Source organism: Lutjanus erythropterus, chromosome 9 (genome assembly GCF_056507025.1).
Source record: "Lutjanus erythropterus isolate fLutEry1 chromosome 9, fLutEry1.hap2, whole genome shotgun sequence".
Lineage (NCBI taxonomy): Eukaryota > Metazoa > Chordata > Actinopteri > Lutjaniformes > Lutjanidae > Lutjanus > Lutjanus erythropterus.
Window position 1 is genome coordinate 33,799,416 of NC_139325.1, and position 112,977 is coordinate 33,912,392.

General features: G+C 39.4%; 7 protein-coding genes across 8 annotated transcripts; 5 read left to right on the forward strand and 2 right to left on the reverse strand.

Moving 5' to 3' along the window:
• Window positions 1–9,717: 9,717 nt before the first annotated feature.
• On the forward strand, window positions 9,718–18,154 carry opn9 (opsin 9). The gene is made up of 8 exons (XM_084725759.1): window positions 9,718–9,873; window positions 12,254–12,404; window positions 12,575–12,714; window positions 13,786–13,924; window positions 14,073–14,187; window positions 16,435–16,515; window positions 16,588–17,089; window positions 17,763–18,154. The coding sequence occupies exons 1-8, from the start codon at window positions 9,753–9,755 to the stop codon at window positions 18,011–18,013; spliced, it is 1,500 nt and encodes a 499-aa protein (XP_084581885.1). The 5' UTR covers window positions 9,718–9,752; the 3' UTR covers window positions 18,014–18,154.
• Window positions 18,155–19,146: 992 nt separating this feature from the next.
• iffo1b (intermediate filament family orphan 1b) lies at window positions 19,147–35,427 on the forward strand. Of its 2 annotated transcripts, XM_084727247.1 has the most exons (9): window positions 19,148–20,807; window positions 27,160–27,220; window positions 28,225–28,320; window positions 29,801–29,941; window positions 30,056–30,240; window positions 30,347–30,473; window positions 31,876–31,965; window positions 32,338–32,468; window positions 34,248–35,427. In XM_084727247.1, the coding sequence occupies exons 1-9, from the start codon at window positions 19,846–19,848 to the stop codon at window positions 34,348–34,350; spliced, it is 1,896 nt and encodes a 631-aa protein (XP_084583373.1). In that variant the 5' UTR covers window positions 19,148–19,845; the 3' UTR covers window positions 34,351–35,427. The 2 variants fall into 2 exon arrangements, with proteins under 2 accessions (XP_084583374.1, XP_084583373.1); XM_084727248.1 differs by lacking the exon at window positions 28,225–28,320 and having other exon boundaries at window positions 19,147–20,807.
• A 6,065-nt stretch (window positions 35,428–41,492) lies between these two features.
• Window positions 41,493–51,094, forward strand: LOC146321930 (uncharacterized). Its single transcript, XM_084725869.1, has 10 exons — window positions 41,493–41,561; window positions 42,055–42,112; window positions 42,474–42,584; window positions 44,676–44,888; window positions 47,893–47,989; window positions 48,221–48,282; window positions 49,628–49,744; window positions 49,990–50,015; window positions 50,114–50,219; window positions 50,422–51,094. Exons 1-10 carry the CDS (start codon window positions 41,493–41,495, stop codon window positions 50,691–50,693), a joined length of 1,131 nt encoding a protein of 376 aa, XP_084581995.1. The 3' UTR covers window positions 50,694–51,094.
• Window positions 51,095–51,251: 157 nt separating this feature from the next.
• LOC146321931 (uncharacterized) lies at window positions 51,252–63,744 on the reverse strand. Its single transcript, XM_084725870.1, has 7 exons — window positions 63,608–63,744; window positions 58,808–58,949; window positions 58,508–58,630; window positions 54,409–54,605; window positions 52,024–52,084; window positions 51,811–51,909; window positions 51,252–51,662 (listed from the first exon to the last, which is right to left on the reverse strand). Exons 1-7 carry the CDS (start codon window positions 63,617–63,619, stop codon window positions 51,556–51,558), a joined length of 741 nt encoding a protein of 246 aa, XP_084581996.1. The 5' UTR covers window positions 63,620–63,744; the 3' UTR covers window positions 51,252–51,555.
• Window positions 63,745–68,749: 5,005 nt separating this feature from the next.
• On the forward strand, window positions 68,750–78,907 carry tnfrsf1a (tumor necrosis factor receptor superfamily, member 1a). Its single transcript, XM_084727249.1, has 10 exons — window positions 68,750–68,875; window positions 72,162–72,266; window positions 72,374–72,488; window positions 73,435–73,560; window positions 73,680–73,835; window positions 73,949–74,027; window positions 76,765–76,820; window positions 77,842–78,017; window positions 78,104–78,227; window positions 78,334–78,907. The coding sequence occupies exons 2-10, from the start codon at window positions 72,198–72,200 to the stop codon at window positions 78,615–78,617; spliced, it is 1,185 nt and encodes a 394-aa protein (XP_084583375.1). The 5' UTR covers window positions 68,750–68,875; window positions 72,162–72,197; the 3' UTR covers window positions 78,618–78,907.
• A 5,920-nt stretch (window positions 78,908–84,827) lies between these two features.
• plekhg6 (pleckstrin homology domain containing, family G (with RhoGef domain) member 6) lies at window positions 84,828–103,204 on the forward strand. The gene is made up of 14 exons (XM_084727250.1): window positions 84,828–85,339; window positions 86,857–86,991; window positions 87,268–87,405; window positions 89,465–89,560; window positions 89,706–89,756; window positions 90,051–90,200; window positions 92,524–92,634; window positions 94,500–94,649; window positions 95,296–95,430; window positions 96,438–96,557; window positions 96,659–96,791; window positions 96,896–97,011; window positions 98,004–99,559; window positions 102,597–103,204. Exons 1-14 carry the CDS (start codon window positions 85,172–85,174, stop codon window positions 102,775–102,777), a joined length of 3,240 nt encoding a protein of 1,079 aa, XP_084583376.1. The 5' UTR covers window positions 84,828–85,171; the 3' UTR covers window positions 102,778–103,204.
• Window positions 103,205–103,247: 43 nt separating this feature from the next.
• On the reverse strand, window positions 103,248–106,429 carry lag3 (lymphocyte activating 3). Its single transcript, XM_084727251.1, has 8 exons — window positions 106,256–106,429; window positions 106,004–106,124; window positions 105,616–105,836; window positions 104,995–105,246; window positions 104,593–104,901; window positions 104,246–104,503; window positions 103,991–104,112; window positions 103,248–103,611 (listed from the first exon to the last, which is right to left on the reverse strand). Exons 1-8 carry the CDS (start codon window positions 106,302–106,304, stop codon window positions 103,516–103,518), a joined length of 1,428 nt encoding a protein of 475 aa, XP_084583377.1. The 5' UTR covers window positions 106,305–106,429; the 3' UTR covers window positions 103,248–103,515.
• Between the last annotated feature and the right edge of the window lie 6,548 nt (window positions 106,430–112,977).

Genomic DNA, 112,977 nt, shown 5'->3' on the forward strand with positions numbered 1-112,977 from the left:
TTAGAAGAATTTTGATTACGTCTGTTCTGTTTAATTATCCTCTCTTTTGCTGTAATGTGACTGTGTGTATATCATACTGCTGATTGCCAAAAGACACTCATGAGCCTCAGCTGACCACCTGCTGGGATCATCAGAGGGTTAAATGTTAAAGTCCTGCAAAGGCAAATGATGGAAAGGAGCCCTCGTTCCTTTTTCTCTGCAGCCGCTGGTTCAACAGGATCATCACAAGCCTTTATTTATTATAATTAGTCATTTATTTATCTCAATATGCTGGTTACTTTAACACAGTCACTCCCAAACACTGAGTGGGGACCCACAGGTGATTTTATTTGGGTTGCCAAATAAATAAAAAGACGATGGAAGAAATTTAGTAGTATCTTAATTACATTCTTATAATTCAGTAGTCTAAAATGTTTAATATCGTTTTCCAGATGAGAGGAAATAAAACCAATGAGATGTCCTGTCATTCTTTGAAAGTGGGTCCCCAGAAAAAAAGATTTGGGAAACACTGCTTTAACATATAGATAGACACCCCCATGACTCCCATGTTGTTAGATAATAAACTTACACAACAAATGGAAAATGGTGTAGTAGAGATAGAAGGATACCAAAAACTCAAAGTACGATAATATCACAATAAAAAGGCCATGATGCTGTATTTATCATGATTTTAAAAGTGAAGAAAAATTATGTCTTGAAAATAATTTAAATAATATCTGCATGTTCAACACTTCTGCTTCTACTTTCTTTCTTTAAAGGTACTACAGGAAGATTTTAACTGGTTATGACACTGTCTTGATTTATATCTGATGCCTTCATATGACCTTCATAAGCAAATAAGACCGTCAGCGTGAAGGTTGGCTATATTTCTATATAGTTTGTCTTACTGGCTGCCACTGTGCCATGAGCCTGTGTTTATATTTTCCCAGCCAAAGTTGTTAGCCAGTTAAAAATAAGCAGGGGGAGATAGTGGGGGCCCACAGTCTCAGATTTTTAAAAACATCTGATCTATGTAATTGTTAACTATTTGTAAGAGCCATATTGATACTGATATGGACATGGATATTGTTATTGCTATTGCTAATACTGTTTTAGTAATTTTCCTTTAAAAAATGTTGAAGCGCTCCTTTAATGACACTGCAGGTGACATCACAGCCACTTAGTTCTCAAACCAGTTTAAGCAGCCTAAGGAGCAATACAGTTTTTTGACGATGAGCCTAGTTGAGCTGAAAGAGAATCTTGTACCTTTGTTTATACTTTTTCAAGTAAAGTTTTTGAACGAAGTTACTGCCTCAGAAGATTCTTTTTATGTCAAGCTTATTGCCAAGGGACTGCTTAATAGTGGTGGTAATTATAAGAACACTGAATGGAAGAAAGGTTGCCACCACATCTGAGTCAAAAAACTCTGCTCATGACGGAAAGAAGAACGGATTAATGTGGATTAAAGCCGTTTCTGCATGGATGAGGAATCGACACAAGCCCTCATATTGGAAAAACGTAAGCCTGTGGATGCCTTGCAATACGTTTTCAACTGCTAAGTAAGCTCACACACAGAAAGCTAACAGGCTGGAGTCAGTCAAGTTGCTTCAATTACCTCGTTAAGAGCCTGCTCGTCGGAGCCTGTCGGAGCTGCGCAGCAGATATATAGTGAATGCATTTCACTGAAGTGGATTTTGGATATCAGCTGTTTGAGGAAGAGTGTTGTACATGTGAAGACACTTCTGGAAATTACTTTGTCTGTGGAAAACGGACTGCTTTTAAGCTCAATCTGAGTCAAGTGGTTTGTGCTGTAGCCATGGAAGGCTCTGACCAGAAGAGGGCGCCAAAGCCCACAGAGAAAGCAGTGGATGATAAAATAAGCAGGCTCATTGGATCAAGAAGAGGTAAATTATCTCATCTTACAAGCATGATGAAAAACCTTGATAATTTGAAGCTTGATGAGTCAAATGTGGATGAAGTAGAAGAGTTGCTTCATGAAAGTTTTTACAAAGCATACACTGAGTTTGAGGATATAAATGCTGCAGTTGTTGCTTTATTGGATGAAGATGAAGGACAAGCAGATCAGCATAACTGGTATGAACCAAGAACAGCACCTTTGAAAGACTTTGTTGAGAACACTGAAAATTGGTGTGCTGCAATGAGAAAGAAATCTACAGATAAAAATAATGCAAATGAAGTTAAAGGTGCAAATGATAACTCAGGAAGCAAGATTAGTCAGGATGACATCAGAGTAGAAGACAGCATATCTCAAGTTGCAAAAAGTTGTCGTCATAATAAAAAGAAATCCTCAGTTGCTTCATCAACAACTACTGGGTCCTCAGCACGTATGAAGGAAGAAGCAGAGCATGCAGCCTTAATGGCACGTTCAGCAGCTTTTGAAAAGAAGCAAGCACTGGAGATGGAAAAGCTGCAGCTGAAAGCTAAAATGGAACAGCTTGCGCTTGATACGGCTATCGCAGAGTCTAAGGCAAAGCTCAAGGTGTTTGAGGAATATGAAGGAAGCATTCACAGTAACCAGTCACAGAAGCATTCACAACGTAGACCTAAAGAAGAGAGCGATGGTGCTATGCTAACCTCAAAGGCTGCTGCAGGAGGACATGCAACATATGTTCCTGGCTTGTTGGTGCAGGCTTCACCAGACACACAACCAAATGAACCTCGTGGCAGTAACCACCCACAGGTAGCAAGCAATGAAAGTGGACTGTATGAAGTCATGCAGAAGCAAAATGCTATTACTGAGATGCTTGTAAGGCAACAGACGAGGTCTTATCTCCCTTCTAAAGGCATTCCAGTTTTTAAAGGTGACCCTCTCACTTACAAATCATTCATCAGAGCCTTTGAACATGCAGTAGATAGCAAAACTGACAGTCATCAGGACAAGTTGTATTACTTGGAGCAGTATACCAGCGGGGAGCCACAAGAACTTGTTCGTAGCTGTGAGCATATGTCAGCTGACAGAGGCTACCATGAGGCCAGAAAGTTACTCCAGAGGCAATATGGTGATGAGTTGAAGATAGCAAATGCATACATGGATAAAGCTTTGAGATGGCCTCAGATCAAATCAGAAGATGGTAAATCATTGAGTGCCTATGCTCTCTTCCTGATTGGATGTAGGAATACGATGGATGATATTGAATTCATGGAAGAAATGGATAACCCTACTAATATGCGGGTTGTTATTTCGAAGCTTCCTTATAAAATAAGAGAGAAGTGGAGAACAACTGCTTTTGAGATCCATGAAGCAGGAAGAGGACGAGCAAGGTTTTCTCATCTAGTCGACTTCATTGATCGGCAAGCAAAAGTAGCTTTGGATCCACTTTTTGGAGATGTTACAGAAGGTTCACAAACCATCAAAGAAAAGGAAAAGGCTACCAAAGAGAGAAACATCAGGAAGACTGGACAAAGAGAAAGCACATTTGCTACAGGTGTGCAGGACAGAACCATGGAGGCAACTGCAAAGAAAAGCAGCCCTGTAAAAGGTATTGTAACAGCCTTTCACAAACCTTGCCTGTTCTGCCAGAAGAATCATCCTCTTTCTGTCTGCAATAAAATCCAAGAGCTGACAAACATAGGACGTATAGACTTCCTGAAATCTAGAGGCCTGTGTTTCGGATGTCTTACCTTTGGACACCTTAGTAAAAATTGCAAAAAGAGACTCAAGTGTCAGATTTGTTCTCAGTTGCATCCAGACATACTCCATGTGAAGACAGAGGATAACAGTGCTTCTGAAAAGATGGAAGAAAACAATACTGAGAATGACGTAGTGTCTAGTGCCTATGTGTCATTGGGTCAGGAGTTGTGTGGAAACACTGGGGCTGGAGAAGAAGAATGTGTGCTTGCTGTTGTACCAGTTAAGCTTAAGTCAAGAAAGAGTGAGAGATATGTGGAAACATATGCCTTTATAGATCCTGGTAGCACAGCAACATTTTGCACTGAAGACATTCAGAGAAAACTAAATCTCAAAGGAAAGAGCACCCAATTTCTTCTTGACACAATGGCTCAAGACAACTCTGATAGTCACAAGTTAATGAAGAGTGTTGTTCTCACAGATCTTGAGGTGTGTGGTCTTGAAGAAAACACCTACATTGAGCTCCCAAAGGTGTTTACACACAGCCACATCCCAGTGAAAACAGAAAACATACCACAACAGAAAGATATTGCACAATGGCAGTATCTGAAAGAAGTACGCCTGCCATGTATTAAAGCAGAAGTGGGAATACTTATTGGTGCCAACGTCCCAAAAGCCATTGAACCATGGCAAGTCATAAACAGCGATGGTAAAGGGCCATATGCAGTTAAAACAGCCCTGGGATGGGTGATCAACGGACCTCTCAGAAGAGACGACGGCCCAAAAACAGACAATGGTAAGCTGCAGAGCTACACAGCTAATCGCATTCTGGTGAGTGAAATAGAAGAACTATTAGTGAAACAGTACAACACAGATTTCCCAGAACGAAGCTGTGAGGAAAAAGAGGAAATGTCCCAGGATGATCACAGGTTCATGCACCTGGTTTCAAGTTCAGCAAAATTAGTTGATGGACATTACAGTCTGAGGTTGCCCCTGAGAAATGAAAATGTCAAGATGCCAAATAATCGCTGCATGGCGCAGCAGCGGGCTGACAATCTCAAGAGGAAGTTAAAGAGAAACCCAGACTTCCATAAAGACTATGTAGCATTCATGAGAGACATCATTGACAAAGGCTATGCTGAGAAAATACCAGCTGAGCAGCTCAGTCGCTGTGATGGTCATGTGTGGTACATCCCCCACCACGGGGTGTATCATCCCAAGAAAAAGAAAATAAGAGTAGTCTTTGATTGCACGGCTACATACCAGGGTGTCTCACTAAATGAACAGTTGCTCCAAGGACCAGACCTCACTAACAACCTCATTGGTGTCCTATTAAGATTCAGAGAGCATCCAGTGGCACTGATAGCGGATGTAGAGTCTATGTTTTATCAAGTGAGGGTCCCGGAGGAAGACACAGATCTACTGCGGTTTCTGTGGTGGATGGAGGGTGATCTTAACAGCGAAGTGGAAGAGTTCAGGATGAAAGTACACCTTTTTGGTGCTACATCTTCACCCAGTTGTGCCTCCTACGCACTGAGAAGAACTGCGGAAGATGCAAAAGAGATTATGAGTGCAGAGGCAGTTGACACTGTGCTAAGACATTTTTATGTTGATGATTGCCTGAAGGCAGTGGAAACAAGTGATCAGGCAGTCAGTCTGATAAAAGAACTCACAGCCATGTGCAACAGAGGAGGTTTCCGTCTCACCAAGTGGGTGAGTAACAGCAAGACAGTCTTGTTGTCCATTCCAGATAACGAAAGAGCACCTGAAGTCAAAGACCTAGACTTGAGCCACAACACACTCCCAATGGAGCGTGCACTCGGTGTGCAATGGTGTACAGAGACTGACAGGTTCAACTTCCAGATAAACATGCAAAACAAGCCTGTCACCAGACGTGGAATCTTATCTACAGTAAGTTCTGTCTTCGACCCCCTTGGCTTTTTGGCACCACTCATATTACCAGCAAAACTCATCTTGCGCGACCTGTGCAAAAAGAAACATGGTTGGGATGAAGAGATTGAAGGAGAACATGCAAAAAGATGGCATGAATGGTTAGCAGACTTAGAGAGTTTGGCAGAGTTCAGCATACCCAGATGCATCAAAACAAAAGAGTTTGGATCCACACAATCAGCACAATTGCATCATTTTGCTGACGCTAGTGAGGAGGGATATGCTACAGCTTCCTACATACTGCTTACCAGTCATGAAAACAAAAAACACTGTTCCCTTCTACTAGGAAAATCAAGAGTGACACCTCTGAAACACGTCACAATACCAAGACTGGAACTGACGGCAGCAGTCGTGGCTGTAAAAATGGATAGAATGTTGAGACAAGAACTTAAGTTTCCATTACAGGAATCCATCTTCTGGACTGATAGCACTACGGTCCTCAGATATCTTTCAAATGAAAGTGCTCGCTTCAAAACCTTTGTAGCCAACAGAGTCACTACAATAAGGGATCATTCTCATCCTACCCAGTGGCGCTACGTTAACTCAGCACTAAATCCAGCAGATCAGGGCTCAAGAGGAGTCAAAGTGAAGAAGTTCATGCAGAACAGAGTCTGGATACACGGCCCGGCTTTCTTGCTGAAACCTGAGAGTGAGTGGCCAGAACAACTGGATGAAAAAGATTTGACAACAGAAAAAGACCCGGAAGTCAAAACATGTGCCAGAGTGAGCATGACTAGCACGCAAGAGAGCTACGACACTATCAACAAGCTTATCTCTTACTACTCGACATGGCAACGACTAAAAAAGGCAGTTGCATGGTTTCTCAGACTAAAAGAGATTCTAATGCTACTGAAAAACAAGAAAAAGGAGCTTGATACTACAATCAGTCAGTCTGAGAACAACCCTGAAAACCAGAGAAAGCTCATTGCACAGCACATGAAGAAATTCAAATCAATTCAACAACATCCGTTGACACTGAAAGAGCTGAATGAAGCAGAAACAGAGCTCATACGGATAAGTCAGTCACAGGACTACATTGAAGAAATCTGTGCTCTGAGAGCAAATGCTTTAATCAAGAAAAAGAGCCAGATCTACAAACTTGACCCCGTGTTGCAGGATGGTATACTAAGAGTTGGAGGACGGCTTAATAAAGCTGCAATGCCACAAGAGGCTAAACATCCAGCCATCCTCTCTAAAAGTTCACCTGTAGCCAACCTCATACTTCAACACATCCACCAAGAAGTTGGACACTGTGGTCGCAACTATATGCTGGCAATGCTGCGACAAAAATATTGGATCCCTCAAGCTAATTCAGCTGTGAGGAAGATTATCTCCAAGTGCGTTGTGTGCAGAAGACTCAATGCTAAAGCTGGAAGACAAAAGATGGCAGACCTCCCTGAAGACAGGCTACTACCTGATCAGCCACCCTTTACCAACGTGGGGGTTGACTTCTTCGGGCCATTTGAGGTTAAACGTGGAAGAAGTCTTGTTAAACGATACGGTGTGATTTTCACTTGTTTCACTGTGAGAGCTGTTCACATTGAGATAGCTCACAGCCTGGACACAGATTCCTGCATCAACGCCATACGTAGGTTTATATGCAGAAGAGGACAAGTAAAAATCTTACGCTCAGACAATGGCACAAACTTTGTTGCAGCAGAAAAAGAGCTGCGCAAAGCATTGGAAAACCTGGATCAGATCAAAATACAGAACACCATGACAGAAAAAGGCATCAAGTGGATTTTCAACACCCCAGCAGCCTCACACCAAGGCGGCGTATGGGAAAGACAAATCCGTACTGTGAGAAAAGTCTTGAACTCTGTGCTACAGCAACAGACACTAGATGATGAAGGACTCCAAACTATCATGTGTGAAATTGAAGCCATCATCAATAACAGACCGATAACACACTCATCAGGTGATCCTAATGATGTTGAAGCCTTAACACCTAATCACTTGTTGCTTATGAAAACACAACCCAACATCCCACCAGGAGTCTTTGAAAAAGAGGATCAGTATGCACGGCGGCGATGGAGGCAGATACAGTATATGGCCGATCTGTTTTGGACTAGATGGACAAGAGAATATCTGCCACTCCTTCAGGAGAGACAAAAGTGGCTCACACCACAGAGAAACTTCTCACCAGGAGATATTGTACTGATAATAGATGAATCTGCCCCTCGCAACTCCTGGAATATGGGTCGAGTAATAAAGACATTACCTGACTCCAGTGGTGCAGTGAGGCGAGTCAGTGTGCAGACTAAGACTAACGTACTGGACAGACCTATAAACAAACTGTGCCTGCTGAAACATGCAATGTGAACACTTTGAGAAAGTGAATAAGAGCTTATATATTTAGTTTTTCATCTTTGTGTATTATGATGTACATGTAACAGTACCACAGATATTAGGTTGAAGGTTGTATGGCTCTCATGTTAAATAATATTTGATAATTGTTTTGCATTTAGCATAAGCAATTAGGGGCTGGAAATGTAAGAGCCATATTGATACTGATATGGACATGTATATTGTTATTGCTATTGCTAATACTGTTTTAGTAATTTTCCTTTAAAAAATGTTGAAGCGCTCCTTTAATGACACTGCAGGTGACATCACAGCCACTTAGTTCTCAAACCAGTTTAAGCAGCCTAAGGAGCAATACAGTTTTTTGACGATGAGCCTAGTTGAGCTGAAAGAGAATCTTGTACCTTTGTTTATACTTTTTCAAGTAAAGTTTTTGAACGAAGTTACTGCCTCAGAAGATTCTTTTTATGTCAAGCTTATTGCCAAGGGACTGCTTAATAGTGGTGGTAATTATAAGAACACTGAATGGAAGAAAGGTTGCCACCACACTATTGATACCATCGTTTATGTGATTGAGAATTCTTTGAAACACTTGAAAAGTGAGGAGAAAGAGAGATGAGTGGCGTGTTTTTATTTTCGTTTACATGCACCAACAAGCAGTGATAGAAAAGTATGTATTGTAATATGAATACCAGTTCGAAACTCAAAGTTGTGCTCTTTAAAATCCTTCTGTCTGCCACTCACTGTCCTGTTCTCGCTCCTGAGCTTTTACTCTAAAGTTATTTTTGTCTGCACATTAAGAGCAGAGGAGAGATTAAACTTGAGTCAACATTTCAGCCCGAACCATCAAGAGACCAGGATAAAGTTGTCAGAATAAATCCTGCGCTGCTTGACGTTTCCCCCTGCACGAGAAACTGTCACTTTCACTTTGTAGTTGGCAGCAGAGAGTCACCTGAATACAAATACGCAAGAGCAGATATTTAATGCTGGGGTTGGTAATGACGATAAACATGTCTCGTGTGTGCTGCTGCCAGAGGAGCGCTGACTGAAAATACAGCATGCATGTAAATAAATGAGAAAATAATAGATTTATGAATATTTCCCACTTTCCCCCTAATGGTCTGAATAAGTCATGAGATTTGTCACTACTCACTTAGTTCATATGTGAACTATTTTGTCAGTTAAAGGGCACACATTGGCACTGTGGGTAGTGGACCAAACCACTGCGAGGCATAAAGAGGGGTGACGCAATCTTTCAAAACTTGAAAATGCTTTTTTTTTTTTTGCAGTAATTATCGCAGGTGCCTTGTCACAATACTGAATCTTGCTAAAGAACATTGACTAGACAGTAACAGACAACAGTGGTTATATTTTTATTTTTATTTTTGTAAATCAGAACAAAGCAACACTTTACACACTTATTACATGAGGGGCAAGTAGAAAAAACAGTTGCAAAAGGACTCTGGCACACTGTCTAACTTCCAATATAACCGTTTTGCAACATCTCTATACTAGACCTTCATCAGGCAAAGACATGTATTTGCAAATACATTATTTGAGAAAGAACAGCAGATATTTCTTCTACCCGATCCGACTGTTATTACTGTTTACTGTAAAGGGTTTCCTATTTCTAATGGAGAATGGAAAGTTTCTGCATTGCAATGTAACATTTTTCCCAATTTAATTTATTTTCTAGTATAAACTGCACCCACATCTGGTCTTCTGTCCAAATACAGATACAGAGACAGATGATTTTGTTAGCTGAGCAGAAACAGATAGAACAGATAGACGTCTCGGTCCACCTTTGGTTTGGTTGTCCAAGTGTCACAGTGTGTCTGTTTACTCCTGTCTGTGTTTGGTCCGTCAGTGGCTCTTGTGAAGGAGCTGCCTCTCCTCTCTGCATGCTGCCGTGGGTCAGTGCAGTTCATCCATGGGGGACAATGGCTCACAGGGGGGCTCCAGGTTTGTCCCCTCGTCCATCCACCCTCTGTTCCTGTCCCAGCTGTCCCCCTCTGCAGACCTGGCCGTTGCTGTCTTCCTCACCTTCACAGGTAAACAAAAGAGCACTTTTATAATCGTCTCAGGCTCATTTGCATAATGGGGATTTATCCCTCTGGCTTTCTGACTTGTGGCAGCTCCATAGTTGCAAACTCACTTTTTTTTTCATCTGTTTATTTATTTATTTATTTATTGTAACTGTATCTATTATCATCTGCTGAGAACATGACTATCTTTTGTCTTATATGCAGTCCTTCTACCCCAGTGGTTTTCATGGGTCCCTGCTTCGGTGTTTAGACAGTGAGTCAGTTTTTCCATGCAGTCTGTTTCCTCCACAGTGTCCAGTTCTGAAGCTGGAGGGTTAAATTTCAACCAAGATCAAAATCTCAAGTTTCCAAAAAAAAAAAAAGCCAAATATATCATTACAGATTTATATATAAAGTCATAGACAAAGTGTTTATGTGGTGTGTATGTCAGCCAAAAAACTGTTTTTAACTTCTTAGTGTTTGATCATCGTGAATCATTTGAGGTTAGTAAACACAGCATATATAAGACCGTATACCTCAGACAGAGTGAAAAAGAAAATATTTATGTTTCTTTAAAGTTACTTAAAGGAACATTTTGATGGGAATATTGGTGTTAAAGTGATTACAATACCACCCTCTCCTTAAAAACTGAAAAATGTATCAAACTACAACACTGTGTTGTGAGAATAAAACAAGAACACAAAGTCATGATGGGAATGAGAAAACTTTTCCTTTTTTTCTCAGTAGTTAACACAAACGATCAAATCGAACATGATCTCATTAAAAAGCAGAACACAAACCACTTTCGTTGAGCTGAACAGGACAACAAATTGATGAAACTTCAGATAAACAGAGGTTCTCCTCTCACAGTCAAACGTGTTAATTTGTGTCGGGCTTCGTCTGAGTGGCTGATTTCCCCGTGGAGCGACAGGAGAGCCCGGGTGAACAGAGAGCAGCTGATTAGTGATGAAGAGGAAAATAGGTGAACTAGTGCTCATTGATCCATCCTGAAGCCGCCTTCTTCTTCTTATTGAAGCACACTTCATGTAATCATGCACAGCTGGTGTTTGTAGGATGTAAAGACCACGTTTTAAGTCACCATGAGATAAGACAATCCTTCTCCTGTACAATATCACATTTAATTTAAAGTGCAATATCATCTTCATCATGTACAATACTAATTTTCTATTACGTTTTAATATCATGCTTCAATATCATGTGCAATATTAGTTTTTATTATTCTCATTATTATTATCACGTACAATATTACGTTTAATATAATGTGTCATTTTCCTTCATTGTGCTAACCACTGCACCACCATGCCGCCATACTGCTGATACTACTTTTTCTATGTTCGGTTGTTTTTTGTATTTTGGACTGTTTTTCTGCATCTATACACTATTTTTTTATATTTCACTTTATATTTGAAATTCTAGTGTTGTTATTCTCAGTGGTGGACAGTAACAAAGTACATTTACTTGAGTATTGTACTGAAACACTTTTTTTTTTGAGTATCCGTACTTTGCTTGAGTGTTTATTTGTTTTTTTAAACTTATGACTTTCACTCCACTACATTTCAAAGACAAATATACTTTTGACTCCACTACATTTCTAGGAAGGTTGTTGTTACTAGTTACTTTTAGGCTAAGCACAGCTTTGAAGTCAGTTGTTTCTGTTTTTTCTTTTGTAAAATCCAATTGGCCGCAGAAGGAAACCAATCACAGTACCCGCTCTCAACTGGGACTGACGTAAGAACGGAAATACATCATCCAGGTGCTCTGTATCAAGCGCAAGCAAGCTCTACCTCTTTCATTCAAATAAAACTCAGTAAAGGCGACGGCAGGAGAAAGACAAAATCAAACCTCAAGATGTTCTCATAATTCGAAAAAGAGAAATAATTCCAGGTAGACTTTAAACGTTGGATTGTTTTTATCAGGGTGAAAAATACCACATAATTAATATATATACTCCCCCTGAAGCCGGAAAGAAATCTCAGTTATTTAACAGACTTCAAGAACTCCTAACAGTTGACTTCAATCTAATTTTATGCAGTGATTTTGATGCATTTATGTAATAAAGTCTTTCTAGAGTCAGTGCATCATTAGATGGTTTCAGAGAGTTACTCTAAATGTATTGTGAAAACAATACAGCAATATATTGATATGATAAAATGTACTTTGTAATTTGAACTTCTGAATACTTTTTAAAGTACTCTAGTATTTTAACTCGAGTAAAATTTTGACTGAGCAAGTTTCACTTGCAGTTGAGTAATATTTGACTGAAGTACTGGGGTTCAGTACTTTGTCCACCACTGATTATTCTTATGTTGCTGTAATTTTGGATCAATCTTTGGCACAAGAATTTCCTTCAGGATTAATTATCTTATTTTATCTTATCTTTCTGCAGGTATCATATCAGTGCTGGGGAATGGTACGGTGTTGTTAGTCTACAGTAGGAAAAGAAAGAAGCTCAGACCTCCAGAGCTCATGACCATAAACCTGGCTCTCTGCGACTTCAGCTTCAGCCTCTTGGGGGCGCCATTTTTCATAATTTCCAGGTACAGAAGAACACTTTATCATCAACCAGTAAGTAGCCAGGGTTGACTTCAGCGTGATGGTGACACTGTGATTCTAATACTAACAAACAACATCAGCATCATTAGTGAGAAACAGATGGAGATGATCCATTAATCTGGAGGATTAACGTCCAGTTCTCTCCCTCTGTCAGCCTGTGTCACGCCTGGGTGTTTGGGGACACGGGGTGCCTTTGGTACGGCATCCAGGGCTTTGTGTTTGGCATCGGCTCTCTGCTCACCACCTGTCTCATCTCTGTGGACCGCTGCCTCAAGATCTGCTGCTTAAGATACGGCAAGTCTGACATCTTCTTCCAGCACAGACTTAAAGGGACAGTTCACCTCAAAATCAAAAGTACATATTTTTACTCTTAGCTGTTAGTGCTATTAACTGATGGACTCAGCTGCCCCCACGTTTGAGCGCCCTCGTGCATGCTCTTATTGTAGATGAAACATGATAAATGCCTTCTGAAGTGGCGAAATGTTCAAGATAATTTGATAACGTGTCCCCTCGAGTGTCCTTCCAGTCAGTGGATGAAACACAATACATGCATCACAACTTTTGGCGTGCTGTAGCCTGGTAGAACCTTTAATTAAGGTTCCACTTGGCACCCTTTCAGAGAGTCCTACCAACAACTACTGGGAACCTTTTTATATTTCAAGGGATTTATCCAGAACACACCCAGGGGGTTCTACTGAGAGCACTTTTATATTACAATACAGTACAAAGAACCCTTGATGAAAGAATTCTTCAAAGATTTCAACTCTGAAGAACTCTTTCTTCCAAAAAGGGTCCTATAAATGAAAGCTGTTCTTAATGGAAGTCATACAAAGAACTCTTAAAAAACCCTTTCTTCAAAAAAGGGGTTCTTCAGAAGCAAATTGTTGTGTTGTTCTTTGAGCATCACGGCCGAGTGCCATCTAGTTCCTTTATATTGGACAGAAGGCAGAGATTTTTACAGCTGATGTCTCCAAAACTCAGCAATTCACAACAAAACTGCTACCACAGCCCAGAGAAAAGATAATTGTCTACAGATATAGGTATTTTTGGACTGAACTGTCCCTCTAAACTGTGCACTCGCACAGGAGTGACAGACTTTCAACGCCACACAGGTTTTTACACAAAAATTCGTTCTAGACTATACGAGAGGCTCCTTTTCCTTTACAAAAGTATTGATTTAAAGAGTGATTGAAAAGCCATTCAGTGAGTGCTGAGGTAACAGATGAGGTCAATTAAAGCTGCTGATGTCAAAGAAATGATAAAGTCAAATGTCAAGAATTCCCATGAGGCTGAGTGCACATTATGGTTACACATAGACAAACTGCTGAGTTCATTAAGTGGCTTGCATGCTTCTTGCCTCTCCAGGTCAATGGATCGAGAGGCGCCATGTGTGTCTGTCCATAGCGCTGCTGTGGGTTTACACATGGTTCTGGGCTTTACTGCCTGCTTTTGGCTTTGGAAGTTATGGACCAGAACCTTATGGGATCAGCTGCACCGTCAACTGGTAATCTCTGATTTGATTTTTTCAGTGCTGCTTCATGCCCGACTCTTTATACACTAAAGTCTGCAAACAGCTGCGTATTCTTTGACTTTTATTCTTCGTGCATTTGCAGACAAACATGCATGTTATAACTAAATCTGTCTGTTTCAAGGTGGAAAATGAGGTCGTCTCTAAATGACAGAATCTATATTTTCCTCATCCTGACGTTATGCTTTGGATTTCCGACCTGCACCATCATCACATCATATTTGGCCATCCTGCTGAGGGTGAGGACAAACAGGGGATCTGGGAGCAGTGTCTGTATCCTGTCATTATTTTATTTTGATGCATTAGTCACTGATTTAAAGCCACTATGTGCAGAATAGGAAAAAAATGCAACTCTGGCACCCCCTAGTGATGGTGCTGAAAATGAAACTGTAGAGGACAGCAGTGCATTCAGCACCTCCTCAGGGACCAACCAAACGAGCACAGGGGCCCCAGATGCTCACAAATCCAAAAGGCCATGCACTGACTCGTTATGTGTCTGTTACACAATTGCGAATTGCAAATCTCTTTAAGAATATGGAATCTAAAGCGCTGTTACAAGGGGTAATGGAGGCAACATAAAGCCTCTTAGAGTTTGGCACTGAAGTTGTTTTTGGTAACACTTAATAATAACCATCATTAATAAATCGATGGTTAATTAAACATAAAACAAACAATGAAATAATAATGAATTATGTTCACTCATTATTAGTAACATTTATGTTATTTAAGATAAGATAAGATAAGATAAGATAAGATAAGATAAGATAAGATAAGATAAGATAAGATAAGATAAACCTTTATTAATCCCTGCAGGGAAACTCAGGAATAGGAGGAACAACAACAATAAGAAACAGGTAAGGAACAAGTACAGGCAAAACCAAGCTAGTAAGAATAATACAATAAAGTGGAATATAATGATCGTAATTTTTAATAATTAATTGTTTGTAAACCATTTATAAACATTGTTTAGATGCTATTATAAAGTATTTGTCTATGTCCAGCTACGTCTGTATGTGTGTGTGTGTGTGTGTGTGTGCGTGTGTGTCAGTCAGACACGGAACAGGCTGTTAGTGTTAATTGTTCATAAGCCTGGATGCCTGGTGGAAAAAACTCTCCCAGAGCATGCTGGTCCAGGCCTTAATGCTGCAGTACTGCTTGCCAGATGGCAGCTGCTGGTCCTTGGTTGGGGTGGTTTGGGGTCTTTGATGATCCTTTACTGACACACTGACTATTGTAAACATCCTGGATTGAGGGAAACTCACTTTCACTGACGCTCTGGGCCGTCTGCGTGATCCTCTGTAGCACCTTGCGGTTGCCGGCAGCACAGTTCCCACCAGGCAGTGACGCTCCGGATGTAAAATACCTACAAGCTGCTAAAACCTGGTCCAGTCCCAATCTGAGTGCCTCGGATTCACAGTTTACGTTTTGTTGCTCCGTCAATAGACAAACATGAGAGACACAGTGGTCAGCTGGTCATATCAAATCACAGGCACCCAGAATAACAGCTCACAAGTTGCACGCTGACAGTGCAATCGGCATTTCAGGATGGGTGAGTCAGACTGGACACTCTCTTCCAATCAGATGTGTCGAGGCAGCGAGGATGTGCAGCAGACAAACATTCAACAACAGCATCAAAAATGTATGCAAGCAGAATAATTTAAAGCCATAATATGTAACATTTCCAACTATGGTAAAACCTAAAAGAAACATGTAATTTATTCAAGGGAACAGTGCATTTCATACTAGCAGCTTCTTGCTGTAAGTTCAGGTGAAACACAGGATTTGTCAGCGAGTTAGGAAGGAGGCTGGCGAACATGACTGAATGTAACGTCAATAAAACTTTAATAATTTACCTTGTCCATTAACATGACTCCTGAGTCATGTCAGACAGTTTTTCTTCAGCGATGGTTGCTTAAAAGGCACACGCAACATCAAACTTTTTAAAACTGTTTTAAAATGAAAGAGACCCCTGGCAGGAGAACTTATACGTTTTGTGTTTAAAGGATGCTCTACATTAAATGAAAAAATCTTCACACGGCTTTAAAACATCTATGGAAGTTCTATGTTGTCCTTAAAGGGGTGAAGTAAAGTGCTTTCGAACTGTCGTATTTGACTCTTCGCCCCCTTTTGCAACATGGTCAACTTTCTCTTTTCCCATTTCCCTGTCTACGTTGAAAAAGAAACCAAATTTTGAAGAGACCTGAAGTGACCTCTAAAAGCAACCAATTTCAACTCACGTTAGCTAATGCGTTTTGTACACTTGAAAAAGGCTTGCTACCTAGCTGGCTAACCTACATCTATTGTTAGCTAGCCAGTTAGGTAGTGTTTAGCTAACATTAGCTAACTCAAGATGTAATGTCACTTTTACAGGTCCCTTAACAACATCTTTTAACCATCCTCAAAATGTGGTTTTCTTTTCAAAATATTCAAGCCTAGCACATAGCACATCTAAGAACAGCAGCATTAACTGTTGCTTCTGTTTTCAGGTCTACAGATCTAATCGCACTCTGGCATCTATACCGTCCTCCTCTGTCAGTCACTCTAGCAAAGACCTGAGACTTGCAAAGGTAAACCCTGGTGAGGATAATTTCCCCTGATACACATCCTGAAGGAAAAAATAAGCCTTGTGTTTATTTCAGATGGCCGCTGTGGTATGCACCACCTTCCTCCTGGCCTGGACGCCCTATGCTGCTGTGTCTCTGATGTCTGCGCTCATTCCCAGGCTTGACCAAGAGGCGGAGGGGACATTACAGACTGTGGTGGTTGAGTCAAGCTCAAGTTCTCCGTGCGCTGCAAAGATCCTGGACGTCCCCTCGCTGATCAACTGGACCACGACAGAATATTACAGACAAATCTATCACAGCCCCGAGAACAAGTGGAGCGAAGTGAACAACACGAGCACATCCTCCAGTGATGCCATGTTCAGGTCTGCCCTGGCCAGGAGCCCCCAGCCGTTGTCCTCTCTTCCACCTGTTGTCACCTTGATCCCTGCGTTGTTTGCCAAGTCCCACTGCATGATCAACCCTTTAATCTATCAGATCATGAACAGGGAGTTCAGGAATGACGTCTATGCGATGGTGTTTGGCCAAGAGGTGGCAGATAGGAGGCGGATGCAGGGGCGGAGGGAGAGCTTATATGAAAGTAAGGAACATGACTAAACTTAAAAGGACAGTTCATATCATTTTAAGTTGGGTTGTATGAGGCACTTATCAATAATCAGTGTATTAGCTACTGCAGACGCCAATCGGCAAGAGGTATTTTAGCCACTTAGGTTCATCTAAAAAAAATCTATATCAGTATCCTATTTTCACTGCTGTACTTTGCCATCAGGCAGCCTTCTGTGTCTGGAAACCGCCATTATAAAAGCCAAATATTGCTCACTCCAAACCAACCAAACTTTATAGACAAAATCAGTAATTTCACCAAGCAGAACACAGGAGCTGCTGGTCTACCACTGCCTCAATCTTTTGATTTGTTTGTATTATTCTGTGACTTTGGTGAATCCAAACTGCTTTTCCGAAGTCACAAACCAAAAGATCGAGGCAGAGGTAGACTCTTTCATGAGGTAATTGCTCATGAAGTTTGGAGAGAGCAATATCTGACTTATATAATGGCAGTTTCCCATCACAAAAGGCTGTTTAGCGACAAATTTTAAGCAGTGAAAATATTCTACATATGGCTGATCCTGTCTAGCATCTGCTGTAGGTACTACACTGACTATGGACAAGTAAATAATCCAAACTATTCCTCCCAACAGGGAAAATAGATAGGAAACACATGTTTTTGAGTCTCTCTGTCTTGTCTTCTCTTTCAGGGAGCATCAGCCTCCCCTGCCAGACCTGGAAGAGGAAAAGGAGCAGCCCTGTGTCCCTGTCTGTGGAGGGAAAAAGCAGAAATATGAATCAACAGAGGACCCGAGGGAGCAGGAGTGTAGAGAGAACGGACTCATGGGTAGATAATATCTCACTGGGGGCTGATGCTTTGGACTTTGCCCCCTTGGACACACTGAACAACACTGAGAGACACTGCAGCACTAGTGGACAGAAAGATGTTACTGTCAGATAGATAGATAGATAGATAGATAGATAGATAGATAGATAGATAGATAGATAGATAGATAGATGAGTGTGGACCTTTGAGTAGCTTTCTAGTGCAAGTCTAACATTTGAGCCTCAATTAAAACAATTTATCAGTTAAACTAACAAAACAATTGCCTTTCTTTTTCTTGTTGGCTTTTCATTTACATAAAAATGTTTCAAAGCTAGTTGTCACTGGCCTGGGTTTTGGTTATGGTTGCCAGGTAAATCCTGCTAGTCGACCCATGAGCACCTTTAATGCACAGGTTAGCTGTGTGGTAACTTGATTAAACACAAAGTACTTCAAGAAGGTCGAAGAGACAGTGTTGGAATGTAACTATGTAAATTTACTCAACTGCTGTATATATATATATATATATATATATATATATATATATATATATATATGTATATATATATATATATATATATATATATATATATATATATATATATATATATATATATATAAACTGACCTACTTTTAATTGACATGAGTTTTTCCATTTTATGCAACTTTTCTGGTCTGCTACATCTCAGCGGTAAATATACTTTTTACGCCACCACATTTGTCTGACAGCTTTAGTTACTAGTTACTTTTCAAATTACAACTTTCGCTACACTTCCTGTCTGGAAAAAAAAATCTCCAGATTTGATGAATTTTGATTTTTTTTCCTGACAAACTGAAAGGTTTAATTTTATTTCATATTTTTAATAATTTAAGGGTTGAGAAAATTCTCCTGCTTCTTAAACTAAATAAACTTTTAAAACACACACACACACACACACACACACACACACACACACACACACAAAATGTCTTGTCACAATGCTGGCTCTTTTTCTGAGATCATGAAAAGTTGATGCAACAGTATATAAAGTTACCACAACTTTACACATCTATAGCAGTGAAATGCAACATGCAGCAGTAATATTAAATCCCAAATTATATTTATGTGTATATATATATATATATATATATATATATATATATATATATATATATATATAAGTGTGTGTGTATGTATTTATTTTCTATGTAATCTACAAAATAAATCACAGAAAAGACATTAGTTAAGAATTATACGTGCGACAATACTAGTGAACCATATACAGTACATTAAGGTAAGAGAGGAATACAAAGCTGATCAATCACAGAAATCAGGAAATAATTAGCCTATAAATATGATACTGGTAAACCTTCACTGAGTTTTTATCTTATATGTTATTCATCATTCACCTTTGACTCCTAATTTCCCAGAATCTGAATTATTTCTTGTGTAAAACGACATGAACACTTCCTGGCTGAGTGTCACGAGGCTATTTCCCAGAAAACAAGGAGTTAATAGATCAGCGCCGCTCTATTCCAGTATTTACGGTAGCCGTGCTCTTCCAATCCCGCAGCACTTGTCCTCCAGCCTGCGGTTACATCTTGTTGCCAGAACTTCAGTGACGCGGTGACACTGGATTTCATTGTTATTCATTCATGCTCTGCGTCTTTTGCTTCCTTTAATTGCGTTTATTTTTGCAGAACATCAAACCGAGGCGCTGCTCCGGCGTTGCCGCAATTTCTGTCGGTGCTCGCAGCTCGTTTGGAGTCGCTTTGTGATGTTTTGTTGCAGACGGTTAAAGGAGCACTGATCCATCAGCCGACGCTAAGACCTCTGAGCTTTAAGGATAAGATTCTTATTTAGACACGGTTACATAATAAGGCAAAGACTGGCGTCTGGTGCGCACGTCTTTCGGGTACGTTTATCTGCTGTTTCTTATTTATCTAGTTATTTTTATTCTGTTGTAGCAAGATAATTCCCGTCCGTGTTCATGCCAGATCTGCAGCGCTTTAGTTTTCCATACCATAGCATGAATCCTTTGTTGGGGGCCAATACGCATCTCCAACAGCATCCGCAGCAGAGCCAGGCTCCCGGACACCCAGATTCCCCCTCAGGCCTCCTGCCCGAAGCCGTTTTCGGTGGATCAGACCCTGCGTCTTTTCTCCTGGGTGAGCAGACCGGCCCGGGGCCTGATCAGTCGGGGCCTGACTTCACCGCACCCTCACAGACCTCACCTTTCCTCCATCACTACCAGCCCCGCACTGTGCCGCACCCCCCTGCAGCCATGGCTCTGAGAAACGACCTGGGCTCCAACATCAGCGTCCTTAAGACTCTCAACCTGAGGTTCAGGTGCTTTTTGGCCAAAGTGCACGAGTTAGAGCGCAGAAATAAGATCCTTGAGAAGCAGCTGCAACAGGCGCTGGATGCCAACAAGGGCTGTGCAGGTGGATGCTGTGAGGGCAGGGCGCACACCCAGGAGGCAGGTGTGCAGACGGGGTTTGTGGGGACCATAGCTCTCAGGCCCGGCTCCCTCCCCTTCCACAACACCAACAACTCAGCCAGGAGGCCCACAACACTGTTCCCACCACCTCTCGCCACCACCACCCTCCCACCTGCAGCCGCTGAAAACTCCAGCTCATCCCAAACTAATAACCCAGCCATCACCATCAGCCAGTCCTCTCCCTGCGTGGACTCCCCCGGCTCTGCCTCCAAAACCATCCCGGGCCAGGGGGCCTCTACCAACCCTCCTCCACGGTTCCTGCCCGGCACCATCTGGTCCTACAACCACACCCGCAAGTTTGGCCCTGGTGCGGAGCGTCTGACCAGCCCAGGAGTGTCCTGGGTGCACCCTGATGGAGTCGGGGTCCAGATTGACACCATCACCCCTGAGATCAGAGCCCTGTATAATGTCCTGGCCAAGGTGAAGAGGGAGAGAGACGAGTACAAACGCAGGTAAATGGAGTAAAATCCTTTAATTACACTTGTAACAGTTCTACAGGGTACATGGAGTAGAGCTGCAATGATTAATCGATTAGCGTCAACTATTTTGATAATCAACTAATCGTTTTGAGTAGTTTTTTAAAAAGAGAAAAAGTCAAAATTCTCTGATTCCAGCTTCTTAAATGTGAATATCTTTGGCTTGTGGACAAAACAAGATGTTAAAGGACGACATCTTCAGGTTTTTGCAACAAGTTTCACAATTTTTTGACATTTTATAAACCAAACAACTGATCAGTTAATCAAAAAAAGCATCAACAGATTAATGAAGAATGAAAATAATCCCTAGTTGCAGCCCTAACATGTAGTTTTCTTAAGTGTATGTAATGCTCTATTTTGGAGGAGTGAGCAGAGCTGTAAAGCAGCTGCAGACCAGCTGTCTCCGACAACAAGCCGAGTCAGCACAACGCCTCTCCATCCATCACCTCCAGCCTGACCCTGCATCACGTCTGACCACAGAGGCAGGTGCTGCTGCTACAAATACACCCCAAAATTAACACGTGACGAGCTAAATATAAAGAAGAATGAAGGTCAAAGCTTAACAGAGGCGTGCGAGGATCAGTCTGGGGCACAAATGTTCACTTCAAAGCTCCCGAGAGACCCTGACTCACCCAAGGGTGGCGTAGTTCATGGGAAGTTTAGGGAAAATCCATCGTGAAGTAGAGCTCATGTTGATCGTTCAGGTGCTTTTTATTGTCCTGTGAAACTGATCAAGAGTCTCATCATGAAAGATTTAATGACGATGATGATGAGGGCAGCACAATTAATCATAATGTCATCAAAATTAAAAGATGGCTTAGAGCAATATGCAAATGATAGAAGCAGCAATTTTTGGATGAAGCAAAAAAATGTGTGAAAAACAGCATTATTAGGAAATACTGTAGTGCTGCAGAGATGTCCTGGTTGACAAGTTTGTTCTCCAGTTGTGAGAAAATGTTTGTTTGGTACAGACTGCAACAAATGTCACATCATCATGATTTTAATTGTTTTTTTTTAGTGAAAATGTAAAAATGATCATCCCCACAGATTGTGAATCGTATCATAATCTCAATATCTGTCACAATAATCTTAATAATACGTTTTGTTTTGTTTTTTTAAACCACATTGTTCAGCCCGAATGATGTCATCTAAAGATAAATCCTGGAGGTGGTCCAGATTGGCCTGTTACTGAAACAAACACAGTGATGATGCTTTAACAGCAGCCTGAGTGTTTTTTAACTGGGACATATTGAACATTTGTGATTCACAGTGAGCCTCATAAAAGCCTTAAATTTTAAATATGAGCTAGAGCTCAGATGATCGGTCGATCATAGCATTTATTTTTAAAATTGATATTTGATTGTCTTCGACACAATCAGTGGTTCTGGTTACTGTTTCTAGCTTTTCAAAAAGTAACATTTTTATTCTGTTTTATATGAAAATTGATTGAATATTGTTGCATTCTGGAACCAAGTCAGTCACTGGAAGCCACTTTTTTTTTTTTACATTTTGTTGACAAAACAAGAAAAAAGTAAATTAGTCTGCAACTTACGATTATTTTCATTATTGTTTAGAAAGTGTCTTCAAATTCAAAAGCAACAAAGTCTCACATTTAAGGAGCTTTAACCAGGAAATGTTTGATGTTTTTGCTTGAAAAATTACTGAAATGATTAACAAATGATTAACAAAATAGTTGGCAGAAGGGATGAGTGATGTCTTCTGAATTTGCATGTCCACGTTGTCCACAGTGTATTGAGAGAAAAACAATAACAGCAGCCTGCAGAAAGGAAACGCCTCTGCCACCGATGTCACTGAGCATCTTGGGTTCACCTAACACACTACCCCAAAAACAGAAGGCTTTTAAAAGATGTTATGATGGTAGAGGCCTCAGTGGTCGATGACCGTCAGCCATCGATGATAGAACGTGACGATGCCGTTGTCCATCCACCCAACCCTTGTTGGGAACTTATTTTATTTCTATCGACTAATCAGTTATTCGACTAATTGTTGCAGCTCCACCGTTAACCCAGAAAATAACCCGCAGATTAATTACTAAAGAAATTAATCGTTAGTTGCTTCCTGAGGATCATGTAACATTTCAAACAAAACTTCCCTGAACACATAAATCGCTCTGATGTCCAGTTTAGTCAGACAGCTGTCTGCGTTTGCAGATCACTGGCACAGCACAATGTGATCTCTCTTTTATGGTGGATTTCTCCTTTAACGTGTGAAGGAAAACAGCCAACATGTTGTTAATTCCATTGTGAATCTGAAGGATAATATGACGGTCGAGGATTATGTGTTATTATCCGTCCTGAGTGAACTGCAGTGGCCCCCGTGTTCCAGCACATTCATCGCTGAATTCCTTCAAATTATCTCCAAATGAGCAGCCATGCATTCTTCACAGAGGAGCTCCTGACCACAGGATAGAGGGCTCTTTGTGAAGGACAAGCACGACGCGAACTGCCTAAGAGAGTGACACCAGACACATGATTTAATTGTGCCACATGCGGACACTTGCGAGTGGTTGATTTACTGACCTCTTGTCCATGAAGTTGACAGTTTTGTTCCACTACCTGTGAATTGGGGCGTGTGTCCACCTCATTGTTCGAATCGGTTTCTGTTCAGCCTTCTTTCTCAGCCTCTGTGAGCTAACTGTAGGGTATCGGTTTACTTCGGGACAATGGCGGCATTGAAGCCTGTTTCTCCAGGTGAAACTCTCTGCTTCAGATTCATGGTCATTACCTATGCAGTCAGATATTCATAACAGATCTCAGTTTAATAATGGAACGTCCTGTGACCCCCCTGTGCCCTGTTTTTATGTCTGTTTGAGAAAATAAACTCACTTATGAATTAATTTATCTTAAAGGAGAAATCTGTTGTATATTTACAGTAATAACTCATAAAATGACCACGATATGTCATTAGAAATTAAGGAAACACGCAGAAGTTGAAATACTTACTTCTCTAGCAATAACACTACAGCCACAGTGTCGTCCTTTAAAACTTCTGCTCTGGCCGAGTTCAAATTAATGCTGAATGTTTGCCGAATAAGTAAGTCTTTGTTTATGAGTCCTAAGAAATCATTAGTAATCTTTTAGAAGCAGTAGATGTTTAAAATGGTTAAATTCAGCAATTTGTTCGTGGAGTCTGGCGGGCAGTGAGACAGACAGCCACTGAACTCAGTGATGTGCTCGTCTTGTGCTCCTGCAGTGTTTCTGCAGCCTGCATGAGCTTCCTCGAGTCTTGGGGAGAGGGGATGGAAGAAAAACTCGTTTCAACAATATATTGTATACTAAACAGAATTCAGCATATTTAATATAACCTCTGTGGCTCCAATTCACTATTTAGACTGCAGTACTCACATATAGATGCACAATTGTTAAACTTTAAAATGAAAATTGTGATGCAAAAATTATAATTCCTCCTGATCATGAATTTTGTCACAACTGCAATATGTGTTAAAATAATCACTGATTTTTTTTTACTAATCATGCAGCTCTAAGTCTCTCTTTTTACAGATTTGTTTTTACCGCCATCTTGCTCTTTTCTACCAGTTTTGTTTTTTTATTCAAGGACAACTCATCTTTCTCTCCCACCTGCCCCTTTACCCTACATCTATTTTTGCCCCTCACTCCCCCGCACCGCCCCTCAGACTCTCACTGTCTCTTTCTCACAAAAACCCCACGCAGTCCCACACACTTCCTCTCCCTCTGTCATGCTCTCTGCCTCTCTTCTCTCCCACTGCGCAGCCCCCTCTCCACGCTCCTCTCACACTGTATCTGCAATGCAGCATGCACTGCAAGCTGTAACTGCTGGATGGGGGCTTGGCTTGCAGAAGGAGGCACTTCTCTGCTTTCTGCACGCTCTCACCTTACTGATCAGACAAGCACCCTCTACGACAACAACAACTCCAGTTTCATGACTCAGTTTCTTTCAGATTTAGTATTCCCTATAGGCCTCCATGTGCCGCAGCATTCTGCATTTCAAACAGCATTTATATAAGAGGCTACAGACTCTGCAGTGAGTGGATTTCCCCCGGGCATGTGTGTTGTATGAAGTCACAGAATCTGAGATCACATGCAGGATCTGAGCTGAAGCTTTTAGATGTATTAAAACTCAGATTCATGGGCCAGTCGTCTGAGCTGCACCACAGCGTAGCATACAATTCATCAAACAAGCCGTTCATCAGTGAGTGAATAAGCAAATTGCTCAGTCAGTCACTCCAGCGCCTGACGGTCAACTTCTTGTGTCATTCCTCCTTTTGCAAACGAAGGTGACTGATCCTGATCTTGAAATTGCAGAGCGATTTTAAAGGTGTCCTTTGGAGTTTCATCGTACAGGGAAACCTGCTTAAAATAAAGAATTGACTCCTTTCCTATCGCCAGTAGACAAGCATGCCTTTCTTTTTTTTCCTGATGTGTCACATTTGATGTCACAAATGTGCCAGAAAACAGGGTGAGCAAACAGCAGAAAGCAGCATGGAGGCCTGTGACACGATTACAGTGATTGCTTTTCAGTATCTTTTACCACCCTTTCAATCTCATAGCCGACTAATTTGGAGTGGAGACGGATGGAATTTGTGACGGGTTGCAGAAATTATAGACGAAAGTTACAAGCCCTCAAGTATCATGCCAGGAAAGGGGGTGAAAATTATCGTGTGCACCCAGGTGTCACGCTTCTGTTACTCATCCATTACTCAGAGCTGGAGCTGATAAATACCCATGACTACTGCAGAGTCATTTGACCCGGGAGTGAATGCACAGAGTACCCGTTCTCACTGAAGATAAAAGCCTGATGTTAGTGGGTATTAGTATGTTTTTTTTTTTTTGTCCAGTGTAAAAGAGGCTTAACAAAAGTTTTACATTCACATGCATTGTGTATATCCTTGAGCTTTCAACAAATGTGTCAACTGTGTTTTCTTCCGCATAAAACATTTGCAGTATTTAAATCCAGCATTGCTTACATTCATATTTACTCGCTAGCAGTCCTGTCCTTCCCTGTCTTTCTGGTGCATCGCTGGATATTTTGGCATGTTACCGCCACCTCTAGATCAGTAGAAGAGTTTAAAACCATGATCCGTGCGCGTTTGTGTACACAGGATTAAAAATATGGTACCCACTCCTACATGGGAGATGTTAGCTTTCAGGATTTTCTGCCAGAAAGCATAGAGGGCTTTAGGAAGTCAGGTGAGAGAGTATAGAGAATGACAACATCCAGGAGTAGTTAGTGGTGGATGAATAGGTTTAATTATTATTTTCAGCTTTCTGTCACGGTTGGTCACATTAAGGTAACAAAAGTACTTTTAGGAAAGGATCATGAACTAAAATGGACCTTTAACCACATGTTAGAAAGGCTTTCTGAGAGAAATCCTTCTGCCAGAACTTCTCCCATGTTCCACCCATTCACAGAGGAATGGCTCCGTAGCTCTACTAGAGGTCAAAAACTCCACAGGGAGCATTTAAGTGGGATAAATGTCGAGTTAGATATGTTTTATGCTCGGAGCAGATGCAATTTTCAGCAGTAGAGCCAAACCCATAAATCAGGCAGGCTGATATACTGACCTTGGCAGCTTATTACAGATATGTGTGTATTGGTGTATATATGTCAACAGTGGTACGGAAATGCCGAACCAGGTTTCAAGCAACTTAGAAACAGTGACGCCATTACAAAATCTGTCCAGACAGAGTTCTTAGGGAATGCTGGAAATCCTTGAAAATACTTGAATATACTGAATGTGCTTGGATTTTGAATAAAGTGCTAGAAACTGTTTGTTATGAAAGTCATGCAATAACAATTTCAAATTGCTCTCTGACTTAAAAGGTTTCTGTTTAGATTAAGAAATGAAATAAGTCATACAGAGCTTGAAAATGATTTATAAAAATGAATTATAAAAAATAATTAAAATTTAGGTTATTTGGTTTTATACGGCCTCACTCTGGCCAGCTGTCTTATATTGGATGCTAGGTCTGATTACAGACAGGTGACACACTTTGAAATATGGCATTGACACAATTGTGGTTGATTTTTAGCACAGTAACATCAGATTTAATATGATGAAGAAATGGAATAAGGCCTTATCATTTTGAGCAGGTATCTGTTATTTACCATAGCTGTACGGCTGAAAATGCACTTTGAAAACTGCTTGAATTTGACTTTGGAAAAGGTTTAAGAGGTTTATTCATTCCCTTTTATGCGGGTCCAGAAGATGCATAAATGGTCAAATACACAGTCAGATACTGATAAGCAGATATTAGTGAATGTTTATTGTCTGTCTGTTTACATTAAGACATCAATGAAAATATTCTTTACTTTTTGTGTCTGTTAGATGGGAAGAAGAATACACCATGAGGATGGATCTGCAACAGAAAATTGCAGACCTACAAGAGGTAATACTATGCAGGCCTTTATGTGAGTGTGTGAGTGTGTTTAAATAGACATGGCAGGAGACCAACAATGCAGTGTGTCTGATCTGAAGGTGTCTTCACACTTGACGGCTTTGACAGAATGACTCATTAACACAACCAAACTAAATTGTTGGGTGTGACACTTGACCATAACGATACCATGAACATACCATGTGTGCTTTCTTGGTCCGTCAGCACTAATCAGAGTGTCAGTGGTTAAGCAGACGTTTAGTGTTCATTAAACCGATGAGCTAGTTTAAATACAGTGTACTTTAGCCGTTACAGCGGGAGGCAGTGAGCGCTCACTCTGCTGGCTCTGATCATTATCTTTCTGCAGAATGTATCATTACAACACTGGTTCAAGTCCTGACTCACACAAAGCTGTTGCACTCTTCTCTAATCAGCTTTCCTCTATTGCTTGACCACTGACCATCAGCTGATTAAAGTGCACAGGTGATTTTATTTTAAAAGCTGCAGAAATCATAAAATAGAGCTTGTGTTTTCTTGTCTTGCATGAACACCTGCTGTCAGGTTGGTTGCCATATTTGTGCTTCCTTCCAACCAGTGGTTTGTTTATTTCCTGTGTGCATATGTGGGTGGCTGGGTAGGTGTGTACACATGTGCACACATGCTTGTGTATTTGAACGCACGCTTACCATTGCCAGGAATCTACACCTGACACCGTTTAGCAAGCAGTGCCTCATTAACATGAGACCACAAGCAGCAAAACACCACTTTAGACTGAGAAGATATTGTAGTATTATGAATAAGTCATCAGGGAGAAGAGAGAGTTATGATGCCATCAGACAAATCCAGAGCTCCCCAGGGAAGATTATGCATTTAGGATTTACAATGTTTTTCTGAGCTTTGCCGATAAAGGCTTTTATTTTGTTGATGACCTTGCATGCTTGCATAAAGTAACTTGTAAGTTCCTGTAAAGACACACGCATGTTTCAGGCCCACATGTGTGTTCTTTGTGTGAACAGGACCTGCAGGAGAGTGAAGGCTGTCAGGACGAGCTGGCTCTCAGAGTTCAGCAGCTGAAGGCAGAGCTGGTTCTCTTCAAAGGCCTCATGAGCAACGTGAGCAAAGCACAACCTATACAATCACATACCAGTCATACATACTCATGGCTATGACATTTAGCACTAATAATATATCTCTCTGCTTCTCAATGGATGGACTGTGTCATTCAACTCAACTCAACAAGTAAAATGATATTATAAACTCTGTGTAAAGGATCCATAAGTTCTCATCCATGTGTGACATCTGACACAGAACTCCACAATCAGTCATGTTTTCAGTGTGGATGGACCATTTGAAGGCTTATACATCAGTAATAAGTAGGGATATCACAATACCAGAAATTCTGTAGCACATACAAATATCAGTGAAATTCCTCGATTCTCAATACCCATTTTGATACCACAGTGAAAAACAATAGAACAATAAAAATAATGGATATGTGTATTTCAGGATAGGGATAACAAAGGTTGTACTTTGGATGCTTTATTAATGTACCGTTAACATAAATTGAAACTCACTCACCTTGAATTCTTCTGAATTCTATAAATCTTGATGCCTGTCTTTAAGGTGCATGGCTGAGTTTGAAGTGTTTCCTCCAGTTGAATGGCCCCATTTGCATGCTGGTTTTTGCAAAGTAGTAATTATTCATTCTTGATGATCCGCCTCCAACACAAAGTACATCCATACAGGATTTGACAAGTTGAGGCAGAGCTGTCACCGCAGCTGCACTTGTCACCATTTTCAGTGTGCTGTTGTTCTTCCATGCTGGTGGGCGTTCTTCTTCTTCCTCTGGCGTTCAACAGTAGACTAGAAAACTTGTGTGTATATGCTGCCCCATCTGGCCCGGAAGAATTGCATCCTGGTACCTATGGTACTGTAGGAAACAACATCAAAACAGCATCAACTTGGTACCAAAGAATCATTTCTTGTGACATCCTTAGTAAGAAGCTATGAGTTGACATGTTGATAGGAAGACCCCTTACCTACCTGCATTATTATCAAATAAATGTGTGTATGCATACTTGCCAACCCTCCCAATTTTCCTAGGAGACTCCTTTACCTGTGTTTCTCCCAATTTCTGAAAAAAAAAATCACATCCTTCCCTCCTTTTCATTGAAACAACCTGTTCCTGACTGTGTGTAAGTAAAAGTAAAAGTCTACTGTTTCCACCCAGACAATGCAGCTACACCAAACCAGACTTCCTAAGAAGTCTTTCTTTGTCTCAAAGAAAGTCTTAAAGGAAAAGGTATGCATTTTCTAAAATCTGCTGCATCACTTTTCTTTTAGGGGCGGGGTTGAAAAATAAATGAATGAAAAAAAAGCTTCAAGGTTGGAAACTATGCGTGTATGTAACAGAAACACAAGGACACACTGGAGGAGGACGTAAATCATTTTTCGGACGACCCAGAAGTTGTTCTTATTGATTGCTTGTTACTGCATTACTTGTCATCATTTATAAAGCAGTAGATAGAAGTATTTTTCTAGTAAATGTTCCCTTCCCTTTGTCTTCTCTGGTTCCCTCTGTCCTCTGTGTAGAACCTGTCAGAGTTGGACAGTAAGATCCAGGAGAAAGCCATGAAGGTGGACATGGACATCTGCCGCAGGATCGATATCACGGCTCGTCTCTGTGACGTAGCCCAGCAGAGGAACTGCGAAGATGTGATCCAGATGTACCAGGTACCAGCGAGTTCACGCTCTCACCTGTGCTTCTTTTATCCGTGATCAAATCCACCGACTTTGTCCTGCGTGCTGACGGTGGCGGTCTGACCTTTTCTGATTGTATCCCTGCAGGTTCCCAACAACCAAACATCCCTAAACTGCCGCCGGAAGCAAACTCCCATGTCCTTCAACGGGAGCGAGTGTGAGGAGCCCGTGAGCACCTCTGAGAGCGATGGGGGCGTGGTCAAAGAGGAAGAGCACTGTGGCTCATCAGCCAATCAGATCAACGAGGAGATGCAGAGGATGCTGAACCAGCTGTGAGTGGTCTGACTTTGAGATGTGAAGATGAGTATAACGTCATTGTCCTTCAGTCCTGCACCTCTGCTAATCATTTTTCAATGTGTGTGTGTTTTTAATTTTAAGGCGTGAATGTGAATTTGAGGATGATTGCGATAGTCTGGCCTGGGAGGAGACCGAGGAGACGCTGCTTCTTTGGGAGGACTTCCCAGGATGCACCCTGCCTCCTGACCCCACCCACCCACCAGGAGAGGTAGGCTTTGGTCACATGACTTTTTTAAAATGAGATCTTTGAGCTCTGGTTTTAAGGAATGGACTGAAATACATGAACAAAACAAAGGCAACTCATAACAAACTGCGTTCATAGCAACGGTCTGTTATACAGAAAGACAGACCTTTGGAGTTCTGTAATTGACCAATCATCATCATCATCATCAAATTTAACAAAGCAATGTAATGAAATACTAATAATATTAACGCAGCCCTGTCTTAATCTGCAACTGTGCAGAAAAACAGGGTTCAATCTGTTAGTTTGTCTGTGTTATTGTGTGACTTCGGTGAATGTGAACTAATCTAATAACTATCTAATAACTAATCTTTTAAAACTCACATGATAACGCAAACAATCTGAATGATCGAGGCGGTGGTAGACCAGCAACTCCTGTGCTCTGCACGGTAAAATTACTGATTTTGTTTGTGGAGTCTGGTCTGATATTTGCCTTATATAACGACGATTTCCCATCAGAAAATTTGTCTGAAAATATTCAAAATATTGCACACACTAAACTGATATAGACTTTTTTTTTAGTTGGGGCTTTTTTAGGTGGCTAAAGTACATTTTCTTGCCGATCCTGTCCACAGCTATTCATTGCTTAGCTTCCCACACTGGGACTCTTGTTGCTGCTCCAAACTGAGGGTATACAGACCATCATCAACTGTAGATAATAACCATGAGTAGGTAACTCATACAACTCCAGGTCAGATAACCCAAACTATCCTTTAATATCTTCAGTCAGTGCTTCTTTGGTGTAATTGTCTTGAAGAAAGACACTGGGAAAGCAGAATTTGCGTGTGCCCACACATTTTTTCACTTGTCATCCTACAGACAGCTGCATGTGTGTTGATATTTTTGGTTCAGATTTCAGGAAGCTTTTAAAGACAGTCTGATGTCATGAGTGGAATTGATGTGCAGTCCAATCCACTGACCTTCACAGATCTCCTGTGGCTGTGCTGTTTCAGGACACACACACACACACACACACACACACACACACACACACACACACACACACACACACACACACACACACAGACGCACACACACAGACAGATGCTGTGTCTGGCTTGTATTAGTGTACAGTGTGTTTGTTTCCAAGAAATGCATGTAGGTGTTTGTTTTCATTCGTTGGCTGTGTGGTATCTGAACAGTCTGCTGCCCCGCTGAAGGGAGAAGCTGCATTAGTCAGTGAAATCTGAGCTGATGGGACAATAAAGCCGGCTGTGCTTTAATAGTCGTGTAACTTATTATTTTGTGTCTGACTGTGTGATGATTAGCACACAAACACATGTTCTGCTTCCTGCTAAATGTTGCTCACACGTGTGTCCAGATGCAGACATACTCAAAATCTCTCTCTTCTCTCTTTTGTCTCTACCAGGAGGACTGTCTGGAGAAGGTGATTAATGACACTGAATGTCTTTTCAAGTCCCGAGAGAAGGAATACCAGGAGACAATTGACCAGATTGAGGTCAGACACTTCACTTGCTCGTAGTTTTAAATTACAAATATCCCAGTATTGCAGGTTTTCATTTACACAGTGACATGCAGTTTTTCTCCTTTATGTTGCTTTGATGAATTCCTCAAGCAGGGCTCAAGAGCTCCTCAATGCATTTGTCTCTCCTGTTTTCTTGTTAATTGTATTGTACTGTATATTCACTTTTTTTTTCTCACATGTGTAATTAGACATCTTCTTTACTTAAGCATGAGGAGCTGTTTAAAACTTACCAACAGTAATTTGCCCTGCATGTAACCAGGACCTCATTATTGTGCAGGAGTAACCCAACCTTTTATGGCAAACACACGTTAAGAATTTGTTTGACCGCATGTTTTCTGACTCCAGCTGGAACTGGCCACAGCAAAGAGTGACATGAACCGACATCTGCATGAGTACATGGAGATGTGCTCGATGAAGAGAGGTCTAGATGTTCAGATGGAGACCTGCAGGAGGCTCATCACACAGAGTGGAGACAGGTAACAACACACTCAAACTGGCTTTCAGTCTAGATTAATATATCTTTCTGTCCATTTGCTTTTATTTTGGCAGCACTTAATTTTGCAGGTTGTTTGGTTTCCTACATTAAAACTTTAAGTCCCCCAAGTGTTATTTTCAAACATTTAACAAATGGTTTATAACACAGTATAATGTAGTTGTGCGCTGCAGTGAGGACATTTTAAGGTGTTCATTAATGTATATGCATTAATGTCGGGCTGACCTAGTTTTAGCAACGAAAGCTGGGAGATCAGTCTCTATAAAGATATTTTCTTAGTCCTGCCTCTTTTTGTTCTGTGCTCTAACAGTTGAGTTACCGCTGTTAACTTTCTCCTACCTAGATTACTTTAGCCAGCCAGCATTTAGCTAACATTAGATATCAGATATAACAAGCTAGATAATGATTGTAAGTGCTTGGTAATGTACAGTATTTGTCAAAATTTTTATGTTCTATCTTTATAAGATATATTTCTATATTATTACAACTGTGTTTCACTATATTGGCATTCATTATCTGGTGGAGGGACGCTCTGGTGTTCTGGGATTTTATCTAGTAGGTTATTTCTTATTTCACCATTTTAATTCTATTTAATTCTCCACCTCATTTGAGTGTTTACTCACAAACAGTTCAAAACTGAGGTTGTCTTTTCACGTCACTACACCTCTGGTCTGTTACTGCACAAACACTGGCTTGCCCCTGCGTCTTTCTGCTTCACTGTCTCTGTGTCTCCTCTGTTGTATGTTTTATAAAGTCGCCCAAAAATCTAGGGCTGTCCCGAAAACCTTTTTATCGAGTAGTCATGGTGCTTCCTCCTCCTCCTCTCCGACCTGCTGCCCGCCTCAGAGTCACTTGTGCTGCTGGCGTTTTGTTGGTCACTGTCAAGCTCTTGCTGAAGCTGCTGTCTCTCTCTGCCAAGAGAGGCGGCGGTCCAAGAGACGATGGAGGCAGCAAAGAAGAAACAAGTTGGAGGCCTGTGTGGTGCGTCCAGCTCACGCTGAAGCTGCTGCAGCTGTGTCTGGTGTTTCTGTCAGAGACAGACAAAGAAGCAGTGGCAGCAACTTCAGCGTGAGCTTGACACAACAAACAAAAAACAAAAGCTTGACAAAACAACGGCTGCACGAGCGACGCAGATGCAGTCAGCAGGGAAAAAATATAGATGCGTATGAATAGCCAAATGCTAATTTTGTTGTTCAAATACCATGGCAACAAACAAAGCTATGAAGCTTCGTAAGCTTCATTTTAGATTTTTTTGCTAGTGATTCCGTCTTCCCAACAGCAGGTGAGCCGTGTGGAGGTGTCTTGTTGTTAATGACGTAGCCTATCAAAATAATTGAAACCGACATTGAACCAAATGACATTGGCACCAACCAGGTGGAGTTATAAATTTTCACAAAACAGCTGCATAAGTAGGCATGTACATTAAACAAGAGACGCTCTCTGTCTCGGTTTCTCTGCAGAGAGTGTGTGTCAATAAACGTCCTCTGCAACAGCACAACAAACAGAAATGGGAGGAGTAGAGTGAGGGGAGCTTGACTAATGGATTAACTGATTGTGGGTGGCATCGTTCTCTTGTATGGATACTTTTAGGAAAAAAACAATTATACCTGGGTGGGAAACACTGCAATCACTTCCCTTAAAATTATTGGAAACGTCAATTACTGTGTCACCTCTTTTTCTAACACCAAATAAAATAGAAATTAATGATCTGTTACATTTGTGCATCTCTTCTTTTTCCATCGCGTCTCTCTGTCTCCCGCAGTAACTCTGCAGCACCTGCGTCCACCACTGAGGACGGCGACCAGAGAGAGAGCGACAGGTCCTCGGCGTCTCCGCCTTCTTCCTCGAGTGCTGGGAGATCTTGACACTTCCTCTCTCCGGCAGCGATGGGAGCTGCGGTCGTGTGACCTCCGCTGCATCCAGCTACAGTACCACACCAACGCAATACACACCTGTAACTACGGCAACACCATGTTTACATATGAACCTCTCCATTTACACTGTTTATTCTTCCTGCTGTCCAAGCAAATCAGAGACTTTGAGCACTGGAAATGCGATCGAGTAGCAGAACTGCATTTTCATCATTACTGCTCCATGCGGATGTCACTGCCCTGCAGAGGAAAGAGGTCGTCTTGTAGTTGGACCCTGTCATAGGAAAGTGACATTTACATTGGATTGTTCTGTGGAGATTCAGAAGGTTGCAGATGCAGAATTTATTGTAAGTAAACGGGCTGATATCCTTGCTGTGGGGTAGGCAGTGCAGTTCTGTAGGCTACAGGAAAAAAACGCATGACTTATTCACTCCACACACAATAAAACACTTGGTAACCCGGGCATCTGACGCTCATCATCAAGCAAATAAACCGTTGTTAAGGTCACTAGAACCCCATAAACTCCACACTGCACAAATTTACAGGCTGATGATTTAGCTCGTACCAGTAAAGAAACAAAAGAAGAGCGAGCAGGGTAGTTTGAGTCGTGTAACAAAGATTGTCCTGGAGTGAAATTAATGTATTCCTGGGTTTGATTGGAAGGTTTGGTATTGATCATGATGAGCTTGAGTCTAATAAGATGTCATAATGCAGCATTTTACTGCCTTGCAGCTGCAGATTCTGAGCTCGCTTTGTATCTGTATAATAACAGATAAAGCAACAGGCAAAGCAAACCTTGAGTCATAAATAAATCATGACATCTGTGCTTCATTTAACAAACCATAAAGTGGAAAAATTATTTTAAAAAATAACCAAAATATTAGGTGTGTGTATATTGGAGCAGCGTGCCTAATGCCTCCTCATTCTTGCTGATATAAATTAGGTACGGTACCAGTATTAACAGGATCCAAACGGGATTTTAACAGTTTGACCATATTATCCGTCACTGATGTACTCTGGAGTTCCTAGCTCAGTTAATGTTGCATTAAATCTGCAAATAAATGGCCAAAACAGCTCAACGTGTCAGAATATATCCACTGCAGTTACAATAAATGAACATCAGCACCATATTGTTGCCAGGCAGGCTTAGAAAGAGCAAATCACACCAAAACTGCAAACTTCATACTCAGATTGATCCATCCTAGAATAGACACCAACATCAGCTTCTCAGTGGGAATAAATTTGGACACTGACTAAGCAAAGGCAGGACCACGTTTAAGGAAACATTTACAACATGTCATAACAAAAGATGCATCTGAAATCATGCAGTGAAAATCGCAGATAAAACAGTTTGAGGTGTGTATTAATATTCTATTAATGGTGCTTCATAGGAAACCCAAAGGCGTGCGAGAGGGAAGCATGTTTGTTTTCAGTTTTAAATGTAGCCTTTATCTCCATCTCGTGCAGGTAACGTTCACTCTGCACCCTCTTGAAGCTGCTCCGGAGTCACTGTTGGCTCTTCATTCTGCTCTCTGTGTCACTGATACTCAGACAAGAAAAAGTACTGTACGAATGTAAGAGTTGGGGCCGGTCCGATCTGCTGCTGTATCAGGTGCCTGTCACTGATACGTGACACTGATCCAGAATCCATGAAAAATCGCAAAGATCTCACCGCCTACTGAACATCTGTGGATTTCTGTGGTTGCAAACAAACCTAAGCCTCTTACATTTTGTCAAGGACACGCCTTACCAGAAATTATACTCTGCCCTTATTCACCTTAGTAGTAAGAATGTGACGTCACCAGTATGAAGTGTCGACATAAAAATTTTTGATTGGTTTGTTCAGTTTTTTCTCTCTAATTGGTTTTACCCAGTTTCAGCAGCAAAAGCTGGGAGACTGTCCTCAGTCTCTATCGAGTGAAGCCACAAGACTTATTGACTGACTTGTGAGTCTAGATTCAAAATGTTGTATCATAAATTATTATAGTCCCGATATTTTCTTGGCCCCAGAATTGAGCCTTCTTAGTCCTGCCCCAGTTGAGCGACCTCTGTCAACTTTCTCCTTGTGGATTACCCTTTTATTTAGCCAGCATTTTGCTAACAAAAGCTATCAAATATAACAAGCTAGCTAATGATTGTAAGTACAATTTTAAAGATGGTTAAAGGATGTTCAACGGGAACCTGTGAAAGTGTCATATAATCACATCTTAAGTCAACTAATGTTAGCAAAATGCTAGTTAGCTAATGACTGCAGATGACCTATTGAATTGCCTAGCATTTTGCTAACATTAGCTATCAGATATAACAAACCAGCTCATGATTGATGTTGCTTGGCTAGCTAGTTAGCTAGCATTTTGCTAATATTAACAATCAATATAATTAGCCAGGTAACAAATGATGAGGATTAGCTTCCTAGTTAGCTAGTGTTTGCTAGCATTAGCTAAATGAAGATGCCACTATATATGCCACTTTTGCAGGGCTCCCAGCAACTTTCTTTACTTTTCTTTTTTTTTTTAAATCAACTTCAAAATTTGGTTTTCTCTGTAAGATAGATGAACCTGGCACATAGCATATATAAGTACAGGAAACAGGAAAGGAGAAAGTTGACTGAGGTTTTGCCCGGTACAGGTTTTGCTCAACTTTTATTGGAGTACAACGTGAAAAGAGGCGGGACTTAGGAAGCGTCAATTCTGTGAATACTTGCTGAGCTCGCGGTGGACCATGAAACCACGATAACATGAGACAGTCTGCAACTGAGTGAACTAGTAACAACATGTCCTTAGTTTGGAGATATATAATAGTCTCAAAACACAGAAAAGCAAGACATTATTGGTATATATCAGAACTGGAAAAAAAAAAGTGTATCAGTGCATCTATAATGCTTAGATTCGAGTCGGGTCCTTTATTGTTCGAGCAGAGCTGCATGGTTGAGCAGAATCGCTGTGAGGAGAACTGTAAAAGAAGAACACAAAAATGGTCTGATCATGTGAGTTAGCCGCTGAGTGCCAAAATAAAATGGTCAGATTTGTAAATCAACAGGAAATTGCTGGGGAAAAAAAAAGAATGACTACATATAGCTGCCGAAGCTATTTCACCAAGGTGCTTGATGTATATAACTAAACCTATTTTTGAGCCTGTAAAGAATATATAGAAAGAAAGAGCAAATCAAAAATGTATATAAAACAATCAGCGCTATTACTTGTAAAATATAACAAAAAAAATGTTGACACGCTGGAAATAGAAAACTATATTTCTTCTATTCGTATTTCATCATCTTTTACATGTCGCAGGTGGGGTACTAGAATAATAAATTAACACGAACACATACCTCATTTTTACTTTATTTATGTTTTTTTGTGCACATTTAACCATGAACTTTAACTCAGACACACCGTCTGCTACAGTAAAACATATATTAGCATACTGCTGTCCGCAATCACTGCTGTATTATCAGACACTGTTGTCTAAATATAGTCCTGGCTGTAGTTTCTTCTGTGTGGTCGAACCAGGTGAAATGCATTTCTTCTGCTTCTACTGCGACTTGCACTTTGTTTCAGTAATAAAGACAGCAGGAGGACAGATGTGAAGCTTATATAAACTCGTGCATGTGTGGCTGTTGGAACCAGCTGAATGCTCATTGTGGTGTTTCATTACGGTTTGAATACAGTAGGAGGATGTCAGAGAAAAATCGTGTGAGACATAAAAACACACCATTTCCCTTTGTATAGGTTTACTTTCACACACTGAGTGAGTCTCTATGTATGCATGTGCCAGTGTGTATGTTTTTGGGTGTTATGTCTGTACAGTGAGTGTTTTTAAAAAGACTTTTACCGGGGCAAATGTACAACGTGAAGAAAAAGGAAGTCCAATTTGGTGTCTCTGATGTTTAAAGAGAAATTTGAGACCGAACTTAAAAATTGTAAATATTTAAATCAAATGACAAAGCAGATCGTTTTTTTTTTTCCCCTTGGTACTCTTTCTTTATGAGTGTATGGGGTTGCCAAATAAAGTCAGTTTAAAAATAACTCTAAACTAAAAAACAGAAAAGAACTACTGAAATGCGAATGCTTTAGCGAAATGACTGTACGATGGCCATGATAATATATGTGTAAAGGAAATATAGCTTTGAATATATACTTGTGTTCAAAGACTGCAGAAGAAGAATGTCCACAGTCACACACCTGAAAAGAAACTTATAAAAGTTTTGAATAAACACTGATTGCTCTGTTTGGCTTTTCTATGGAAACAATGGCAGTTAATGACAAAAAATATGTTTTTGTCACATCTTCCGTGTCTTTATGGAGGAGAAAGCCTCGCCTCAAAATATTTCAAGTAGATGATAATCTTGAGTGAGTATTGATTCAGCACTCCAGATGTGTGACTATGCAGCTTTAAATATCAAGACAGTAATCTAGGCTAAAAAAAAAAAAAAAAAAGGCTTCACTGCAGAGCTACAGTATGTAAATGTGTCAAGAAAGACCGAAAGAATAAAAGATGCAACTGAGCAACAAGATTATGTGTGATTTTTTTTTTTTTTTTTTTCATTTCTGTGTCTTTCCATTCAGGCTTTTCTGTCTGTTAGCTGGAAAATGAATAAATGAGAGGGCCGCGAATGAAACTCTCCATCTTGTTGGGTTTGTGATGGAAATCTCTGAATGGGATATCACAAAATGTAGGCGAACATTAATATGCAGAGGTGGAGAGTAACTAAGTATATGGGCAGGGCATGGCTCAAAATGAATCTAATATTTATAAGCATGGTTTCGTTAGTGTTAATCATTGTGTTTTTGTTTCCTTAAAAGGAGCTGTTTATATCTACATAGGGAGCAGGTCCTCTTCAACCAAGGCCGACATGTTGCACCAACATGTTTTTACAGTAGATCAGAGCAGACAAACCAAACACTGGCTGTAAAGGGGACCTCTTGTGTCTCTTTCTGCCACCGTAGTTTCTCCTGCATGCTTGGAAGGGGAGGATGAGGTGAGTTGGTTGCAATCTAAAACCTCATTCCACCTTATTTTCTACTCTCTAGTCCTTTAAGTACAATTTTGAGGTACTTCTATTTTATGCTACCTCATACTTCTAATACACAATGTTTATTTGACATCTATAGTTACAGGTAGGGATGTACAGTAAATATCAGGACCAATAAATTATCAGCTGATATTGGGAAATGTATGTTATTTATTATTACAATAATAAAGTTACAGCCAATAAATATAAGCTATAATAATATCTGATTTGGCAGAAGCATTTAGCATTTAATTTGATGCTCTATAAAAGTATAAAATATAAAAAAAATATAATATAAATAAATATAAAAGCATATAAATATAAAAGTATATTTGTGAATGTTTTTGATGAACTTTAGTAGGAAAAATAAAACATTTGAAGAGTCAGAACTGTTTTGTTTTTGTTGCCACAGTTACATTTGATTCAGTCAGAGCTGTGGAAGATTAAATCGGCCATCTTTGCTCGCTACATTTCAGCCTTTCTTAGCCTCAGTTGTGCATAAACTACAGGTTAACATGAAATTATTTTTAAAACACAAAAATGTGAAATGACCTGTCAGCTGTATCTGCCATGAGAAGCAGGTAATTATCAGTTATCGTATCAGCTGAAAAAAAAAATTATATTGTGCATCTAGTTTCTAGTTAGTCACATTAAGGTTTTCACCATATGATGAGTTTATAAAATAAGATGCAGCGACTGATGGGGAACCCTTTGACATGTTTCTTTGAGCTGTTATCAGATCCATCAGATCAGATCATCGCTGTCAGAAGTAAAATTACATAACTAGAAATGTTCCCTCACTAGAGTGCAGATCTCCACCGCACAAACCACAAAGAATATTTGAATGTAGCCCCTTTGTAATTACCAGCATCTTGATTGATTTTGTCATAATCAGCACGTGAACGTGTGTGAGAGACTTTAACCTTGAACACCAAAATATGAGCAGTTCATCTTCGAGTCCAGGTGGATGTTTGTCCTAGATTTATAGAAAGTCCTTCCTGAGATATTGTTTCCACGAGAATAGGATGGATGTGAGGTTACAGTGACCTTTAACCTGTAACCACCAACATCTAATGAGTTCACCCCCGAGTCCAAGTGGTCATTTGTGTTAAGTTCGAAGGATTTCCCTCGTGGCGTTCTTGACAATGGTGTGACCTGAAATCATACTGCCTCTGGTCACAGCTGTTGCAGGTGTGGAGCCATAAAAAAGAAGCTTTTTTAAGGTTTTTCAAAAAAAACTGTGAATCACAGAGGCTCTTCAGCATACAGTCATGAATGAGAGGGCTCATTCACGCACACACGCACACAAACCTCAGATCCTAAACAACCAAAGTGTATAAGACGTGGTTAAAACTATACTCCCCCTCAACCAGCTACAGTATAAAAATACATCGGTCACACGGTCCGTCCTGCCGACAATAATAGCTTAAGATATTTCTGTATTACCACCACCTACTCTCTGTACAGTTAGTTATTACTAAGAAGTATTTTTTCTCTTTTTTTGGACCATCAGGTTCCATTGAATCCAGGAAACCTAATTAAATATACTCAATATGACTAAAAAAAACCATGACTTCACATCCAGAATCACAACCGTTACTATCTGAAAGATCTGCTCCTCCATCATGTTGTTGACACAAGTTAACTGCACACAGAGCAGTTCTTTGATTCATTCTTCGGTCACATTTTTACAGTTTGCACGGAAAGTGATGAGGCTTTGATGAAGAACCGCTCGTCAGGTCTCCACCAGGTTAGACTGGTGGAGGACCAGTGGGTGGGGGAGACAGGAAGGCAGGAAGATGTCACCAGGTAAGGAAACAGTGACACGTAGGATGGGTAGAGTGAGTGAGAGGACAGAGAGGAAGAAAGAAAGAAAGAGAGAGAGTCACACCTTGAGGAAGTTAACAAAACAATAAGAGAACAAAGGACGCATCATACTGAAGGTAAAAAATCCTTGTTTTTCTGTTAAATTTCCATACTAGTTTCATGATGTATCACCTTATTTAGCATATAAAAAAATTTGCTGATACCCTACACTTTACAGAATGCGTCCTACCTTTCTCTGTGGTGTTTTTAGCTGACCACTTGATATCTGCAATTTATTCTACATGTTTTTCTCCACAGGATGGGATTTGTGCAATGTTTTGTGATTGTCTTGATGTTGTCTGCACAGTTGGTGCTCACCTATCCGACGGTAACAATGTCCTTCTTGCTCATCTTATCTACCAGAAAAACTGTATAATTCAAAACAATCCTATGTTGTTTAAATTATTTATCTATGATGGTATACAAGTGGTGTTACTTTGTTTTAAGGGGTGTGCGTAAAACTATTACACACTTAAAAAGTTCTCGACAACCAGTGTCAATCCCACCACATGTGATAGTTTAATGTGATGTTGAAGAGTTTATGAAATACATTTTTATCTTGGCTAATGTCAAGTTGTCACAACAAAGACACCTCAAACAATGCTAATTTTACATTATAAATGACATCGAACGACACTTAATGACAGCAGTCATGAACATTCATTAAGACTCTTTTATGTTCATGACAGTTGTTATGACATGGTTATGAGAGCGTAATGGCAGTCTCATGTGCACCCCTTCAAATAAAGTTATTAAACAAGTTAATCAGGACTTTGCTGTGGCGTAGTGATTTGTGTCTAATTGTATTAATGTTTCAACAGTCACCGACACCGAAGTATTACACTTTGCATGGCAGGAGGTGTAGACTGTGTCCTGCAGGTAAAAAAAAAACGATATCTGGTGTGAGTTTCTTCTGTTTCTGTATCTGTTTTTCTGTACGTTCCTCATTTAGCTTTGACTCACTTTTTTAATGAATGAATCAGCGTTGGTTCTCAGTTGGAAATTACTATGAGGCACTGGGGCATACAGTATGTACTTTTCTTTCTCTCTGGTTCTGCTTTTTTTCTTTTTTCTTTTTTGCACGTCTGTTTGTCTTGATGAAAAATGACGCGCACTGTGCAGCAAGTTTATGCTGTATGACCACATCCTTCATTAATATGCACACTGGGCGAGCAGGCTCTCTCTGCTCCCCTTGCCATCCGGTTGTTCTCATTTGTGTTTTTTTTTTCTGTTCTGTCAGGTGAGTTTCAGAAGTCTTGTGAAGAGTGTGCGCCTTGTAATCCTGGGTGGTACACCACTGGCTGGAACCGAGACGACAGCTGCCAGCCCTGCTTCAGAGACTGCAGACCAGGTAAAGAAACTATGAGTCATTTTTTATCAAGTTAACGGTTTCAACCAACCCAGTCAGGACTGTGATACCAGTGACCTTTACATTTCTATGATAGACTCAAAATGGTAACTTGAAGGTTTATTTGAAGGAGTGTGCATAAGACTTTCCTTACACTGTCATAATCATCTCGTGAAACCTGTCATGAACATGACGGAGTCTTTATTAATGTTTATGACTGTTGTCATTAAGTGTTATACAGCCAAAAAGTCAGTCTTTGTCATGACAACTTGACAGAAATCAACCCAATAATGTCTTTGTTATAACAACTTGACATTAACCAAGACAAGAATGTCTGTGCTGTGACCACTTTACAAAAACATCATTACCACTGGTCAATGTATTTGTCATGACTGCATGACATTCAAATTTTGCATTACGTCAAATTGTCATACGTGGTTTGTTTTGACACTGGCTGTCATGAGTCCATTATAAGTGTGTTATGAACAGTGTTGGACAGTAACATATTACTCAGTAATATATTACTGTAATATTGTGACTTTTCCCAATGATTAATGATATTACAGTTACTAATCTACTATCAACTCTGAGTTACTGAGTCAGTTTTTGACCCAGGAAGGCTTCCTTATAATGACGTGTACGTGTGCAGGTTGTGTCAGCTGTTAGCCAAAAAGCTAAATGACAGATAGAGAAAGAGAGGCAGAGTATTGTCATTATTTTGAGTTTGTTTGGTTACTCAAGAGAAAATATGTGATAATGGAATCTAATTTGAAGGCAGGCAAGGTACAAAAGTAATATAGTAACATAATAAGTAATGAAACTAAATAATAATTATTGACTATGTAATATTATTACTTTTTAAAGGAATAATAATTAAAAAGTAATTCACACTTCCTAACTGGCCCAAAGTGGCACATTTTGGACTTGTCATAAAGATGTCATTACCTTTTATTACATACTCTTGTAATGAGTGTTATGAGTATTTTCCTGGACTTCAACTAAAGTGGTACCATTTGGAGTTGTCATAGAGATGTCATTAAATGTTATCTGTAATGACAAAGTGCAGTACAAAGGTGATTAAGCTTTCAGAATTCTCTACAGGGAATTATAATGGACAGGTAGCGGTTAGCTTGTGTACTTGTTGCTAAAGGCTAACTGCTGTCTGTAGCTGGTGTTAGCTAGTTAGGTCAGTTAGCTGTAGCGCTAACTGCACATTTTAGAAAGTTAGTCAAAACCATCCTCAAATGAAAATTACATGTAATGTTAAGACATAAATAAAAGTTTTCTTGGTTAATGTCAAGTTGTCAACAAAGACATATCAGACAATGTCAACTTTGCATTAAAAATGGTATAATGACACTGAATGACACAGTACTAAGGTGATTTAGCTTACAGAGTTACCTACTGGACAAGGAGTGGTTAGTTTGTTTACTTGTTGCTAAGTAGGCTAACCACTGGCTGCTGTCGTCTGTAGCTGGCATTAGCTAGTTAGCTGTGGAGCTAGCCCCCAATTAAGATAGCAGATAGCCTTTAGCAGCCAGTAAACTTTATGACATCCAAATGGCGGCACTTTACTTCAAGTTCAGGAAATTATTCATGACAACATTAAAAAAACATCTGACAGTGTGTTGAAACAGACATCTTTATGACAAGTCCAAATTATACCACTTTACTTGAGGTCAAGATAAATATTCATGACATGCTAATAATGTTGTCATGACAGCCAGTGTCACAACCAACCACATATGACAGTTTATGTCATGTTAAAACATAAAGCTCAAGAGTTTCTTTAAGTTTGATAATGTCAAGTTGTCATAACAAAGGCATTGACAGGTTATGTTGTCAAAGACATACTGAATTGACTAATGTCAACTTTGCATTTAAAGTGACATAACTGAACAAATGACATTTAATGACAACAGTCAAACTGGCATGAAGACTCCCTCATGCTCAGATGTCATAACATGGTAATGACAATCTTATGCGCACCCCATCAAATAAAGTGTTACCCTTTATTCATCTATTAATCTCTGTCACATTTCATTTTTCTGTCATTTAAATCCCTAAAATCATCTCTGTTTTTGATTGTCTCAGATTATAATCTGAAGGTGGCCCAGAACTGCACCAGCAAGAAAAATTTGCTGTGCGTCTGTGAGGATGGTTTCGAATGCAGTCGCCCGTCGTCATCATTATCAGAAAACTGCCAATACTGTGTCAAGAAAAAGGACACGAAAACAACAGCAGCAGCAGCAACAACAACAACAACAACAACAACAGTAATAACAACAGCGGCAACAACAACAATTGGTAAATACAGAGCAGTGCAGACTTTTAGGTGTGTCAGATTAAACAGACTTTAACCAGCAGGGGGCCTCATGATAAACAAAATATATTGAGGAAGTTCTCTCTCACTGTAAGAGAATGATGAATAATGATACCCACGGCTTCACATTAGTCATTAACACATGTGAGAGTGATAACAAGTTGTGGGTCTGTGCTCGGGGGCCTCCCCTGTCAGTGAGGTGTACAGCACTGTAAGAAATATTCAGATCCTTTACTTAGAATAACACTACAGCGAGAAAAATATATAATTGCTATAAATAGACCTGCATTAAAGCTGGGGTATGCAGTTTATTTTATGTGTCACTGGCCAAAAGTTCCATATTAACCTTTAAGCATACTAGAATCCAAGTTGTCTGAGAGAAAACTAGACTTCTGCTCCTCCTCTTGGCACCTTTAAAGCGATAACATGTCTGCATTAAAATTTCTAAAAACACAAGACATATGTTATGTTTTTAAGTTGTGTTCTTATATTATCTCAAACAATGTTCAAGCGCAGAGAAATCCATCATTTATTGAAGGTAACGGTGCACTTCCTGCTAGTCGTTGCTGGCTAGTTGTTATAACTTACAGGAAAACATGGATTCATCAGAGAGACATCAGTGATAGAGGAAGGAAGTCAGCAAACCTGACCGGACATAACAGGAAGAAAGCTTTAATATTACCCCGTCCATGGAAATTATTTCTGCCTTAGTAATGTCATGTGTTCATCAGCAATGACAGTTGCTTAAAAGTGATGATAACAACTCCATTACTTTACAATGTCATCACTCAGCAATGCCTGTTGTTATTGTTTTAATGTGAAGGAGAAAACCAGTGGCAGAAATTACAGATTGTGTGTTTAAGTCCTACTTAAGTGAAAAGTATTAGCAAGAAAATATACTCAAATATTAAAAGCAATTGTTGTCATTTTGATAAAAAGGTCTTGTGTACATCTTAAACATCGTTGATTTAGATGAAGTACATTGCAAATCTACAAATAGATATAGATACATGAAATATTAAAGGGAGGTTTTTTCTTCACAGTCGCCATCGTGGGAATTTTTTGGTCTTTGTAAATAATATAAAGAGTATGGTCAAGGCCTGTTCCACATTAAAAAGTGCACTGAGATAACTTCTGTTATGATATGGCACTATATAAATAGAACTGAGTTGACTTGAAACTAACGAAATGAATATTATGTTTTCAGATTAGTTTTAGGGTTTCATGCAGGATGTGAGAGTCTGTAAAACTCTTAGAAACTCTTAAGATAATGTCAAAAATGCATCTCTGTCAGGCTGAGACAAGACCGTTTTTCACAGTATCAGAAGTTGGGGTAGCACATTTTAATGCCTTTACTTTACAGCAGGGAAATAACAGGAAATGAGGGGGGAGAGAGAGAGAGAGAGAGAGAGAGAGAGAGAGAGAGAGAGAGAGATGGGAGTGACAACAAACGTCTTTGACCGGACGGAAATGACTGCAGTTTGTGTGCAGCATCTTAACCCCATAGACTGCCAGCAGAAGTGCAGACATTCTTTACTCAAGTAGTAGAAGTATAGACACTTAAAAACAATTCTGGTAAAAGTAGATTCGACTTTTTTACTTAAGTGAAAGTATGAAAAGTAAAAAGTTGCCCTCTGAATGACATTTCTACTGGCTGTTTCTGTGCAAAGCTCACTGAACCTCACCTTTTCTCTGCGGCTGAGTCGCCCTCTCTTTTCTGTTTTGTCTTTTACGTTGTTTTTGTCTTGTCCTGTCTGTGCATGATGTGCACTGATGCACACACTCGGAAACTGTCTTTTCTATGTGTTATTGTTCCATCCATTAAGGCTGAAATCAGTCTTTATGTTGGGAGTGCAGCGCATAGTGATACAAAATAAAAATACTCAATAATTCCTCTCAAATGCATTAAACTAAAGTTTTTAGCTTTAACTAATTAAAGCTACTACACAGAGTTTTTGCCTCGTTGTGAAAGGCTCAATTTATTACTGATTACTCTATATGAGCTGCATAAGTTAAGTGCAATTATTTAATAAAGCAGGAAGAAATTGTTTTTCTAGATAATTTTAATTTTGAAGTTGTAGTTTGTGGATATTACAGCAGAAACGCTACCACTTTTGTCCACAGGAGGCCTCCAAAATCAACAAAATATGAAACTGTTTTATTTATTTGTTTGTTTTTCTCGTTGATTTTTATCTTGATCTCTCATTAGATATATGCATGTTTGGATGTTTGCTCTTTTGACTTGTTTGACTTCTTCTTCTTCAGCTCATTTTTTAATGTGTTTTAGAAATTAAGAAATTTGAACTGAAGTGAACTGAAAAGAGCCTGTTTTGAAAATGCAAGGAGACGATATATGTGTTTAAAATGTAGGGAAGCTAAGGTAAAAAAAAGTGATGAAAAATAAAAAATCAAGCACAGATACCTGAAAACTCTGCTCGAGTTCAGTAACAAAATATTTGTACTTTACTTGCCAGGGTGCCACAAATATAAGACTTTTACTTAACAACATTTTATCTAATTTCGATAAGAAGGAGCAGTAGAGTGTAAAATTCTAATACAGACACAGCTGTCAGCTAAATGTATTCAGCCTGGGTGAAAAACTTTCCTCTGAAATGTTGTGACACAGAAATATAAGTAATGGAAATCCTCAAGCGTCAGTAACTCAAAACAGGGGATGACGCTAAGGAATAATGTTCCAACCCTGGGTGTTGTTTTGGAGTGAGACATGGTGACATGACCTCTAAGCAAATGTAATAAATCTCACAGATTTCTTCTTCTTCTTCTTCCCCACACCGTACATGTTGCTCGCACTTGCTCTGCTTTGAATTTTAGTGAAGCAAAGTTTCTCACTCACTCACACGTTTTATACATCTGTGTACATCTGTATCGTTTGTTGGCCACTGTCATGGTGTGTGTGTGAGATGCTGTTTAGTCTTGTGTCTTCCCTTTGAAATCTGAAGCCAAACCTGTTATGTGTTTGTTCTCCAGAAACAGCAGTCATGAACCCAGTCGAGGATAAACACAGGCTTTCCTCAGCTTCCGCAGGACATAGCAGCACGGCTGATAAACACTGCCAATTTCCTGAGTGAGTCATGGATTTTCTCTTTATACATGCTAAATACCTCAGAGTGAAATTTTAAAACTCCAAGTCCAAGATGACTTACAGTACTCTCAAACCTACAGTGTAACACATTAAGATTTTAGTATTTGATGCAGACGTCACAGATATTGTGATAAACTGAATACTGTCCTAGTTGATGGGGTCACATATTTGACATACTTGACATATTTCACACTTCACACTTATCTCACACAGGTGTACCGTTCAGTCGGTCCAAGCAACAGGAAATCCCATATCTCAAAGCCATCCCAAAACTGGTGAGTGTTTATGGAGGAAAAAAAAAGGAGTGTGAGAACAGCAATGTGGAGAGTAAACAATATGTTTCATTATTTTTGTGGCTTTGTGGCACAATTTTTATATGGCTCTAGGGATGGCATTACAGATTCATCTCAACAAGTATTACATTTGTACAGACAATCATGATCATCACAGGATGAATACTACTGACTTAGGTGATCTTTTGACTCCAACAGGTTGACATTTTTTACTTTTAGTTCAAGATCTAGACAACTATTGCATAGATTGCCTTGGATTTTGGTGCATATGTTTACGGTGTCCAGAAGATAAATCCTGTTGACCTTGGTGATACCCTAACTCCACCAGCAGGTCAAAGTTTTTACTTATGTTGTGGAATATCTCAGCATCTACTATATGGCTTGGCACAAAATTTCATACAAACATTACTGATGAATCCAACGTGAGCTTATGACCCAAGCTTTCTGGGAATTCCTCCTTCATGGGAAATAACTGCAATCCCCAATCCCTATCGCAAGCAGGGTTCAGCAGGTTACCCACCTTCTCGACAAGAGGCAACTTTAATTCGTCCAGTTGGTTTACGCTTGAATACCATGAGCCTCAGCTGTACTTTGTAATTAGTGACATTTGACCCTTCCTAAGTCCCGCCCCTTTTTGCTCTGTGCTCCATTAGTAGTTGAGCAAGCTTAATTATACCCGGCAGAACCTCAATCATCTTTGTCTTTTCCTGTTTCCTGTACTTACATATATGCTAGGTGCTAGGCTCGTCTATGTTGATTTAATAAAATACTTTTTTTGAAGATGGTTAAAAGATGTTACTGGGAGACCTGGAAAGCACTAGCTAGCTAACTAAGGATTTGCTAATATTAGCTATCAGATGTAACTAGCAAGCTAACGATTCATGTAGATTAGCTTTGTAGTTAGCCAGCATTTTACAACAGAACAAAAATTAACTAACTAGCTACCCAGTGATTGATGTAAGTTAGAGCTAGTTAGCTTGGTTTTGCTTACATTAGCTAACTTAAGATATGACCATGTATATGTTGGTTTCATAGGTCCCCCAGCGAAATCTTTTAACTCTCCTTAAAATGTTCTTTTTCAACATAGTCGAGCCGAACACGTAGCAAGTACAGGAAAGGAGAAGAAATATGCTAACAGCTAACAGGCTAAACAAGGTTGGTCAGCCTAATAAATATTACCTGCTCTGCATCAGCAGCTTAGCATTGTCAATGTGACTATGCTAGCATTTAGCTAAAATCGCTACTATCCCTAGGAATAGCCTCATAGAGCTGTTAGCATGGCTGTAGACTCTTAAGATGCGTGTTAAGTCTGGTTTCCTTTTGTCAGACCTTACGAGCAGCCAGCTGGCAGCCATCTTGTGTCCAGTAGTTGCCGTGGGATGCTTGGCCCTTGTGATGCTGTTCTTCATTCGTCGCCCCGCAGATGAATCATGTTTCAAGCGAGGTAAGATGCCCAGGACGGGTTCGCTTTCTGGTGTTTCAATTTAATCAATCAAACCCTTGAACTTAGTGATAACGTCATTTCTAAGAAACAAACTGTTTAGTGAAAGCCATGAGGTATGACTCTGATTATCAATGTGTCATTAACTTATATGCCATGTGAAACATATACGTGCTGATTCATCATTGGTTTACATGTGTGAAGAAATTGAGTTTCTATTACTCATTTATTTATCCACTGTTTTCCAGCTATTGCACTGCTGCTATGCAGTAGGGTAAGTGGCTAATTTAAGTTTCAGTCTATCATGTACCTACACATATGGCATCATTTCTCTGTCGCTGGCCTCACACTGACAGACATGTTCTGGTTTAGGGAGGAAGAGCTGCTTCTCACAAGTCGAAGGAGTCAACTCATCAGTTCCCCAGAGACTCATTCAGTGCAAGGCAGCAGCCGTCAGCCCTTTCAGGAGCCAATCTCGGTACTGATGAGTGAAATAAAGACTTTCATGTTCACTTGGATCACTTTGAGGGGGTCATTAAGAAAATAAAGACATGTAAAAGATGCAGCTGTGTTACTGTTATGAGTTATGTAGTCCTACTGTTATGTTAATGCACTTCTGCAGGTCAGTAAAAACAATCATTTTAAGTGCACTCTCTGTCTGTCACTTTCTGTCTCTGTAGGTCCTGTCCATGTCCACAATCCGGGGACGGTCATCTTTAGCCTGCTCAGTCAGTTCACAAGCCACGTCAGTCCGACAATTGAATGTGGCAAAACAGCCGAAATGGGGAGCGGCGAAGAAGAAGATGAGAGAGACTGTCCTGTGTTTCATCCCACGTCCTCTCCCAGTATTCATCTCTCTGAGGAGGAGAGGAGCGGAGAGATCGACAGCATTTTCTTTCCCTCCCAGGAGCAGGGGAAGGACTGTCACGTGTCCAAAGAGGAGGTGCTATGATGCATCGTAAAAATCTCAGAAGATTTATGTTGGTGGTTATGACCGCTGGCATCCAGACTGATCCTAAAAACATTCTTAAAGATGTAAAAGGAAGGACCTATAAAAAACTGTGACACCACAGATGAGTGTGGAGCAGACTCATCTTCCTCTGGCAGTGAATAAGAGATATTTTGATCTTCAGGTTGTGGGGAAACGTCTGATTGGTGCACACCAGAAACTTTAACTCTGGGAAGAACAGCTGGAATGTGATCTACTTTGTAAGTTATAATTTAAAATGTCATGTAAATACTCTTTAATAAGCTCTCTCAGCTCTCTTTGAAGTATTCAAACTCAGTGTTTAATGTGTTGCATAAATATTAGACATTTTGTTCACAATAAAATTTTATTTTGAATTGAAAAAACTAAGTAGAAATGTATGTAAGTTAAAAACATTCACATATATGTGTAATTTGACTACAAATTGCAGAAAGAGTCTATTTTTTATATACACATATAAATGTATTGATGTGAAATACCTTTAACAACTGTGTACTATGGTACATACCACCATTAAGCAACATGATTCACAATTCCTAACTCATGCATAATCGACACACTGTCACCCACTGTACTTTCATTGTCTTTCAGATGCTTAATCTCAGTGATTTTATACACTTTGTTTTAAGGTCACAGATGTCAAACAGTCTTGTTTCCTCTCAGGAAGCAGCATCAGGTTCCGTTTGTCAGCATGGACCAAGTGACATTTGCTTGCATTTTGTTATGAATTTCCAAAACGACAGATGTTTTGCATCTGCTATGTGTCACCAAATGTCCACATGTACATTTTTTGATAATCCAAGTTCAGGATCTATTTTTTAGCCCATCATAGGTTGGTCACAAGAGGTTGGTCACATTTCCCACAAGTGTCCTGAACAGGCATGGGCTCTTCTGGGTCCTCAGATGGTGGACATGGCCAAGAGAAAAGGTTGACTGAGCGACAAGAGATTGAAATATGAGGCAATAATCACTTTAGATAATAAAAAACACAAATTCATGCACATTATAAAAGGATAAAAGTACTATTCTGTATTTGTATATTGCTGCAGGGTTATTTGTTTCATAACATTAATCTACTAACCAGATTTGATCCAGCGCAGGAAGGGCTTCATTTTTGTTAGAACAATGACTGCAGTTCCTACTGCCAGGAGGGCAATTATCACCAGGAACCACACTGTATCTGTAAGAATGTGTGAGAAAGACATTTTTCAAACATTTAGATGAACACCCACTAGAGAAAGTTGAAATACTTCCGTGTTTTTTAAGCACAGACAGAAAAGGTAGTTTACTTTACCTCCGAGTGGTTTAGGGGCTGGCATGGCTGGAGGGAAGAGATCAAAAAAAAAAAAGATCAGCTCAGTGGAAATGCATTTAGTAATTCAATGGAAATATGAAACCATTCATGGTGCAAATTAGTCAGCGAGTTCACTCTGAGGCCCCTTGTTTTTTAACACTGCGATCAGAAAGTGTTACTTTATAATCACAAAGCACGATTTGTGATTAACTTGCGTCACCTTGTGTGTGTGACCTCACCGACTCCATGGACACTGCAGAGTAAACAAACAGTTGCTAACTGAGCACCTGGGATAAAGATTTGTTTGTACTGCTTTTAATTATTACACCAGCACCAAAGTGTTTCAGTTGAACTTGGCAACCATTCTGGAATGCTGTACAGGATGTTGCTATGGTTATGTTGCTATGGTGCTGCAACTTGTTGCCATGGTTGCAGTTCTAGTGTACTGTGATAACGAGGTAAGCTACACAGCAATTTAAAGGGACATAGCTAAGAATACAGAGCCTCTTCATACAACATGACACCCTTTTAATGGAGCTACTGACAAATTATGACACAGTGAATAAGTCAGAAAATATTATGTTGTGCAAAAATGATCAGGGAAGACATCAGTCACATAGTCTAAGGGGCTGTGTCCACCAAAACTTTTTTTTTTTTTTTTTGAGCCCAGCATATTCTTTGAATTGTGTTTACACTCTACAAACGCCCACAGCATGACGAAGCACTGAGTGTCTATTCTGCACTGAATTCTGAGCATCTGGCTTTTTTTTTTTTCTAGTCGCCAAGAGGCAAAAAATATGAAACTCAAGGTAAAACTCTACACCCAGCACTGTCGCTTTCTACCCAGCCGTCCAATCACAGTGGAGCAGGGCCAGGTCAAATATCCTACCTGCTCGTAGTCCTTGAACTGTGCTCTGTCTAACTTCACCTCTTGAACCGGACGATTGTAAACACAGAGAAGCTTCCTCAGCCACAAAATCTCATTAATCCACAAAGGCTGATGGACCCGTCCTCTCACCCTGCACGCTTCAGTCGTCCCCTCATCCAGAGCAAGTAGTCTACTCTACCTTGTGCCAGCATTGTTATATTTAGTATTTGTTGATAACACAAACTATCTAAGAAATTAAGTATTTGCAAAACATAAATTAATGCTGATTATTTATCATAACAACCTCAGCTGAAATAATGCTACGCCTCCATATACTCTGATGCTGCTCTCTTGTGAGTGTTTTCAGAAGAGCACCTGGCATTTCCAGCTGGGAAAAAAAAAAACTTTGGTGGACACTGTTAGCGACAGGTGTTGCAAATTAGCATCCTCTATAAAAAAATGTAATACTTGCATTGAATCGCTGTTTTCAGTTTGTCGGTGTATACTTTATCTGTCACTATCTAATAAAACATTAAATAAATAAATAAAATTAATATACCAGCCCTCTGGGCATAATGGGTTCAACCTGTACACTCTGACATCACCCTTAAATGGTGCAGTGTGGTTATGGTTGCAACAGACCGCACCTCTGACCACAGCAAAGCAATAATGTTTGTGCGACAGAAACCAGAAAGGTTGGAGTACCAATGTATGGTAATATGGTTACATCTATGGTAACCTTTCAAGTGTTAGAATATTTACTGCTATTTCAAAGGTTATGTGTCCAATTTGATGTTAAATGAGTGGAGCAGAAGTATCCTACCTGTGGTGGATGGTTTGGTATCGCCACACAGTGTTGGTAGGGTTGGTCTTTGCATTTTGATTATTATTTATTTATTTTTTTTAGCAATTTTTAATCACAGATATGACCACTGCTCTGTGTTTTAGCTCTATATTTTTTTTAAGATTTTAAGATTAATGATATTAAACATTTATTTTCTATGCTAAGGCACAGATCCTGGTGGGGACAGAGGGGACTTGTGTCCCACCTATCTATCTTACTCACTGTTCTGAATCACGTTTCACTTTCCTGTCGCGGCGTAAAAGTGCAGGGCCAGTCAGTGCAGGTACGTCCGTGGCAAAGCAAAGCTTTATCACAGGCCAGTTAACAATTTTGCTAAGTAAACGCAACATGTGCCGATTGTGCCTGTAGACAGAAGTGAATCAGAAAAGAGTCATAGTGATGGTGTAACTACGGTTTTCACTGAGGAAAAAACATGGCCCAACTTTAAAACATCTACTTTTAGAATGGAGTTTGGTTGAACAGTCTCTCCATTTGCCAGGAGCAGAAGGTATTTTAAAGCTTCTTCATATTTTGTTGATATTGGAGGCCTCTGTGGACAAAAGCGGTAGTGTTTCCACAGTACTAACCACAAAATATACTTCTTCTATGGTATCCTGTCTCCCACTGTGTCCTATCTGTGTGTATTAAATGCTTACACTCATCTGTCCATTTCAACAGATATGTGTCCAATTTGGCTGAATGTCTGGAGCAGGGGTATCCTACCTGTAGTTGACGGAGGGAGTGTGGGGTTGGTGGTGGTTTGTATCCGCACACAGTCTTTGCAGGACTGGTCTTGGCACTCGTAGCCAGCTTTACATCTGCACACAGCGTTATGAGTGGCGTTACAGCGTGACTGATGCTCCATGTTTGCTGTAAAACAAGAAGAATAACAGTTGTCGTCAAAAGACCAAGCGTAATCATAATTCTGAGTATGTTAGTGTGTGTGACGAAGACTCACGTATGCAAAAAGGTTGTCTTTAAAGTATGACACGAATCAGAAAATGAGAAATGACTAACAAACAAGGCATGGCAGGTAATGATTCTGCTTTTATGTCATAAGAGTTATATTATCACTATTGATACGTATTCTTAAGAGACAGCTGTTACTTCTCGGTGAAAGCAGTATTTCACTCTGATGAAACTTTCTTTCTTAGTGGATGCTTTAACATGCAAACTTCAATGTGAATGTGAATGTGTAAATTAACAAAGAGAAAACTACTCATATGAGCCACATGGAGCCCCTAGAGTCATCACAAAACTTTTGTTTTATCAACCATTCCAACACAGTTTATAAATTTACAAGAATTAAAATCATATAGTTATAATTTTTGGGTCATTTAGGCTCTTAGTCAGATCCGAATGTTAAAATTTTGAACATGAACTGATGTAACAAAGAGGCATAAAACAACCACAAAGAGACAAAAATACAATAAGAGACATAAAACTGCCACCAAGAGATATAAAAATACCAAAATGATACATAAAAGTACTACAAATTCACAAAAAATAACCACGAGACGCACAAGTACCACAAGTGACAAAGATTACAAAGAAAAACAAAATGACTACAAAAAGAAAGGAAAGGGGTCCTTTACATCTCCGTGCCAAAGGGCCCGTCGTGTCATAATCCATCCATGGGTGTAATAACGTTATTACTACATTATTATTATCTTCAGTACACTCCTGCCTTTGCTGTCCTCCACTGTTTCCCAATGCTGATGCAAAACATCTCTACAAGCACAATTTTGATTTAATATTTAGAGCAGATTATCAGAAAATGCTGGAAATACAGTCTTGCAATGTTGTCAATGAAAATGTATGGTTGTAAGTCATGTTTTGTTGCTCTGATTGGTTGTTAGTCAAATTTCATTGCTCTGGTTTGTCGCAGGTCACATTATGTTGCTCTGGTTTGTTGTGGGACATGTTTTGTTGCTCTGATTGGTTGTTGGTCACATTTTGTTGCTCTGATTGGTTGTAGGTCATGTTTTGTTGCTCTGATTGGTTGTAGGTCTGTCCAGTTACATCCAGAGGCGCTTTGGCCTGTGCATGTTGATGAAACCCCTTGGAAGAATGATGCTTGACTAAAGACGAAGATAAAAATTATGTCTGATACAGAGCAGGAGATGTAACTAATGATGTAACTGATGTCAGTTAAGGGGATTTGAGAACTGAAAATGTTATACTGAGAGAAACTTTTATAATTAAAGTTCAAAATATGTGTCATATTGCCTCCTTTGAAACAATTGAACCTCCAAATCTTTGTGACTTGTTAATACCCCAACAAAGAATAAAGTATTACTGAAACATTGCACTGATACTGTGCAGAATTTTGTGTGGGTTGAATCATTTCCACCTAAATTAGTTTCCATAGCCGTTAATTGACATAAAGCCCCTGCATGTGTAGGATTAGAGGTATTTGACATTTTCAACGCCCACCTTCATCCCCCCAAATTCTGCAGCAAAGATCAAAGCGTTCTGCTTTTAATGTCAGGTTTTAGAAGGTTTGTTTACAGCCGCGCCGTGACCTTGGATTGAGATAAAGAATAAAGAAACTGTCTTAGCGCAAGTGTAAAAGTCAGACTGTTAAAATATTCATTTACCCCAAATTCAGACAGAGAATCACATACTTTCTGTGTTTTCTCTCCTCTATCTTTTCCACAGTGACATTTAAAAATAAGCACAACAGGCTATTTTTACTCACCTGTAGCAGGGCAGAGACCTGAGCAATAACATAGGACCTGACATTTATATCTGCTGCTCTTTCCGATGTTTACAACTTGTCTCTGTTTTTCTTTTTTTTTCCACTGACATAATGATGGTCTACTTTTTGATTCTCCTCCTGTCTGTGCCACTATTGGTGGGCTGGGCTGCTGCTGCTGCTACGCAGTAAACATGAACTTCTGCTGCAGAATCCCACCCTGAGCTGGTTCACAGAGGGTTTCTCAAAGCCCCCCCCCCCTCCTCCTCTTAATCTCTCTCTGAGTGTATCCCACCATGAAACACTGAAAGGGAAATCCCCTTGCATGTGTTTCTTTGGGCAAACTTCTCTGAAATCATGACATAGAGACGGAGTTGAGTAACAGCTAGCAGCCTGTCTTCTCTACGGTTTCATGCCGTAACTGGACAAAGTTGGTGGCCTGGACGAGAGAGAAATGATGACTCACTCATGCTCAAAAAGAATCACAGACACCAGACACATGACCCACCCAGATGATAAACAGGGAACCACAAGTTTCACGGGGGGCTGTAGATACGACCTCTACTCTGTTTCAGTTCTATTTTTTCAAGATTTTAAGGTTTCAAGTTTTTCTCAAAGGGCTTATAATAATTCGGTCTAATAATCATATTTGCATATTGGTAACGATATTAGACATTCATTTTTAAAGAAGTTATGTCACTGAAAATTTTGTATATTTATATAGAAGCCAACTCAACTTTTGAAAACCTTCAAAATGTGTTGGGGCGTTACACCAACACTTCCCGAAGGTTTTGTTTATGTCCCCCTGTATATCATGTTCACTGGTCTGAACCGCATACATCACTTTCCTGTCACAGCGTGAAAATAAGTGCTGTTGAAGTGCAGGGACAGTCAGTGCATGTAAGCGACTACAAGGAACCTTCATACTTTGTTGGTTTTTGGAGGCCCCTGTGGACAAAAGTGGTAGTGTCTCCAGAATAATAACCACAAAATATAACATCAAAACCAAAAATATCTAAATAATAATTTTTTATGACTTGCTAAAGCAGTACTCACTGTAACTTTGGCTGGGAAAATGTAAACACAGGCTCATTCCATCTGATTTCACAGAGTCCAACCAGGTGGCAGGTATTAAAAACAACAACTTAAAAATAGCCAACGTTCTCGCGAATGGTCTTGTTCACTTATGTAGGTCATATAGAGGCATCGGTGGTTGTGATGTCGAAGACTGTTTCCTAACCAATCAAAAAATTCACTGTAGTAGCTTTAATGTTTAACAGTTCACATGAATTGAGCTGACCTCCTTTCTAACAGCGAAACACAAAAGCAAACACAAAAGATGAGATAACACAGGAAGTGGGGCTAAAACCAACCTATTTTCTACAAAAGTGTATAAACCCTGAATTTCAGCATTATCAGTGCTGTTTCAGTGTGATAACATCTGCGCCCTTGTTTCTGTGTCCTGCGTTATGTTACATTCATATCAAACTGTCAAAGTAAACGAGGCTTTAATTCTCCTGTATGAGCACGTATTCACCTGTTTAAAGCTACAACAAGAAGAGTTTTAACTGGTTATGAGACTTTAATATTGATGCCCCTGTGTGACCTGCATTAGCAAACAAGACCATCCACAAGAAGACTGGTTATGTCTTTTTAGTTATTCTTAATGTCTGCAACCCGGTCAGACTCTCCATGAAAGCAGATGAAACAAATCTGTTTGCATTTTCCAGAGCAAAGTTACAGTGAGCAGTACGTTAATAAAGCCAGATTATAAAAGGAGCAGGAGGATATTGTATTTAGATGTGGAGACACTATTGCTTTCGTCCACTGGGGCCTCCAAAATCAACACAACATGTGAGAACCTTGTTGCAGCTTAAAAGTATCCTTGAATCTCTGGAGACACTGGCTGTAGAATGACTTGGCATGATAATATCAATATACACCATAATAATATCACACTTAATATCGAGGCTGTTTCTATCGTTGGGTCTAAAAACAGGATTTTCACATAGATCAGGCCTCACACATACTTAGTATCTCACTCCTGTAAGACAAAAGCTGTGAAATTACTCACGTTTATTGCAACTGACACAAAATCTGCAGAACTGCGCCACGGAGAAGTTAGCTTGGAACTTGCCACTCTCACATGGTTTACACTTAATATCACAGGGGTTGGAACGCTTTTCCATATATTCACCTGGAAGACACGCACACACACACACACACACACACACAGGGGAGAGAGAGAGAGAGAGAGAGAGAGAGAGAGAGAGAGAGAGAGAGAGAGAGAGAGAGAGAGAGAGAGAGATTTACAGTTACAACCGGTTTGGATCAAAACCATGAAATGTATCAAGATGAAAAGAAATGACTGTACCTGGCCGGCACTTGTTACAACAATACTTGGGGTTGAACACTGGCCACTCATATTGTGTCTCATTGCACTGAATGGAGAGCACAGAAGAGAGGAGAGACAGACTGCACAGGAGGTTAAAAGCAAAGCAACAGCGTGGCTGCATCTGGCAAGAAGAAGATGAAGAAGAGGAAGAGGATGAGCAGAACAAGGAGGTGGAGGAAAATTCATTCATATGGTCAGATATATTGACATATTAACACCATCAGACTCTGAGTTAAACAACAAGCATCTCTTAGAAAAAATGACACAGGTCTATATTGCTTTACAGATTTCACACAAGTCATAACAGAATTAGGCAGTAAAGCGACACAACATACTGCACACACATACTTCATATTTGAAAAACTATGACAGTACTGACAGAGAAATTCAGCCTTGTACTAATACAAAACACTGCTACCTCCACAACCAACTGATTACAGGAACATTAATGTATAAACTGACTAACATTCAACATGACAGCAAACTTTTATCTGACAGCTACAGCTGAAAATGTCTCGCTACAGTCTGAACTTACCGTGGACGAGAAGGTGAGACAAGATGTAACCTGGGACCCTCTGAGTCTGAGACTGAACAGGGGACTAGAAGTGTGTCAGGGGATTATTCATAAACTGACAGCGATGACTCATAATGAAACCTGAATGAAACATGTTACAGTCTCTTTGAAATCTCTCTGCCCCGCTCTCTCACCCTGTTTTTGTGTCTGTGCTACGACCCCTGGCTTGGCACAAAAATATGGTCCCCTCCAGCCTCCGCTTTTTTCCACAGGAACCATCTCTCTCGTTTTATCCAAAATCAGTCTTTTGCCAGCAAAACAATCTAACTCTCTTTCTTTCTTGAAACATCCTCTGTGTCTCCTTCTTAGCCTCAGATGACGAGGTCATTTCAGTAAAAATATCATATACCACTCATTTAACTCCAAACCATACGGTTGCTCTTACAGAAAGCCGTTGAGCAGATAAACATTATTCCTTGAAATGACATTACACTGGTGATGCTGCTCTGTACCTTTATGAAACAGAAGTGAGCAATAAAAGGAGATTTCTATTTAGAATACCAAAAACAAAGATAAGCTCAAACTTCCTCATTAAAAAGTGATATTAGTCATCTTATCATGAATGTCAACATTCAGACAACACTGTAAAAAATTATACATCAAATTCAATACATTTTTAACACAAATATACAAGTTTTATTTATTCAAGTTAATTCAACTTCAACTTCAACTTCCTTTATTTTGTGTTATGTAGAATATGGCAGGTTTGGAATTTGATCATTTTAGGGGAAAAGCTTTTTTGAGGGCACAAAGACCTAATGCCAGAGAAGTCAAAGGTCAGTCTATATAATGACATTGTGCTAAATAGTGTGTGACATATATAAAGTGTTAGTCATTATTTTTTAGCTACAGACTTATTATTTTTAAATTATAAGTCAGTAGTTTGGGAAACTGACTTATTATTTTGAGATACTCATTATTTTGAGATAATAAGTCATTATTTTAATCTTACTTCGGCACAGTTGCCAGTTTTGCCATGTATGCAAGATACTAAATGAACTTGCTCCTGGTCTGTGTGGTCGCGGGTGTGAGGTCTAGAGATGAAAGCAAATGAAGGCGTGACCAGGCGCATTTTGTATCCTGTGCAAAATGTGCTGTGGGCTAAATCCCTTACTCCTTAGACCGGCTATAACCTGGTCAAAGCACAAAGTCTGTGACCAAAAAGATCTGTCTGTCTTTTCCCCACACAGGAGTACATATTATCTATCAGTGTGCATAAAATTATTCTCATTAATAACAAATAAGGAATTATTATTATAATTATGATGCCTAAGAAAGCTGAGTAGACCTGCAAAGAAATCATGGGACAGGACCACAGCTGTCAGATCGCCATTAACACATCAGTCACATGACAGCTAGAGCAACTGTAGTGTCTGTGTCTGTGTATATATTGGTATCAAGAAAAACATAGATTAAACAATTATGATTTATAACATACAAAATGAACAAGACTTTTTATCTTGCCACGACCACCCGGGGAAAAAAAAGTATGTGAGCTTCTGTCAGTGCCTGATGCTGGATGTATGTATCCATTTGATAACCCAAGTGTAATTTTGCACACAGGTTATCAAACTTCAGAAACACTTTCTGTTTCTTCCACCCATAGGAGTGTTGGCAGGACAGAGAAGTGAGGATGGGAAGAGGACATGAGATGGGGAAGGAGAATGAGCAGCCGCAAACCTGCACCTCAGTCCAGGTCATGCTGGCTTGACATGCAGCTGGGTCAGCTCTCTCTCCTCTCAATCACACAGTGTCTCTCCCCCTCACTCCTCAGGCAGCAGAGCTGCATAATAATAATGATGATAACTATGAATTATAAAATATGATGTAATTTCAAGGTGATTCAATGTAAAGCACAACCAGTTTCATATCTGCGTGACATTTACAGCCTGTGCATTGTATTACTTTCGGTAAAATGATCTGTTTTCACATGAAGCTGCTTTTGGAGGCACCCCGTCATCTCCACGCAATATGCGTGCTCTTGCGCTTTCACTTCTCGAACCAGAAGATCTGTCTCCTTACCTGAGAGCTGATTTTCTGATTGCTTTATTGCACGTTTGTCCTAAAACTCACCCATGAATTAATCAAGACACTTGGGCACAGCTGATAGGTGTATCCCACTGTGTGCTGCTGGCTTAAGGGGCAGGACAGGAACACCGAAACTTCTGTTCATATTTTCACACTCTCCTACTCGTACTCCCTTATGCCATGAAATTCCTGCCTTGGCATATAGTATCTAGTATTTCTACTATTTTTATTGTGGTATTTATTTTCAGAATACATTCAGCTTTCCAACTTGAAGTCTTTTGACTTGAAATGATTAGTTGAATGAATGCACTGTACAGAGTTCAGTCAACTCATTACGGACATGACCAGCATATTAGCAGACTTCTGAGTATGCGTCATTTGAGACTTAAAACTCTCCCCTTCTTTTTTTATAGTTTGAAGACAACATATATGGGGAAAAAACTTCCCTAATACACAATATAAGTCATGATTGTTTGTTTTCACAATAATGAAAACGTGGCAAGCCAGCTGGAAGTTATTCGCGTGAAATGAAAAACTGTAATGTTTGTCAGTATAACTGAGGAGCTGTTGGTTCAACTCAATGTCTGAAGCTTATTGAACATGTTTTCTCAAGCAACTGAATTAATATCAAGTTTATTTGAGAGTTTATTTGCTTTGAATCATTAAAAATGATCTCAACTTGTCCGTTCAAATTCAAGTCAACTTGAAATTTTTAGACAAAACAAAGTTTATTTTTACAGTGAAGATATATAATGTACTGGTGAATGATCTGACATGTCTGAAGTGACATGTAACACATTGGGAGGTGCAAACTAAATGCACAACTTGGATTCTTATTTATTTTTTAAATAGCTGAGGGAGACACATGTATGAATTACTTCTGAAACAGCAGTTTCAGGAAACTGGTTACACTGTGACACTGGGTACAGGAAACAGTAGTAATACTACACACTACAACTTCTGTCCATTGTTACAGGCAACACTAACTTCATTCCCTGTGTGTAATGTGTGGTAGGTAAGATAATTATCTGTCTCATACATTGTGATTTTGATCTTGTGAATGTCTGGGAAATTTCTTCTGTTACAGTATAAGCTAAAAAAAAAAGGTATCAAAACTTTTTGTTATTTGTTATTTATAGTGATCACCAGATAATTTACATTTGTGTGAAAATACAATGCATGAGTGAGTTTATGGAAATGAATGTAGTTACGTGCTGTTAACCACCCTGACTGCACCACCAGTCATTCCCAGAAACTGGGTCATGACCAACAGGTGGGTCCCAGGAGGTTTTATTGAGGTCGCCACATAAATAAAAGGCAATGGGAGAAATTCTGCAAATATAAGATTTATATCTGCAGTTTACCATTTATAAAACATTGAAAATCTGTTTATTTTTATACTGATGAGATGGGGAAAAAAATTAGAGCTTAAATGTACTTATTTTGCCTCTATTTATAAGGTAGGCTAAAATGTCATAAAAACAATGAGATGGCCTGCTACCTCAGCCTGAATTTATTTATTTCTTATTCAGAAAGTATTTAACATGTGTTTATGTTTTCAATAACATGCGTCAAGACAATATAAGGTGACACAGTTATGGCAGTTTAAATGGTCAGATGCTTTCATTTAGGCGTTGCACAAGTTAACTCTTCCCAAGATTTATTGATAAGGCCTGTTGTAAATTGGGTTGCGATGGGTTTCATTTTTCAAAAATGTTTCCCCCCCCAAAAAACTAAACTAAAACTAAACTATCACTGTGTGCTGTGAAAGCTGCTGCAAGGATCCGTATGACTGGTTAAGGCACACTGCACATGTAAAAGTGGTGTGGAGTTAAATGCCTTTGTTAAAAGTGCTGGATATTATTATTACACAATTAACTTCTGTGCATTCTATGCATTGCATCAATGATAGAAAGTTTGTATCGTTATCATTTGGATCCTTGTTGGATATTTTCATCACTTTGGCTAACAAAATCATTTAGTAACAAAGGGATATATTTTCCTCCAAATTATGTGTAATCTCTACATGTGCTTAATATTTTGTCTCTGAACAACACCAGTCACTATCCTTAGACATGAATGGCGACAATAAAGAAGGAATTCATGTGGAAGTGACAAGTGAAACATGTTTAAAAGGACAGTTCACGCCAAAATCAAAAACACGTTTTTCCTCTTACCTGTGGTGCCATTTATCCTTTTAGATTTATCCTTCTTTTTGGTGAGAGTTGCTGAGTGTTGGAAAGATCAGCCGTAGAGATGTCTGCCCTCTCATGAATGTCATGGAACTGGATGCCACTTGCCCTCAAAATACATTCGAAAAATGCTTTCTCCACAGACTTTGTTGTTGTCAGCGGTTTCACTTCACCCACCAAGACTCACACCTGCAGAGGGAAACATGCATCTAATCATTATGGTTTCTAGAAATTGTTTGTGAGTTTTTCAAGTGAATTTTTTGGCACTTTGAGCTCCAGGAAAGACATCTATACAGGTGATATCGGCAAAACTTGAGGGCTCACACCAAAAGTATGTAGATCGATAAACAGCTCTACAGGTAAAAGTCTTATTTAAAGTTAATGTTAGATACGCATACGGATACGTACAGAGCCATCTGTCCATACTCTGCATTAATTTCTGAACATTTTCTGAAAGCTCATGGATACTGACGAAACAAAGCAGTACTTCCGGAAGCAGTGGGGGGGGGGGCAGTGTAGCAGTGTAATTAACTGTTCATGTGAAATACGACCACATGACACAACCAAGACGTATTAAAAAAGTTTTGCAAACGTCTGTCGTCAATATATTCATATTAGTTCTGTATTCATGTTGCGACGTATTTAAGGCCCGCTGCCATCTACATCTCTGCCTTTGCTTTTGCCTCTTTCTCAAGAGGTATATTATTACAACCACCTCCAGCGTCGCCATGTTAAATGTTGTCAGAAACTTTTGATTCATGTTGTTCTTTGCGGCGTCTTCTAGTGGATGTATTGCTTAACATCCATGCCAGCGAATAGGATGCACAGGGCTTGGGGAGCAATGGATTACATGTCCTGATATTATGTAATTAGGAGACCATAAAAAAGTAACTGTAATCCATTACAGTTACAGAACAAAAAGAGACGGAATCAGATTGCAGTTAAATTTAGTAAAAATTGGATTATTTAGCAGGATTACAATTTTAAAATACAGTTTAACATGAATTATATACTACCACATGCAGTGTGCACACATTACAACACTTCACAAATCTCACAACACCACTCTGATCTCAGCAAAAACAGCTAATCTTCCACTTATCAGTTCATTAGCATGGCCTCTAGTTGTCTTTAGATTAGAAAAGTGGGACGAATGAGCTGCGACGGTTCTGCCAACAAGTCAGAGTCAAATTTAAAGAAACATTTAGAGGAAAGATCAATCGCTAATGTTAGCTACACAGAACACCCTCTAATGCTAGCTATACAGACCAACTGCTAATGTTAGCTTCACAGATCAACTGCTAACATTAGATACACAGACCAGCCGCGATCGTTAGCTTCACAGAAATCCAGTTGCTAACTTTTCAATACTACTTCTATTTATGGCAGTTAAGTTTGAGTGTGGAAAAAAAAAATGTAACAATGAACATAAAACATTATATTAGGCTAAATGATATCACCATATATATTATTACATATAATATATAATAATATATTTTTAAAGTAGCCCTCCCAACCCTGCGTCTAGAAGTATGTGGACAATGACGGTTATATTGTTTGTTTTCATATGTAAAGGGGCCACAAATGAGCCACAAGAGGAAAAGCATGTACTCTTGATTTTGGGGTGAACTGTCCCTTTAAGCCAAGACTGTGCCAGTTCTAACTGGACACCCTGTAACCATTCAACTTTCCACAGATATTTTTCACAAACACTAACTAAATCTTATCTCTTTCTTGACTGCCAGTGTCTCCTTTGAAAAACCAGAACAGTTTCCACTTCAGCAACTTCCTCATATTTAACTGAGTTGCAGGCGGACTTTTCTTCAGCTCGTCCACTGTTCATCTCTCACGGCCTCTTCCCTTCTCAACACCCGTGTCGTTTCTCACAGAAACCACGCCACGACACGTGACCTCCTGTCAACTGTGACACGGGGCCAGAGGCTGACGAAGCAGCATCAGAAAGGGGCTGCCTCAGACGCCCGGTGTGGCTCTCAGCGCCACTCAAACAGAGTGCAGAGATGACTGGAAGAGATGACTGAGCATCAAAATCACTCGGAACTGACTTAGAGCAAACCTGGTCATGCTTATCTTGAGGTTTCGTTTTTAGGCTCTTTGACTGTAAGGATTCATATGTTTGACTTGAACTTCAGAAGGATCTTTGCCAGGAACATGTTGTGTTGAAGTCAACAGATACTAAACAAAATCTATTTTTAACTTGAACCACAAAATCTACATTCTTCTCTCAGAGCTGGGCTGCTCAGTGGTCACAACTGGCCTCACAGGCTGCATGAAACCCACCAGTGTGAGTGTTTGCACATGCACGTGTGAGAAGACCTGGTTAAAGTGTCTGTATGCTACATGTAGCAGTGTAGCCATTTGTCAAAATGTGTGTGTGTGACTGTGAGAGACAGAGAGAGAGAAGGAGGAAGAAAGAAGAGATAAAGGATGTGGTTTTTCTGAGGAAGCACTTGTCGTGCTTTGCTGACTGAACTCTTTCATGTACTATACCAGCAGAGTCACGTGAGGCTACACTCTGCTGGCCTGCTGAATAAAGGACCAGCCTATTTCCAGCCCTATTTCTTTACTTTAATTATGGTGCTTATAATTACAGTGCATTACATTTCCTGCACGCACTCTACATAGAAATGAAGGAGAATTTTCACTATGATCCCAAAACACTTGATTTTATCCTCTTAAAGTCTCAAAATTCTACATTAAATAAGGATTTAATGAGCCATTTCTCAAAATTCATCGGTTTTAAGGCATTTACGGGATAAGAGATGAAGGGATGAAAGGATAAGAACATTAATAAATCTACATGTTTTGAAATTAGTAAAATAATCAACTAGGTACAAAAAAGTAATACTTTTGGATTACTTCAAAATGATATTTAAATTATATATATGATATGCTACAATTTGATACAGTGTACCGTATTGTTCCAGTAGGACTCAGATGCTGCACACATAGAGCTGCCTATATGAGAAGGAAAAAAGGAAACAAAGACAAAAACACACAGTAAAAACACAAACCAACCGATTACAACATCACACATTACACATATTGCACATATTAAGTGACCCAGTCATGAGAACGCCATAAGGTCAATGCACAACGCCTGCAGCCTCAAGACACATCATTAAAAAAAAAAAAAAATCTTTGCACCTTTTATTAAAAACGAACGCCGCCACAAACATTTGCATTCCACATATATTTTGTTTCCTCTTTAAGCATCTCAAACTATTTCAGTTCAAATAAAATGCATTTTTGCCCATGGTTCTTCTCTTTTCTCACACCAGCCCATATGTCAGACATGAGTTAATAGAGAACTGGTTGCCATGAAAAACTAATAATTTAATTTTTTTGAAGATATAATCATAAATATTAATTACACAATAAACTGCACACTCTAATCTGGCCTGATTATACTTACCTGTGATTTTATCTTGATTTCATGTAACGCACTGCTACCCAACCTTGTAATCTATCTATTAAATATTTTTCAGTGTTCCTTAAATTAGAAGCCAAGTAATTTTCTAGCATGTAAGGAAGAATATACTGTATGGCTGCACCACATTTTGCATTCTAGGGGGCACTTTGTCATGTTTTGTTCACTGGAGGGGCAGTCTAGAGCAGGGGTCTTTTTTTAAATTTTAATTTTTGCTAATTAACTATGTCTCTCTAAACATCCATAGTCTAAATGACATCATAATGCTTCATTCAAGAGAGTCTCAAGGCCTCCCCACTAACTTGAACTATCCCTGATCTCACTGAGCATCTGCGTAAGTACTTCAGGAAGACAGTGGCCAGATTGTGTAAACAAACAGCGTAGAAGATGGTGTAAAGACCTTTGAAAAATGAAGTGAAACGATCCCAGCAGTGCTGAAAAAAAAAGAGGAAGCAGCTGGACGCTAAAAGACAATACTTTAGGTCCCAAAATGACTAATCCACCCATATTCCCCTGATTGTTAAAATGTACTCTATTTGATGATAGCGGTCTGTTTTTATCTGTTTGTTTAATTATATGAAAAAGAAATGAAGACTTTTCATCATATTGAAATGAAGTTAAATAAAATCAAAGCATCATTTAAGGTAACCTTGAAAAATAATAAACTACAATAACTTCACCAAGGAGAAATTAGATAGATGGACAGATTTATCAAAAAGAAAGTAAACGATGAAAACATCAAAATTAGTTGATGAATGAAAACAGAAAGAACAGAAAACCTACATGACAAGTTCACTGAAGAAATCCTCAAAAAAAAAAAAAAAAAAGCCGAAAAGGAGTAGGAGGAAGTACACATTTATTTAATCCTATACCCTATATATGTATTTACTACTACTCATGTTCATAATTACACACACATATATACATATATACACACATCACACCCATACATATACCTACATGTCAGGACCCACAGGTGGATCACAGGAGATTTTATTTGGGTCCCCAAATAAATAAAAGAGGAAATTCTTCAAATTTAAGATTTACATCTGAGGTGCACTTTTAATAAAGCATTTAAAATGTGTCTTCTGTTTTACTGAGGAAAAAAGAGCCTGTTAAATGCACTGACTTTGTCTCAGTTGTGAAGTGGGCCAAAATGTCCTTTAATGTCTTCCTGTCAGGAGGAAATAAAACAGTGAGACTCCGCCTGAAAGAATTTGTTTCCCGCTTCCAAAGTTTTAACATGTGTGTATGTTCTCAGTAAGGTGATGCACTAAAAATGGTCAGAAGTGTTCATTTACGCAGAAACGTGAGTCATGATGGTTTTCCTTTTTTTGTCTTTTTTTTTTTTGTTTTGTTTTAAAAAAGAGGATCTCCAAGAAAAAAAAACAAACAAAAAAAAAAGTTTGGGAAACACTAATCTATTGATCCATGTATTGAATGTAAAGGCAGTGGCGTAAGAAATATGGATGCGTGAGCTGTCATTTACCTGTGTAGACAGGTTTATGGTCGCCCACCTGTCTGCTCTTTCATTGCGTTTGTTTAAGTGTGTGTGTGTGCGTGCGTGTGCGCGTGCGTGTTTTGTCTTCTTGCCAAACTGCTATTCCTTGAAACGGACTCGTGACGTGACGCAGCTATTTCCCGTTTGAGTCCGCCTCCGCTCGTGCTCAACGGAGTGGCAAAGATCGGTCTCTCCGTTTTCACAATAATAAAGAAAAAAACTTTTATCCGGCTTAATGTACATTAATGTCGACACGCGGGGCTGAAGCGAGGAGGTGTCCGTCGCCGTGTCAGTGGTTGTCCAGGTAAGTGACGGTAAAATACTTTGCATGTCAGTCTGCGGGAGATTCATATCAGACTTGGGGCTGTGGTGGGCGTTTTGTGGTGTACAGACAAATCGAAACCTGTGAGACAAGAAACAAAAACAGTAAAACCTTGCCTATACGTTTATCTTTTAAGTACGTCAACGTTATCGCTAAACACGAAAGTCTTAAGGTTGACTTTTGAAAGTTTTTTTGTAGTGACTCCAGTTGTCAAAGTTCAGTCTAATCTCAGTGTTTCATTGCGACGGGGAAATGTGTGTGTGTGTGTGTGTGTGTGTGAGAGAGAGAGTGTTAAGCTGCCAAACAAGTGGCGCAGAAATATGCTTAAACTGGCTGTAGACCAACTTGTTTATTGTGTAACTAAGAAGTACGTTTCCCATAATATTTTATTTTTAGCGTGTGTTGAAACCCATTAAATAACTTAAATAAAGTTTGTTTCAGGCAGGAGGCAACCTTAAATGACCCGGCTTACTGTCACAGTGATAATGAAACAAGAAAAAAAAATCAGCCAAAAACGTTTAATTAATATTAAATTACTTACAGCTCAGTTTAAAGATAAATTAAGTGTGATGTGTGGCATTAAAACTAAATAAAATCCAGTGGATTTGACTTTTTATCCAAAGGAGAAATGATTTTTGTCTTGCTTACCTTTGGCCGACCTTGCAGTTTCGTTTTATCTTATTCAGTGATTAAAACCGCATCTGAAAGTTCTGCCCACTACCAGTGTTTTATATTGTTTACTCAGTTTAATCCACACGCAGCTGTCAACTGTTTTTGTATGGACTGTTTCTTTGTTAGAAAGTAGGTTCAAGAAAAACTTTCATAGCAAGGTGTGGGGGTTTGATAATCCTGATTAATAACTGGGACATGTGGACTGATCAAGGGGTGGGGTCAGCTATTATGCAGACCCCTGCATAATACCTGTGAGGTATGGCGCCTTTGTGGCACCTAATTAAAAAACAAAAAAACAAACCCTGTCCTTCCTCGTTGTCTCAAGAAGGAAATGCAGTGAGCGTATTTCAAAATATTGACAAGGTGGCACGTCTCAAGTCTTCAAGTCAAGGAGGACAAAATATTCAAATTCACTCCTTTCATTTGGCTCACACAGCGATCGCTCAGCGGTGACGTGAGTCAAATAAATAAGTGAAATGTGAGTATTTTGTCCTCCTTGACTTGAAGACTTGAGATGTGCCACCTTTTCAACCTCCTTTTCTAAATATGGTAATATTTCAATGCTCTGAGCTCTTCAAATGTATTTGCCTTGACCTCAGTTTACTGGGTTTGTAAATGTCAAGTAAATCTAACACTAAGATATCAGTGTTGGCATTGAGGTCAAAGGTCAGGAGTTAATGACATTTGAATACATTTAAAGGTCCACTGTGTAAAAATGACAAGGATTAATTGGCAGAATGTGTCAGGAAAATAAGAATTATTGTGGTTTTGTTATCTTATAGTTAACCGTTTTTATCTACAGAGGGCGTAGGTCCTCTTCTGTGGAGGCCACCTTGTTGTGCTGCCATCATTCTACAGTGGCCCAGAAAGGACAAACCAAACACTGACTCTAGATACAGATACAGTTTTTTTAGGTTCTCCTACACACTTCAAAAGGAAGACAAGGTTTTTGCAGTCTGCATGCTCGTTGCTAGATATTCCAAAATCTTACAGACTGGCCCTTTAATATTTTTTTAACCATGTACATTCTGCATTAAAGACTCTCATAAAATCCTTACTTAGCAGTGTCTCAGTGAATAAATTCCTTAAAAAACCCTCAGAGAAAATGCAGCTTTTCTTGGCTCTTTACCACTAGTGAGGCAAAACATTTTAAATATGACTTAAGGGAAGGTTGTTACTAAAATCAGAGGCCTTTATCCTCTGTGTTCTGGTCATTTTGGGACCGAGCTTACTTTTACTTATTACATAGATCTTAATTGTTCAAAATGTACCCAGTAGATCTACTGGGTGGATTACGTTTGTGGTTTTTCTTGGCTGGCGAGTGAAGAAAATCTACCAGCCACATGTATATTTTACCAGTCTGCGGCTGGTGGTGCTCGGCTCTACATAGTCAGAGTTGGTTCAGCTCTTATCAGAGCTGAGTGTGTGTTAATGTTTTCAGCTGCGGGTGGACTGGAGACTAACTGGCCAGAATAGGCACAGTTTAATCTGATGTGTACCCCGAGTAGTTAAATAACACACAAAACGCAAACCAAGGGTCGGGCAGTGAAGAGGAGAATGTGAGGACTGTGGGGTTAAAAGGGACAGTTCACCCAGAAATGGAGATTCAGTCATAATCTACTCACCCTCAAGCTAATTGAAGGTTAAGTTTAGTTTTTTTAGTCCACAAAACATTCCTGAAGTTTCACAGGAAAACAGCGTTGCACGAACTCCCAAACAATTTAAGCGAATCGCTGTAGATCCTTGGCTTGGAGCCACGTTCATGTGTTCATGCACACAGTCTGAACTGGGTGTGTGTGGTGTGACGGCGTACAAACAACATGCTGCTGCTTTTTTATTTGAAAACTGGCCACCATTCACTTCCGTTGTTTGGGAGATTGTGCAATGCCGTTTTCCTTTGAAACGCCAGCAGTGTTTTGTGAACTAAAAAAAGAAACTCAACCTTCAATTAGCACGAGGCTGAGTAGATAATGAGATAATAGATAATGATTGAATTTTCATTTTTTGGTGGGCTTTCCCTTTAAACTCCCTAATAGACTGACTTGGACATGATTGTGCTCAGGCTCATAGGTTGCAGTAAGCTGAGTAAGTTGCAGTTACACTCTAATAATGAATATTTAATAAAAGCTAAGTATTGAATCATAGCCATGTCTTTCCATGTAACACCAACATGTTTCTGCTTGCTAATGTTTCCATGTGATTTTTTTTAAGTATCCTGTCAAACTGTGACCTGTTGGTGGTGCTAAATGAAAGGTGTATCCTGGGTGCATAATTGTATGTGCATAATTTGATGGCAGTTGATCCAATATTTATAATATATTTTTTAAAGAATCAGAATTTCCCCCAAAAAAGTACCTGTTGGGTAGTTGCTAAACCTTAGTTTTTTAACCCATGGTATTAATGCAGATAAAATAATCTTGATTTTGTTGCAATTTAAGACCATTTAAGAAATTAAATAATTAGTTTTAAGCACTAAGAGGCGCACAGCTTATTGTCTCCCCATCATTCAGCACAAGATGGCCTCGGTAGTAAATTTATATCATCTGTGAGTTATATTGATATTACATTGGTTTTATACAGATTGTTTTCCCTGCAGGTGGCCTCAGATGGATTGAGTTAAACCTGTAAGATAATGGCAGGAGGCGTTCACAGAGGAAGATCGAAAAAAAAAGCCTCCGTTGGCACAATACTGATCCTTATGGTAAGAAGAATTTAAAGTGATTCGCTAAAATGCTTGCATATGAACTGCCTTGTGATGGACAATAAAACTTTTCTTTGTGTATTCATTGCGCGTGTTCTGTGTTGCAGTACATGATCATCCCCACTTTGACATCGTTAGAACCACAACCTACAGAGGAACCTAAGTGTCCACCTGGGGACTTTGACAACGGAGAGGGAATATGTTGCAATAAATGCCCTCCAGGTACCGTACGGCCTCCTGCACATCGCACATGATTCACGTGTTTATCACCAGAAATATCACACAGGTTCTACAAACCCCAGTTCCAAAAAAGTTAGGACGCTGTGTAAGAGATAAAGTTGCAAATCATTTTTGACTAACTGTATTTTGAAAAGTACAAAAGACAAGATTTTTAATGTTCAAACTGATGAACTTTATGCTGGAGTCCACATTTAAAATTGTTTTTGGAAATCATGTGTCCTCCGGGCTAAAAAGGACAGGGACCGTTCAGATTCAAAAACGAGCATCTGTGATGGCACGGTGGTGTGTTAGTGAGCATGGCATCATGGGTAACTGTCACATCTGTGAAGGCCCCATTAATGCTGAGAGGTACATACAGGTATTGGAGCAACACGCTGCCATCCAGATGATGACTTTTTCAGGGACTTCCTTGCTTATCTCAGCAAGACACACTCTGCACGTGTTACAACAGCGTGGCTTTATAGTAAAAGAGTCCAGAGACTAGACTGGTCTCCCTGCAGTCCAGACATGTCATCCACTGAAAGTGTGTAGTGCATCATGAAACACAAAATACCACAACCGAGACCCTGACTGTTGAGCACTTGAAGTTGTATATCAAGCAGGAAATGAGAAAGAATTTCGCTTTCAAAACATCAACAGTTAGTGTCCTCAGTTTCTAAACACTTGATGTGTTGGAAAAGTTGATGTTACACAGTGGTAAACATGCCTCTGTCCCAACTTTTTTAGAACATATTGCAAATATCAAATCAAGAAAAAATAAGTTAATCAGTTTGAACAATAAATGTCTTGTGTTAAATTGAATATAGGTTGAAAAGAAAATAATTGCATTCTGGTTTTATTTATGTTTTACAGATCATCCCAGCTTTTTTGGAATTGGGGTTTTTGTACTAACAGATTCATTTTACAAAGTCTTAACTGTGTTTTCCAGGTTTTAAGCTTGTAGAAAAGTGCCATGCTGAGGGTCAGAGAACTAAGTGCACAGCATGTCCTGTTGGACAATATAGAGACCAGATCAACTACTCCACGACCTGCAAAGGTTGCAGACAGTGCAGACGTAAGAGTAACATTACCTTTATTCTAATGTTATCAGTTTCACCCCTTTGATTTGCCAGTGTTGTGTCAGGTGATGGCTTACTGTGTTCACTTTTTTCTCTCTTTTAAACTTTTCCTCAGCATCAAAGCATGAAATACAGGTATCACCATGTAACAGACAACAGGACACTATTTGTCGTTGTGAGGAAGGTTATTACAAAGCCGCCATTGACTCAGACATATACCAGTGTCTCAGATGTAAACAGTGTGGACCTGATGAAGTATTAAAAAGGGCATGTAAGTCTTACAATCTTGTTATGTCTATTTAAAAGCCTTTTATTTATTACTTCTGTGGTTCATCAGCTGTTTCCTCATTTCAGTGTGAATAAAATAATTGTTGTTGTGCACAGGTACACCGGAGAGCAACACTGAGTGTGAATGTAAAGAGAACTACTACAGAGCCAAGAGGACGTGTGAACCTTGCAAGAGGTGAGTATTCTAATGTATATCAGTTTCTCATACATGCATTGTTCCCATCCCGCTGTTTGTAATGGTTTTATTTAGACTGGTCAATGGGGAAGTTGGTTTGTTGAATTGAAACTTGCTACATACGGCCGACAATGTACAATCTTTCCATTTGCTGGCAGCAGAAGAGAGAAGTTGCGAGACACTGGAACTGGGCCACTGGCATTTTGACATTTACTTAACAAGTGCTCATTTGTTAAATGTACTGCGTCAGTGGCTTCTGTTTCACCCACTGTATGCCTTGTTCCCTGAGGGAGAACCCCTGAAATATCTGGGCAAAATCCCTTTTTGGGGCCTACAGAATTTAGTTTCTTAATTTGTTATTTTGTAGGAAGGAAGACTCAGTGGGAATAAGATCATAGAAATAATGTAATAATATTATAGGAACATTACAGGGAACACTGTCCTAAAAAAAAGGCAGAAAAGAAACATAACAAGACAAAAAAAAAAAAGAACTTGGCTGCGATTTCACCACATTCAACACACTTTCAGCTCAGCACCACTGCTGTCATTATGTCGTTATCATAATTTAATGTATTCAGGGTCATATTTCCTAACCACACACTTTGGAGCTTATTCTGGCACAGGGTTGTCTTCCACATCACTTTTTTTGCTTCAAAAACTTAACCATATGTTATCACTGTATCCGAACAGATTTTCTTCTAAACATTTTATATGTGTTGGGACATAGTTGCTGAAAACATGAGAAAACACTGAGAATATGTAGCGATTAATTGTGGAGTTAGACTGTTGTTCATGATTTCTGTCTTCATGTTTTTTTTGGGTGGACCTTAAACATAACTCGGTGATGGTCCCCCAACACTGTACAAGCCCCACGAACCGACGCACACACGACAACGCCTCCCCTCCCGCTCCCTATCAGTCAGTCAGTCAGTCCAAATCCGCCCAGCAGTTCACTTCAGCTCACTTCAGTCCCAACAACCCGACACAGAAGGGGAGAAAAACAGCCATCGTATCATCGTCCTCTGTCTCTGGTGGCTCAAACATGCCTGGACATGAGCGGCCATGTTTCGGGTCAAAGTGGTGGTTGACACCGAGCCAGCAAGGCGGACACATCCTAGCTTAGAATTGAGTATTAATAATATATAATTTATAGAATATTCTAGATCCAAGATGACATTGACAGAAAGACTGAGAGAAAAGGCACCGTTACAAATCCGTCTGCTGCGTCAGCACCACGGACAGCACCCAGGACTTATCAATACACAACACAGTGACGCTAGTGATACTTCAGAGCCACGGTCAGGGCCATAGATTCTAACTCTCACAAACCTCTGTCAGATAAAAGATCAATGGGTCTTGTTCGAGAACCGCGCATATGAACAGATTTGTTCTTAAGTGGTGTGTACGAGTGATTTAGGAGAACTTGATGTATTCATCAGTTTTCTGGTATTTTGAATTTTCTGTCAGATACAAACTTGAGCGGTCCAGGCCTGCTGTATGAGTCATGTGCAAGTTTTTCACTAATGATTATATATTTCATTACTTTGAAGACATTTTGAGTTTAAAAAAAATAATTAGACTTCATATTATGTCGCCATTATCCTGTTTGACTTCATTTCAAATTATAATATAATTGTAAATTTACACATAAATCCCACCATCATTGATTTAATGATGTATTATTATCTACTGTCAGGTGTATTGTCATATAACTTGACATGCAGGTTTATGAAATCAAGGGGAACATCACTCACTTTTTTCCTCTTAAACTATTTTCATATCGAGACATTTAATTTTTATTTCAGTCACAGCTTGACCCTCAGCTAACAGGGGACATTAACAGCACTTGTTTTTCCAGTGCTGACGCTGTTAAAATGATAGATTTTCATTTATGGAAAAGAAAGCGGAACTGCAATCTTTAAACTTATTTTTTATGAATGAACTCTTCCTGACTTATGGGGCAAGAATCGTACCTTATATGGTATTACTGGGGTGTTAATTATGCTAATTTACAAGTCTCATGCACATGCACTCAAATACGCACAGGCGGATCATTTGATCTGAAGTTACATATGTTTGTTAAATCCCATCGTACAAGAAAAAGTACAGGACTGTTAAGAACAGAATATGAAAATGTTGAGGCACAGGCAGACTAGACTAACATATTTAATTAAACAGCGCCTCTCCAGTCTCTCTGCTAAAAGGGGATGGAGCAGTGGGATGGCAGGTTTAATCACAGATCAAAATCATAAACATAAATATTGTCGTGGCCATGGTTTTCCTGGTTACACAGAAACGAAACCGTTTTTGAAAAAGGAACTATTAGTGAAAATATAAACAGGGTAGTTCATCAACTCAACTCAGAGTAATGCCCCAAAACTCTTGTTTCAGTAAATGAACGTGTCCAGTTATAAGTTGATGAACAGATGAACAAACACATCACAGATAAAAGGGAAAAAAATGACGGGGGCAGAATAATTCATAGCTAGCTAGCTCATGTTCACATAAAAGTATAAATATAGTCATTAGTAGTGATCGTGACAGATGAGGCATTACCACTGGTTTATTTTGTACCAGTTTTCTGTGTAATGGTGACTGAAACTGTTCTTAAAGTGTCAGCTGAATTCATTCGCTGATGCTTAAATAAGTGCATCAGTCCTGGTCTTAATCACTTCCTCTTTGTATGCACTGCTACTTCCTCTTTAATGTTGTGAAACATACTTTCTGTTCTCCACAGTTGTTCTGCTGAGTGCAAAAGCCACTGTCCATCCCTTCCTACTATGAACACAAAAGGTGAGCACTTGCAACAGAGCTATGATTTTATATGACAGAGTTATTACACCGGTTTCCAGAGTAACAGTAGATCTGCTGGAGGAATACAATGACTAAACTAACATGACATGTCAGGGAATCTTGAAAAATCTTTAAAAATAGTCATATATTAGCTACAGTAGGTGTCTCCAGGGCCACATTTTGCCATAATGATACACGCGCACTGGGACACACGAGGTGGAAACAACAGACCTTTTTTGTGGCGGCCATATGAAGTAGTAGGGTAAACACAGGAGAGTAATTATACGCATATCATGTAGGCGCAAGATGGTCAGAAACGTCAGCGGAGAGAAAAGGTATCGCCTGCACGCCTGCAAGACAACGTTTCGGTCCGACCTGACGAAGATCCAAGTCTGATTGAAACGTTGTCTTTATTAAACTTTTGTGGCAGGGAGTAAGTGTGTAGGCATTACCTTTTTTCTTTAAACACATTCATTACTAATTAAGGTCCCGTTCCATTCAATGTAACAGAGCCTTTCCGGTGAACCAACATGCACAATAGCAGCACCCTGACTCTGTTTGACCTGAATGGAACGGAGCCTCAATTAGTATCATTGCTAACACCTGAGTTTACCTTACTAGTTCATGTCAAAATGGCTGCTGTGAAAAAGGTCTTTACCAACGTTGTTGCTGGTAATAAATCATTTTTAATTGATGAGTCCATCCATCTATTTTCTGGCCCTTATTCATGTCCAGATCATCAATATAATCAGTGATTTCATTAGGAATTATCGTTATATACTGCTTGGAAGAACTGAATGAAATGTGAAAAATTCTAAAATTCCCTACAGCAGAAAGCCTGCATTTCTCTGCTCAGCATTAAAGAGGTGATTAGAATAATCTCTGAGGGAAAAAGCTGGTCAGACATTCAGTAACTACAGTGTTTTTTAGATGTAGATGTAGTTTAGACTGTTTAAAAACATTATTTCTTTTTTGACGTATGTCTATCTTTGTGTCTTTTTCCCTCTGGCTCATTATGAAGCTCCTGATCTTCAAAAGGATTTTTTCATCAACGTATTTTGCGGAACTGCAGCTGTGGTCGTGGTATCGTTGGTGCTGGTGGTCATCATCACCTACTTTGTCACAAAAAGGTCAACCAAGAAGAAGTTGCTGAAACTGACCTCTCAAACATCTGACGTCTCTGCAGACTCATGCAAGGTACACTGATCTAACTGTGTGCTTACTTTTTTTCTGCTGGATGTACGTCTACAGTCAGTAAATTTTGATTTGTCCTTTTCTTATAGGAAGTTCTGATCTGTAATGAGGGACCTTCAAACAACAACAGTGTCAATGCAGCTCTTCCAAGTCCTGTGAGTGAACAGGAGCAGCCATCTAATCTGCCTGACTGCATCCCCTTGGAAATCAAAAGTAATTATATTTTATGCTGCACATGTTGCACAGTGTGTTTCAGCTCAAACATACAGAAAACTAACTCTTATCTCTTCCCCTCAACTCCCTCCTCCCCTCTCTCTAGTCCCTGACCTGATCTACACGGTGCTGGATCTGGTTCCTGTGCTGCAGGTGAAGCAGCTGGTGCGTTCTCTCGGCGTGAGGGATACAGAGATCGAACAAGCAGAGCTGGACCACCGATCCTCCCGGGAGGCTCACTACCAGATGCTGAGAGTGTGGGCAGAGAGAGGGTCGCGGGCAGGTGGAATGCTGCACTTGCCCTTGTTGGAGCAGTTGCTGGACGAACTGAGAAAGATGCACCTGGGACGGGCGGCCGAGGAGCTGGAGACAAAGTACAGCATTCAGTAGCTCTGCAACGCGTGCCAAGTGGAACAAAAAGCTTATGAAACCAAGTATTGTTCTTTTCAGTGACTCTTGCATGGAGAGCCTCAACGCATACAAAGGAACATGGTGCTATCATCAAAGCAGTTTCATTTCACAGCCACCAGCATCACTGAGAACTCTACCTCTCGTCCTGCCAGTCACTCGCTCAGAAGCCAGGGTCAAACTACTGAGAGCGACTGATCAAATGGTTGTGGCAGGGAGAGTCACCAACAAATGTGATTTTGCACTGAATTCTGCTCAAAATTTTTAAAGAACTCTTAAAAGTGTATATGTATGTATATATGTATATATATATATATACATATATACATATATATATATGGGTGTATGTGTGTGTGCGTGCATGTGTTTTAATCTTATTGGAATATTAAGACATTTGGGGAACTAGAATTATTCACTTTGTTGCACAGGAAAGACTGGAAAAGGGCAAAACAGCTAGCTTAGCTCTGACCAAAATCCACCTACCGGCATCCCCAAAGCCCCCTCTTAAGCACCGCCCCTTTTTCCTCTGTGCTCCAATAACAGTTGAGCAAGGTTGGTACCAGGCGGAACCTCGCTCAACTTTCCCTTTACCTGTTTCTTGTACTTACGTATGTTATGTGCTAAGGTCAACTATATTGACAAGAAAATCAAAGTTTGAAGATGGTTAAAAGATGTTGCTAGGAGACCTGTAAAAGCAACAGCAGCCTACATGTATACAGTCCCATGTTAAGTCAGCTAATGTTGACAAAATGCTAGCTGATTGGTGTAGCTTAATTAGCTAGCATTTGGGTAACATTAGCTATAAAATTAAACTAGCAAGCTAGTGGTTTTTGTAGATTAGGTAGTTAGGTACCAGCTTTCAGTTGTAACTATCAGCTAACAATTGATGAAGATTAACCAGCGAGTTAGCTAGCATTTCACTACAATAGCTAACTTAAGCTGAATATGTATATGTCACTTTTACAGGACCCCCAGCAACATGTTTTAACCATCCTCAAAACTTGACTTTCTTTGCAACATAGACAGACTTAGCACATAGCATAAGCTATCTTATGCTGCCTTCCAATGTAACTTGTAAACTCATGATTACAACATGGGAAGTTGTGTAAACGACTAGTGAATTCCGAGCTTTCAGAGCATTTCCTCTTCCGATGTTGTGAATACCACAAGAGAGGAACGTTCACGCGGACTCATCTCATGAACACGGTAAACTCGACTCCATTTGAAGGCAGCATAAGTACAGAAAACAGGAAAGGAGGAAGTTGTACCAAGCTTGCTCAAATTTTATTGGAGCACAGAGCGAAAAAGGGCGGGACTTAGTAAGGGTCAACATGTTTGATATTGCTTGTTTAATCTGAACAAAGAGGTGTTAAAGGCTCAGTTTGTTTGTTTGGATGGGGATTTATGTATTGTCAAGGAGCAGTGAGCTGTTGAGATACAGACAGGCCGACCTTTGGACAGAGCCGCTTCCAGTCTTAATGCCAAGCTAACCTAACAGCCTGAAGATACATATTACATTACAAACATAAGTGTAAAATAAGCATATTTCCCAAAATGTCAAAAAAAAAGTCTTTGAGGCTGGAGATGCGCTGTTTTTTTCTATCAATATATTGTACATTATGTCTTTGGCAATATGGGGGAAAATGATTTCATATGGGACTGATTTTTATTATAAAACATGCATTTCATGATTTCAGTCTGGACTAACTATATAGTATTAATGTTGCTTTTTACTGACCAGCAGAGTTTTATCCATTCTGCCTACTGTGCCATTAAGTTCAGTAATAGTTCCTATTGGAAAAAAAATAAGATTTAACACATTTTAAACAAGAGTATTTTTCCATTTTTTTGATTTGTTTTGTGGAAGAAAGGGAAGCACAAAAGCTAAAGACTATCTGGTCGTGAGATTAACTGGTAATGTTTTACTAACAGTTCCTGGTTATGCTGTCGAAAGCACCCTATTAAAATGTCATGAGAACAATAACAAAGAGGGGAAGATTTTAGTTCCCTCTTAATGTAGACCAGACCCCTGCTACTTTTCACAGGCTTTTCACAGCCACATTAGCATTCTTTGATGCCCCCTCATACAAGCATTATTCATGCCTGTTAGAGAAAACAGGACACGCCTTGTCTCAGTATGTCTCAGTCAGGCAAGTTTTATAATACCAGTCCTGGCCTGCAGATTGAGATATGAATCAGTCACACACAGACAGACCAAGGGCGCGTCATTTCAAAGCACTTTTAGCCTGTATATTTGAAAATGTATTGTAATAACGGAAGCTTTTATAAAACAATCAATGTTGAAAAATGTTGAGCAACATCCTAATAAATGCCTCGTGTATCTTTATGTGTGGATTTTAATTGTGCCATAAATTTGTGTGGAGCCTCCAGACAGCTGTCGTGTGAGGGTGTGTGGATGAAGTGTAAATGCGACAAATATCTGAGAGTTGATGAGGATGTGATGTATTTAAGTTCAGGCACGCTGCCAGTCTACATTCCACCTTGGAGCTTTAAACATTGAATATGAAGGGACGTCCTTTCTGCTATATAATGTTTAACTGTCTTTGTCTTTTTTATGAACTGATCAGATCTTTTCATCTTTTTTTTTCCCTGTCCTGTAGCTATATTCTCCTGTCTGGTCTACTTCCCTTTAACTCACTTCTGCACACCTGTGAGCACTTCTCTGTCTTCTATTTCACTTTGCAATCAAACACCAGATTTTCATGGTTGATTTCACAGCAATGCTTCTCCGTATGCCATGTAATGAGCATATAACAGCCACCGCTTTTCCCACAAATTCCTCAGAAATGCACACAGGGCCCTTTCTCCGCCTCTTAAAATGATTTCCCTCCTGTTTGCCCAAGGTGATCAATAAGCCTGATTGACATGAAACAACAATAGCTCATCCTCAAAAGAAATCAATCACCACCTCCGTTCCCCTAAGCGCTTTTTAACTGCGACACATTAACCAGCCCTGAGCACTGATTTGTTGGCTGCAGAATCCAGTTGTTCCCGTCGGGCCAGTTGCAGAGGGCAGGGGCGCAGGTGAAAGGAAGAGAGGGAGGGACCGATCCGGGCAGAGAGAAGTAGGAGGAGGAGGAGAAAGCTAACAGAAACCAAAGATGACTGGGTGAAACAAAATGGATCCAACCAAGCCCAGGTAAAGTCTATAATTTTATTTATTCAAAGCTGGTTGTGGTGGAAGGTGAGGGAGTACGAAGCTTAAGTAAGTCACGTACAGTAAGTCACTTTCATGTTGGAGCTGCTGATCCATGGACTGTCTTGTGGAAACTGTTCAGTTGATTTACTGAGGCTGTAAATCTACCGGGAAGCCTGTTTTTATTGACCAATTACCAATCTTTGAATGGGTTTAAGTTGCACAATTGCAGTATAACCTGGTTAACATCTTTAGTGTGCTGCTGGGGGACACAGACGGTGACTGTAAACAGGTATGACACCGTGATGAAAGCACTTGCGTCAGTCCTTTGAAGTTTGACAGTATAGCCTGAGCAGATTACCTGTCCCGGTGTGTTTGTTCGTGTACTCTCTAAAAACTGTTTGAATCCGATCATGAATACAAGTTACAGCAGTGATCTCACACGTCACCAGCAGCGTCTCACAGCAGGGATCCAGTGCATAAAAAAAAAAAAAAGTGTCTCTTCTCATCAGTAAATGGACACGTTTAGTTTGACGTTCAGTGACTTCCACATTCCTCTTCGCTGTAACTTAAACTTGCAGCAGGACATTCTGCAGCTTGTGGTTGTGTTGCACTTGTGGGAACTAATGTCAGACGAGTCGTGACGTTGCACTTTGACCCTCATGGCCGTGTAACTGGAGCTGTAGCCGTGAGAAACAACCGGTGTCCTGTTAAATCAACGTCACTGTCAGGAAGATGCAACAGTGGTGATTTATTCTTCTTTTACAACCTGAGTACCTGACTGACTCTACTGTGTGTGTGGGAAAGTATTTTGAATAGTTTACCTGTTTTTTTTATTGTAGCATCCATTTCAAGTGAATTTCTAAAAAATCTTTTCTTGACTATATTATATATATATATATATATATACTATATACTAGGGCTGTCACAATATCAGATTTTCACTACATGATTATTGTGGCCAAAATACTTTACAATAATGTTATTATATGTATGCAAGAAACTGGAATGGAAAAATGATGTGAGTTAAATTCATCTTTAACCTTGTCATTTGTGCGTTTTGGCTCTTTTTTGGTAAAACAGTTATGCTCAAAACACGAACGTAGGAGGGTGGAGAGAGAGTCTGAAACCATAACTGCGCAAAAGCGTACAAAAAATGCAAATACACTTAATGGACAGTGAGAAGGTGTGTGTGTGTGTGTGGGAGGCGCTGAGGGAGGGCGATGAAGTGATACTGGAAAGAAACTGAAGGTATGTTTAAGAGGCGCTACATTATTTACGAAAATGATCATGAACAGTGAGCTGGTCATTACTGAGAAACAAACACAAAATATAAAGTTAAAGAATAATTTTATTGATTTAAAAATGATTTTATTGCTCCTCCAGAGTCTATTATCAGAACTGTGTCCATAACAAACTTTAGAATGCCAGTATTGACCAATCAGAGTCAAGTATTTAACAAAACTGTGTAATGTTGACATAATATCAATACTTCATCATTACTTGTATATCACAACATCTCTGATGTATAGTACAGATATTCTCCTTTTTGCTTGTATGTTCTCATGACTTTGGGGTCTGGGTATGTGGTAAGATAAATCTAAACAGAATAAGAAAGAAGGAAAACATATTTCTGCTACACAAAATCATATTAATTTTATATTTATTTTGCACAAATCCCAAAAAGGTGCCCTAATTCTTTCATTAAATAAATGTTGATGTTATGTAAAATTACATTACAATGAATGTCTTTTACAGGACATATTATTATTGTAAATCTAAAATAAAATTCCAAAAAATTAAAACACTACCCATTAATCCTCTTATCATAAGTTTTATTCATTTGCAGGGATGATTGTAAAAAAAAAAAAAAAACCCTGCATATAATTAAAAAAAAAATACGTAGAAGTAAAAAAAACATAAATTTAAAAATTTTCTTGTAAGTTTCTGGATGATTGGACATCTTCAAGATGTGATGATATACAGGAAGCGGATAAGATCTTACTAAGGTCATATTCTGAAGAAACAGATATGTTAATGTCTGATGAATATTAAGTTCATCTATGAATACTAAGATAAGCAGGTTTCTCAGCTGCTCAGTGACCCGATGAAACTTCTCACGGTTTCAGGCTCAGTATCATCGTGGAGCCACGTAAGGTCCCTTTTTGTGTTTTTCATGTTAGTCATATTGATATGAAACATCAGGGTAAACACAGGTGTTACAGATGATAATAATTATGGTCCAGTTCCATCTAGTGTAGAAAATAAAGCATCACTCTGGCTCTGTTCGACCTGAAAGGAATGGAGCCTTAATTAGTATCCCTGACAACACCTGTGTTTACCTACTTTTTCATGTAAAAAAAATAAAAAATAAAAAGTTCTATTCTTCTTTTGGACATTTTTCTGTTCTGGTGGTCAACATGTGGAACTGATTACTTACATATTGACTTTTATGGTTATTTTAATATATAGTTATTTGTGTTTTGTGGTTGTGTGTTTTCAGTATTTTCTTCTTGATTTTTATGTATATACTTGATGTTTATTTGTATAGGAACATGTATACACCACGTCATTTATAGCCTAAGCTAATTTGCAATGAGAGGCCTGGTTATTTAGACATTTATATACTCAGAACTTAACATATCAGTTCCTTTAGACTTTGACACTGGTAAAAATCTAAGCCTCCTGTAAATCACCTAGACACCTGAAGATCTCCAATTATCCAGTAACTGACAAAAAAGCTTTAAAAATAATCATGATTTTTGTGGAGTATAAATGTTTTTCTGCTTGCTTATTCTGTTTATATCGATCCTGCAACATATCTTGACCCTGAGAGTCACAAGAACAAGAAAATGGGATTACAAAAGAGACATAAGATCGACAATGACAGCTCAACAATAACTACACAAGAGTCAGTACAAAACTCACCATCAGCAATAAATACATTCATTAATAACACGAAACTCATAAGTCGACGTGAAAAACGATCCCAGTCAGGATCCAGTTTGAGTTCTGTAGTTTAGAAATGCTCAGAAGCCAAGAGGATCAGGAACCACCCTCTTAAAATATGAACCGAGCTCATTGTTTACAATATCTCAGCTTTTTCTTTTTTGTTGCCATCTGTGTTTGTTTGCTTATGTAGCACTTTAAACCTTCATCCAGGGAAGTAAAGTCTTTGTAAGCTGTTTAAACTGATAACAAAGCACAGAAAGTCCCTCCATTCTGTCTTACACGCTGTCTTGTAAAGCCTTTTCATGTAAACTATTCTCCTCCGTGCTGTCACACACCTTGTTATGGGAATGAGTAACGCTGTGTGCTTCTCCTCAGCTTTTCCTCAAAAGCACCGCATGTAAACAATGGTGGTGGAAATGAATCACTGATGGAAGAAACACTGGTGCTGTGGCGAGACGGCGTGGACGGGGAGAGGCAGAGGGACACGGAAACCAGAGAGACAGACGTGGTTGATGGGACGACAGCAGCTGCAGACATAAACAATCACCACAGGGGGTCAGCAGACAAACAGAGGTTCAGTACTTTTGGATATCAGGCAAGTGACGTAACAGAGTGGGGGAAGTTTTCTGTTCTGAAGTTAACAATGGTGAAATGTCAAGTATTGTAATTTAGCGCAGTTTTGAGCTTCTTTACTTGAGTTTTTCCATGTGATTCTACTAGTTCGGAGAGGAAAGTACTGCACTTTTACTCCACTACTTTCAGCTGTAGTTAGCAGTTATTTTGCAGATTATTTTTCATGCTACAAATAGGATCAATTTCTAAAATTGATGCATTATTCAGTGAAAAAAAGTGACTCTTATCAAGACTGAAGTTTTATCTTTCCCTTTGTAAAAAGGGAAAAAAAGAAAAAACAAATATACCAGTTTTATGAATATTTTAATGTTATTTTAAGACAGATCATCTTGTTGCAACAACGCCTTAAACTCTTTTGTTTTAATATACAGACACTTATGAATGAAAAAAGTGTTTTTTACTGCATTGTGAAATATGATTTTAGGACTCAGTTATGGACATTAAAGGGTAACTTAGGTATTTTTCAGCCTGGACTCTATTTTCACACGTTTTATGCATCTACAAGACTAAAGCGGACAACAATATTAGAAATCCAGTCCAGTACTGAGCGAGACTTTAGCATCGACAAGCTGCCATGTAATCCTTACGGGCAATTGCAAACTGACGAACGAACAGACATTTACAGAAACAGTAATCTTTTTATGATCATTAAACATGCTTTATTCAAACTCACCAATATATAAAACTTCCCAAAATTTAACAATTTCTGGTTGTCTGGTTGGAATAAACCTTTAATTCACAGAGTTAAATGAGAAAATATCAGGAGAGGAGCAGCGAAGAGAAATCATCACGTAGAGCTGGAATATTTTCACATCTACTCAGAGAATTATTTGTTTCTGTGGATTTTAAATGAAATGCGTTTTACAAAAATAAAATCCCTGTTCCTGTAAATGGAATCAGATGGATTCGACGAGAGCCATAAAACAGCTGTTTTTGGTTAAACGAAAATAATCTTTCTCTTTCTCAATAAATGGTCCACGTCTGTTGCAATCGCCTCCGTTCTTTCTTCCCCATAATGTTGTCAGACACTTCCAACAACAGTCTGAGCCTTTCAGTGGAAAAGCAGCTGCTGTGGTCTGACACACTACTGGACCAGTTTAACAAATTGTTGGCCTCATTAGTCACTTAGACTTGAAACACAGGGAAATAGAGTCCAGATTAGAAAACACAGAAGTTCCCCTTTAATGTAACCCTTTATAGGGTTTTGCAGGTTTAACAATTCAGTACTTAGTTCAGATCAGATCAGCACAAAAATGCAGCTTACACATTAATGCATCAGTGAGTAAAATCCTATGACATATATGGCACTATGAAAGGGACTATTGTATGAAAAGTACTTCTACTTGTGTTACTTTATGTACCTTTTACTGACATTACTATTACCTAAGATGTAAAATACTTGTGGAGTATTTTTGCATGTGTCCAAGTGTTTAAAACAACGTGAAACCGAAATGTCTGACAGTCATCTTCCCTTCCCAGAGGCGGACCAAGCAGAAAGTCGTGACTGACTTTGCAACGCTGAATAAGGGAACATCTGCAGGAGCCAAACCCAGAGCTGCTCTGAGACAGGTCCTGTTCAGCCAGGGAGTGTCTGAGAAAAACCCGGCGTCTGAGGTATTATGTTGTCTCCCGCTCATCACGCCGTACGCTGACACGTTTAGAAACAGATACAGACTTGCTCTAACCGTGTCCAAGCACTGAAACAACTGAGAAAACCTCCGGCGCTGCTTGTTCTGCTCCATGTTTGCACTTTTTTAAATGGAACATATGACTACAAGTACTCATAAAGCCTGTTAATGGCCTTTTCTGTGGAATCAGATTCTTCCCTTTTTTTTTGTTCTCCCTGACATCTGTCTGATGTTTTTCTTCTGTTCTTATTTTTGTCCTCAGGATCGAGGTCAGCTGGATGGGTTGAAGCAGGTTCTGGAGACCTTCTCTGTGCAGGTCGATCTGAGGTGGAAGTGGAACGCGGAAAGTCGGGGAACGACGCTGGAGAAGAGCTGGACAGATATAGTGCACTCTCATTCGGTACGGGCCCTCATAGGATAGCTCTTTCTTACTGTCGACAAATCCCATGAAAAGACCAAAACCTACAATGAACAGATCCTAGTAAGTGTGGTCTGTATATCAGAAGCCTGACATGTTGTAGCTCCACTGTTGTCCAAAACTATAAATACACCTCAATGAGCCACATGCACTGGGTGACATACTCCTTTATTATCATGATCATGGACAACATCAACAACCATCCTGCTGTTAGTCGCACCAGATCCGCAACAAAAAATAGTCCCCCACAGATGCACCACTAACTTCTATTTGAATAACTACAGCACCCAGTTTTTTGGTTTTTTTTCAGGAAATTATTTAGGATTATTTAAACATAAAAGTACATTTTCATGAGCCATATTTAAAGATTAATGTGAAGGGATGAAAATGGGAAATACAGCCTAGTGAAGTGAAGTATAGTTAAATGACTTTTCTTTTGTCATTTCTTGTGTAGTTAACTACTAAAACTCCAAACAATTTTGGGGCATAAAAGAATGATTTTTAATTTTTATCTTACCGTTGCTCCTCTGCTGTAATCGATCCTCTGTTTGCTCGGCCCCGTCCCCTTTTTCTGTCACCCTGACCTTTACTTAGGCCAGCTGCGTGTTGCTCAGTGTTCACGCAGTGACAGCGTCATGAGGGATAAACCTCACAAATATTTGTGTTATATTTTGTCAGTTTGATATTTTTTTAACAAAGTAGTTTGAGCAACTTTTTCTATGTAGCTTTCATTAATGTTTTTTTTTAATACATTTTCTGTGCTTCAGCTTCTTCCAGTGTGAAAGATCCAGTAACTTAAAAGAGTAATAAATAAACCCTGCATTCAAAATCAGGTATTAAGACGAGTTATAGCATCAAAATATACTTAAAGGGGCAGTTTTCGTGGCCAAATTAAAAATAGATATTTTCCTTTTACCTGTAGTGCCATTTATCCATCTAATGTTCTGGTGTGAGTTGCAGAGTTTTAGCTGTCTGGCTTCAATATAATAATATAATAATAAATATTTAAAATAATAAAATACATTTGAAAAACTCAACAGCAAAGTCCCTTTCCAGAAATCATGACCCAGCTATTTTCTTTGCATAGTAAGATCTACTGGAACTACGTTCTTTCTGCATTAGAACACATGAAACTGCTCACAAAAAGGTCTTTGGGTTATCTTGAGTAACCGGGTCAGGCTTCCTGGAAACAGACAAGCATTTACTTTAGAATCATATTTCACATTGATGCATTCATATACAGTCACTGTAATGGGGGTAATTTTAATCACTTACTGCTGGGAAGCTTAATCTATAATAATACATCATCATTTATTGATTTATATTTTGATAAGTTAAGTTTTCAAATCAATGTTTTGGAGTAAAAAGTACAAAATTGGCCTCAGAGATGTAGAGGAGTAGCAGCATAAAGTATCATAAAATAGAAATACTCAGACAAAGAAAATATACCTCAAAACTGTACTTAAGTACTTGAGTTACATTCCACCACTGAGTATTACTTTGTTCTTTTTTATTTGTTGGCAATAAAATAGATGACTGTCACCATATCCTTAATAATAACAGCAACAACAATAGTACCACTACTACTAATGATAATAATAATAATAATAATAATAATAATAATATGATTATTTGTATAGCACTTATCAAAACCAGCATTTCAAAGTGAATGCATAAACACACAAAACAAAACAGTCAAATACAAAATAATATATGAAAAAGGCAGGCATAAGGAATCAAAGAGGAATGAAACTTACAATGGGTGATTAAAAAACATAAATAAAACACCAAGGATAAAATGCAATTTTAAAAAAGACTTAAGTGCAATGTTAAGAATAAAATGCAGTGTCAGTCAGTTAGGAATTATGAGAAAAGATTATAACAAACCTTTTTGGTAAAACTTAATTATTCTCATGCTCTTGTCTTATGATAAAATATCTGCTCCATTGGTAAATTTCACACTTTGTTGAAGCATCTCTAATTAACTCTCTCCTTTCCCTCCCGTTTCTTCTCTCCTCCTCTGTCTTGTTTTAATTTCCAGGCGATGTCTAAGATGCAAAGGCACCAGCAGGAGGCGCTGTGGGAGTTTGTCCACACTGAGCTCACCTACATCAACAAGTTGATTATCATCAGAGACGTACGTCCTCTACCTGCTGACATAGTCTCATTTAAATGCCCATATATTCTATTATGTCAGAGCTGAGAGGGTGTTTTCCACAGGATGTTTAACAAAGCTGTGTGTGTTTCTCTGTGTGTGTGTGTGTGTCTGCTGCTTCTCGCAGTTGGTGATTGCAGCTCTTGTCAATCTGCACCAACATGGATTTCTCCTGGAGGTCAGCCTGCACCGCACGCAGCCTCACTGAGACTGGAAACACACAAACCAGCTGCACAGCACGCTCGATCTGAGGGCCTATTTTCCACCCTTCTGCATACCACTGACATATATTAACTGGCACAACAACAACATCCGCTTTGCTTTACACAGAATAGCCTACAACACATAAGTGGAAACTTGAAGAGCAGCACCACAACAGATTTCCACTGAGAAGACGGAAAATGTCTCAAAGCAGGGGAGTGAAACTTTAACACAATTGTTTTTATTTTGTTTCGCCTTCTTCCTGTGACAGGTGACCGCTGAGCTGCTTTTCTCTAACCTTCCCTCCATCCTCGCTGCACACCAGCTGTTCTGGAAGGAGGTGATTTATCCCATGTTACATGAGGTCCGGCGGACAGGCGTGCCCTTTGACCCCATCAGGTTGGAGGCCGGCTGCCTGCAGGTATGACCTCACTGTCTGCAAGATACAAACACATCAAAGCTCTGTTTCTGCCTGTCAGTGGTTGGAATGTAACTAAGTACATTTACTCAAGTACTTCCCTTTTTCTAACTTTATGCTGCTATATTTATATCCCACAACATTTCAGAGGGAAAGTTTTACATTTCACTCCATTACATTCATCTAACAGCTAAAGTTACCAGTTACTTTGCAGATTAAGATTTCCCAAAACCTATGTGTGCATGTAAATTATGATTGATTGTAACAAAGTAAATAAAACTGCTACATTAAAATGCTGGTTACAAGATAAATTATCAGAAGTAATAATCAATAATATAATATATTATAACTTCAACAGGAACCATTTGGTTGCATAATGAGCACTTTAACTTTTAATATTTTAAATGCATTGCCTGACAATCATCATCAACACCAGAATCACCCACATATGAAAACGAGGGCTTTTTTAACATGAGGGGAAAAGAAAGACAAAAATATTTGGGTTCAGAAATAGATAAATAAAATAATATACACACATTGGGAGACTAAAAAGTATACTGGAGGGTCTGTTAATTCTGCATTTACAAAAAGTCTGGATGATAGGAAGAAACGTCGATAATTATTGTAGTTCTTGCATCCGTCTGGTTTCTCAAAGCGTGAGTAATTTTCTTCATTGTGCAGTTGTGTCAACACTAAGAGTTTCTTTTGTCAGCTATTTCATTTTATTTATTTTTATTTTTTAATTTCATAAGCCACCAGTCATATTCCTCTCTGTAAGTATTTACCCTTCTTCCTCAATTTAAAAAAAAAAAATTGTTTGAAAGACAAAGACATGACAAGACAAGTTTTTAGGATGCTTTGGATTTCAGTCCAAAATGAAGTTGTAGAGCCTGAGACAACTCCAGCACACACAAATGTGATTTGTGTCTTTGTTCCCACCGAATTTCCAACAGTTAAGCTGATTTACAAATAATTAAAAAATTACTCCACCAGTTTAGCATTGCAATCCTGTATTATTCTGGACTCACGATGGATGGACAACGTTCTTTTTTTTAAGGATTAAGATTGACGCAACAGAACTGGAGGTATCATCTTTTTCCTTCCACTCATTCTTCTTACTTGCAAAGATCTGGCGCCTGACTGACAACACAACCTGACCGCCTACAGTTTGGTCGGAGACTCAAGTGTGTTATGCGAGAATCAGCTAATGCAGCCTGGAGTCTCAAGCAGAGAGAGGAACAGGCTGCTGAAGGCTTGTAAACTCACTTCTTTATAAGTTTGCACCCCCAGATTTTCTTTAATTTTCAAGCTTATAGTATTTCTAGGTTCTCAGATGCCTATATGTTCTATTTTACCCCCTAACCTTAACCCTTTATGTGCTTTATATAGCTAGGAAACATAGAACCCAGTGCCCAGTTGCATAAACTATCTAAGTTTGTCTGTCTTAAGCAAAATATTTCCCTAAACTGAGTGGCTCATCTAGGTGCATAAAGTCTCTTAAGATGGACCAAGGCTTCACATGCAACAGCAAACGTGCACTTCAGTTACCATGGATATTCGTCACTCACATCATTCTTTTATGTTAGTAGACAGCGTTATTGTTCTCCAAAATGGACAACAAAGACAATAAAAAAGAAGAATGGGGAAAGAACAAACACATAATCCAAAGTAAATTTAACCAAGCAGCCATAACAAATAATCACAAACTGTAATTTGTGGCAAGAAATAACTGATAAAATGAACCGCAGCTGAAGTGATGAAGAAACAAGAAAAAAACAACAACAACAAAAGTCAACAAAAACTGAGATTTAATAAAACGATACAGCAGACATGAATATATGAGACAGAATTATGTTAACGTTTGGCTGTAAGTTGATAGCATCACTCAGGTCCAGTGGGTTTCCCCTGTTCCAAAAATGCATCTTGGTCTCTCTTCCTCTTCAGCCACTGTCTCATGTTCCACAATTTTTTTCTTCTCTAAGGGACAATTAATGGTTCCCTTAACATTTTCTGAGGAAAATGGTTATTAAGGACCTTCTAGTAATGCATAAGGGACTTAAGTAGTGAAGGGCAAACACTTTGCAAGCAACACTCTAAGGAAAACCTCATGGTGCTTTTATGCAACTCATTTTTTTTTTCCTGAGGGATCCTTAGGTGAATATTTAAGGGTTTATGCAACCAGACACTTGCAGCAAAGGAATGACCACATATGCGGTACTACAGTAGAAATTGGTGGAATAAAATTTTGTATGCAGGACTTATGCCGTCTGAAAGAAATGGGGTTTTTTCACATCGTCATGAATCATCTTTTTCCTTTTGTCCCCAGTTCCATCAGCGCTTCTCTTGCTACCAGCATTACTGCTGGGAGGAGGAAAATAACCTGGAGTTCACGCGCAGGCAGATGGAGAGCAACCCACATTTCCTCACCTACATCCAGGTCAGCACACGTCCATATGCACACCACAGGCAACACTCACGTACACAAACCACATTATTACCATTCAGTGCACCTCAGTGGAATTCAGTGTAATGACTAAGTGTTGTGTTAATAATGGTGGCACAGTGTGGCATGAGATACTTTCATAACCTTGTGGGCGACCTGTCATAGCCGCTTCCTGGCGGGCAACCACTTGTGACACCAACGTCTTCTGCAAATGATTCAGACTTTAACAGCAGTGGCTTTAAAGGATTTCCTGCTCGCAAAACTGAGGTCAAGACAATTCTGGGAATAGTGACCGAAAGTCAAGGGTGTCCTGCAGCACGCCTCAGACGGTTGCACAAACCATGGAAGACTAAAAGTCAGACTTTCGATAACATTTTGATAGAAACATAAACATCCTACACCTATCTTTTATAAAAGACCACAGGTCCCCACCGCAGTAATGTGTTTATTTGACACTTGCTTTTTCATTTATGTCATTGCATCGAACTTCAGAGCCTGAGTGGGAGGTGATATTTTTTGTTTAACACCAGACTTTGCCAGGAAACGGTACAGTACATGGTGGGTGTTAAAGGGGTCTTCTCTTTCAAAACAAACACATCTCACCCTGTGTGGTGGTGTTTGTTTTGGTAGAACGGTTTCATTTGTCAAGGGTTTCCAACGTCAGTCTTCCGCCATTACTCCGATATTGCGGAGGTGAATGAAAGCAAGTTAGGAAAGTCTCTTTGTGCAAGACTGTGAAAATACATAAGATTACAGACTCCAAAGCTAACGCTCACCAAAAGTAGATCCAGTCTTGAATGCCAGCTCCTACAGAACCAACCAACTCTTCTTTTGCATAGCTGCACTGTAAAAAAAACAAAACAAAACAAACAAACAAAAACTTTCAAAGCAACTGCCTTCACTAAAATTTGGACTTTTAAATCCAAAAACTAAAAAAAAGTCTAGCCATCCTATAATCTTTTGTTGAGATAATTAATTTTTCTTTTTAAACAAAAGAGCTTCTATTTCAAAAATCTTTCAGTAAACTCATTTATTAGAAGTGAATAGTGGTTAATGATTTCATATTTTCACTTGCAAACATTTCATTTTCAGGCACTGCAATAATGACGAATCAGGTTCGCAAATTAGTGAACCATTTTTTGAATACAGAAATTTGGGGGTTTCTAAAACTCAAATATTCAAGTTTATCTAAAGAGGAAAAGCACATTATGTCATCAAAAGAGTATCGGTCAGCAAAAATATTTTTTAGTTTATTTCAAAACTTGTTGAGAGCTACAAGGCAACTGACAACACAAATTTAAAAATAAATATTGAAGACAGTTGCCTTGAAAGTTTTCTCAACTTTTTTAACATTGTGTAGCTCTAAACATGATCAGACTTGTAGTGAACTGCAACTTTCTTGACTTGCAAAATCACCTTTTTAAATTGACAAACATCATATGTGATGCATGGCAAAACTGAGATTTGATCAAAATTATTTGCATCTTCCGTTGGACTATGGTGCGTTTTTTTTTTTTCCTGAAATTTGGTCCTGCTGAGCGCACTGTCGACAGTTTTCATTGGAAACTATTTTCTGTCAAAAATTATGGAAACTTTCCTTAGTAAGGATTGAGAAACACAAACATAATATATTTCAAAACACTGAAAAATTAAAACAAATAATAATTATTATCTGTACAGTGATTTTACTGAGGTAATTGCGGGATGCTATCAGACAAGAATTTGGATGAGCAGACTGCACAAAACAGACTTTTTTCATATTATTTCATTCATGTTTTCAAGCCACTATGTAATGAAAATATTCCTAATCAAACACACTGACTTGAAGCGATGTGTTCTTGTGTTTTTGGTGTGTCCAGTGGGTGGAGACTCACCCTCAGTGCGAGCGGATGCGACTCGGGGACATGCAGGCCAAACCCCACCAGAGGATCACAAAGTACCCTCTGCTGCTCAAAGCCGTACTGAAAACCACTCAGGATCCTCCTGTGCAGCACACACTCAGAGGCATGGTGAGGAACTGTTGCTATACCAATTCAAAGGATGTCTTAATTAAAAAAAAATATAGCAATTACAGATTTTTGTGACTAACCCTAAGTGGCGTGTCTTTCCAGATAAATTCACTAAATTAATTCACAAGTTTGACAGAAGGTATTATAAATAAAATCTCTGGTAAAATGTTCATTTTCATGCTGTTTTACACGAAACACTCAGTGAGAAACTATTTAATCTCCCAATGTCTTCTTTCATATTGATGATGAGTCTTTAAAATATAGTATAATATAGTGCAGAGTATCAAATATTTTTATTTTGAGAGTGCAAGGCATTATAGTCTGCCATGTAATGATGAAAAGGGTAAGTTCAGCACATGTGATTTGTAGCAAAATTGTGGCATTTAATGGTAAAGCTTATGACTGATTCCAGTTAATTAATAACCTGAAAAATCTTCACAATATTGAGAACATTTTGAAGAGGTTTTGGGGGATTTGAGAGGTTTAAGAGGATATCATCTGCAAAAAGGTTTATCTTTCTTTAATATCAGAAAGGTAAAATTTTCTTGCTGACATTTCTGTAGAAATTTTACCGTCTCAATTAATGGGGTGAAATATCCCACAGCCACTGACTCCCACTGACCATCTCCTTCTTGCTTCTCCCCAGTTATCCAGTGTAAACAGTTTTTTGGAGAGTATCAATAACTACCTGAAGCTAAAAGACGAGGAGCTCGCTCTCAGCATCTCTGCTCAGAGGGTGGAGGGATATGAGGTGGAGGGAATAAATGAAGAAATTGACAAGGTAAAGTTTATATTTTTTTTTTCTTTTAAAGGCTGTATATCTTGTCTATCGCAAATAACATCCTAACCATATATCAAGTTTTTGGTCAAGTAGACCAATGGACAGATTATGAGACAATGGGCACAGACGTGTAAAAGGCCACCCACCTCCTCTGCAGATGAATGAGACACCCAGACTGAAAGAGACGCTCCCTTTGTAGTTGTTGTGTCACTTTGTATTTATTTTATGTCTCCTTGCAGTTGTTTTGCATCCTTCTGTAGTTGTGTTGTGTCTCTCTGTAATCATTTTGTGTCTCTTTGTATTAATTTTCTTTGTCTTTGTAGTCATTTGCATCTGATCATAGTTGTTTTGTGTATCCCAAAGTTGTCATTTAGGGTCTCATGTGTTCACTTTGTGTCTCTTTGTAGTCATTTTGCCACTCCTTGTGCTTGTTTTGCATCATTCTGTAGTTGTTTTGTGTCTCTCTGTAATCACTTGTCCCTTCATAGTCATTTTGTATGTCTTTGTAGTAACTTTGTATGCATTATGTGTGACTTTGTAGTCATTTACATCTCTTCATAGTTGTTTTGCATCTCTGTGTAGTCATTTTGGGTCCTGGTGTGTCTCTTTGTAGTTGATTCGAGTCTTTTTGTAGATCTTTCAATAAGAAATATGAACAGAGGGTCTGGCACCTCCGGTCCCCTCAGGCCCCTGGGCCTAGCAGACCTCTTCACTAATCCATATGTGTGAAGAGGCACATGCAGAAATAATCGTGTACCTGATGATGCAGTTCACCCTATGACTGACTGTCAAACTGTACAGGGTTTACCATCTCTGGCCCAATCTCAGCTGGTATTGACTCTAGACAACCACAGCCTTCTTAATGATTGTATTCTTATTATATTGCAGATGTGATATATTATGGTTTCCTCCATCTTTCTTAATGTCAGATGAATGTGATGTGAATGTTATATTTGATCTAATATGTTCTGATACTGATGATTACTCATGATGGACTTTCTTGACAGCATGTCAGAGAGATCTGCCAGTTCGACCTCACGTGTCCCATCAGAGGAGTCGGTCCTGATGTTGTACGTAAGCTGCTGCTGGAGGAGAACTTGAAGATTCGGGGGAGAAAAGACAGCAAGGTGAGCAGAGCGCTCGGTTACTGTGCGTTCAGATCTCTTCCGGACATCGTTCTCATCACTGTTTAACTTTCTTGTGTTTCCTCATACATGGTATTATGCAGCTGGAGGTGGTGGCTCTACTTTTCTCAGATGTTCTTCTGATGACCAAAGTCCAGAAGAAAGGGGAGCGGCTGAAGGTGGTTCGGCCTCCTCTGGCCCTCGACAGAACGTACTGCATAGCACTGAAAGATGGCTGTGAGTAACACTTTCTTATGGACAAGATAGAAGACGATCAGACTCTTTATATATATATATATATTATACAGTGGATCCCATAATCATTACTCCTCTTCTACCAGGTTCATTTGTTCTGGTGGAGACAGGTGAGCTTCAGAGTGTTATGAATGTCTACATATTTGTGGCCAGTACCTCAGAGAGCTGCTCCACGTGGATCTCCACCATCCACCAGGCGAAGGTGATTTGTCCAGAATTTTTTGTTTTGAACTACTCGTGGTCTAATTTAACCATGCCATGCTAACAGTGTGAAATGCTGGTCTGTTCAGTCCTTTGGTCCAGACTGAAACATGTGAGCAACTATTGAATAGATTGCCACAAAACATGCCAACGGAAAGTGAAAGTTTTAATTCATTCAGTGAAATATCTTGACCTCTACTGCATGGATTGGCACAAACTTTTGTTTGAGGTTGACATATTTCTTCGGGGTTTGGGTTCCCAAATTTCTTCAGCTTGAGACCCAAAGGATAAATTCAATGTCTCCCTGGGACCCAAATTTACAAAAAACATGAGCGTAAAGTTTCATAATGAGCTTACAGTGTCCACTGAAACTAGGGGTTTTAATTTGGAAACAGACACAGGAAGTGTCGTTTATTTTATCATGTCTGTTAAGTTTTCTGTTGATTCTTTTTGTTAGTGTTTGCACCGTGGCGGTTTATGTTGGCAGCCTTACTGTCATTTTTGTGCCGGTTTAAAGTTTTAACCATTAGTGTGGCAGCTGTTACATTTCTCACGAGTGTGGTTTTAAGTGCTGTTTCCTGTGTTGAGTGTTATGTGTCATAAACACAGATCAGCGGCCTGTTTTAAATGAGTTTGTGTAACTCTTGACTGCCATGAAATGTGGTATACAAATACCTGTTTCCCTCTTGATGAATTGTAGTCACTTGATCCCACACTTATCTCTCCAACACTTTGCACCTATAAAACTAATATTTCCCATTAGCCTCAGTAGCACTTTTTGTATTTATTAGCATGCTAGCAGGCTAAGATGATGAACATCGTACCTACTTACTGCGAGGATGCTTATGTTAGCATTTAGTGCAAAGCACACTGTGTCAAAGTACATGTTTACTGAGCTGCAAGCAGGGCTGCAGACTTTTGGTCTTGTTAAATGACACAGAATTACGAACATACTCTTTCTATGTTGAGTGTTTTGTTTATTTATCTTGTCAGGAAACACTGAGGAGGTGGAGAGAAACAGAGAACAACAGAAGACTGGAAATCTGGAGAATCCAGCAGCTGGAGGCCAAACCCGTTACAGAAGCCAAGACCGACGATACGGAGACAGAAGAAAATCTTCTCACACCATCAGGGCGAGAGTCTTTTGTTGATGAACTTACTGAGGAATTTTTAGCCCATCAATCAATAAATGGGATGCTGGCGTCTAAAGAAACAGAGGAACAGTACGAGCCTCGAGTTGATGTAGCCACTAAGAACACTGTTATACCTTTTTTGCCCTCTCAGCCCATCAACAATAATCGTACATTAATGCGTAAGAGCTTAACTGGTCGGCAACAACTAGTCCAAGAATGTGAATGGATAGAAATGGACCTGAGAAGACAACAAATTGGGATCTATGCAGAAGAAGAAGAGAAACTGAGTGAGTCTCTCATGACAAAAGAGCGAAGGGTGTCCTGGAACCAGAGGGTGCAGTCTGCCCCTAATCTGGATCATTTCAATCACAGTACTGCAGCCGATCAATTCAGATACAACACAACTCGACCACATGTTCTCTTACTTGGTGGATATCCAGATGTTGACTACCCAACGGACGAAGATAGCAGCTCACAACCTCCTCACCAAGCAACAGTATCCAGGGAGGGGCCTGAGTTTTTAAGAGTACCAGCAGAGAGAGGAATACCAAGAAGGAGAGACTCGGATTCCCAGTCTGTGAACCAGGACATGAGGAGAAATTCCAGCTACAGCCAGCTTGGAGACATGGAGACATTTTCAGAGGCTTGGGGTTTCTCCAAAAATTTGAAGTCCCCTGGTTTACGGAGGAGGAGGCCGATCAGCACGCACCAGGTCCCCTCCATGGAGATGTCTAGGCAGTTTTTCCTGGACTCAGGACAGGCTCGGCCCGCTTCTTTTTCCAGTTCTGACTCAGAACGCAGCCCAAGTATCAAGAGAAACTCTGTTCCTTCCAGCCAGAGCTCAGATTCACTGCGGGTGCTGAAGCTGGGCTCCCTGAAGCCGAACCAAGGGATGTTTTGGAACATTAATGACAGAGTCTCTCCAGACCCCCAAACAATGTCTGAATCTGAGCTGCCTGATTTCAACGTCTACAACGAAAGGCCCAAATTAAAAACCCAAAGGAGTGCCTCCATTCCTAACATCATTATCGAAGGAGGCCATGGACTCCGGCTGTACTCCGGCAATCTGTACACATTACCACGAGCAAAGGACACACAAGTCCCCATCTCTGGACATAATCCTAATGGATACCCCTCACGTCTCGAGGGCCTTTTGGAAAGAGCCAAAGAGAGAGGGAGGGACAGAGATGGATTAAAAAGAGACAGATGTTTGAAAACAACTAATCTGAGGCCAAGATATTGTCCTCCTTCCCCTTCGTTTTCCACCACACCTTCACCGTCACCATCGCCCAGTGATGGAGACAGAGACACGGAGTGGGAGGAGGAGGTGGAGCTGTTGAGACACCGCGCTCTCACAGTGAGTAAAGGATGGAAGGAGCAGTTGGTGGATGGAGATGACGATGAGAAAAGGGACAGGTTAGTATGACACGATGTCCATTACTTTCACATCTTACTCACTGTTTGACTAACATGCTGTACGGGTGATCTCTGAATTTTATCTGATTGATAACTTTATTAATGTCCAGAGAGAAAAAGGATTTGTTTGCCCAGGCCCAGTAAAAAAAAAAAAACAAGAGACAAACTTTGACTGGTCACAACAGAAGACATATGAACGTATGGTGACCAGGTGTCCCACTTTGTGTGGGACTGCACAGCATTTTTATGTGGGCCACATTGTCATTGACTCAGACACGTGACTTATGTGACTGTTAATCACTTCTCAAACTGACCATCATCATGTTATTCTCTAAATATGTACAACTAAATAGTGCTAAAATATGTTCACATTTAAATGCACTAAATGTCCAAAAACAAAAATCTACTCAGATGGAAGGTATATATAGTTAATGTATTCCCGCCCAAACGGCTTTGCAATGCAGATGATCTATTTCCATGTACATAGGTGTGAAACCAAATATACAAATCATAGGAAACCCTGACTACTATAGCCTGTATGACTTCATTCTTTACATGCATTAAATCAAATGACCTCAAATTGAATGCGTGTTTTTAGAGCACAGCTAAACCTCACGGAGGTTGCTGAAACATCCCCTTTTCTAAAACCTGGCCTTTATCCAATGTCTGTGAAGAAAGCAGTGAAAGCTGTAATCACAGGGCCGTGTTTGATGCCAATCAAAACTGTGCACACGTGGGTCAGGATCAGTGTAACCTGCCACTGTCTTTTCTGCCTACACCACACACAACAGGAAAAATTGTGCGTAACCACAAAGTCAAAGCTATGCAGATTTAGGCAGAATATGATGGAAACTACCACAAAGAAAATGCAGCTACAACAAAGACCGGGAAAGTATTAATAACTGGGTGAAGACCTTGGAAGGCAGTTCTCAGAGAGTTTAATCTGCCAACTTAAAGAGTATTGGCAGGCAGATAAATTCAGTAGACATTAGATCAAAATTATAGATTACCTCTCAGCAAACACTGTCCCACTGAAACATACTCTTTCCCCCACATGTTTGGATCTGGTCACGCCATATGAACAACATGCTCTCACTGCAACACTAAAACAGAAACAATAGAAAACAATAAAACAAACAGAAGCAATAATCATGAACTAAAGGTTTAAGACACACACCATTACATTAAGAAACATATGTTCATCCTCTGTTATAATGTTTATAGTGTTGCCTCGGTTTTTGAAAGATACAGAATAATTTTATTGTAATTATTATTATTACTATTGTTATTATTTAGGATAATATGTTAGTGCAGTCTCAGTGTTTGTGCCTCAGGACTGACACATAACTGGATTACTAAGGGTAAGGAGAGCAAATAGTGCTCTTGGAAATTTGTATTATTGTTGATCACTCTCTCTGGATACTTAAGGCACAATGTGCAAATACAGACAAATGCATTTGTTGATACGACTCTAACTGCTACTACTCCTACCAATAATAAGAATAAGAATAATCTTATACATTTTGCAGTTCTCTAAATATAAGTTAAAAAGTGCTTTTAAAAAAACCCAAAATACAACAAAAACCACAAGGCTCAACTTTGTTGCAATCTATTTTTATTTTCTCCTTCACATGAAAGTCTGAGGCAGAAACTCAGCTACACAGCAGCTGTGACACTTCAGCAGGTTTGACACTTTTTGATGAACCCAGCCTGGCCTCTGTCTTCAGGAGGAACTCCACCCTGCTGCACAGCATAAAACTATCAAACAATTTAGATGCTCTCTGATATTCAGATAAAGTTTGTGTCAAAATACTCATTGTCACAGTCTCCATTTACGGCCTTTTGTGCAGATGTTCTCGCTGGCATCGCATGACAGATGTTGCTGCTTCTCTCATAGACAGCAGTTAGTAGAATGCACGTCCTCGGTGGCCTGGTAGCTCTCTTGGTGCAGCGTTCGCACATGTACTGAGGCTACGAGTCCCCTGTAAAGGACCTGGGTTTGACTCCCACCTGCGGCCCTTTGATGCCTTTCATCCCCCCACTCACTCTCCCCCTCTCCTGTCCTCACTTAAGCTGTCCTATCAAATAAAAGCCCCAAAAATATGACAAAATAATACATTAATAATCGCTTGTGTCGGTTAAATTAATCTGTATTCCCCTAAATTGGAAAATGTACTTTTAAACACTCAAATCTTTACTATCGAAATTAGTTTTCAGCGTTGAGTAGGTTGGTAATGGACAGACTGATATGTGAGAATGGAAACTTAAAATTACCCGGTGCTTTTCATGATCTAACCACAGAGCTCCGTGTACTAATTAAATCCTCATTAGCATGTTGAACACATGTCATATCTCAAGAAACATCTGCTAAAACTTTGTGTTTTGTTTTACATCAGAAACTCAGAAAGACAATGTAGCAGTTTATTTGTTAAATAGCCAATTTAATGACTTACTGCTGGTTTAATTTCTTACCCAATAAATTTATGAGGGCATAATTTAAGCTCTTTCTCTAGTTTAATGTTTCCCATAACTTTGAAATGTTGTACACCATTTATAATGTATTAAGTACTATATTATTCATGCTATATTGCAGTTTCCCAAACTTTGTTTTAGGCCTTATCAATAAATCTTGCGAAGAGTTAGCTTGAGTACAAATACATTTTTGCTCCCATTTCTGCATCACCTTATATTATCTGGACCATGTTATTGAAAACATATACGTGTTAAATACTTTATAAATGAGAAATACATACACTTAGGCTGAGTTAACAGGACATCTTATTGTTTTTCTTACTTCTTATTAGAAAAACAAGACAGGACATTTTCTACTTAATAAATGAGAGAAAATAAGGCAGAACTAAAACATGCACTGCAGATATAAACTTTATATTTGCAGAATTTCTTCCATAGTCTTTTATTTATTTGGGAACCCAAACGAACTGAACACATTTTATAGAGTAGTGGAGAAAGCACTTGCACAGTAAGTGTTGCAAACTCATCAGTTGTTTTTGACCTTCTGTTTCTGTCTCTCCGTCAGTGTTATCTTTTCAGACGGTGTGAATGTGGACTGGTCCGGCTGGTGCTTTGACGACGATGAAGTCATGGATCATTTACACCCCGGAGGCGAGGGGCTTCTGGAGGGCATCAGCCGATCGCTGGCCTTCTGGGATCTCCACGGACTTTCGGAGCAAGACGATGGGGAGTGCAGTCAGGTGTAGCTCTGAGGCTGCAGTCACTGAGTGGATCTAAAACTAAAAACAGCCCGTCATGCAAACTCAAAACTCGGTCCATGAGTGTGAACTGCAGAAAGTAATAAGGACTGTAGGCTTTTTTTTTATGAAAAGCTGAAGATCACAAAAGAGGAGAAAGACCTTTACAAACAGAACAAACAAACTTTTCAGCACTTCTACAAAATGAGTTTGCCATTGACACAAAAGTCTTCCATCTGAATTTATGGCTAATAATAATTCTGTAATTAATGTCAAATAATGTTGAATATTTTTTATAATAATGCAGAAATATGTGGTCAGTGTTTTGTGTAAATATAATGAAACCTTATTTTTTAAAGTAAATTACTGTATATATTATTTATACCAGTAATGACTTCCCCCTCTCATTGAGCTGAGAGTTTATTATTGTACTGTATATAATGTAACAAATAAAAACACGTTTATCTCTGTTAAATGTGCTTTATTGTAAAACACTTCATTCTCAGTATGTATATATAGAAACAAATCATCACACACAATAGAACAATTGAAAACACTTACAAAGATAATATACAACATGTAAAATTTAACAACAATACTGCTACAACATCTGCTCTGAAATTACTGTATTTATAAAACTTGTGCAAACAAAAATCTCCCAACATGTTTCAGGCATGAAGAAGACGGACCTCACTTCAGTTTAGCTCTCTGAGATCATTTCTGCGATGCCTCCGCTCTAATTTGTGTTCACTTTTTCTCTCTGCTCCTCTCTCTCTGCTCCCGCTCGTTGGAGGTGGTGTGAACAATCGTCTCCAGTGCGGGGTACTGAAAGATCCTCTTCCTCTGTGGAAAAGAAAAGACATGCAAAAATGTTTAAATGAGCAACACGAGTCCAATTCAAGATGTGAAAGAATGCAACACTGCTGAACTTTACAAATAAATTATGTTAAGTTATTCAGAAAAGATTAGTTGATTCCTCTAAAGCCCTGTTTTTTTACAGTGTAAGGTAACTTCTTTCCACTGAAAGTTATGAAAATTGTCTTGAATCAAGCGACTTATCTTGAAACAGACAAATATTTCAGAAGAAGAAGATTTTGCAAGAAATGTTGACATAATCCCATATAGCTTTTTTGTGCCCCAAACATAACAGTTTTCCTATAAAAGTCTAATCAGTGTTAATTTAGTTTTTAAATGACTGTAATTTTGTACAGCAGGTCTTTACCCTTTGGTGGTTCTTGTACATCTTTGCCAAAACCAGCAGCAGAACAATGAGGAGAACGCTGAGACCGACAATGGTCGCGGTGTTATGTGAGATGCCTGTTGATTTTTGTCCACTCAGACCACCTGTGGGGGCAAAGATATAAAAACAGTCAGATAAAAGCACAATGTGAGATTCTGCATGAGCATCAATCCAGGATCATGGTATATTATGAGTGTTTTTTAAAAAAACTGAAAAAATCAAGAGGAGAGAACTTACCCATCAGTTGAACGTGGGTTGTTACATTTCCCAAAATGCCTTCTTTCCCGTAGAAACGACATGTCCACTCTCCCCAGTTCTCCTCTGACACCTGGCTTATACTCAGAGTCTTTCCCTTCTGGATGGACCCAAAGGACTGGGTGCCATTGATGTCATAGACCACATGAACCCACTCGTAGTCGGTGACTTCGCTCGTGTCGGTCAGTTGGCAGGTCAGTTTCACGGAGCCTCTTTTCTTTGATGGGGTGCTGCTGTCGACTGAGAGAAAAACAAGACAATTTATTGTTACCTGGACAAAAAAAAGGATAGAGTGGAAGTTTATTCAAACTTAATCAATAGAAGCTTACTTTTGGCAACGACGAGCTGCATATTTCGAGTCAAATGTTGTCCTTTTACGGTCGCAGAGCATTTATACGTGCCCTCGTCTTCAAAAGCAACCTCTTTCAAACCGGCGGACTGATCCACGGGGGGCTGAGAGGACGGCGAGGGCGAAGAGAAAGAGGCGGGAAGGCGGCCGGGAATGAAAGACCCAGGTTTCACCTTCTCCCAGGCTGGCGCAGTGGGCGTTAAATCAGGGGAGAACACACAGGGAAGTGTGACCGCAGACCCCACGGCAGCATACACTTTGGTGTTGTCCTTGGATGGCTCGACGATTCCTGTGAGAGAAAGGAAATGACAGATGAGAGTTTAAGAACATCTGCTGTGAAAAAAGAGGAGCCAAGCAGCTTAATTTCTCTTTTGACTCTTACCTTTCACGCTCAGGGCTGCTGAAGCTCGCCCCTCTTTGCCCTTGTAGTTAATGACACAGGTCCAGCTCCCGGTCAGTTTCTCAGTTGCCTTTGCCGTCACAACACTTTTAGCGATATTGCCGTCTGATTGTGGGAGACCATATGGGCTGTTGTTCAGCATCCACTGGACAGTGGCGCCATAAGGCCAAGGTGTCACGTCACAGGTGATTGAAACTTCGCTCTCCCATACAGGAACAGATGAAGAGACGGACACTGCGGAGGATAAAGGTGAGGGTGAGATTAATGACATGTATTACAGCTAATTTCTGATCCAAGTGAGACCCCTTAGTTCCAGGGTTTCTGCAGGTTTCAACCAGTAAGATTATTTAGGACCATTTTAAGACCATTATGAGTGCAATTTAAGACCTTTTCCACTTTCATACTGGCAAAAAAAAATAAAAGCATAGTTTGCATTACTCCTTACTGGGTCAATGTTGGTTTTGTTTCTTGGTTATTGCAGAGAGATCAATACAAATTTTCCCCCAAACAGATGGAAGTTAATGCAGATTACTATGAATCTTTGGCACTGATTTATATATGGATATATATATGGAGTGGTCACAGTGCACATTATTTTCTTACCTTTAATGATTCTGAGGCTGACAATATTTTCAGTAGCACGGATTCCATTGTCCACCCTGCAAGAGTACAGTCCTCCGTCCTCCTCCTTCACGTCATTGATCTCCAGGCTGTAATCACCCTGGTCAAACTTGGAGTGGGGGCATTGCACGCGGTGGTTCCCTTCGGGTGACCAGCTAGCACCAAAGTACTGCAGACCGTTCTTTTCTTTTCTCCAAACAGTGCTGCGGAAGAGGGAAGTTGTCAGAAACAATACAGTGTCATCGGCGTATAGACAGATAAAAGTCTTAAATCTGAAGATGAAGGAGGGATGGACAGTGAAGCATGCAGCATAGAAGGGAAACTGATGGATTCATGGGTGTTTGGAGCTGAGTTAGCGGTGTCTTCTTACCCTGTGTTGACTTTACTCCAGATGATGGTGGAGGAATATGGGGGTGAATGGCTGCATTTACAGGGTAGGACAGCCTGAGACCCTGGTTCAACAAACACCTCGGTCACCTCGCATTGAGCCCCTGAGAGGGAAACAAATAATGTCACTTTAGAAAGAAAATGTGCACTTTAGCTTGCAGAAAAGAGTGCATCTGATGAAAATTTTATCTCTAAATTTAAAAAAAAGTGTGTGGTATAAAAATCATAAACTTACCTCTTATGAGAACGGCAGTCACTCCAAGGAAGAAATACTCCAACAGCATCTTTTTGTTGCTTGTTTTTGCTCTGCTCTCAGCAAATTTCTCTTTGATGTCTTTCCACCACTTGATATTCTGTGTGACTCTGCCTTCCACCTCCTGTATCTGTATCTGCGTCTGTACTTGATGTGTGTGTTTGTGAGTCGGGTTGATGAGGTATATAGCGATGGGGGCGGAGAGTGGAGTGTTTCGTAGTTTCTCTGCTGATCATGTGACTTCAGCTACAAACCAGACTTTGATGCGGTCTGCCTGTGTCAGCCTGGAAACTGTAAGACAGAGATGTAAACAGGGAGACCCACTTCCTCCCACGGATTCTCTCTTCTTCATCCTGTTTCCCTCACATCAAATACATCATGTAATAATATGTAACATTATTGAAATTGTAAACCAGAACATACACAAGATACAAGCAGACTACAGGGCAATGCATAGTAACATTAATATTTAGACATACTTTATCTGTATCTTAAAATCAGGTTTTTGTAGTTTTATTTATTTGTAGGAATGATTCTCTGCCAAATAAGCAGTAAACTTTATTATTACTATTACTATTACAATTACAATTATTTTCCACACACTGCATGTTACTTGTTTACAAATCTCCTCAGGATCATTTCCGTAAGTTCTTGTTGTTGCTTTGAAACCGAAATGGCAAAAGTACAACGCCAAACCACACCCTCACTCCTCCGTCACTGCCAGTTACTTGTGATTACAACCGCTGGTTAAATCACCTCATAATCATCATCATCATCATTATCAGTTATGATGAGAACATTAAATGGTATCACCGTCTTCTGATGGATATTCATGAAAATGAATCATCCACTTCTCCACTTTCTCGCTTCTCTGTTTCCTTTTCGTCAGTGCTTAAAGTGTCACTACAAAAGAAACAGGCCTACACTGCCGGTCAAATGTTTGTTTAACAGCCTACCATTTAGCATTTTTCAGAGGTTTTCGAGGTGGGAGGAAGGCCTCCTCAGGGGGGTCTCCAAACACCTTCAGGGGAGGCTCAGTGAATAGAAATGGAAAATATTACGTTTGTTTTTACAGTAGTTACCAAAAGGAGATCACATAGAATATTCCAGATATATGTAATTTGGTTAAAGAGGCAGTTCAGAGATGCAGTATATATTTGCAGAATCAGAAATTAATAAACGCCTTTGGACAAACTTTTTATTTTTATGTTTTTGATGTTGTCTGAAGTTGTGTAAAAAAAGTAATATTAGGCCACTTGGCTCACTTGGTGAGTGTCTATGGGATCAAAAACATAACAATAATCCCACAAACATCCAAAAACTTCAACTTTGAACAAAGACTTTGAAAACATCTGGCATATTTCATTAAATATCAACCAAGAAGATTGTTAATACTTAAAGACTGGAAAATTTGGGTTGAAATTAATATAGGAATGTCTTCTTATGCTCATATTTAATTTGCATAATTGATAGCTTCTTTGAAAACCCTGATTGGCAGCACTTAACTTTAACACCCCATTTAGCATTTACAAGCAGCATAGACTTTAATAAATGTTTATAACACATTAATATAGTTATAAGCAGATATTAGTGTTTATTAATGTATTTGTCAACAACTATAGCACTTTCTGATATACAGCATGAACAGATAATGAATGAAAATACAGTAAATCACAGTTGCAATCATATGGAATATGTCTACAGATGTTTTAATTGTTAATTGTCATATTAATATGTTCTTATGTCTGCATACAACTGCATTATAGTGTGTTGTAAAACATTTATTAAATGTTTAAATACAGCTTATAAATACTACATATGAGAGTTAAATTATAGTGTTACCTTTTGATTTTTCTGTATCTCTGTTGTATACTTACCTGTATAACATATACATGCTTGTACATACATACCTGTGTGTGTATACATAGATTAACTGTTTGGTCATTCTCAATACCAATCTATGCAATTAAAATAGAGCATCTTCCAATATCAATATACAGTCCAGTAAAAACTCAGTAGGGGTGTCCCAATTCTTCAAATCCACTATTTGACTTTCAATTTTAGGTCACAATTTGATTCAATTTTTGGATGTACACACACACACACACACACACACACACACACACACACACACACACACACACACACATACACATGAGTCTTAATTTGTAAAGATCAACATATCATTGGTTTTATGCCCTGACTGTAATTTACATTGTCAAATTCTTTAAAAAGGTGGTTGGATGATCTATCTATCTATCTATCTATCTATCTATCTATCTATCTATCTATCTATCTATCTATCTATCCATCCATCCATCCATCCATCCATCCAGACATTTTCCAGCACACCTGCCCATCAAGATAAAGTACTAATTAAGGGTGAGAACTCGCTAGTTAGCAGTTATTTGTAGAAACTTGGAAGACTGTGATTTTTAAAATGCTTATACAGCAGCCAGATGGCCCATATAGATAGATGGATGGACGGACAGAAACATAGAGAGTTACACATAGATGCGCGGATTGATACACAGATATCTTGTCACACAGATAAGCACAACTGAGAAAGTGTGGGTGAGACCACAAGAGCTGTTTTTCTTCGTTGTGTGGAGACATTTTCCCTGCTAGCAGCCATGTGACTGTTGGCTGAGTGATACTGTAAGTCTTAAGTCTTTTCATGTCATCCACCTTGAGCTTCTTCCTCACATCAAACGCTGCCAGCCTTCAAATCTAAGTCAGTGTTACATTTGTTTCAGGCTGTGGCTTCACAAAACAAAAACTCTAGAATAAACTGTGCCCCGTGAAGCCCGGCGTTTGCTGGGGGCGCGTGTGTGTCACTCATCATGAGGTGGGCTTTCCTCAAGCTGATGTTTAATCACTTCCACCGTATCTGAATATGGGGTGAACGTGCTGTGAAGGAAACTGCCCCTCACATGGAAACAACTGAGCTTTGAGCTTGAGGGAGAGCAGACGATTATGTTAATAAGGATGAGCCTGGAAAATAGTCAAATTGGTTCTGTAGAAGTTCAGCAGGTGAGTAGTTTGTTCCTGTGTCGAGCTCTCGCTGTTTTATTCAACAGTCAACCTTAACCCACTTCGATAGAATCTCTCTGTCAACCCTGGAAAGCACTTTCAAAATCCATCCACCTGCCTTTCAGATTGCATCCCAACTTGGTTTTTAAAAGCTTTGTTTCAGATGATTGGTCCAGATATTTTAGCTATTATAAGCTTCCCTGTTTTACAGTTTTTCTCCTCAATATGTTTTGGCTCATGAACCTTTTTTCTCCTCGTTTGATTGGTGCAGTTGATCTGAACATAGACTAATAAACTCCCAGCCTCATTTCAAAGATGATCTAAGTTTACTTGGGTTTACCCTCCATTTTACCCCTGGTTACCTGTATGTAAAAAAAAAAAAAAAAAAAAGCCATCATTTGTGCAGCACGTACACTGAACCAGATCATACAATACAGCCTCTCATGTACTGTGAACAGAAAATTCACCTTTTATCTTCCATGTGAAGTCATGTGTAGAAACTTTGCCACAAATTCATCCATATGATTCCTAGTTCATTACTGTCGTCAGGAAGGTCATTTACTAATTTAACAGTCCAAATTTTCCATGTCAAAGATATTTATAGAAATATATGGATCACTATGCTTGTGATGGCTCAAACGATGACAGGAGGTTTAGAAGTTGTGAAGAGTTTGACAGTTTTATTGAGAATCAGCTCATCAGTTTTGATCAGCAAGTCACGCGCAGGTGGTTATTGTGCAAACTGTAGAAAATTGGATTTAGTCTTTGCACACATGTGCCAAAACACATGCATTTACTTGAATGAATGAGAAAGTCCAATCTGTAATTCTCCTTGACCTCAGTTCAGCCTTTGACACAGTGGACCATAATATTTTAATCAACCGTCTGAAGAACACTGTGTGCTCTGGATCAGTTTCTCATATCTGTCAAACATTTCCTTCTCTGTAATACTTGGATATGCCTCCTCCTCCTCTCTTTTGTGGGGTCCCCCAGGGGTCTATTTTGGGTCCCTTTGTATTTGCTCTTTATATGCTACCCCTGGAGCAAATCCTGCATAGACTTGGCATCGACTTTCGCTGTTAAGCAGACGACACTCAAATGTATGTCCGGATAAGGCATGGTGCCACTGATGTCTCACATATTATGTCCTGTCTGGCAGAAATTAAAAATTGGATGTCAAACAATCCCCTACAGCTGAATGACTCCAAATCTAAAGTCATTATTATAAGCAGTGTTAACAGTCTCTCCTCTGATCTGGGTGCCTTATCCAAAGAGGCCAACAGCCGAGGGGTCATTTTTGACTCAGGGCTGTCGTTTGATTCTCAGGTCACAGTCCTGCTTTGCACACCTGAGACAGGTAACCAGGATCAGGTCACTCCTTTCCCCTGCAGACTTAGAAGAGGTTATCCAAACTTTTATCTCCTCCAGACTTGACTATTGCAATGGACTTTGTTCTGATATCAGTGAGTGATCCAAAGACTGCAGTTGGTACAAAATGCTGCTGTCAGGCTTTTTACATGCACTAAGAGAAGTGACCACGTTACCTGTGAAATTTAGAATTGCCTATATCTGTGATCTGCTGATGCTGTGAGCACTAGCACACCCCCATACCATCACAGATGCTGGCTTTTGGTCCTTTTCCTCTTTAGTCTAGAGGTCCTCATACAATTTGAAATGTGGACTCGTCAGACCACAGCACACTTTTCCACTGTGCATCAGTTTATTTCAGATGAGCTCGGGTTCCATAGAAGTCTGCAGCGTTTGATGATGGAGTCATAACTTGCATTTGTAGATGCAGCAACAAACTGTGTTGGCTGACAAGGGTTTTCCAAAGGTCACAGGTATTCAGTGTTCATTTTTCAGGCTTGGCCTTTGCATGCAGAGATTTCTCTGACTCTTTTAATTATATTATGGATTATAGATGGTGAAATCCACAAATTCCTTGCAGTTTGGTGTTGAGAGACATTCTTAAACTGCTGGACTATTTGCCCACACAGTTTTTTGCAAAGTGCTGAACCTCGCCCCCTCCTTGCTTGTGAATGACTGAGCCTTCGAGGATGCTGCTTTCATACTCAATCATAATTCTATCGCATGTTACCAATAACCTGTTTACCTGTGAACAAACAGGTGTTTTTGAGCATTACACAACTCTTACAGTCTTTTGTTGCCCCTGTCCCAACTTTATTGGAATGTGTTGCATACATCAAATTGTGTATATTTACAAAAAACAATAAAGTTAATCAGTTTTAACGTTAACTATCTTGTCTTTGTACTGTATTCAATCGAGAATAAGTTGAAAAGGATTTGCAAATCATAGCATTCTGCTCTTATTTACATATTACACAATGTTCTAACTTTTTTGAAATCGGTGTTGTAAGGCTTTCTGACTTATTGTAAACACTGCTGTGGTTTAATTTCAATAACTGTCATGAATATATCACGGTATTGTAGTCCATATGTGTAGGTGATGAAATATAATGTTCCACTGGGTTTTACTGGCAGAGGAAGCAGAGCACAGATAAAACGCACTGCACTGCTGAGAAATTCTTTAATTTTGTCAAGTCAGCATTTTATTCAGCGCTGTGATGAGCGTTACAAGGAAACATGACTGTGTATCTATGATGCAACAACTGCAAAAATTACCAACTTAAAGGGTATCTGGTGAAAAACAGTGCATCTTTTGCATGCTCATCTTTTATCAACTCATCAAGAGATGCTCCTTCCATCTTTTGCATAGAAAAAATAATATATACTTTATCATTTATATTGTGTATCCTTTTGTTCTACTGTAGATTCAGAGTATCTCAGCACAGGTTTTTGCACATTTAAAAGAAACTCAAAAGTCCCAAGGTGCTTGCAGCATGAGCTTAAAACATTTAGCACACTCTGCAGACTTACAGTAAGACAGATGCTCTTCTTTGCACAGGTCACTGCAGTGCAATTTATGTTAAGCTGAATGGAATCTAATGTTAAAAAATGTTTTTTTCTGTTTTAAATTTCCATACACTCACTGACGTCTTAGCAAAAATGAAATACAGACAAAGATCAGTTTTGTGCCCTTGTTTCTTTGAAAATGACAAAATATTCCATTCAGGTCTTTATCACAGTAAGACTGAAAGTATCAGTCTGTGTCTGAGTGCGTCTGTGTGTTTGTGATGGGTGTGTGAGAAGACAGAGAGGAAGAGAGACAGAAACAACCTGGATGTCTGCAGGTTTTCATGTTTTCATTCCAGTTTAAGGGCTGATCTCATTGATTAATTGTTCAGATTTTTTTGAGACTGCAACTCTGCAGACTTTGTTGTTTCAAATATTTCTGTTGGATGCATTTGTCCAGATTGCTTCAGATTTATACAAAATAAGAAACTGTTTCATTTTGAAACTGCAAACTTTCAGTTCTCCAACACTACAATACGTTATAGCCAGCCTGGATATAGTATATATTTTAAAAAAAACAACAACACATAAATGTACCAATAGTGTACCCACTTTTCTCAGAGTAATATAGCTGATATTGGATCCAAGAGTACAAAATCCAAAAGGGATTACATCCTCCTTTAAGTAAGCAATAGTACTTAAGGCAGAATGTGTACACACATGCATAAAATGTGTCCAAAATGTTCATTGTGTAAGGAGTCCCAACATTTTATCGATGAACATGTAAGTTAAAACAT

Coding starts and splice junctions, on each gene's coding strand:
- opn9 (XM_084725759.1), top strand. CDS start 9,753: ATGGGGGACAATGGCTCACAGGGGGGCTCCAGGTTTGTCCCCTCGTCC. Junction 12,405..12,574: donor CCATTTTTCATAATTTCCAG/GTACAGAAGAAC, acceptor TCCCTCTGTCAG/CCTGTGTCACGCCTGGGTGT. Junction 14,188..16,434: donor ATTTGGCCATCCTGCTGAGG/GTGAGGACAAAC, acceptor TTCTGTTTTCAG/GTCTACAGATCTAATCGCAC.
- iffo1b (XM_084727247.1), top strand. CDS start 19,846: ATGCCAGATCTGCAGCGCTTTAGTTTTCCATACCATAGCATGAATCCT. Junction 29,942..30,055: donor ATGTGATCCAGATGTACCAG/GTACCAGCGAGT, acceptor GTATCCCTGCAG/GTTCCCAACAACCAAACATC. Junction 30,474..31,875: donor CCACCCACCCACCAGGAGAG/GTAGGCTTTGGT, acceptor TGTCTCTACCAG/GAGGACTGTCTGGAGAAGGT.
- LOC146321930 (XM_084725869.1), top strand. CDS start 41,493: ATGGGATTTGTGCAATGTTTTGTGATTGTCTTGATGTTGTCTGCACAG. Junction 41,562..42,054: donor TGGTGCTCACCTATCCGACG/GTAACAATGTCC, acceptor ATGTTTCAACAG/TCACCGACACCGAAGTATTA. Junction 42,585..44,675: donor CTTCAGAGACTGCAGACCAG/GTAAAGAAACTA, acceptor TGATTGTCTCAG/ATTATAATCTGAAGGTGGCC.
- LOC146321931 (XM_084725870.1), bottom strand. Junction 52,085..54,408: donor AAATTGGACACATATCTGTT/GAAATGGACAGA, acceptor ATTTCCACTGAG/CTGATCTTTTTTTTTTTTGA. Junction 51,910..52,023: donor AGCCCCTAAACCACTCGGAG/GTAAAGTAAACT, acceptor ACATTCTTACAG/ATACAGTGTGGTTCCTGGTG.
- tnfrsf1a (XM_084727249.1), top strand. CDS start 72,198: ATGGCAGGAGGCGTTCACAGAGGAAGATCGAAAAAAAAAGCCTCCGTT. Junction 73,836..73,948: donor TGAAGTATTAAAAAGGGCAT/GTAAGTCTTACA, acceptor TGTTGTGCACAG/GTACACCGGAGAGCAACACT. Junction 76,821..77,841: donor TCCTACTATGAACACAAAAG/GTGAGCACTTGC, acceptor CTCATTATGAAG/CTCCTGATCTTCAAAAGGAT.
- plekhg6 (XM_084727250.1), top strand. CDS start 85,172: ATGGAAGAAACACTGGTGCTGTGGCGAGACGGCGTGGACGGGGAGAGG. Junction 94,650..95,295: donor AGCACACACTCAGAGGCATG/GTGAGGAACTGT, acceptor GCTTCTCCCCAG/TTATCCAGTGTAAACAGTTT. Junction 97,012..98,003: donor CCACCATCCACCAGGCGAAG/GTGATTTGTCCA, acceptor TTATCTTGTCAG/GAAACACTGAGGAGGTGGAG.
- lag3 (XM_084727251.1), bottom strand. CDS start 106,304: ATGCTGTTGGAGTATTTCTTCCTTGGAGTGACTGCCGTTCTCATAAGA. Junction 104,902..104,994: donor AGCAGCCCTGAGCGTGAAAG/GTAAGAGTCAAA, acceptor TTTCTCTCACAG/GAATCGTCGAGCCATCCAAG. Junction 103,612..103,990: donor TGTACAAGAACCACCAAAGG/GTAAAGACCTGC, acceptor TCTTTTCCACAG/AGGAAGAGGATCTTTCAGTA.